This window comes from Lynx rufus, unplaced genomic scaffold, assembly GCF_022079265.1.
Source record: "Lynx rufus isolate CCGP_SWC_20201006 ecotype Redwood Valley unplaced genomic scaffold, mLynRuf1.p SCAF_9, whole genome shotgun sequence".
Taxonomy (NCBI): Eukaryota; Metazoa; Chordata; class Mammalia; order Carnivora; family Felidae; genus Lynx; species Lynx rufus.
In genome coordinates this window covers 88,534,904-88,679,082 of record NW_025814897.1, presented here as the reverse complement: position 1 = coordinate 88,679,082, position 144,179 = coordinate 88,534,904, and the positions used below count along the sequence as shown (strand labels likewise).

At 44.7% G+C, this 144,179-nt stretch overlaps 2 protein-coding genes, 1 long non-coding RNA gene and 1 pseudogene across 4 annotated transcripts; 2 read left to right on the top strand and 2 right to left on the bottom strand.

The window, feature by feature from the left end:
* Positions 1–43,363: 43,363 nt before the first annotated feature.
* Positions 43,364–86,327, top strand: ELF5 (E74 like ETS transcription factor 5). Of its 2 annotated transcripts, XM_047071906.1 has the most exons (7): positions 43,364–43,419; positions 61,906–62,030; positions 72,917–73,150; positions 76,353–76,403; positions 84,330–84,398; positions 85,587–85,782; positions 86,231–86,327. In XM_047071906.1, exons 1-7 carry the CDS (start codon positions 43,364–43,366, stop codon positions 86,325–86,327), a joined length of 828 nt encoding a protein of 275 aa, XP_046927862.1. The 2 variants fall into 2 exon arrangements, with proteins under 2 accessions (XP_046927862.1, XP_046927863.1); XM_047071907.1 differs by lacking the exons at positions 43,364–43,419; positions 72,917–73,150; positions 76,353–76,403 and having other exon boundaries at positions 61,910–62,030.
* A 7,609-nt stretch (positions 86,328–93,936) lies between these two features.
* CAT (catalase) lies at positions 93,937–130,539 on the bottom strand. Its single transcript, XM_047070966.1, has 13 exons — positions 130,369–130,539; positions 116,765–116,936; positions 115,585–115,695; positions 113,992–114,122; positions 113,391–113,495; positions 112,669–112,794; positions 109,691–109,882; positions 109,107–109,259; positions 105,956–106,094; positions 102,760–102,890; positions 96,891–96,998; positions 95,076–95,159; positions 93,937–94,755 (listed from the first exon to the last, which is right to left on the bottom strand). The coding sequence occupies exons 1-13, from the start codon at positions 130,432–130,434 to the stop codon at positions 94,690–94,692; spliced, it is 1,584 nt and encodes a 527-aa protein (XP_046926922.1). The 5' UTR covers positions 130,435–130,539; the 3' UTR covers positions 93,937–94,689.
* LOC124505150 (uncharacterized) lies at positions 130,473–134,863 on the top strand. The gene is made up of 3 exons (XR_006960571.1): positions 130,473–130,527; positions 132,296–132,388; positions 134,262–134,863. It is a non-coding gene; the product is annotated as an uncharacterized LOC124505150 (long non-coding RNA).
* A 151-nt stretch (positions 134,864–135,014) lies between these two features.
* On the bottom strand, positions 135,015–136,800 carry LOC124506011 (thyroid transcription factor 1-associated protein 26-like; annotated as a pseudogene).
* Between the last annotated feature and the right edge of the window lie 7,379 nt (positions 136,801–144,179).

Genomic DNA, 144,179 nt, shown 5'->3' with positions numbered 1-144,179 from the left:
AGGGGGGTTAAATTTGTTTTTAGGACACCGAGCTTCCCTCTACCTTTCCCCTTTTCCCAGTCTCCGGCACCAAATAACCTTCTGTCCTCTATTGCTTTAGCCTCTCCATTTCTCCAGGGGGCTAACGAAAAACTGTGTCAAGTCTCAAGGGTTGCCACGCCAAAGCAGCAGCCATTAGATCTCTGGCGGCCCAGTTCAGGTCTCAGAAGGTTGGCTCAGAAGCCACACACTGGTGCACCTGCAGGTGGGAGAAGGGACACCCAGCAGAAGAGGAGGGGACGACAACCAGAGGCCATCTTTCTTCCTTCAAGACAGAAGCTTGGACAAAAGGCAGAAGAACGTAGATGTGGCTGTCCTCCTTTCATGACTGGGGTAGCACAGAGTCTGGTCCAAAGGCAAGACTCATGCTGTTCGCTGAAAACTAGATCCAACCCTAGCAGAATGAGCTCATCAGAGGAGAGCACCTTCTCCGTTCTCGCTGCACATGCTCACTTTATTCAGGAAACCTGTCCAAGGGCACCTGTCCTACTCCATTCTCAACCAGAGGAGTTTGGAGCCTACCCTTACAAACCTGGACCAACTTCTCTGCCAATATAACTAGGATATTTCATAAACGATAAATACGTGCAAGAATCAATAGCTGCCTCTGGCCCTGCAAGACAGCAAGGTCTACCCAGGGATGGACCTTTCCACATAAGTCCCCAGCTGATAAAAATAAAAAGGCCAGTCCCCCCACCCTTACTATGAAGGCAGCTGATGTTATCAAACCTTCCTATAGTTAAGTCAGCCTTCCCCAAGAGATTCTCTGTTACCGCTGAGCTGGTTCCAGTCTATCCAGTCAGGACACAGTACTGCTACTGGGCCAACCAACCCAGCTCTGCCTCTATGAGCCTGTCTACACCTTCATCTCTACACCCACCAGGGAGAGAATGGCACATACGTGGCACAGGTGGATTGCAAGGTCTTTAGGTATAAATTGTGGCTCAGTCCTTTGGGGCTGAAAAACTCAGCAAGTTACTTAGCCCTCTGTGTCTCAGACTGTAATAGGAGAATTTCGCCCACCTTATTGGTATTCGATTACATCTGCTAGAATGAGAGCACCGCAGACAGGGGCCGCCAGGCTGCTCAATACACAAAGTAGCCCAGGCATCATACGGTGCCCCCTAGAGTGATGTGTTGTTAATTGCATGTGGTGGCCCTGCCACTGGGACCAGGGTTTTGTCTGTCCTAGCCTTTGGTCTGCCCTAAGTGCCTAGGGTAGTGCCTGACTTAAGTAGAAACTCAATAAATACATGCTGGGTGAGCGGATTAGACCTTCATCAGGACTTCAATCGAAAACTTCCATACTGGCTTTGGATTAAGCACTTAAGAAATAGTAACAGTGATTATTGTTATTGATGATGTGACTAAGTCTAATAGGAAAAACTTTTCCTTGAGCCTGGCTTTTATAAATTCATGGGGTGCTGGATTTGAATGTCGAGTGATACCCTCCTGACAAAAGTAACTTTTCTCACATCCTACCGCCCAGGGGCTTTGCCCTTCTCTCTTGCTTGGCCTGGCCTGGCTTCTTTCTGCCCGCAGCCCGACTTTGACCCCAGTCTGCCCCCAAGGTCGCTGCAGGACAACAGGACTGCCATCCAGCTACCACGGGGGGCGGCTGTCTCATCTTTGTGTGACAGTCGTGACTTTCTCTTCTCGGCCTCTTCTTGGCTCCTTCACTTGGCACTGGGGCTGCTATTCAGTAGCTCAGTCCTACTCAAAGGCCACAGCTCCTTCTTGGAAATGGCACAGACTTGAAAACAAGGGGCCCAAACACCTCTGCCAACAGGGACATTGCATAATGACAGCACCACGTTCCAGGTGAAGAGAACCTGGTTGCAGAGGGGAGACAGGATCTCTTCACCACACTTGGGGAGGCTGTGTGAGTGTTTAAGCCACCTCTCATTCTAAGGGACAGATTTGTTTTTGAAAATCAGACCACCCTGGCTCCAGCCTGAATGTTCTTCTCTTTCCTCATCATCACCGCACCCATAGGGACAATCTCCTTTAGGGGGACAATAGGTGGCTGTCAACTTTATATAATATAAACAATGTCAGGAAGGAACCCACCCAAAAAATATGACCTCCTCAAATGCCTAGGATTCCACTATTAGTGATTCACTCTTTTGGTTCAGTACCACCCACTCTCTGGCTGTCCTGAGAAATACACATTCTCCTGGGAGGTATTATGCATTAAGTTCCTAACACCTGGAGTGAATAACTTCACCAGACACTTTATTTTCTCCTGATAGGAGAGATACATGGGTGCTTGGCCCACAGGGCTGAGGTGGGTCTCAGAGAGCCAGAGAGCAGGGGAGGCTTTGCAGTCAAACTTCCTAAGTGTCACCAGGTTTCTAAGAGCTAGGCCTGACTGTCCCCTCCAATGGTAGCTGGCCCTGGAGCTGTTGATTTCCACGAGTTAATCACCTAAGGATTCAAAGAGGCAATATACATAAAGGGCCAACTCCGTATGCCATGTGTCATCAACGACAAATGTGAGTCTGCTCTACTCCTCCCATGAATAGAGAGACATGTGTCTTGGGGGAGAGTGCTGGTTCATACCTGCTCCTCATCTTCTGGGAAAGACAAGCCAAAGAAATCAGGTATCTCCTCTACTCCCTGTTATAGCGTGGGAGTAGCTCCTCTGCCCAACAGCCCACTTGGTCCATGGTTTCTTTACCACTGCTGTGGGAGAGAAACAAAGAGAGGGTCAGCCCATGTTTGAGCAACTGCTGGGGGGAGGGGTGTCCTGGTTTCTTGGCTGTGAGAGTTTGAGGAGCCTCTTGCTTGGGGTTGATTCTGCTCTGCTCCCCAGCTCTGCAAATTCTCTTCTGTGGACCAGGCTCTACTATGGGCCTCAAGAAGTTGACCTCTATGGACTCCATTCCCAGCCTCCTTTACCCTCTGCCTTCTAGTGATGCTCAGCTGGTGGGAGATGTCAGGAGGAGATTGGGAGGCAAGAGAAGAGAGGGATGAGCAATTAATTGCCCTCACTCCCTTACTACTGGGCCAGGACTGTCTCGGTAGCTGTGTCCCCTGAGCCATGATCATGGATCCCACGAGACAGCCCATCTCCCGTGGCTCCAGTGTTCACTGGGTTCATCTGCCAAGGGCTAGGAAAGACTTCTCACTCTTGCTGGTCCCTGGGGACACTGCCATCTCTTACTGACCATCACCCCTTTGCTTCCCATCCACCAGGTTTGTTGAACAGACCAAATGGGATTCTACATTTGGTTTTATCACCAATGCTTGCTGAGGATCTTCTGATTCTCTGCTACGTGCCTAAAATGCATTTTCTTATTTAATCCTCACACCAGAAATGTAGAAATGTCATGTAACTTGCTCAAGATCACACAGTTGTATTTGAAACGTACCCAGGAGTGCCAGTAAGTATTATTTAAAGTCAGTTTTGGGGGGTGCTGAGGTGGCTCATAGGCTAAGCGACCAAATCTTTATTTTGGCCCAGGTCATGATCTTACAGTTCATGAGTTTGAGCCCCATATGGGGCTCTTGCTAACAGTGCAGAGCCTGCTTAGTATTCTCTCTCTCTCTCTCTCTACCTCTCCCCTGCTTGTACTATATCTCTAAAATAAATAAACAAACAAACATTTTTAAAAAATAAAAAAAATAAAGTCAACACTCAGACTCTGTCCAGAAGCCCTGGACTTGGGAGTCAAGTATTCCATTTCAGCCTCATTCTGCTCACCACAGTCTAGTTGGATAGATATTTCTGAATTTATCTTCTAAAAGCAGGCTCGGTTCAAAGAGACATTTATGACCTTACTGGATGCAGTTGGGGAAGGCTGCCCCAGAGGCCAAAATAAGTCAGGCCCTTGGCAAAGATGTGATGTGGAGACTCTGCCTAAAGCCCCCTTCTCCTCGTCCTTGGGGTCCCTTGCTTACTCCCTTCCAGCCCCCTGCTCTCCATCCTCAAGCCCCTCTTGCTGATCTACGGAATCCACTGACATCAGTCTACTTTTCTCATGCCTCAGTGCATGCCTCCTGTCCATTTCCCACACCCTGCTCCCTGCTCACTGAGAGTGTTCCAGTGCAATCCAAGATGACAAATTGCCTTAACTTATTTAAATATGCATATCTTTAAGGGAGTACACAAAAAGTAATGTCAATGGTGGAAGTTTTAAGTGCCAGTTTAGGCCAGTGAGAGAGATATTTATGGAGAATGAAATCTTTTTGATGATTCCTCAAGGATGCCATACAGATATCTAGATTATAGCTCCTTTAATATGTAAGGCAGGCACATCTGTATTTGAGGAGCCCTGGGATCTTTGTCTTCAGAGGCTTTCACAGAGGGAAAGGGAGACTGACAGCAGGATCAACCCACTTAGAACCCAAGTGCTCCCTTTTTTCCATGACTGAAAATAAGTATTCACCAAGTATTTTATGTACTCTCCTAATTTCTAGCCTGCCTCCCAGCTTAGTTTGCAGCAATAGGGTTAGCTCTGGCCATAGACTGTGGACATAAGTGACATGTGCCACTCCTGAGCTGAAGCAGCTAATAGCTGATGTGCCCCCTCTACCTTTGCCTTCCCCTGCCTTAATGTCTTGAAAGTCATTTGTTCTAGATGGTGCACCTTTGAGGAAGGTCAACCAGCCTGCAACAGATATTTGGTGAGTGAGAAATCCATGTTTATTGTTTTAGATCACTGAAATTTTAGGGTTGTTTATTACGGCAGCATAACAGAGCCTATCCTGACTAATACATCATGTAAGATGAAATCTGAACAAGCTGAATATCTGAACATGCTGAATAGGACTGTTGGCACTAATTTCCTATTCCCTGTAACTTGAGAGCTAGAAAGGAAAAATCAACATTTCCCAGACACTTTGAAGGTATGGTTCTAGAAATAAATTAGTTTCCCCAAATAATGCCCTTGTGTGAAGCAGCATTATAGTAGAAACATGAATGCTTAGAGCCATTTCGGCCACTGGACTCCTCATTCCAGAGTTTAGTCACGAGCTTCATGGGTGCCAGAGGCACTTGTGGTGAAAGCAGCCAGGGCAGCAGTTTCCTAATCTCTGGATCACAACTACAACGGGATCACTTTGAAAGAGTGCTCCCCAGTGGAACTCTCTAGATTTCCACTTCTCCAGCTCTTACAACAGTTCTATAAGCTTGTAATTCCCTGGACTGAATTCCTTTCTTCTTGAAATACACGGAGTGGTGGCTATTTCCTTCACTGAACTCTGGATCTATGTTGCTTTAAAAAGTTTGAAAGCCTTTGAAAATAGATAGCATAGCAACAAAGACGATGTAGAGCACTCCAAAGACTCAAAACTGAGAGATGGCAGATTCTCTGAAACCTCAGAAGTTTGGAGGAAAAAATGTGGTAGAAAGAATTGCCACACAACCATGAGTTCATTTTTAAAATGTAGCATCAATGATTTAATGCAACTCTTTCCCATTACAATTGAAGATGAAAAGGAGGCCCAGTGAATCTAAGTCCCTTCTCCAAGGTGGAACAGGCAGTAAAGGCAGAGCTGTAGTTCAAACTGAGGTCTCCTGAATGTGGATTCTACTAACCATTTTGTAGACTCCATCAAGAAGCCTAGCAACAAGCTGCTGGGACTGTCTCATCTGCATATTCCCCCAACTGTCCCAGAGGCGCCCCCAATGTTCTACGCACCCCACCTACACATACCCCCACCCAATGGCTGGCTTCCTATGAAGGAAGCAAGGGCAAGCCTTTGTAGACAGCTAGTGAGCATGCAGAGAAAGCCAGCCCAACTCTGCAGGATTGGGAGAAAGTTGAGATTAAGCACTGTCCTAGGGTAAGCAAATGGGAATCTGTCAGTGGTGGCCTGGCTTTGCAGGATTGAGAGAAGGCATACAATTTTAAGAATCCCCCTACCACCAGGAGGGTGCAAGAAGTGTAAAGCAGGTCAGTCCGTAGAAAAGATCTGAGAAAGGCAAAGAATCCCTAGCAGGGCTGAGACAGAAGGTATTTCTCTCCCAAAGCCAGTCGGTAAAGACTGGAGGAGGTGACTGCTTCTTCAAATGTGAAGATGGTATATGTAAGATTTCAAGGAACATGAAAAACCAAGGCAATATAACACTACTACTAAAGGGACACAATAATTTTCCAGTAACTAACCACAAAGAAATGGAGATCCATGAATTGTTCAATAAATAATCCAAAGTTGTTATTTTAAGAAAGCTCAGTGAGCTACAAGAAAACACAGGACAATTCAATTGAAATCAAGAAAACAATATACAAGTAAAACAAAAACTTTAACAGAGAGATACAAATCATAAAAGAGAACCAAGCAGGAATTCTGAATCTGAAAAATACAATGAATGAAATGAAAAATGCAATGGAAAGCATCACCAGCAGACTTGATCAAGCAAAAGAAAGAATCTGTGCAAAGACAGGTCATTTTCAATTATCCATTTAGAGGAGAACAAATACAAAAGAATGAAAAAAAGTGAAGAAAGCCTATGTGAATTAATGGGATGCCATCAAGCAAAACAACCCATGCATTATTGGAGTCTCAGATGGAAAAGAAAGAAAAAAGGTGGTAACCTTATTTAAAGAAATAATGGCTAAGAAATTTCCAAATCCGAGGAGAAATTTAGATATCCAAGTTCATGGTGCTCATAGGTCCCCCAAAAAATCCAACCCAAAAAGATCTCCTCCAGGACACATTTTAATGTAACCATCTAAAATCAAAGAGTCTTTTTAAAGCAGAAAAGAGGAAAAAAAACTCGTCACAAACAAAGGAACTCCCATAAAATTATCAGTGGACTCCTTTTTATTTACTTATTTAAATCCAAGTTAGCTAACATACAGTGTAGCAATGGTTTCAGGAGTAGAATTTAGTGATTCATCACTTACATATAACACTCAGGGCTCATCCCAACAAGTGCCCTCCTTAATGCCCATCATCCATTTAGCCCATCCCCCCACCCAACTCCCTTCCAGCAACTCTCAGTTTGTTCTCTGTATTTAAGAGTCTCTGTATTTAAAGGGTTTGCCTCCCTCTGTGTTTTTATTTTATTTTTCCTTCCCTTCCCCTATGTCCATCTGTTTTGTTTCTTAAATTCCACATATGAGTGAAATCAGTGGGCTTCTGAGCAGAAATCTTGCAGGTCAGAAGAGAACAGGATGATGTATTTAAAATGCTGAAGGAAAAAAAAAACTTCCAACCAAAAACACATTACCTGGCAAAGTTGTCCTCCAGAAATGAAGGAGAGATAAAGACTCTCCCAAACAAACAAAGCTGAGGTGGTTCATTGCTGGACCTGCCTTACAAGAAATGCTGCATGTTCTTTAGGCTGACATGAAAGGATGCCAATTAGTAACATGAAAACATAGGAAAGTATAAAGCACATCAGTAAAGGTAAGTGTATAGCCAATTCAGAATACTCTAATACTGTAATCTGGTGATGTGTATATCACTTAACTCTAGTATAAAGGTTAAATGACAAAAACATTAAAAATAACTATGGCTACAATAATTGTGAATGGAAAGACAATATAAAAATATGTAAATCGTGATATCAAAAATAAAATGTGAGGGGGAGAGTAAAAGGGTATACTTTTTGTATGCAATCGAAGTTATCAGCCTAAAATAGACCACTATAACTAAAAGACATTTTATGTAAGCCTCCTGATAATCACAAAACAAAATCTATGAAATACATAAAAGATAAAGAGAAGGGAATCAAAGCACACCACCACTAAAAGCCATCAATTAACAAAGGAAGACACAAAAGAGAAAGAAAGGAAAAAAGGAACCACAAAACAGTCAGAAAACAATCAGATGGAATTAGTAAATCCTTGTCTATCAATAATTACTTTCAATCTACATGGATTAAATTCTCAAATGAAAAGGCATAGAGAGGCCAAATATATATATATATATATACATATATATATATATATATATATACACACACAAGACCCAACTACATGCTGCCTAGAAAAGATTTACTTTAGTTTTAAAAGCATATATAGGTGCAAAGTGAAAGGATGAGAAAAAAATATTCTATGAAAAATGGAAAGCAAAAGAGAGCAGAGTAGCTATAATTATATTAGAAAAACAGATTTTAAGTCAGAAACTGTAAAAAGAGACAAAGAAGGTTAGTTTATAATGCTAAAGGGATCAATTCATCAAGAGGATATAACAACTATAAACATATATGCACCCAACATCAGATCACCTGTGTAAGCAAATACTAACAGATTTGAAAAATAGAATAATAGTAGGGGACTTCAATACTTCACTTTCAACAATGGATACATCATCTATGCAGAAAATCAATAAGGAAACATTGGACTTGAACTATATTTTAGAACCAAATGGACTTATCAGACATACACAAAAATTTTTATCCAAAAGCAGCAGAATATGAATTCTTCTCAGGCACACATGGAACATTCTCCAGGATAGATTATATGTTAGGTCACAAACAGGTCTTAACAAATTTAAGGACATTAAAATCATACAGGTATCTTTCCTGACCACAATGATATGAAACTAGAAATTAACAATAGGAGGGAAATTAGAAAATTCCCAAATATGTGGAAATTAAACAACACACTCCTGAACAAAGAATGGGTCACAAAAGAAACGAAAAGGGAAATCAAAAAAATATCCTGAAGCAAATGGAAATTGAAACACAGCATACCAAACCTTACAGGATACAGCAAAACCAGTTTTAATAGGGAAATTTATAGCAATAAATGCCTACATTAAGAAAAAAGATTGATCTCAAATAAACAACCTAACTTTATACCTCAAGGAGCTAGAAAAAGAGCAAACTAAGTCAACAAAAGGAAGGAAATTAAAAAAAAAGAAAAAGCAGAGGAGAAATCAATGAAATAGACAAGAAATACAATAGAAAATATCAACAAAACTAAGAACTGGTGTTTTAAAAAGATAAACAAAATTGACAAACCTTTAGCTAGACTAAATAATAAAAAAGAGTGAAGACTCTAATAAATGAAATCAGAAACGAAGGAGGAAATGTAACAAGAGATACCATATAAATACAAAGAATCATAAAAGACTACTATGAACAATTATAGGCCAACAAGTTGCATAACTTAAAAGAAGTCCAAGAATTCCTAGAAACAAACAACCTACCAAAACTGAATCACAAAGAAATAAAAAATCTAAACAGACCAATAGTGAGTAAGGATATTGACTCAGTAATCAAAAACCTTCCAACAAACAGAAGCCCAGGCCTGGATTTAGTGGTGAATTCTACCAAACATTTAAAGAAGAATTAATACCAATCCTTCTCAACGCTTCTCAAAAACTGAAGAGGAAGGAACACTTCCAAATTCACTTTTTGAGGTCAGCATCACCCTGATACCAAAGCCAGGCAACAATACTACAAGAATAAAAAATTATGGTCCAATATCCCCAGTGAATATAGATGCAAAAATCCTCAACAAAACACTAGCAAACAGAATTCAACAACACATTAAAAGGATCATATATCATGATCAAGTTGGATTCACCCCTGGGATACAAGGATGATTCAACATCTGCAAATCAATAAATGTAATACACCCATTCACAGAATGAAGAATAAAAATCATATTATCGTCTCCATAGAAGATGAAAAGGCATTTAACAAAATTCAACATTCTTTCATGACAAGAATTCTCAAGAAATTAGGTATAGAAGGAAGGTACTTCAGTATAATAAAGGCCACATATGAAAGCCCAACAGCTAACATCATACTCAACAGTGAAAAGCTGAAAGTTTTTCCTCTGAGATCAGGAACAAGATAAGAATGTCTATTTTTGCCACTTCTATTCAGTGCAGTACTAGAAATCCTAGGCAGAGCAAGTAAGCAAGAAAAACGAAACAAAACAAAAGCTATCCAATCAGAAAGGAAGCAGTAAAATTGTCTCTGCTTGCAGATGGCATGATCCTACATATAGAAAACCCTAAAGATTCCACCCAAACACTGTTGGAACGAATAAATCATTTCAGTGAAGTTGCAGGATACAAAATTAATATACAAAAATCAGTTGCATTTCTATACACTGACAACAAAGCGTCAGAAAGAGAAATTAGGAAAACAATCCCATTTATAATAGCATCAAAAACAATAAAATACTTAAGAATAAATTTAAGCAAGGAGCTGAAAGATCTGTATGCTGAAAACTGTAAAACACTGATGAAAGAAATTGAGAAATATATAAATATTCATGAATTGGAAGAATTAATTGTTGAAATGTCCATACCACCCAAAGCAATCTACAGATTCAATGTAATCCCTATCAAAATTCCATTGATGTTTTTCACGGAAATAGAATGAACAATTATAAAATTTATGTATATAAATTATACATTATTTCAGCCATGGGAAAGAAGGAAATTCTGCCATTTGCAACAACATGGATGAACCTAGAAGACATGTTGAGTAAAATTAGCCAGAGAAAAAACAGTATGATCTCACTTATATATGGAATCTTAACCAAAAAAAGGGGGGGGGGGCACCCGGGTGGCTCAGTTGGTTAAGTGTCTGACTTCGGCTCAGGTCATGATCTCATAGTTCGTGAGTTCAAGCCCCACATCAGGTTCTGTGCTAACAGCTTGGAGCCTGGAGCCTGCTTTGGATTATGTGTCTCCCTCTCTCTCTCTCTGCCCCTTCCCCACTCTCACTCTGTCTCTCTCTCAAAAAATAAAAATTAAAAAAAAATTTTTTTAAGTCAAACTTACAGAAATGGAGCAGAATGATAGTTATCAGGGACTGAGATATTAAGGAGGTGGGAAGAAGCTGGGCAAAGGGTATAAGCCTTCAGTTACAAGACGAATAGTCTCCGGGGATCTAATGTACAACATGGTGACCATAGTTAATAATATTGTGTTGTGTATTTAAAATTTGCTAAGAAAAAAAATAATAAAATAATGCTAAGAGAGTAGAACTTAAGCATTCTCTCTCTCTACACACACACACAGGCACACACACACATAAAGAAAAGAAAAAGAAAAAGAAAAAGAAAAAGAAAAAGAAAAAGAAAAAGAAAAAGAAAGGTAACTCTGTGAAGTGATGGATGTGTTAGTTAACAGAATTGGGGTAACCACTGCACAAAATAGAAGTTATGTCAAATCATCACGTTTTAACATTCTAAATATATACAATTTTATTTGTCAATTATACCTCCATAATGCTGGGGGAAAACGATAAATTGAGGCCCCCCTCCCTGAGACTTTGACCAATGTTCCTTCTGTCATACAATGCCAGCTTTGATTCTTGGTAGGGAGGGTTCACCTTCCTGAACCACTGGGGATCCACTGAGTATTACAAAGGACTATGTGTGGAACAGGCTGTTTGGAGCAGGGGACTATCTGCCACATGCTCACAGCATTTAAGATTGTGAAAGACATGCTTGAAATGAAATCTAATGATCGGTATTCAGTTTTATGGCACGGTTTATAAAAATATACCGTCCTCATAAAGAGCAGCCATTGCCAACCTAAAGCCTGTTAAGTGCCTACAGATTTTATTTCAGAGCTAACGACTTGAGTTCCTCACATGTCTCCACTAATGATGCCTCGCATGACCTTGAGCCTCTAGCTTAAACATCTTGTGCCTCATTTTCTCTGTCTGTAAAGGGAGATAATGACACTAGCTGCTGGATCATGTTGGCAACATGCTTAGAAATCCCCAGATCAAAGGTGATCTGTCTGGACCAAACAAGATGATGATGGTGCTTGCCATCATTAGTGTTGTTATCATTATTGTCGTTATTTGGGGCTGCCATCTTGCAGCCCAGGAAGTAGACATGACTCCCGTGGCTGATTCAGCACCAAAGCAGAATAAGGAAGCGTTTCAGCACTGCAGAAGCTATTGATATAGAGACCACCCATTTCATCGACATGACACGATGGCACATTCCTAGGCTGCCATGTGGAGTGAGGTATTCACCTCCCTCAGTGTAGGGCCATCCCTAGAGTGCCTCCAAATGGTAAATATTTGTCTTTGGAGGAAGGAGGCCAGGGAAGAAGATCCCATCATTTCCTTGGCTATACGGTTTCTATCATCACACAGCCAACTGAAAAGTCCTGGGATCATAGCCAGGAGGCTTTAGATTTGAGTCTCAGCTCCACCAACTAGAATCTTATGGCCTTGAACATAAGCCATAATTTCTCAAGATCATCATTTCCTGATTGTAAACTAGAATGTTTCACTAAAATGGTTGGCTGGTCTCCTAGTTTTGATTTTTACAGTTACCCCAAAACAAATCACAAGGGATTCTACCCAGGGAAAGTCTTGCCTGGCGTATTTCTCCATAGTTTAATGACAGTATCAGTTACTGCTCTTCCAAAAGGCTGCTGGCCCCTCGCCCACACTTGAGCAGTAATGTTATAAGTCTGGGACAAGGAAATGTACTGAACTTGTTTTGAAATTTAGCAGCAAATGGGGAACTCAAAGTAGAAAGCCAATTCTATATACCAGTAAACACTTACTGTTGTTTTCAAAGTACGCTCACGCAGGACCATTAGCTGCCTTTATGCGGCCCGTGTAAGGTGCCCCATCTGGGTGGCTGAATTTGAGAAGAAATCTTCTCTGATACATGCTGTTCTATGGACACATGGCTTATAAGCAGACTACACTTTGGAAAAAGACAAAGGCAATGCTATCCCCAGGTAGGTACAGCCCTGTGCCAGAGGCTGAGTCTTGATGAGTGGTACATGAGCTAGATTTCAGCTCCCAGGGAGCACTTTGGCCAACATTGGCATTCCATACATGGCAGCCTTGTATCTGTTGAGTCCCAAGGGTTCCATAGAGGCTCTTTATGAACCTCAGATGACTGAGAGGAAGCATCCTCCCTCCCCCAGATCTGATTTTTATTTGCTTTACATGATATTGGCCATCTATGAATGTTTTTGTTTGAACAAAATGCGATTTTAAAAAAACCTCAATAATCACTGTGTACATAGGTAACACAAATAAATAAAAGGAGATTTTGCTAGGGAATATGCAAAGGCTTGAATCTAGAAAACATATTTTCTTTTTTTTTTTTTAATTTTTTTTTTAACGTTTATTTATTTTTGAGACAGAGAGAGACAGAGCATGAACGGGAGAGGGTCAGAGAGAGGGAGACACAGAATCTGAAACAGGCTCCAGGCTCTGAGCTGTCAGCACAGAGCCCGACACGGGGCTTGAACTCACGGACCGCGAGATCATGACCTGAGCCGAAGTCGGCGGCCCAACCGACTGAGCCACCCAGGCGCCCCTAGAAAACATATTTTCTTAGACCATGGTAGTTTAGAGAAGTAAACTTGGTAAGGATTTTCAGTCAATGTGAACTCAAGACTACAAAAATTCCTCTCCCCGCCCCCCCCCCCCACCTGCCCCTTTCTCAAACAGTGTACTTTCTGCCTGGGATCCCTATTCTGCCCAATGTAGCATAAGTAATCTAGTTATTTGCAGGTAAACAAAGTCAAAAAGAGTGCTTTTTAATCACCATTTGGGCTCAAAGTGCATGTATGTGTACATACAGGTGTTGTGGGTGCGTGTTATGGGGATGTGACCCTGCATCTAGGCTGAGAAAGAAGTTACTGCACTGTCTGCATCTGTCTTGGTCCCATTCTGACCTCTGGCTTCAAATGTAACTCATCTGATCCTTACTTGTGTCTCATGCTAACAAATTATCTGAGAGGCAACCATGTTCTCCTCAGATGCTTGCAAGCATGACCCACCCTTCAACTTCTGCCATGGGGTCCACAACATTCAGGCAAGGAGCTCTTGTAGGCCTCTGAGCTTCATTTCTCATTTCCTCTCTCTTCCCTCCCCTCCTGCTTTCTCCCCTTCCTCTCCCCTCCTCCTTATATTTCCTCTCCTCTTTCCTCTTCTTCTGTACCCCAACTTGATGCCACTGGGACACTCAGATATCTGACCATCAGCACTCTAAGGCTCTGGGAAAATTGGAAGGCTGTCCCTACACTGTCCCCTCACCAGAGACATCATACCACCATTTCCTCTCTATAGTAGCCTTTCCATGATGAATAGAGAACTGACCTGAAACTTGATGCCTCCCCAGATAACACCCTGGGAAGCCTGAAACAGGTTCTCTTGACTTCAAGGCAGATTTTATCATGCCCCTCCCTGACCAAGATTCATTTTGTGGGGCGGAGGGATACATGAGATAGGGCCACTCCTACTCCTATCTCACCATCTTACTTCATCTCTACTTTTCTTCTCCCCTAAGGACCAGAGGTCAGCGGTGAGGGAAGGAAATGGCTGATCACATCTACTTCCGGAATCTTCCATCTGAACCCTCAGCAGTTGAACTTAAAACTGCTTGCCATCTCAGTTTGGAAGTCCCACCATGCCACGAATGGTAAAAGAGCCTCAGGATGTAAGCAAGTGGAATATGGAAGGTGTTATAGGGGCATTGATTTGTCACATATCATCCTGCCACAAGCTAGCACTAGTGGACAGAGAGAAGCAGAGGGGAGACTGAAGGGGTAATGCCTGTTAGTGAATGAGAAAACTCGAGGGGAATGAGAACCAAGCAATGGTCCTACAACTAGAAGCAAGATGGAAAGGATAAGTAAAGATATGCATCAAAAGCTCTTTTTAAAAAATGTGTGTCCCCTACAGCCCAGCAATTCCATTTCTAGGGGGTTAGTTTAAGATAACCAGACAAGTACCCAATGATTATCTACAAAGATGTTCCATGCAGAATTGTTTACAGTGGACAAAAATTGGAAACAATAGGGATCAGATATGTAAATAACTGTGCTCTTGCAATGGAACCTTATGTAACCATCAAAAAATGATGATCTAAGCTACATTTATTTGAGTAAAAAGATATCAGGGTATCTGGCTAAGTGAAAAAGCAGGTTACTAAGCAAAAAATGCAGTGTGATCACATTTTTATTATATGTGTGTGTGTATGTATATATATGTATTATATATATATATAACTAGTATATATATAATACATATATATAACCTATATATATATAACCAGTATATATATTAATTATATATGTACTATATATATTATATATATAGTACATAATATATATATATGATTATATATATATATATATATATAGTACATAATATATATATATATATATATATATATATATATATATATGATTATATTGGGGCACCTGGCTGCTTCAGTCGGAAGAATATGCAACACTTGATCTTGGGGTCATGAGTTCAAGTCCCATATTGGGTGCAGAGATTATTAACATAATAAACTTTTTTTTTTAATTATGAGAAAGTTTTTGTTTGTGTTCAGAAGACAAGCTGTATGGTTCGGAGAAAACAGAGGAAAACCACTCACACACAAGAGAACTACCAATTCTCAAAACGTATTGACAAGACCAGTGTTCCCACTCAAGGGGGAACTTGGCCCCATCCTTCTCAAAGGGAAGGGTTCTACACTGCAAACAACAGAGCCCCCTGTGGCCAGTTTCAGCAGAAAGACAGTTTAATAAAGGATGTTGGGACTTGCTCTCTGGGAACAAGGAATAGATAATACTTCTTTCTCTTCCTTCCACCAAGTACAACTAAAAACCATAGACATTATGTATAAAAAAAAATCATCAGAAAATTCTCAAAGGTGGGGAGAGGAAGGCAGATGGGTGAGGGACTTCGGACCCAAGGAGTGACATGGAGGTGAGTTTTCTGGGTTTTCTCTTTGTCTCATATATCCCAGACTGGGAGCTGAAGAAACATGTGGCCCAGAAATGCAAATGATCCCAAACATGAAAAAGCCCCAACAAAAGCCTCCTCTCTCTAGCCAGAAAAGGGTATGAAGACAGAAAACTCTCAGACAGTAACCACGTACTCCATACTAACATCATGGGGAAAAAAGTGCCTCTCCTTACCCAAGCCAGCAAAGACAGAGTGAAGAATCTAGACTCCTCCCTTGTGGAATGTCATGAGGCTCCCCAACCATCTTGTTAGTGTGGTGTCAGAGAAAGCCAAGTAAGGAGCTGGAAACTAACCCCCCCCCACTAAATGGGAACAACACCTATGCCCCCATGATGTCAGTGGAGCCCTCATGGGGAGTCTGGACTTCCACCCCTACCTACAACTATGGAGGTGCTCCGTTCCCTCCCCTCGGGTGTTAGAGAAGGCTTAGGGAAGAGTCAGGACTTTCATCACCACCCAGAGGCAATGAGGCCACCTCTCTTTACTGTAATGTCCAGTGGAAGACAGGTGTGAGCGGTAACAAGGCACTCCTACCCCTCCCAGTCAGAGTGATGTCAGTGAAGGCCTAACAGAGAACCAGAACTCCCACCTCTGGCCTAGAATGAGGAATCCCTCCCCAAGTCAGGTAACAACAGAGGCCAAGTGAGGAGTATGCATTTCTTTTTTCTTTTTTTAATTTAAAAAAAAAAATTTTTTTTTTTGGTGGGCATCTGGGTGGCTCAGTCGGTAAGCGTCCGACTTTAGCTCAGGTCATGATGTTGCTGTTCCTGAGTTCGAGCCCCGCATCGGGCTCTGCGCTGACAGCTCAGAGCCTGGAACCAGCTTCGGATTCTGTGTCTCCCTCTCTGTCTCTGCTTCTCCCCCGCTCACACTCTGTCTCTCTCTCAAAAATAAATAAACATAATTTTTTTTTAATGTTTAAAATGTTTTTATTGATTTTTTGAGAGAGAGACAGAGCATGAGCAGGGGAGGGTCAGAGAGAGAGGGAGACAGAGAATCCAAAGCAGGCTCCAGGCTCTGAGCTGTCAGCATAGAGCCCGACATAGGGCTTGAACCTACGAACCGTGAGATCATGACCTGAAGTGAAGTCGGACGCTTAACCAACTGAGCCACCCAGGCACCCCCTTCTTTTTAAATATTCTTAACGTTTATTTATTTTTGAGAGAGAAAGAGAGCACAAGCAGGGGAGGGCAGAGAGAGAGGGAGGCACAGAATCCGAAGCAGGCTCCAGGCTCTGAGCTGTCAGCATGGAGCCCAACCCAGGGCTCGAACTCACTAACCGCAAGATCATGACCTGAGCCTAAGTCGTATGCTTAACTGACTAAGCCACCCAGGTGTCCCTGAGGAGTCTGTATTTCTAACCTCACCTGGCAGTCACAGGGCAGCACCCACTCCTTCCCCTGCCCAGAGCAACGTCAAAAAAAAGTCAGCCGAAGCAGAAAATGTAAACAAGATTCAGAGTATCAGACATAATAACAAAAATGTCCAGTTTCAATAGAAAATAACTGTTCACACCAAGAAGCAAGAAAATTTCAACGTGAATGTAACAATCTATAGAGACCAATCTCAAAATGACAGAAACGTTATCATCATCCAACAAGGATTTTCAAGCAGGTATCATACGAATGCTTCAACGTGCAATTATGGACATGCTTGAAATAATTGAAAAAAAATAGAAAGCTTCATCAAAGAAATAGAACATTTGGTGAATAGAAGATATAAAAGACAACCAAATGGAATTTTAGAACTGAAAAATACAATAACTGAAATAAAAAAAACTCACTGGGCGGGCTCAACAGTAAAATGGAGGGAGGAAAGAAAAAAATCAATGAACTTGAAAGTACATTGATAGAAATAACCCAGTGTGAACAATGGAGAGAAAACAGGCTGGAATGAAAAACTCAACAGAGCCTTGGGGGCCTGTGGAACAACATCTAACATTCACATCGTCAGAGTTCCAGAAGGAGAGGTGAAAGAGGGCAGGGCTGGAAAAGCATTCAAAGAAACTAAAGGCTGAAACTTCCCAAATTTGGCAAAAGACATAAGCCTCAGTTTCAAGGAGCTGAGCGGCAAGCCCCAAACAGGATAAGTGAAAAAAAAAAAAAAAAATCCATTCCAGGACACATCATGGTCAAACTTCTGAAAACGAAAGGCAAATAAAAATATCTTTAAAGCAGCTGGAGAGAAACAACACCTTATCTATAAAGGAAAAACAATTAAATCATTGTGTATTTCTCATTAGAAACTGTGGAAGAGGGAAGGGAGTAGTACAACATTATTCAAATGCTGAGGAAAACAAAACAAAACAAAACAGCACAACACACACACACACACACACACACACACACACACACACACACAAAACAAGCAAATAAATAAAGCAAACCCTGTCAGCTCAGAATCCGGCAGAAATATCCTCAGAACAACAAATAAGAAATCAAGACATTCTCAGACAAGGTTAAATGAGACAGACCGTCAGAGAGGATTTGAAAACATGGTCTCTCACTTCCAACATAACGATACAGGCAGGTTGAAAGTTAAAAGGATGGGAGAAGATACGTCATGCCAACTCTAATCGAGAGGAAGCAGTTGGCTATATTAATATTTGATAAAGTAAATTTCAGAGCAAAGAAAATGATCAGAGACAGAGAAGGACATTATATAATGATTTTAAACCTTCAGTCCACAAGAATCCTGACCAAACAGTGGAGCTGCAAAATATGGAAAGCAATGTTATCACTAGACCTTGAAAGGGAAACTAGACAAATCCACAATTATAGGTAGAGGCTTCAACATCCCCTCTCAATAACTGATAGAACAACTAGACAGCACTCAACAAGAGCACAGAACCAACACCACCATCAACCAACAGAATCCAATCGACATTTAGAGAACACTTCAGCCAGCAACAGCAGAATAAATACTCAAGCATCCACGGACCATGTATGAAGATAGACTATATCCTGGGCCATTCAGCAAACCTCCACAAATTTACAGGACTTGGGGGTAGCTCACAAATCTCCTGGGGGATCGGAGAGTCAGACACGGAAGCTCTGCCACCAAGAGCAATTAAGAATCAAGCATTACCACAGGCCTGCTTCCTGCAAAGATGTCCCCGCCACCACCACCTGCCTGGACCACATGCTGCCTCCGCCAGGACCCCAACCATTGCTGCCCCTGAAAATGGATCCTTTGCAATGCCACCTTCCTGAAGATCAAAGTCCGTTTCGGGGGAGTAGGGGAAGGGAGGCGGTGTCTCATCGAAGGAGCCTAAGTCACGACTCTCTACTCCATGCACAGGGGTGGTGAGAAGGCAGACGCCTAGCTCCTCCATTGGGGAATCAAAAGTCAGAATGCAGAGACAAACTTAAGAAAATATCCCAGAAAGTCAGGTGCCACCCACATGGGAAATGCCCACTCACTAGCGAATGAAAGCCCCTGCCCCCCTCCCCAGGCCTGCATCCGTCACTGCACTCCACCCTCCACTCCTGGCCCAGGGTCCAGGCTCCTAAGCGTTTGCAGTAGGAAGGTCCAGCTCCCCTGCAGAACTCAGGGGCTTTTCCAGCTTCCTCTGCATACCTTTCCCAGACCCGGACTCCCTTCTGACACATGAGAACTCTTAGGTGGAATAAGTCACCAGTTAAAACGAACTCATTGCATACTCCACATTATCTCTCCTTCCAATCTTGCTTGAGTGAATTCTTATCTTCAGGTCGGGTTGTTTTTCATTAGAAATGAATCAATTTCAGGCACAGGACCAGCTATCTGTCAGGAGGAGCAAGTAAGGGCGGAACACGTGCATGCACACGCATACTGGCACATGACAGAGCTGTTGCTGTCGAGCCGAGAAAGACAAGTGACACATTTACATTCTGCCCCAGACAAACGCTACAAGGTCTCCCTGGTCCCAGATTGAAGAAACCACAGGCACACCGTGGGCAGGGAGAAAAGAGCCACTGGAACAGCTCCTCTTGTCACTCAAATCGTCCAAGTTCTCACCCATCCGTGCAACGTTTTGGACTTCCGGACGAAGGGAGGATGGGTAAGGAGAGAAATGGAAAGTGGTACAGACAGTGGTTAGGAGCTTTGGTGTCAGACTGACCTGGGCTCAAATCCCAGCTCGGCCACTGCTTACCGTGTGGCCTTGAGGAAATTAATCCCTCTGCACTCAGGTTGTTCAACCATAAAAACAAGATAACCAAAGCCTTCCCCTCAAAAATGTGAAGAGAATTAAGTGAGATGCTGTTTGTGGAATGTTTGGCACATAGTATGTGCTCAATAAATCACTGCTGCTCATTTCATTATTAAGGCAAAGTTTTGCGTTTTTTTTTATCTTTTGTTTTTTTAAGTACAGAATACAAAGGACAGAATGCAAGGACAGAATGCTACGGTATTCACACCCTCTTGAAAGCCAGGGGACTGAATTAAAACTTGCTGGGGAAAACCAGAATCTCCCTTCCCTGAAACATAAGCCCCAGGTGCATGGGTGTAGATACGACACGGCACCCAGCCCCAGGCTGGGATGCTGTGCCCACTGTGGCCAGGTTCCACAGGACCAGAGCTGGGCTGGTGGCCCCAGGTGGTCAGAGACTCACGAGGGTTCCCCAGCCATCTACGACAGGGTTTGGGTCCAGCTCCTGGATCTGAGATCTGGGGACACAGACGCAGCCTGCGGAGGAGAGTGTGGCCAGAGGACAAGGCAAGAGGTCACAGGAGCCTGACCTCCTGCAAAGGGAGCCTCCGCCTCATTAAAGGAGGGCCTGAGAGCCCAGCTGAGTGAGTATGTAGGGCCAAGTTAAACAAAGACCAATCCGAGGAAACCTACAGGCGGAAAGAGTAAGCACCCTCTCAACATCAGTGAAACTCCGCATACCAGGAACAACCCCTTCCTCAAGACGAAGTGACAGGAGAGTCATTCCCCAGGGAACGTTCCCCCATGGAACACCTCTTGTGTCAGCTGCCAACCGGAAGCCAGGTCAGGAGGCACAAAGACCACATCTGCTTCCAGCAAGTTCTGCCAAGTAGCTTCTGGGTCTGACCGCATGGTTCAAATCCCAGGTCCACGGTGACTAGCTGTGTGACCTTAGGCAAGTTGCTGGACTGATCTGTGCCAGTTTCCCATCTGCAGAAACAGGAAGAGTGATAATCCCAACTGTACAGGAGTGTTGTGCGGATTAAACTGAGGTAAGGTCTGTTGAGTTCTTGCAACTGTGTCTGGAACACATGGAGTGCTTGGGACACAGTGCTCAATGTGATAATTATTGCTATTATTATTATTATTATTAATTTTAGTATCACTGCCACTCTCCTCCCAACGTGGCTGCCAAGCAAACAGCCTAGGAAGCCACCCTCTCTAATTGTTCAGGACCTAAGAAATGGAGACGAGATCCCTACAAAGTGAGAGAGTAAACTGAAGACACGGAGAAGACCTCATTTCTCAAGGTCAACAGGATACATTCAGCAAAAGCAAAGCAGCAGGTGCATCTCAGGCCAGACAGACTCTGGTTCAAAGTCAGGCTTCAACACTGACTCTGTGACATTGGGCGTGTTGCTTAACTTCTCTGAGCTTCTGAACCCTCCCCCCCAACCCCAAATTAGGGATAAAAATCCCTACCACCTCCCTTGCAGATTTATTCCTGCACGTTAAATAATGTACAAGTGTCCCCAAAAAGGGTTCGCGTGCTGCCTAGCACCTAGTCGGTCCCAGCAGAAACTGGCTCCTTTTCCTCTGTTCCCAGGATGAAACTCTGCAGCGTCTGGCTTAAGTATCATGGCTCTGAATACATCCACCAAAGTAATAAGAAAATTCTTCCCCACTCCCCACACCTTCTCTCCTCCTGTCTGAATCCAAAGCAACATCCAGAAAATAGTAATAGCTAATCCACTCTTGCCCTCTTACTGTGGGAGGCCCGAGTTCAAAGTCCATCTCCTTTGATGACTGTGCAACATTGGACACGTTTCTTCCATTCCCTGGGCTTCAGTATTCTCATTTATAATTGAGGGATGACAAGCCACAACAGCTCGTTTGCTGCTTTAGTTCTTTGGGTTCAATTTTGCATTATATATCAAAGGGCCTTAATTTAGGACATGGCAGATAACTGTAGGTGCCCCACATTTTGCACGTATTATGTCATTCAATCCTCACGATAATCCTATTCCCCCATGTTTCGGCCTGAAACTCAGGCTCAGAGAGGTCACGCCAGTAACCCAAAGTCACACAGCTGCCCTTCCAGGCTTAAACGGTGATTGCCAGACTGATGCTTTTGGGGGTCCCACCGAGAAAAGGGCTTGGTTGCCCTTGTGGGGAGCAACTCCAGGGCTCCCCAGTGCGAGCTCGGAGACCTGCCCGCAGCGTCAGAGCAGTCTGTGGCTCTCAGCCCCACCCCCTACACAATGTGGGGCCCCTGTTTCTCCAAACGGCAGTGCTCATGGTTCATTTCCAGAAGCCGGGCGCAGGGGGACGGGTTTCACAAGGGCGTTGCTGGCAGGCCCTTGGTCTCTGTTACTAGAGATTTAGTTGCGAGTGAAAGAGGTCCATTGTGCGTCCTCTGAATGAATACCCCATTTAGACAAAGAATTCAACTGGTTTTTCACAGAGAAAGAAGACAGCCCTGGTGAAAAGAGAGAACAATGTAAATCATTCACCAGAGTTCTACTTAAACATCAAAGCTGGGTGGCCAGCCAGGTTAAGGGCCACAGCACAGATCAGGCCGAGGCCACACCGGTGTGCAAGACTCTTCCTTGGCTGAGGAGTGGGGTACAGGAGCTCTCAGCCCAGGCCCTTCATGGGCCACCTTGGCCAACTCAACTCCTGGCCCCTCAGGGATAAATTAAGGCAACTGGACTGAGTCAAGAGTCTGCCATTGGGGTTCCGTGGAAATACTTGGGTGCACTAGATGATCTACACTCAGCTGGTTCTCAGCTGTAGCTACACATTGAAATCATCTGCAGAGGTTTTTTCGTTTTATTTATTTTTTAATCTTTATTTATTTTTGAGAGAGAGAAATAGAGACAGTGAGAGCAGGGGAGGAACAGAAAGAGAGGAAGACACAGAATCCAAAGCAGGCTCCAGGCTCTGAGCTGTCAGCATCGAGCCCGACGCAGGACTCGAACTCATGAACCGTGAGCTCTGAGTCAAAGTCAGACGCTTAACCGACTGAGCCACCCAGGGACCCCCAAGTCTGCAGAGTTTTTAAAGCTACTTCCACTTGGTCGCATTGCCAAGGATTTTTGAGTTCTCTGGTATGAGGCACGGCCTAGGCATGGGGGAATTTTTCAATAGTCCCCATATGATGCTAAGGTCCAGCCAAGATTGAGAACCAGTTAGCCCCAGGGGCAGAAACTGTTTTGGCCACAGCTCTATCCAGAGCTGAGCACAGGGACTGCCATATACTTGGTACCTAAGTAATATATGTGGGATGAATGTGCGTATGCTGCCCTAAAACATTAGAGAGAAACCACCCAGCCCCAGCCTCAATACAAGACCTCTGTTGATCACTCTATTATCTCTTGGGATTTCGAACAGGTTTCATTTTGTTCTAAAGGTTGTCATCTTGAAAACTTAACAAAATACACACACACACACACACACACACACACACACACACCACTGGATCATCAAATCTCTTGAGATTCAGCTCCAAAGCACACTGATTTCAAGATCACAAACCCCTTCTTGCCCTTTGAGAGCAATAATGCTTTTTGTTTAAGTTATCAGGGCAGCCAAGGCCTGGGAAGGGCCCCACTGAAGGCTGCTGTGCGTCCTACCTGCTCAAGCCAAGGACTTGGCTCACATGGGCAGCCCCTCCTGGTCTCTCGTGCCGAACCCTTCCTCAGCCCCACCCCCAGCCATCGATGACCTCGCCATTCCATTCTTGTTCTTCTAACACTTCACGCTTCTTCCCTGAGTGAACTCAACCACTCCCAAAGTTCTAACTCTCATTTATAAGTTCACAACTTGGGATCCGTATCTCTGGCCCTGCCCTTCCTAGCTGAGCTCCAGACCCGACTGCCTACTGGGTATCTCCGCCTCAACTTCCCTTAGGCACCTCAAATTCAGCCTGTCCCAGAAATGAACTCATTACCTCCCCCACCCAAACCTGCTCTTCCTCCTGCCTTCTCTATCTTGATGAACAGCATCATATCCACCCAGTTGCCCAAACCAGGAAACTCTGGAATCATCTTTGTCCTCTCCCATGCCTCCCACCCCACCCTGGGTGTTTTTTCTCTGAAACAGCCACTGACTCTGTCCTTCTCCTCTCCTTCCAACTCTCTAACCTCCACAGCACTTCCCAGAGTAGCTTTCTAAAACCCAGATCCAAAGACGCCAGTTGAAATTAGTTCCGGTTCGTGAGCGAGGCAGACGGATTGGGAGCCCACACAGGGCTCAAGCTACTTCCCCTTCTCCCCGCAGCTGTGCTCTGTCCCCTCCCTCTCACCTTGCACGCTGCCTGACCTGAGACACTGCTTAGTAATAACTTATTTGCCACGTAGTGTTCCTCTCGTGTATGCGAGGTCCCGACCCAGGGCCCGAACGTGTGATCTTTCCCCCTCCTTCCCTTGCTCTTAGACTCAAATGCCCTGCCCCTCCCTACATTCTTCAAGGCTCAGAGAGCACTGGCTTTCAAAGCTTTGCCTCACCCCTTACGAGGCAGGCTTGATGAAGGGGCTACCTGAATAGCAAATAGCAAAATAGATTTCTTATATGCCAAGCATTTTTCTAAGCGCCTTACCTATTTTAACAAGTTTAATTCTCACAACAGCTCAGTGACACGGGGGCTATAATTATCCACATTTTACAAAGGAGTAAACCGAGGTATGGAGAGGTGAAGCCCAGACACCCAGACCTGAACTCATTCAGACGATGCTCATAATCACTGCGTCCTAAGAACTTATATCTGGATGCATGCTCCTGTAAGAACATGCTTACTGCATGTTTTAGCTGAGGATGCCTTCCTTCAAACAAAATCCTACACCCAGCCTCTTGCATAGAAAATAGGAGGCTGATGATGACAAGAGAGGGAGGGAAGCTCCTGTACTCCCCCATCTCAGCATCAATATTCAAAAGAATGCCAACAAGCTCCCAGGGCTCCATATGAGTTCAACAAGCCAGGTCCTAAAAAGACATCTTTTACTTACCATTCTGTTGTGTATTGGTGAAAGTCGTTACGAGATTGCAGAACCGTCTCCAGACCCACAACATAGTTTCCGTCTTAAAATGTCCAAGTAGCATCCTAATGACTGAACTGTCCCATGCCGTTTCCCGGTGACTGAAACTTATTCCACAAAAAATTCAATCGGTTTTAGAGCTTTGTTTTCTTAAGCAGACTCTTCAAAGTATAATTTAAACCTTCAGTAACTCAGGCCATCCCTTTTGAATGTCAGTTGTTGGGCTGTGTAGGAATATTCTGTGCGGCTTAAAGCTGTTTCCCTGTGCTCAGGTGCCCAGTTGTGTGTTTTGTACTTTTTCTGTGCCTGTCACTATCAGAGGATCAGGTGTTTCAGGATCCTTGTCTCTAACACCTTACCTCCATCCCTTCTAGTCTGTTCTTTCTACCAGCTATGGACTTTCTAAAAATCAAAATTATTATAATTGTGCCCAAAGTAGGCACATATATCTGGAAAGAAACAGAAACAGAGAAGTGTTCCTCTTAGTAAAATGAATCTCCTTTAGTACAATGACTTTGCGACTTTTCTAGTGAGTTCTTAGGACGTCTTTTCCCATCCTCTTCATTCATTCATATAACATTTACTAAGCACATATTAGATTCCAAAAAAAGAAAAAAAGAAAGAAAGAAAGAAAAGAAAAAGGCTGGGTGCTGAGGATAAAAAGATAGATACAGCAAAGTTCCTGCCTTCAAGGACTTGCCAGTTTAAAAAGAGAGACAAGTAAACAGAAATAATGGCACTGCCATGGTGTAAGCCCTGTGACAACAGTCTCTAAAAAGCACAACCGAAAAACCACTTAACTCTACCTTGGGGAGTGGCAGCAACCAGGGAAGTCTTCCTGGAGGAGGTGGCGTGTGAGCCAATTCCTGAAGCATCTACTCATAAGAGGTCAATCTGTCCCACCACTACCAAAGACAAAAAAAGATAGATTGGGGAAAGGGCATGCTGGCCAGATACAGAGACAAGGAAAAATGAGAAAGTCTAGTGAGTCTTGGAACTCTAAATAGTTTTTTTTTTTTTAACGTGTATTTATTTTTGAGACAGAGAGAGACAGAGCACAAATGGGGGAGGGTCAGAGAGAGGGAGACACAGAATCTGAAACAGGCTCCAGGCTCCGAGCTGTCAGCACAGAGCCCGACACGGGGCTTGAACTCACAGACTGTGAGATCGTGACCTAAGCCGAAGTCGGCCGCTTAACCGACTGAGCCACCCAGGCGCCCCGGAACTCCAAATAGTTTAATCAAGCTGAAGAATGTGTGTGTTTGCAGGAAGGAATGGGAACGGCAAGAGGCTGCATGAAAAAAGAAAGCTCAGCGAGTAGGTTACTCACGCACTTTAATGCTCGAAGGAAAGAGAATGCAAACTTTCCAGGGCAGATTAATCATAGCACACCCATATGTATGCCATGAGCCAAGTCAACTTGCTGCAGGGAAAAGGGAAATACTAACGAAGGAGGCTCAAGTCCCATTGGCCAGACACTGCTGTAGTATTTCACACGTACAGTCTCACTGAACGGTCCCAACAACCCTTTGAGGTGGGAAGGACTATCACATTTTTAAATGAGGAAATTGAGTCAAGCAGAGCTTAAAGAACTTCCCAAGGACCCAGTTTGACGACAGGGCGGGGGCCTTAGTGTTCTGGTTTCCTTGGAGTTGAAGCAGGTGAGGGGATGAGGCCCCCCAAGGATGGAGAAGGAGAGAGAGAACAGAGAAAGAGCAACAGCTTAAGAAAGTGAGGGAGGAGGAGAGAGGGGTGCAAGGGAGGACACGGAGGAGGAAGCGGTCGTGGCCATCGTTTCCAGTGGGAGAACCTCAGAGCTAAGCTCTAGGGCTGGAGGCCCTCTGGCCTAAGCCAAGAGAGGGCGGACAGAGCCTGGATCCCATGCACGGGCCCCCAGGTCCCTGCCACACAAGTGAGGCCAGAGCAGTGGGCCTGGGATCCACACAAGGACATGCCTTCCACCTCCACAACCCAGGGGATCTAACGACTCAGCAGGGAGAGTTCTAGAGAGCAGCCAGTGTGGATCCTTCATTTTACAGTAAATGAAACAGAGGGGCTACGTGATTTGTCCACAGGCACCCAACGCAGAGTGTGTGATTTCTTCTTTTTTTTTTTTGTCTTTGCCTACAATCGCCCATCTGGTAAGGGAAGAGGCGGGACTAAAACCCAGGTGTCCCAGAATCCAAAACTTTGTCACTGTCCTTCCTACACAGTCAACTGCTGAGCCAAATTCTAGAGACTTAGAAGACTACGAGGCTCACCTGGAAAAAAGGGTTAGGGCCTCAGCCGCAGGGGCCAGGTGGGTGGGAAGGCACTGCTAACACAGGGAATCTTGCCAGGCTCCCGAGGAACACGCATTTGCCTGTGGGTTATGGGCATGAAATACAGGAGGCACCCCCATGTTCTTTCTCACTCTTTTCTTGAACAATCTGGTCTGGCATTGACTGAACAAAATGAAGAGAGACTTCTGGGGGGAAAAGTAGAGAAAGCCTGGAAGCCAGAGAACTTTTGTGCAGATATTTCACAATATCTGGTCAACGGATGAATAGCTCCCGGGGTGTCCTGAAAACGTTCTGTATGCTGCACTCTACACAATAGCCACTCTGATGATATTCAGAAGCATCTTCTCGTAGTGCCTTGCTGGCTGTTGAAATTTGACACTGTCCCCTCCTATCACCTCACTCCCTGTCTCCTATTCCTGGGACCCTCTGGACTGTCCCATGAGCCAGCAACTAAAGGTTCCTGGGCCAGCAAGGCCTCCAGACTCTCCAATAAGTTCTTATTGGTCAGAGCGTGTGCAATATTATTCGTTAAATATTTTTTCTAATGTTTATTTCTTTATTTTTGAAAGAGAGCATAAGCGGGGGAGGCGCAGAGAGAGAAGGAAACACAGAATCAGAAGCAGGCTCCAGACTCCAAGCTGTCAGCACAGAGCCCGACTCAGGGCTCAAACCTGTGAGACATGAGATCATAACCTGAGCGGAAGTCAGACACTTGATCGACCGAGCCGCTCAGGTGCCCCTATTTGTTAAATATTTTGAATATCACCCTTGCTTACAAAAAACTCTGCAATGCAGTTTGACTAAGTTATGTAAAATTGATAGTGTACTATATGGCATTGCCATCATCCCAGCACAGTATCTATCGAGAACCCACTAAGGGTCAAGCCCTGTTCTAAGCACCAGAAAAAAACCATCAGAGACTAACACCTGACATGGGTCTGTGCAGCGTTCATGAAGCTTCACGTCTAGTGGGGAAAGTTCTGAACTCAATTCCGTGCGATCATTAAACAAGATGCTATGTGATCTAGTGGTTCTCAATGGGGGGCGGCACAGTCCCCCTACGGGGCTTTTGGAAATGGGGGGAAACATTTTCAGTTGTAACAACTGGAGGCCGTTACTGACTTTTAGTGGGAATGCAATGGACGCTCCAGCAAAAAAGAATAGTCATTCTACCTAAAACGCCAACAGCATTCAGATTTGATAGAAAATTGTAAGCAACCAACATTGAACGACCGTTAGACCAACGGTCAGCACATTGAACCACAGCCTGCCAGAGTTCTCTGTTGTTGTTGTTGTTGCCACTGTTGTTGTTTTATGCTGAACGTGGGGCTCAAACCCGTGACCCCAGGATCAAGAGTTGTATGCTCTACTGACTGAGCCAGCCAGGTACCCCAGCCTGCCAGAGTTTTATAGGATACTTGCCATTAAATATTTGGGCAGAATCTAAGGGGCAGAAAGAATTCAAGGGGGGAAGTTCTGTTTACAGAATCCTACTCTATGGTCAAAGTATTACATATAACAAATGCCCCTCCATCTAAAGTCAGGCAAAGGGTGCTGAATTCTAAACATAATACATGCTAAATATATATACATATTTACTGAACACTATACTACAATAGCCAAAGACTAGATTACGAACATTGAACTTCACCCCAGTACATGTAGAGTTAAGTCCTTTGCCTGCTCCTGTTTTTTTTTTTTTTTTTTTAAGTGCAATGTGCCTCCTAATCCTTGTGGTTTCATTCCTTACCAGCCAGAAAGCATTGTCTGAACCCACACACTTTTCTCTGAAGCCTCCTTTACGGTTCCTCTGTTTCAGAAACAGCAGAAACAGGAGTATTATTTTCACCCTCGGCTTTCTCTTAAAGTAAGTAAAGACCTCTTGCCCCTGACCACAGGGCTGGGAGCTGGCAAAGCAAATTCTAGGGAAGAAAAATAAACAGTCTAGAATGCTAACCCATCGTTCAGCCAAAACTGCAAAATATTTTCCCGGCCTCACTCCCGATTCCCACAACGCCACTACGGGAGCTGTGGCTTATATATGGTAGACGAGGAACAGCCAGGCAGTGAACAGCTGCTGAGCGGATGAACACAGGCAACGGGTCACACACAGCAAGGTCTGGACACCACCTCGAGTCACCGAGAAGTCAATTCCACGCGAGGCCCAGAGCTGGAACCTAAAACTCTGCCCTGTCTCCTATTCGATATTCATTAGATTTTCATTGATGACGTTATAGGAGCCATGCCATTGCTGAGTTCTTATGTGCCCAGCACTCTATGAAACTTAGCTGTCCCTGGATACTTTATTTACTCTTCATGACAATGCTGAGGAGAACTCATCGTGATCCCCATTGTCCAGATAAGAAAAGTGAGGTAATGAGAAGCGAGCTACCAAGGGACGGAGCAGGCCTCTGGGCTCCAGGGTTTAGCCACCCAGCTCTCCAGAAGGGAGGGAGGTGAGATCCTGACTTCCCATCGGCTGGAGCCCGTGGGGTTACAACACAGCCCGCTGGACAGTTTTAGACGCCGTCCGGGAAAGAGGGGAGTTGAAGAAGCTGTTCTGAATCCCGGCTCATCACCACCGAAGCACTGTACCAGACATTGTGCCCAAAACTTCATTAACGACGCCCGTATAACGAGTCCCGGAAGCTCTGAGGCTGCAGAAGCTAGACAGGCCTGAGTGAAAAAGGAGGGCCCGGATGGATTCCCAGATAAGGTGGCATCCGAGAGTCTTGAGGTTAGATGGAGATTTAGCGAGAGAGGAGCGGCACGTAGGGAAAAACACATCACCACCCCCTGCTAAAAGAAAGGACGGTGAACTGCCTCCGAGGAAGAATGTGACCCTTCTGGCAACTCATTCCTGCCCTGAACAGCCAGGGGCCAGGGCTAACCTTACTAGGAGTAATCAGCGCAGCCCAGAACCACGACTCTGGAGGAATTCTTTAGAAGACACTCCCAGGGTGATAGGAGAGAGCCCGGGGCTGGCCTCCGTGCTGACAGGAGCTCTGCGGGTGCCAAGGACCCAAGGGGCAAGAGTGGGTGTGCACAGGCGCTCCATCAAAAGAGGCTACTCCTATGCCCCTTTGCACTTACGGGATTATACAACAGAAGCATGTACATCTCTCCAGGGGTTCAGCTTTCACGGGATCCTTTAATCGCTCCAAATTGGCACTCAGTCCCGATTTACTCATTCATGTGTATTTTAGAGTTTCTCACACGGCTCCCCTGAGAGTCCCAGGCAAACCCAGGGTTCTGTTCAAGATGAATCATTCAGAATCTCCAAGGGGTTCGCCTGGGTCCCCGCAGGACATGCTGAGAACAGGTGTAGGTTATCTTGGAGTCAGGGTAGCCTGGGAAACTGCAGGGGTCACGGAGGGAAGAGGGCGGAAATACCTGACGAGGGTGCCCAGATCATCAAAGGGCCGGAATTTGGGATGTGCTCATTAATAGTAATTGATGGATATGGCTCCTCGAGGATATTCTTAGGGAAGTAGGAACAGCAATATCCTTGTTTTTTTATAGTGCTAAATAGTTTTCAAAAGCTAGGTTTATAGACTCTGTGTTGCCAAGGATATTGGCACGAATTCATATTCATCATGAATCGTCTTTTTTTAAAAAGATTTTTTTTTGGGGGCGCCTGGGTGGCGCAGTCGGTTAAGCGTCCGACTTCAGCCAGGTCACGATCTCGCAGTCCGTGAGTTCGAGCCCCGCGTCAGGCTCTGGGCTGATGGCTCAGAGCCTGGAGCCTGCTTCCGATTCTGTGTCTCCCTCTCTCTCTGCCCCTCCCCCGTTCATGCTCTGTCTCTCTCTGTCCCAAAAAAATAAATAAACGTTGAAAAAAAAAATTTAAAAAGATTTTTTTGATGTTTATTTGTTTTGGGGGGGTGGGGGAGGGGCAGAGAGAGACACAGAATCCGAAGCAGGCTCCAGGCTCCAAGCTGTCAGCACAGAGCCCGACTTGGGGCTCAAACTCACAAACCGCGAGTTCATGACCTGAGCCAAAGTCAGACACTTAACCGACCGAGCCACCCAGGCACCCCTCATCTGATGCAGGTGACACAAACCCAACTTGAAGTAGTTAAAAAAAAAAAAAAAAAAAGGAAGGGGATTATTGGCTTTTCTAACCGAAAACTCTAAGGGGACTTCAGGTATACCCGGATCATGCAGCTCAGACCATCATCAAGATTTGGTCTCTCCGTGTCAGCTCTGCTTCCCTACATATGGGTCTCACTCTTGAGCAGTTTGCTACCACATGAGGGACCCTCAGCAACTCCAGGCTTACACATTCATAAGAAAGGGAAATTACTTTCCAAGAGCTCCAAGAAAGATCCTGAGATCAAGTCTCTTCACAGCATGATTTCCAAAAGTAGACGTTTCAAAAAGTCACACAGTGTCACTTCCTCTGGCCATGGTTCCACCCAGACTGGAAGGGAGAGAAAGAGACCCCATGTCTCAATGGGAGAAATGTCAATGTTACCATAAGAAGACCACGTGGGCTGGGATGTGCCGTCCAGCCATCTCTGGAAAGTACGGTCTGTAGGTGGCTAGTGTGCACATTCAGGTTTGAGAAGCCCTGCTCTACACTAATTTTAGGCTCACTTAATTATTTAATATTTTGCTTTCCAAAGCTCCTAATATGTACAACGGCCAAAGAGTCAATACATTATTTCTACTGTACACATAGCAAGCAGGAAAACATAGGATGTTTTCTAAGTGATGTCCTATTTTCCCTCATCTGTTCACCCAGTAAATAGCCACAGAATGTCTGGCCATCCCCGAGGGCAGCAACAGAGTGGTAAATAAGACGACATGGCCCCAGTTTTGTGAAGCCCAATCCAGCAGGGAAAAAGTTTCCATAAAACAACCGCAGTTATAAAGAGCGTAATGACAAAGGAAGTACACATGCTCTGGAAACCCGAAACAAGGAGTGTTCACGTAGTCTAGGGGTGCAGAGAGGGCCTGAAGGGGGTGTAGCAGTTAGTTGGCCAGCTGTCACTTTCTCTTTAAAATTTGCAACAACAGCCCCTACCCACATAGACACAACTTCCTCTTTCCCAGCTTTATTTTTCTCTGCAGATCTTTTCTTCATCTGATATAACATATATGTACTGATTTTTCTTTATCGTCAGTCTCCCCCAGCTACGACACAAGCTCCATCGTCTTGTTCACTGTGGGAGCCCCAGTACCTGTACAAATGCCTACCTAACACATAATTATCACTCAATAAATACTTGCTGGATGAGTGCACAGTGTTCTAGGCAGGGGGACTGGCATGTGCAAAGGGCCCGAGGGGTAAAAAAAAGTGTAGAGCATTCTGGGAACTAATAGGGGAAGTCCAACAGAGCTGGAACATGGAGAGAGAAGAGAAACAGAGTTCACTACCAATACCCATTAAGGAATCCACCAGCTGCTTAATGAGGGCCTACACTGTGCTGGGCACTATTCTAGCCATAAACAATGTATCTGGTTTGAGTAGACAATAAAAGGGCAGAACCCACTGATTGCCCTCAGTCAGTAACTAGGATTTTTATGAAGATGTGGTCAAAACCAGTTTGTAAAGACACTATGGTTGTCATTGCCATAAGCTTACAAATGTTCACTATGTGTTCCTGTGTCACCTGGCCTATGTCAGCTTTATAGTCTTAATTCTCCCAAGAAGTCTTGGAGCATAGCACTTTCAATGGGTGAAAAGCAGCCATGATGTACCCACCATTCCCTCAACCCTCCTGGCACAAAACTGATACACATAAGTGTAACTGTACAATTTAGTACACATTATGTGTTCCCACATTAACTAGTTACTGAAAAATAAAATTTTGAAAGTGTTCAATTCTATCAGGAACCTCGCATACTAACAACTCACCTTTAGACTAGAGGGATAAATAGAAATATATATATTAAATTCTTAGCAGAAGACGTTCAGAGATGATTGGTCTTTGGACAAACTCGAGTTCTATCTGCATACAAGTATTTGCACACGTGGTTGGGTGACGGGCGACCGTGTAAAATCTGGACCCCAGAGCTTCTTGTGATCCCTGTGGATGAGAAAAACAACTAAATCAGCACTGAGGTGCACACATGAGGAGGACTAGAAATTAAGCTTGAGTGGAAATGCCAAGAAGATCTAGCTCCTTGACACCTTAAGAGAAAAGGGATGCCTCTCCACACCCATTCCAATGGTCCTGAAGGTCTCCCAACTCACACTCTTGGAATTCTCCATTCGATGTGAGAAGTAAGGCTTCTGCCTTCTTAAAATCTCTGAAATTCTTTGCAGGACTAGCCTTACTCCCCACAGTGGATTTTGGTCAAAAGAGAAAGAAGCAAATACCTGTCAGTACACAGTGAGGACATTTGAGGGAAAGTCACAGACGGAAGCCAATCTTGATGTGAAATTGCAACTGGAGGCCCGTCTTGGCCTCTGTGACCCACTAGGCTGTAACAGGCACCACTGTCACCACCATGACCACCTACATCACCCTCTTGAAAGTTCATACCCAGGAGCTGCTTGCCCTGGGGTAAGGCTGGTGCCTGAAGATAATGACGAAGTCAGGACTCTCCTGGATGCATGCAATCAACCCCAACACAAAGTAGTGTAAGGGGGAAAAAAAGTATTTGTTTTCATTACTTTAAGGTCCATGGACCTCTGGATTCAGGAATGCTGGCTCCTGGGCCTCAAACACTGTATCACTGCCTTCAGATCTCTTGCTCTCTCTCTCTCTCTCTCTCTCTCTCTCTCCATCCATCCATCCATCCGGCCAGCCAGCCAGCCAGCCATCAATCCATCCATCTCCATCACTTTCCAACTCTCAGATTTACTTCCATTTGCACATTAGCCTGCTCCCCTCATCCCAAAGACGGCTTCCTCGACACAGTCAGGGAAAATAGCCCCAAGAAGCACCAGGTTCATTGTCCTTACTGTTCCCCATGGCAGAGGATCAGAGATCCTTCCTTTCTCACCATCCATATCTATCCTTAGTGAGAACTCTGATTGGCCCTGTTTGGGCTTATGCTACCTCCTGGACTCTTCATGAGGCCCAGCAGGCTGGAGACCTCTCACTGGCCTGAGGAAGGACAGAGCCATGATTAGAGCAGGGGAGGGGTGACTTTTCCAAAGGAAGACTGAGTGGCTGTTATCAAAAGACAAGGAATGTAAAAATAACAGGAATCCTCCACATTCCCCAACGGTTACTTGCCCCTGGGCCAGAAGGCAAGAACCTCAGGGCTCAGCCTAAGTCTTCTCTGGGGCCGAGATGTCCCTGCAAATGACAGTTCCATGAATCCCTCTTCCTACACCTTCTCAATGCCCACACCCTACCCAGCCTTCAAGCCTTAAGGCAAATGCCATTGCCCCTGTGAGGCGTTGTTCGATTGCCCCCACATCAAGGGTGTTCGTCCTACCCACAATCATCAAGCACTTACCATGTACCAAGAACTGTGCTAAGCCCTTTGCTTATATCTCATCTAATCCTCACATCTCCATGAGATAAGCACTATTACTGCCCCGAATTAGTTTCCTAGGGTTACCATAACACAGTACCACAAACTGGGTGACTTCAACAACAGAAATTTATTATCTTACAGTTCTGGAGGCCAGAAGTCCAAAATCAAGATGTTGAACAGATTAGTTCCTTCTGAGGGCTCAGAGGGAGAATCTGTTGTAACTTCTGGTAGCTCCAGGCATTCCTTGGCTTGTTGGTAACATTCTCTTTTGTCTTTGTATCGCCTTCCCTCTGTATGTGCCTGTGTCTGAGTCCAAACTTACCCTTTTTATAACTACACTGGTCATTTTGGATTAGGACCCAGCCCAATGACGTCACCTTAAGTTGATCATCAACAAAGACCTTATTTCCATATAAGGTCACACTGACAGGTACTGACAGGGGCTAGGACTTCAACCCTTGTGGGGGAACACAATTCAAAAAACAAACACTTTTTTTTTTTTTTTTTTTTTTTTTTTTTTACAGGAGAAAACTGAGCCTTAGGGGATTATGTAATTTGCCAGAGTCACACAGCTCATAAGCAGCCTGGATATAAACGCCTGGGATCTTAACAACTTCACTCTGTCTCCATTCTTGTCCTTCTCCAGAAATCCCATCTCTCTGCAGGACACTCAACACTGCTAACCTTGTGACCACTATTCTAAGGATTTGTGTGTAATTTTGCACCACCTTCTAGACTGTAAGCTTCTTAAAAGCAGGGGGTTATCATATTCATTTCTGCTTTCCCAGCCCACCCAGCAAGGGTTCAGTCAATATCTCTCAGATAAATAGAGGCGAACATCAAGGTCAGGGGCAAGAGCAGACTGCTGTTCTTCATAGATTCTTTTATTAATGGACCAGGTCAGTCTTATGTTGAGGAGTTAATAAAAATCTTTCCTTGACCCCCTGGCTTACTTCATTCATTCTTTCAACATACATCTAATGGGCCCTTCCTAGGTATAGAGCACAGTGGTAGACACTAAAAGAAACAGAAATCAGAGCTCACAAGCCCTTAGAGCCTATAACCTGGTAGACGAGACAGATGAGTCAATAAATCTTTGTAATACAATGTCTCAGAGTAAGGGGTATTAGTATCAGGAATTCTCAGGTAAGTAATGAAGGCAGGCAAATTAGGACTTGCACAACTTCTGTAGTTAGAGAAAAGACCCTATAAAGATAGCCAGAGACCATCTTTAATCTAAGAGAACAACAGTAAACAATCTTCCCCTCTCCTGCTGCAGCAGACAGCTAGACTGAAAGGAGAAAGGATGAGAAACTCTACCCTGGAGCATTGTCTAAGCCAGTAAGCCATAGAAAAACCTCACTTCAGTTCCAAATCCCAGAAGGTGTGGGTTCAAAGCCAGACTCCGCTACTCATTATCTGTACCGTTAGGCAAACCTCTTTTAACATCCAAGTCTTCAGTGTCTTTATCTATAAGATGAGACAAAAATAACAAACTGACCCAGTTGTTACGTGAATTAAGTGAAACAAATGTGCAAAGCACATCCTATAGTGGTCAAGACTCCATAAATGTAATGAGAGTGAGTTCTGGACATACCACACCTGGGTTTGAATTCCAGCTCTGTTACAGTGCCCCCTTGGGAAGCTACTAGACCTCACTAATCCTCAGTTCCTGCGTCGGTAAAATAGGAAAATCATCACCTACTTCCTATACAATTCATGAGATGGGCCTACAAAGTGCTTAGTATATCTCTGACGTGTAAATTAGGGTAGTTGTCCTATGACTCTGGTCTACAGGGTTTCTCTCCCTATTCCCCTCTGTTCTTTTTCTACCTTCTTGCCCAGGACTCCTAAAAAAGCTTTTTTTTTTTGTAACATACTGAACAAAATTTCCCATTTTGTCCACTTTTAGGTGTGCAGTTCAGCGGCATTAAACATATTCCCAATGGCGTATGACCATCACCACCAACCATCTCCAGACATTTTTCATCTTCCCCAAGTGAAATTCTTATTAATTAAGAACTATGCACCCCACCCCTCTTACCATCCCTGGCAACCATTCTTCTCTCTGTCTCTATAAATGTGACTGTTCGAAGGACCCCACACAAGTGGAATCATACAGTATTTGTTGTTTCCTGACTTGATAATTTCACTTGGCGTAATGTCTTCAGGGTTCATCCTAGGTCTCATGGTGGTAGTATAGGTCAAAATTTCAGTCTCTGACCACTTCTTTCTAAGCTCGTTTGTCATTTACACCTCCAATTTAGGTCGCTCTCTTCCCAAATGGAAATATGGAGACATGATAATACCCAAGACCGTGACCACACAGCAAAGAAACACAAAATGGTTTTTTCCTGATTACAAAGGTAATGCAGTCTTCCGTACAGACCGTTCGGTGATAGCTCCAAATTCTTCTGAAGGCCACATGGCCACCCATTGCCCCTTCGGGGAGAGATGTGTTTCATGCAGGAAATGGCTTTGTTAAGCTTTGCATCCCATGGGGTGAGGCAGAGCTGAAGCAACAGACAGCCTCTCACCAACATTTACTCCAAGCAACATCACTGCCTAGCCATAAATCTACATTCACCCATAAATCTAAAATCTACCTTCCTTTCTCTAAATCCAAAGTTGAAAACACCCTTCTGCTCTTCTCACTTGGGTCATAAATCTTTTCTTAATCCTACTCATTAAAAAAAAAAAGTATTGTTGTGGGTTTGAGGCGACTCCCTCATGCTAGTAATGTTGACCAGTCCTACACATCCTCCCCAACCCCCAACCCCGCCCAGGCTCTTGCCAGTTGCCCAATCCCTGGCTCAGCTTCAGGAAGCTCACGACAGTCCGGGCAGTGGAGAGGTGCCGACCCTGCCGTGGCCCCAGTTGCTACCATCAAAAAGATCTGCACTGGTTTTGGCAATAGAAACAACCCAAACATCTAACATGAGGATTATCAGTTTAATCATAGCATGTGCATAAGACAGAATAGAGTGCAAGTCATTAAAATCATGCTAAAAGACAATAAGATGCGGAAAAGTGTTTAGAATAATCCCATAGTGTGTGTGTGTGTGTGTGTGTGTGTGTGTGTGTGTGTGTCCCTTAACCACAGAATTACTTAAGTGTGGAATTACTGGGACCTTTTTTCTTTTTGGATTTGTCTGCATTTTCTACAGAGAGTACTATTATTTTGTATATTGGACTCCTAGGGCCGCCCTAACAAGTTGCCACAAACACGGTGGCTTACAACAGAGATCTATTCTCTCCCAGTTCTGGAGACCAGAAGCCTGCAATCAGGCATCAGTGGGGCCGTGCTCCCTCCAAAGGCTCCGCGGGGGGTTCCATCTGGAGGCTCTCCCAGCTTCGGGGGCTGCCAGTGTACCTTGGCTTGAGACCACAACACCCCTGTCTCCTCCCGTCTCCACATCACCTTCTTCTCTTCTGTGCACCTGTCTCCAGGTGGCCTCTGCCTCTCTCTGATAAAGCGTCAATGTGATCCTTGCACCTAAGACCCACCTGGAAAATCCAGAACAGGTTCCTCCTCTCAAGATCCTTAACTTAGTCACGTCTTATTCACTCCCAAACATACAATGTAACAGTCACAGATTCTGGGAACTGGAACATGGACATGTCTTTGCAGGGGCTACCTTTCCACCATTGTACTTCATAATCAACAAGAAGAAATCTAACGTTTTCCTTTTAGATACTCAATAGTCTGTGTGTTATCTTAGTCCAGTGCCCAGTGCCTGGCTTATTATGGACACAAAGTAAACATTTGTTGAGGGGATGAAGAAACTGCCCAGAGAAGGTACTTTGTTCGGGATAAGAAACTATAGATGACTTTTCTTCCTTTTTTATTTTTCTTCATTATTTTGTTTTAAGTTTGTTTATTTATGTTGAGAGAGTGAGAACACGAGAAGGGAAGGGGCAGAGAGAGAGGGAGAGAGAGAATCCCAAGCAGGCTCCATGCTGTCAGTGCAGAGCCCAACATGGGACTCGATCCCAGGAGCCCTGAGATCCTGACCTGAGCTGAAACCAAGAGTCAGACACTTAACCTACCGAGCCACCCAGGTGCCCCATTTCTTTAATATTTTTTTGTAACTACAGTTCTACAGTTTTCAGATGTCATTAAAAGGTATTCCCCTCTCTTTTGCCCTTGCTCAGATAGTTGTCCATCTAAAGCTAGGATGTTAAAAGCTTCCCGTAGCCCAGCGTTATAGTTCAGGAAGGGAGGCCAGTTTTCCTGGCTTAGGCTCCATCCCGAGAGGCCGAGCAAGCAAAGGGTGTCCTGCAGCATTTTCTTTTCTGCATTCACCACAAGGCAAAGTGAAGCCAGAGACTGATACTTTAAGAAGGGTGTCTCCTCTCATTTTGCCCGTCTTTCCTCTGGCACGCAGAACATTCACAGGAAGCACACACAGAGGCTGAGCAACCTGAGAATCTTCCACAAGAGAATCCCTTCAGTCCTACGCTCACGGAAGCCCATGTGAGCTGATAACCCTGACCTTCTGCAAGGCCCAGTTCAGGAAAAGCAAATAGGAGTGCCCGTGCTCTGCCTGCCACACACACATACACACACACGTGGAAGGCACTGCTGACAGAGTGCGACCCTCCTTCCACACAGTATCAGGCCCCTTCCCACAGTTCCGCAGGTGGAAATAGCCATCAGTCCAATTTGACGTGGGACATTAAAGTTGCTTCCCATGTCTCATCTAGCCTCTGTGGGAGAATATATTTTCATTAGCAGCAAACATTTATCAAGCCCCCAAGGTATACAAGGGTTTACAGTCTAGGTCTTGGGCCCAGGGAAGTATAAAAAGGAGATACAAGGTAATACCAGGTAGCCTCGTGCTGAGGGCCAAACGTGTGATGCATCAGCGTGTTGGGGGAGTTTAGATGTCTCCAAGAATGTAGACTCCTGACTGCAGGGAGACACTGAAGGAAAAACAAGACTTAGAGAAGTGAAGGATAAAAGGGAGAAAAGCCCAAATTTAAAGGAGAGTGGGATCTCATGCTCAGAGATGGACAGCACGTATATGAGGTCTTCAGGGAACCGAGAACAAACCAATTCACCTAACACTAAAGCCGTTCAGGTGACATTCAGTTCCACTGTCACTTCCTCCAAGAGGCCTTCCCTGACCAGCTAAAGCAGGGATACGTTTTCCTTCCTAGTCATCTAGACCGTGAGCTCTAGGATGGGGATCTCATTTGCTTTGTTCACTTCTGTGTTCCCAGCCACTGGAACAGGGCCTGGCACATTGTAGGTGCTCAGGAAACATTTATTAGGGGCGTTTGGGTGGCTCAGCTGATCAAACGTCCAACTCTTTATTTTGGTTCAAGTCATGATCTCACAGTTCATGAGTTCAAATCCCACATTTGTCTCTGTGCTGACCATGTGGAACCTGCTTGGGATTCTCTCTCTCTCTCTCTCTCTCTCTCTCTCTCTCTCCGCCCCTCCCTGCCCCCCTCTCTCTCAAAAAAAACAAAAAACAAAACAAGAAAATAAAACCAAAAAAAAAACCCCATTTATTAAATGAATGAATGGACCAAGGTTTCCTATAGGAGAACTTGGAGGAGTTCAGTATGAAAAATATGTGGGCTCAGTTGTGACTGCCTTTGAATATCAAATTAAGGATTTTGGCGTATTGAATATTCCAAGTTTCCTATCCAACTCCATTGGATGCAGTAAGTCAAAAACAGAAATTCCAGCAGTGCCTGGGTGGCTCAGTTCGTAAAGCGTCATACTTCTGCTCCATCGTGATCTCACGGTTTATGAGTTCAAGCCCCGCCTTGGGCTCTGTGCTGACAGCTTGGAGCCTGAGGCCTGCTTCAGATTCTGTGTCTCCCTCTCTCTCTGCCACTGCCCCACTCACGCTCTGTCTCTCACTCTCAAAAGTAAAAATAAACATTTAAAAAAAATTTTAATAAAAAACACAGAAATTCCAGGTTCATATGCATTTTTCAATCACTGAACTAAACAAAGTTCAGCAAGTTTCCTTCCTATAATTCTTCCTTTCACCTCTACCATATCATTGAGGGTACACAAGTGTTCCCAAATATGAACCCATAGCACCCTTGTTGTTGTTTTTTTTTTAACACATCACACTGGATTTAGTGTTTCTTATATTTTTTAAGTAAGCTCTACACCCAGCATGGGGCTCGAACTCATAACCCAGAGATCAAGAGTCTCATGCTCTACCAACTGAGCCAGCCAGGTGCCGGGATTTGGTATTTCCTTGAAGACACTTTGAATGGAGCTTCAGTAGCTTTAAAGATGCATGTGGGAGGCTTATGCATATGCAGTGGAATTTTAGGAGAATTAATTGTGTAGGATGGATGAGAAGAGGGGAGGAACTTGAAGCAGGCAGTTTGGGGATGAGAGCAGGAGTCATTCTCTCAATCACTATTCCACATATACACTGTGCCACATACTGGGCTAGACAATGGAGATAAAGCAATAAACAAGCCTGCTCCACATGGACAGGGTCACCATCTGTTCTGATTTGCCCAGGACAGTCCCAGTTTTTGTCCGTTGTCCCCACATAATTATTAAATGGTGCCTTATTTACCTTCACATTTGCCCTTTTTTGGATAATAAAAAAACTAAATGATCACCCAATTCGTGGGGCTTTTACATTCTGTAGAATAGACCGGGAGGCTACCCTACATGGCACCTTTGTGTAAGTTAGACAAAGGGTCCCCTGCTGCGTGGACATAGCCCACAGGTACACAGTGGACAAATAGATATCCCTCTGTGCAAATGAATACAGGCACGTGTAGGGGACGATGCAGCCCCTTTGCAGGACACTCGGCTGAGAAAGCAGAGCTCAGGCTGAACCTCCACCAGTTCTCCCTTACTGTATGCACGAGTGTGCCATCTTGATGTGGACCCAGGAAGGATACAAGGACACCAGACAATGCCTGGCCGAGTCCCCGAGGGCAAGAAGCAACCAGCAATTAGGTGATTTCCTGAGGATGATCGGTAAGTAAATCAATATGTAAGTAAATACATGTTAAGTAGATAAGGTACCGTAAGGAAAACTAATGTGAATAAGGCAAGGAGAATCAGAGGGACGCCCTGCTTCATAACTCCATCAGGCACCGTTGGTGTTGTGGTCTCCGGGCAATGGCACCCCCTGGGGTTGAGCAACATGGCCAACATGACAGGAGGTGCTATGGTTTAGAAAGGGTCAGGAAAAGCCTCTCTGTGGAGGTGGTAGGTCACCTGACACTGACTGTAAGACAGATACATGTGAAAGAAATATCATGAGGGTGGCAAGCGGGGGGGTGGGGGGTAGAATCCACATGACATGGTGGCTGGCTTTATTCAGGGGCTCTGAGGAATGAATGTTGAAGAGGACTTCAGGCTTCCGTGTCTGAGGAAGTAGGTAGGGAAATGACAGTGCTACTCAGTTCTGCCCAATTTACTGAGCCTGCCATGAGGGGGTGGGGCAGGGAACACCCTGGGGAAAGGCACAGTCCCTTCTCTTGGCGAGGTGACCGTCTCCATTAGGATTTCCCAATGTGTGTCTGGTGGGACACTAGCTGGGGGGGGGGGGGGCGGTGCTAATGGGTGTTACTAGAAAAAGGTGCTCGAAGAAGTTTGGGAAACGCTGGGTTAAGAAAAATTAAACAGGTTTCTTTTCTTTTTTTTTTTTTTTTTTAATTTTTTTTTCAACGTTTATTTATTTTTGGGACAGAGAGAGACAGAGCATGAACAGGGGAGGGGCAGAGAGAGAGGGAGACACAGAATCGGAAACAGGCTCCAGGCTCTGAGCCATCAGCCCAGAGCCCGACGCGGGGCTCGAACTCACGGACCGCGAGATCGTGACCTGGCTGAAGTCGGACGCTTAACCGACTGCGCCACCCAGGCGCCCCAAACAGGTTTCTTTTCTGAAAGACCTCTCAGAGCTTTAGTAGGCTGACATGCCCGTCCTAACTTAGCTGGCTGGGGACATTTTTCTTCACACAGTATTTCAGGAGACTAACATTTCCCTGGAAAGGGGAACCATGTTCTAGAGAAATGCCAAATGGGCCAGTATGTAAAGCAGGGTCAGATAAGAGCTATAGAGGAAGCAGACCTGGAGATAAGGGAACCTCTAAGAGAACAGAAGGCTGCAAAACTGGGGAGGCCCATAGCTGCCATGAGGCAGCCCTGCCTTTGGCTGTCCTTCCCCCCCCCCCCAACAGGCCTGGCTTCACCCAAGCTCCCCTGGTAACCTCTGAGTCAGCCCCCCTCAGGGCCAAGTTTAGCCTCTGACTGACTGGCTGAAGTGGTTGCCTGACCTCCCTGGGCCTCCACTTACCCTTCTATAAAATGGGGATAAAATATTGCCCTCCCTCTGCTGGGTGGCACGAGGCTCTAGTAATTACTATTTGGCAGGGTGCTGAGGTGCTGACAAACTCTGTCTGACACATTTCTCCTTGGCTCCTCTGGTCGCCACACCTCGCCTTCGCTGGAGACCACGGCCGTGGGCAGCCCCCTGCAGCCACGCTTCACAAGGCTCAGCAAGCGAACAGGCATCACTCCTCAGGTGTCTGTCTCTCTATTTTGGTAGCTCCTGTCAAAACCCGCCTACCCTTCTGCTAACCCCTGGGTTTCGCGGAGGTGGGAAGTCTACCTGCGGCCGCCATTCCCGGGACCCTGCTGCACCTGGGAGGCTGCGTGGGGCTGGGGCACCCAGAGGAGGCGGCTTCCGCCTGGAGGCAGCCATGCGGTGTCCCTCTCGCTGAGGAGGAGGGGCCCACCCAACCAGGGCCCTCTCTGGACAGGGTGATGACAACATCAGAGGACCTGAGCCCAGCCCAGCCTGGCGGAACAAGTGAGCTAAGGTGGGTGCTACGTGTCTGGGTGTGCAGGGAGAGGAAAGGGCCCCGGTGGGAGCGGGAAGGCCGGCGTCCAGCGGGCAGGACTCACCTTGCCCCAGTCCTTCCACCAGGGGAGACAGGGGAGCGACTCCTTTTCCAGGGAGGAAAAGTGAGTATCTGCTTTCAGGTGCCAAGGAAACTTCAAGGCTCCTATTCATACCTCCTAACCTCTGAGCCAGCCCCCGTCACCACTCCTATGGGGCAGGACAAGTCTCCTTACGAAGCGCCACCGTCTTTTATAGCTAGGTTTTCCCTTCGGTCTCCCCCAGAAGACTCATTTTTAGCCGATTTCATCCAGATAGGGAATGCTGGGGAGTTGGCAAAGCAGCGTGTGACACCCTTGAGTCTAGGCTGGAGTCCTTTGGGACAGCCCTGCAGGTGACTAAAGTAATGGCTGGTCCCCAGTAGAAGGATGGGAAAGGAGCAGTGGTCAGGTGTCCCCGTGTGACTGTGACACGCCAGTGTGCACCCCTGCAGAATGGGATCATAATGACATTAAGCTCTTTCAGTTGACTGCTACCGGAACTCGTTCCTGTGTACTGGGCATTTTCCTGTTCATTTTGATGCACACCTTGCTTATTTGTACCGACATACCTTCTACTCAGCCCAAAGCATCCCCTCGATAGTGGCTTTGGCTTTCATCCTTGGCTGAATTCAGCTACTGTAAAATTCGTAAGAGAGAGATGAGCCCCCTGCAGGTGTCACTGCACGTGTCCAGGCCCAGGGCATTGAATGCCAGGTTCAAATCCAGATCTCCTCTCTCCTGGAAATTGAGGGATGGGAAGGTCATCCCAGGGGAAACACAAGATTGGGGAATGACGTCAGGGGCCTGTCTAGCTCAGTTTCCAGCCCCCGCCCTCTTTAAAAGCCATCGCTGTCTTTAGCCCTAGCGTGTTACCAAGTGACTTGTCAATGTCAGAGGAGCCGTGCAAGGAATCTTTGGCATGTTGTTAACCTCATTCCAACATGTAATTAGCCTAAAAGGCCTCCTCGCTGCCTCCATTCAGCGTTACATCACAAAGAATCAGATACTTTACTATTTGCAGGACACAGTGAAGACTTTAAAGAGTTAATTATGGTTCACTAGAGCCTGTCCCCAGGAGTCCAAGATCCAGGAATTAAACTGTTTATTTTCAAGTGTCAGGTCTTCCAGACAGCATTCAGGGCAACTTCCTCCATGGAGTCTGAGACTGACATTCCTTTGAAAGTAGACCCACCAGGGGTCTACACAGTGGTGAACTGGAGGCAGTAACTTGATTTGGGCCTTCCTCCTAGTCTTGGCCATGTGTTTTCAGAGATATCATCTGCACAGCGTCGGAAAGAAAAGAGAACCGAGGAGAGCTGGAATTCTACTTACCCTCCTAGTTCCATGGGGCGAATCCAGCTGAAGCCATTTCTAGCCTCTGAGCTGGAGAGACCAGCAGCGTGGCCAGAGTTCAAAGGGAGTTCAACCCTAATCTGGATGTTACAATCTGAGCCAATCTAACCGTGCAGGCTCTGAGGACATTATTATCAGCCAAGTGTAATTAAAGATAAAATAGTTTTATTAATCAGCTTCCTAAGGAGGCTGTGTTTATCTGATGGCTGTGGGTATAATGTGTGCATGGCGTGGGGTGGGGGGGAATCTGTGATGTGTGTGGTTGGTCTATGGGGAGGATGGGATATTAGGGGGCATGGTAGATATGGGTGGGGGGAGAGGGGCTGGGAGTGGTAACTAGGTTTATGTGGGCTCTGTGCATGAGGGAGAGACGGGAGTATATGTGGTAGCACTAATGGCCTGTGTGTGTGTGTGTGTGTGTGTGTGTGTGTGCGCTCAGGTTTACATAGCTGAACTTGAAATTGTGCCTGTTTCTCTACTTGCATTTGTCAGAACTCTGTCCCTGCAGAATACACTTTTCCCTGTGTGTACTTGGCTGCAGTCTAGAGAGTTCTCAACTGCAGATTCCACCTGCAGGTGCCCTCTTTAGCCACTAACTGTCAGCAATTTTCAGATCTCATCTCCAGACCTATCTTGGCTTGCCTTTAATGTCCATCACCTTAAACCAGTTTGTCAGTTGCAAGCACTGACACTCCTCCTGAATATTGTTTGGCCTGAGCTGAAGTCAACTCCACCTACCTCTGGGCAGGAGAAATGAACTCCTTAGGGCCCAGACACTAAAGCTGTCCTGCACGAAGTCTCCGTTCTGGTTTAAACTTGGTTAAACAGTGAGTGGCCAGATGGGTGTCAGGTAACACTCCCAGGCCAGGATCCCTCCTCTGTGAGGGTGAGCAATTGCCCAGAGTAGAACAGGCACAGAGCCAGCCCGGCCATCTCCTCCCTTCCCCCCAGTCTACTTGCAGCATTAGATACCAGGACCGGGGCCATGTCTGCTGGCCTATTGCACAACTTGCCACTTGCTGTGGCTGGAATGCTTGACCCCAATTGGTAATTTCCTCCTTCAGAAGGCCTCATGCAAAATCTGCCCTCTGTCTTAAGGCAGAGGTGCCACCTAGACCTCGCCCAAAGTGACAGCTGTAGCCTTAGCCTGGGGTGGATACAACCAGAAAGCTAAAAGGCCCCAGTGACTGTTTCCCTCCCAAAGGGGAGGTGGCATCCATTCTCCCCTGCAGGAAGGTGCTACACGCACAGGGCTCGCATAGAAAGAGGTAACGTGGGCCAGCTGGCAGCTCCATGACCATGTGGCAGATCTGTTGGCCACCCAGTACAGCGAGCTGTGGGGATTCCTGGAGTTTCTTTTGTTCGCAGAAGGTCGTATTGGAACCGAGGAAAACAAGTTTGGGTGGGGGAATAAATGTCTTATAAAAGTATCGCTGTATTTCAGATAATTAAGGACTATTGCCAAATACAGTGGCCTTCTCCTAACTCCCAAGGTTGATAAACTTTTGATGGATACCACATGGGGACTGAAAATGAATGGACAGAAGGATGGATGGATGGATGGATGGATGGATGGATGGATGAATATCTACCATGTGCCAGATGCATACACCTATATTATTTCAATTAGGCTAGTGAGTAGATAATATTATTCTAATTTTACTGATAAGACACTAAGGCTTGGATAAGGTTAGTAGTAGTAGCAGTAATAATAATAATAATAATAATAATAATAATGGGGCACCTGGGCGGCTTAGTTGGTTAAGCAACTGACTCTTGACTTTGGTTCAGGTCATACCGTGCACTGGGCTCCGCACTGACAGTGAAGAGTCTGCTTGGGATTCTCTCTCCGTCTCTCTCTCTCTCTCTCTCTCTCTCTCTGCCCCTCCCTGCCTCTCTCTCTCTCAAAATAAATAAACTTAAAAAACATAAAAAATTATAACAATAGTTTGTAGTAGTACAGCCATCATTTATTAAGTATTTAATATATGCCAGGCACTGAGCTAAGTATTTCTTGTATTACATTATCTCACTTAATCCTCACCAAAATTCTAGGAAGTAACATTTATTTACTCAAGCTTTTGGATGAGGAAATTTGGCTCAAGGAGATAAGTAAATGGCTACCAAGTGACAGCACTGAGAGTGGTACCCACATCCACCCACTCCTTCTAGTACTGGTTTTTCCTTAGCTACCTTCTCATCTGGCTTTTGCTCCTTGGTTATCTGTTGAATCACCTGACAATGTTCAGCCAAGTCCCATATCTCGCTGGTTCTTTGGAACCAAAGGGACAGCTGTTGACTCAAAATGAAACTAAATCCTGCCCACCAGGCTTCACACACCGACAAGGAGTTAAAACATCATGTCATGAAAAGAGATGCAGGCAAAAACCAAAGAAGACACTTGTCTACTCCCATAGCTCAGCGACCCCAGACGCGCGCCCTGGGGAATGACAAGTTCCCACCGGGAACCTCCCCGGGTTTGCAAGTTCAAGGCGTAGAGAAGTGAGTGTTGGTGTGAGCCTTTGGTGAGGCCGGTCAGCTTTCCAAATTTGAGGCCGCTCCCCTCAGATTTATAAGTACCAGGGACCCCTGGATTTCGGTTAGGATATGATGACAAACTCTGTGATAAAGGGAGAAATCCGGAAAATTCAAAACAGTGATAGACCGAACTTTTGTAAAAAAGCACAATGCCTACATTCTTATGCCATTCTGTGTTTACAACCAAGACTCTTTCTCTACATGAGCTCCTGACCAAAACCAAACTCAGGAAATTTCAGTGTAATGTGGACCTTTGTCCTTTTTAATGGCGAATTAAACTGTGGGAAGTAGTAAGAGATTGCAAGGAAGCAGCTATTTGGAAACAGTATTAGTTGGCAATTGGTGGAAGAAGAAAACCCAGCAATAACCTCCCTAAGAAATAAGAGTGTGGTGCTGGCAAAATACGTGGACAACACACAAGGGAAAAATCAAAGTTTTTGACCAGGTCTCGTTGCTGACCTGCTCAAATTTTCCCCTGAAGAGCAGACAAGATCCAAGGCCTCCTCAAATTCAACTGGCCGGGGATTCTCCCCGTCCATAACCAGGATCCAAAACTCCAGGGCCAACCCTCCATGAGCAGTGTTGGGAGATCCCCTACTCATTCTCTCCTACACATTTGCAGGTGTCCTCTTGCTTGAAAGAACCTCTCCTTCTGCTCATCCCGGACATCACAGAGTATAGTGGTCAGGAAATCCTAGGATTGAATTCTGGCTCTGCTACTTGTAGCTGTGTGACCTTGGGCAAATGACTGAAGCTCTTTGAGCCTCAGTTTCCCCTTCTGTAAAATGAGGATAATAACAGCCCCTACTCCTACAGTTGTTGTGCTTGGCACATAATAAGCAACCATTTTTAGCTGCTCATGCCAATTTTCATGGCCCAGCTCAAATGCCACAACCCACGGGAATTTTTTTTTTTTTCTGACTGTTCCAGCCCTTACTGACCACTCTCTCTCTCTCTCTCTGAAGACCTACAGCCCCTAACTCAAAGTTTGGCTTGGAATTATATACTCCCTCTAAGAGTTTCCTCATGAATTCTCTGTTGGAGACGCAACTAGGTCTTATTTTTTTTTAATATTCCTGACAATACTGGTCGTGTGTGTGTGTGTGTGTGTGTGTGTGTGTGTGTGTATTTAATAACTATATATACTACATTCACATTTTAATATTTCTGAAATCAAGATAAGCTTTATAATCTATCTATCTGCACATTTAACATAATGCTTTCTCCCCACGATGATTATCTAAGTCAATGATGTATATTATAATCAACAGCATCTTAGAAATAAGATTTGGTTGATTGATGAGGATAGGTCGGCATGGATCCAACCACAAAGTTCCCCTAGCAACCCTCCTCACCCTCCATCCTCTATCCTCACACCCTGTCCCGGCGAAAGACATGCCTTTGGATGACAAGTGGCACAAGTGAGTTCAATCTGGAGGCGTGGAAGTCAGTCTGGTCACACACATTATCGGACTACATGTGTGATCATTCCCACTGATAGGCAAGGAAACTGAGGTTCAAATAGTTAAGTTTACCCAGGAAATCTGGTGTCAGCCTACCCGTAGGAAGAGTAAATCTTTAATGATGGAATGACTTTATTTTCTACTGAAAGCCTCGCCTCCATTAGTGGGGTTCCTGGATTAACCAAGCTAATTAGCCATTGCTGGAGGGACCGGTCCATTTGACACCCAAGATTTCAATGGTGGCATCATAGCGCCATGCTGCCCCCCAACCAACAGCATGGACTGACCCTAGGAGTCAATGTCACCCATTCCCCAAATTGTCACCCCCAACAACTCTTTCAGAAATCAAGCCCTCATGTCTATGTTGTAGGGGACTGATGTTTGGTAGGAAAACAACGGAAGAAAATTCTGTCTTCAAGAACCCTCCCTTTGAGAAGAAAGACATTCCTTGGCTGGGCCTCCCAGATCTAGGTCTTAAAAAGCCATTATTGCTTTAGATTCATTCAGGCGGACCCAAAGCATGGCAACTTTGATTAGTTTGATTACTAGTGTCTTTACAGAAAAAAAGTGAGACGAGAAATACAGTCATGCAGTTGTGATAGCTCTTTCATAAACATTATCATATTTAACCTTGTAACGACAAAATCAGGATTCTTGTCTTCATTTTCATTATGCGTCTGCCAATCATGGACTTTGCCTCTGTTTAACCTCCATTGTGCCTTCAATGCCGGAAATCACACAAAGACCCATTGCCTCTGTGAGGCTCATGGCCAAGGTGGGATTATCAGGGGAGCTACCTCACTGTTGCTGTCTACTGAATTGGGGCTCCTGGTCAGGAGAGCACGAAGAGCTAAAGGGTGAGTTGGATATAGGGGACTGGGGAAAGAGACCCGAAAAGGAAGTAAGGCAAATACACAATCAATCAACGAGAATTTCTTGAGCACTTCCTTGTGCTTAAGTGCATGCTGGGTGTTTTAGGGGCCAATAGGTTTACAACTCTTGTCCTTAATTTCAAGGATCCTGCCAGCACCCTGGGATACCTAAGAAAACTGGTATCTCTTCAACTTAGATTCTGCCTTTTCCAGAGGTAACAAACCATAGCATGATGGTGAAGCTTGTAGACTCTGGAGCATCTGCCTAGGCTCAAATTCTGTTTTGTGTTCTACTGGCTGTGTGGTATTGGGCAAGTTACTTGAACACTCTATGCGTATTTCCTCATTAGAAATTTTTGATAATAATAATGGTCCCTGTGTTGGAGGAATGATGTAAGAAATAAGTGATTTAATACATGTAGCATGCCTAGACAGTTCTTGGCACCTAGAAAAGGCCTGATAAATGGTAGCGATTATGATTATTCATTGCAGAAGGGCAACATTATCCTACTTGATATGGTAATGCTCAAAGGTCAGCAATCTCGATCAACATCTGCATTTCTCTCCAGAGACCATTTGGCAAGAACTTACTCTGCACCAGAAATCATAGTAAGTACTTCCAGATGAGGAAACTGAGGCCCTGCAAAGTTCGTGCCTCATCTAATGTCTTCCAGGTGGCAGGTGCCCGGAGTTTATGGTCATACACACTCACTGACAGAACACTTTTCATTCTTAAACGTTTGAGCCAATAGAGCATTAAAAAGTAGAATTTCTCCAAAAGACTCTTTTCTAAATATAGTACTGGGAGAATAGAGACAGGAATCCTGGTCCAAGACTCATCCATTTCACCGTCAGCCTGCAAATCTCTCTTGCTAACGGCATCATCCATGAATTTACCTAAATGTCGTTTCTTAGCTGCCATGCTTTCAGCTTACGCTGCCCGTTGGGGTGGGTGGTGAGGGCGGCAGATAGAGGGAGAGAAGATATGACTACAGAAACACGGGCCCAGGTTAAAGAGGGCAAGCTCAAGGAAGAGCACGGAATCTATTACATCTAGTAGAAAGAATTGGGTAGGAGCCTCCAGCCCTACGTCAAGTGGCTTGTCTTTGAATTTACTTCCATGGTACATGCATGTATTCAGTGCCTTCTCTGTCCCAAGAGCCATACTAAGTACAGGAAGTCCATGAGGTATCAGAATTTCCACTCTACAGTGAGACACAGACTATGTCTGCAATGGCCATAAGACCCAGGGATCTTGAACCAACAGAGAGGCCAGGGTCCCCTCAGAAGGCAGTGCTGAGGCCAGAGCAAAAGGAGAGAGGCTCAGGCCAACCTGAGCTCCTCTGTCTACAGCACGGTTTTAACCCTGGGCAGGCCCGAGTTCAACCCAGGCTTGGCCACCTCCCAGCTGGGTGACACCCAGCAAGCCTGGGACCTCTGTTTCTTCATCCTGAGAAGAGGGTAGTGATAGCCAATTCCCAGGGTTATTATGAAAAATAACCATGGTAAGACAGGTAAGCATTCTAGCACAATGCCTGACACGTGATAGATATTCTATGCATGTGATTCTTTCCTCTCTGACCCCACACAACCACCCCAGGGACACCCAGAGGCTGATCACAGTAGTTAAAAGGACAGGTTCTGAAGGCAGGCAGACTGGACTAAAATACTCGTTCTCCCATTTATTAGCTGTGTGACCATGGGCAAGTTACTTAACCTCTCTGTGCCTCAGTTCCCTCATCTGTAAAATGGACGTAATAAGTAACCCCCTCATCAAAGAGTTGTGAGAATTTTAACGGAATAAATGTATTAAAAGGTAAGCTGAGGCATATGTAAAATTTTCTTTTTTTTTTAATTTTTTTTAACGTTTATTTATTTTTGAGACAGAGAGAGTCAGAGCATGAACGAGGGGCAGAAAGAGAGGGAGACACAGAATCTGAAACAGGCTCCAGGCTCTGAGAGGTCAGCACAGAGCCCGACGCGGGGCTCAAACTCATGGACTGCGAGATCACGACCTGAGCCGAAGTCGGACGCTTAACCGACGGAGCCACCCAGGCGCCCCAAAATTTTCAAGTGTCTATTTGAGCAAACATCAACTCCAATCAGGCATCACCAGATTGAAAGTAGTCAGCCGACAAGAGCTAGGGGAAGGCCTTTTATAGAGCAGACGTGGAAGCAAAGTAAGGAAATTATTTGATAGGCTATAGCTTAAGCACTTGACTCATTTGGGAAAGGCTACTTGGGCTGTTTGCGATTGATGGTTTTTAAAGTTCACTTTTTCAGATCCCAGTGCATTCACAATCGAGTCTAGCTTAGGTTTCAGCTTGCTGACACGGGCTACCAGCCATTAGAGCCACTGGAGTCTAGCGCCATCCTTGTTTAATTGCTTCGAGAAATCTAACAGCACATAGATAATAGAGCGCACACTTGCGTAGGGCTCCAGCCACTCCCCAGGTCGTAGTTCATTCAATTCACACAACCCTGTGAGCGATGCATTCTTCTTTCCCATTTTCCAGATGAGGGAATTGGGAGGTCCGGATGTTAAAGAAGCTTCTCAGGCTCACCCAGCCAGCAGATGGCCAAGCAGGGACTCAAACACAAGTAGTCCCCTTCCATAATCTGGTCTTGGTCACTAGGTTGCTCTTATGAGCCTAATTAGTGTTACCTGTTGTTACTGGGTGTTGAGACATCAGAAGGATAGGCTGGAAATTCTAAAATGTTCCATACTGTCTTCTGCCCTCCTCTTGCCCGTCCCCAACCCCCGCCTCTTGTCTTCGACCGACATTCACAACACAGTTTTTATAAACTTAGGGTTTGATGTTATCTAAGATCTCCACTCTAATCAAATTTAGGTTTGATGTGATAGTTAGACTTAATTAGAGTCAAATTCCTCTTTTATTTTGTTTTTTATCTTAATCACCCCTTTTATCCACTGGTCCAGAAGCCTGTAATTTCACACATAGGCCCTCGGAGATGCCGTATTGTACACTCAGGACCATGAGACAAGCAGAGTTTGTTGTCACACGTATTCACTGCCAGAGAACTTTTCACTCTGAAACAGTTGAGCTGAGACAGCAGAGGAAAAAGAAATGTAATTCCTCCAAAAGACAACAGCGGAATACTATGCTTTCCGTGCAAAGCTCTCCACTGAGAAGAGTGCGTGTGTGCAGGTTCAAACGTGAGAAGCGTTTCAGAAACCAGCGACAAGGTGGGTCCCAGCAGTGTGGGACCATCTCAGTTCCCTAGACGCCAAGGAGCAAGAGGCAAACCACAGAATGTTAGAGCTTAGAGGATTCTCAAAGAGCATCTAATCCAGTTCTTTGCAAACTCTTTTAAAGTGCAGATTCTTTTGTTCAAATGAAATCTTACCCTGGAGATTTATATAAAAGCTGAGGTGCCCTTACTGAATCAGGGAGGAGAGGTCTAGAGCCCTGACCCACTGGGCTCCCATCCCCCCATCCCCAGCAGCACTTCTGGGGGCTCCCTGGAACCCCTGGGGTTTCCCGGGAATTGTCTGAATGAATTTGAACATCGCTATTCCCATCGAAACTCCTCCTTTTACCATGGGAGGAAATGAAGCCCAGAGAAGCTGCCCGACTTGCCTGAGGTTACACAGCAAGTCGGTGGCCTTATCTTCCTTCAACAGTTTTTCCATGACATCCTGAGCCCTCCAATGAACGGCCTTTTGTTTCTCCACACTGTATGTGTGTGTGTATTTGTGTGTTTGTACTCGTGCCCAGAGTTCCCAAGAAAACCTAACGAACCAGTCTCTGCTTTCACTTCAAAGATTGGAGTCTGCAGTTTGGACACAGTGGCTTGGCTATGCAACAGAGCTAGAAGCACAGTGCAAAAAAGGCATAGCATTATAAATGTCATCCCATAGGCCACCGGGGACACTGTATTTCACAGCCTAAATTAGGTCGAGTTTCCGCTCCGGAGGGGAAGTACTACAAAGTGGGTAGTTCTCACTGCAACACCAGGGAGCTGGCAGGCGAGTCAGGCCCCCAGCCTAGTAGCAGCCGACACCTGACTGGGCCATTAAACCTCTTTCTCCATCTACCCGATTGGGCCACTAAACCTCTGTCTATAAGGGGGCGGAGGGGAAAGGGAGAAAGCCACCACATGGCTCACTGCATTTGGAGACAGTAGAAGTTAAATAAGTTCATGTGTCTGATGGTTTTGAGAGAGAAGGTAGAAGGAAGTCCCCACATCGGTCTACAAGCTGGCTAATGCCTTCATCGTGTTGCAAGGCATAAGGTTGGAGGAAATGGTGGAGAGAAGGGGGGTTCTAATTGATGTGCTTTGTCAAGGAAAATAACTCACAAGGGGCTTACTCAGTGCTTCCCCTGCATTGCCTCATGTGACCCCCAGCAGCCCAGTGGGTAGGTATTGTTGTTTGCATTAGAGCCACTTATTATCTAGCTAGTTAAGTTATTCAAGGTGACACAGCTAGAAAACGATGAACCTAGAATTTGAATCCCAAACCATCTAGCTGCAAAGCCTGTGTTCTTAACCACTGCCCCATCCTGCCCTTGCTCTTTGCCACATGGGGGGGGGGGGGGCGGAGGGGGCGCGTGAGGGTTAGGGAGAATGACGTGGTATACGTAAGTGCAGGACTCCGCCAGCCCAGAAGGGAGGCGGCAGAGACAGATACCGGGGCTGAGTTTCAGAGTTTCCCCTCCAGCTTGCATGAACGAGAATTCCCAGCAAATGCACTGCACGTTCCCCGCAAAGCTCCCAGCGGCAAGAATTCTCAGCTTGTTTACTGAGTCCCCTGGAAAGGGGGGAGGGAGGGTGGGGGCGGGTAGTGAGCTGGGCACAAAAACAGGATAAAGGTAAACTTTCTGCATGTGAGAACCATTCCCCCCCTCCAAGGAGCCGTGTCACACTGTATGTCACCGTCATCAAAGGGGCTGTGCGTAAACCTGAAAAACCAAACGGACCTGTCTGTAGGTGTTACTTATATCACAAGGCTACAGGTGCCTTTATTTCCACTGTATGCTGGTGCTGGGAGCGCCTGCCTTCTCTTGCCTTGAAAGCCTCCTCTTTGGACCTAGTCACCGCTGTCCTCACGTAAGCACCTTTTCTTTGCTCTTTTGGAAGAATTATAAGGGGTGTCAGGGCTTAGAGGCTCAGGCCGGGGCCTGGGACCATTCATCTTGTCTCCAGCTCCACATTGCCAGCCCCCCTTGCCAGTTCCATCAGTCACAATGCCTCCTGGGAAACGTTTGACTGGGATTTAAATGCTTGCCCGAGAGAGTCGGTTTTACCTCCTCAGGCTGTGTAACCACCCCCTTCCTAGGCACCCCCACGCGCTCCGGATCGCTTGACCAAACCAAGGGCAACTGGTAGAGAATATGTACAGGCACTCAATTCTCTACCCCTTCCTAAAGCTGTCTTTAGGAAGGGAAGCTAGATTTCGCACTGAAAAATATTCGGCTTCAAGGAGAGCCTACCATCCCCCTTACTAAACTTCTTTCGCCACTGGCCTGCTCGTGGCTCCCCCTTGATACAGAGAAGAGAGCTCCCTTATTACGGTTTGGGCATTTTTCAGGAATGTGTCTGTACATGATAGCTTAAAAGAAACCCGTTTTGCCCTCTCCTCCCACCTCAGTATATAGACCGCTTCCAGAAAAGCAATGCTTAGGGTTTTTCCACTGTATTCTCAGACCTTTTCAAAGACTCTGCCCTGTGTGTGGGGTTCGTGTGCATTTGCCCCCTGCTGGCAGCCACTGGTAGCACATGCCCCCTTCTCCACCTGAAGCCGGGGGCCCTGCGTTTGGACGAACTTATGAATTTTACAAACTGGAAAGGATGTCCGAGGTCATAAAGTACAACCTCTTCATTTTACAGATGAGGAAACTGAGGCCTAGAAAAATAAAGGGATTTAGGGAGACAGCTTCGTATTTTAGACTAAAGGCCCAGGGAGAGGGGTTGTTTGCTCCTGAGTGAAAGCTTAATTCTTTGTCCTCATGTTGTCTCTAAGAATGTTTTTCATAACACAAGGTCTTCTAGGCAGGCACTTTCACAGCTACCTCTTGGTTGCCTTTTTTTTTCTCAGAAGTCACCATAATAGCAAGCTTTTAGATATATTGGCGACAGATGATTTTCCCCCCTCTGGCGCAGGAAAGTGTATTATGCCCAGACCCCTGCATATATTATCTGATTTTATTCAATTCTCGGGACATAATGAGGATTGCGTGTTAAAATTCCATTGAAAAAAATTTTTTAATGTTTGTTTATTTTTGAGAGAGAGAGCGCACGCGCATGAGTGGGGGAGGAGCAGGGAGAGGGGGAGACACAGAATCTGAAACAGGCTTCAGGCTCCGAGCTGTCAGCACAGAGCCCAAGCGAGGGACTCAAACTCACGAATCCCGAGATCATGACCTGAGCCAAAGTCAGACGCTTAAGCCATTGAGCCACCCAGACAACCCTAAAATCCCATTTTAAAGGTAAGGCACTTTAAAGATGAGTTCAGAGAAGGGCATGGGTTTTTCTATAGTGCACCTTGTATGAGACAAAAATAAAGAATTTTGACAGGCTGGGTAGTAAGAAATGTGGCCTATGTTCCTCGTCCTTGTGGGTGGCAAAGAGAGAATTAACCCCCAGAGGATTCAATCCAAAGCCGATGAGCTTTGGATTGGAACCCACAGTAAACCGTGGGGCTTACCTTTTGCGGGTCTTTGCCACACCTTCGGGAAAACAACTAAGAACAAACTAGCAAGCTCCTTAAACAAGCTAGAGGAAAATGAGGAGTCACTTGTCAAGACAAGAGCAAGTCTGTTCTCGCAGTTGCTCTGCTTTCTCCTAAAACAACTAACTATTCAAGCACCCCAATTATTTCACAGCAAGTGTCAAAATAGTCCACTGAGTTTTCCTCCATGTGTTCCTTCTTAGAAAGGTCCAAAGCATCGGAAATTGACCATGCCTTGCCCCCAGGGCTCAGGACCTGGTGGACACTTAGGTGTTGCCGAGGCTTTGAAGGAGAAAAAACATCTTCGTCCCAATGAGACTGCCCAGGTGGTGGGATCAGGGAAGGCCCTTCTTGCCCCCCACCCCCCACCCTTTCCATGGTTTCCACCTTCATGGCCTTGTTCTGCCTGGTGATGTTTTGGTGCATAAACAGCCAATGTGTAGATGCTTAATTGGGTGGATTTTTGGTCACATGCCCAGAGTAAAGTTGATGATCTCTGCCAGGGTCAGGAAGGAATTTTCCTCCTCTGGCAAGCTGGCCAAGCCTGGGTGGTTTGCTCCTTCCTCTCTCTCTGGAAGGCTGAGCAGAGGTGCCTGTTTGCTCAGGGCATGGGCACCACACCTGTGATTGCTGCCTCTGACTCCTGTGGGGGCAGGAAGCCCACAGGACTGTCCCTCTGACTGTGCGGACCGTCCCTGTGCATATTTGGTGAGTGAGCCGGCTCTCAGAAGGGTTAGAAAGCCAGTAGAGGCATCAAGGATCTGAGCTTCCCTGCTATCACTGTCTCATTCCAAAAGGTACCTGTGGCCAGCCTTTCTCGTGCATGGAAGGGAACCCACCTGATTCCCTCCCCTTGTGCGGATTGTGCTTGAGCCTTTCCTACTTACTAGGCAGCTACAAAGGTAGTCGTGGGGGAAACTGATACCAAAAGCTGTGGGTGTGTTGATGGGCAGTGAGTGAGGGTCCAAAGAGCTTAAGGGATCTGGCTAGCCCAGGCAAAGAATATCTAGAGCCCACTGCTAAAAGTAGCGGACATAGGAGGGAAGGGAGAATAGGAAACTGGGGAAACTTGGCAGAGCTGAAAGTTTAATCTCCATTTGTATTGGTTGGATTTTACTCCAACTTAGCGAGCTTGCTTGACCACGGTATCCAGTATCACCAACATATATGGGTACGTGTGTGTGGGCACATGTCTGGATGTGAAGGTCCATTCAGGTGGGTGCCTGCAGAAAATCATGGGGCCAGGGCACATCTCAGAGCCCCCCTCATCGGTGGGTTCATTTAGTGAATGAAGAATGGAGACACAAGAGGCAGAATCATGGCCCCCAGGCCCGTGTTCTTTCCATGATGACAAACCAGCCAGCACCTCAAAAAACAAAACTGTGTGGCTAGAACAGGAGGCCCAGGACCCTCCTTGGATCTCCCCTCTTGTCCTGTGGCTGACTCCAGGTCTAACCCAGGGCTCCTCAACCATGTTTTCATTGTCGTCCCCACTAAGGAGGCTTTATAGATAATGTTTTCATAGTCATTACTACTGCATTACCACCCCCCCATAGATACCGTTTATGTTTATGTGTATCATTTATGTACCGTGGCCCTTCAGAGGACCATGAGACATAATAATGTCTAAGATTTATTTTGACCCCCAAGAACCAATGTTTCCCCTCGGGGGTCAAGGTCACCCCCATTGGGAACACACGGTCAAACTTCAAGCCTGGGCCTACCTATTGCTGGAACTCAATGTACTGGTTGAGAAATGGGGCTTCAAATAGCGGTTCTTTTCCCCCCTACCCTCACCCTGTTCCACCTATGTGAAAGAAATCTTAAGAGCTAAAATGTTCAACTATTGCAAGGACTTTCGAGGGCCTAGGAAGCTAGGCCACTGGGTACCAACTAGTCATTATTCCTGAACTCTCACGCCTTAGCGTATGCTGACCAAGTAGCCAGAGTCTTTTGTGGAAAGACCAGGGTTAATGATACCCCCTCCTACTGTAAGAGCAAAAAAATAGAAATTTTTTTTTTAAATTTGACACTTTTATAAAAAAAAAAAAAAACATTTTTCCAAGAAGCAAGAAATAATTACAGAAAAAAAAAAATAGCCCGTGGTACACCTGAGAGCCCTTTAAGAAAACTTAATGGATATAATTTGTCATAGAAGGGATTACCAAAGGGAATCAGATCTGATGCTGCGTACAGCAGTAGAGAAATTGCAGGGCAAGTAAGTAGGTTGGTATTAAATGGAAAAGAAACCCTCAAAGGGGGTAAATATCCTACTGATGTAAAATATTCCTGATTTTTTATGATCAAATTCAATTTACCAAATGACTTTTGAGGTGTAAGTGAAGAAGTGCTCACTCCTGCTGTTGTGGTTTTTAATCTGGAAAATTTCTAATTGATGGGGAAGACCTGGGACAGTTTTCTATTTTCTTCCATATAAAGGACACCTCTCCTTTCTCCAAACCTCCCCGTGAAGGTCATGTCAAAGGTCCGCCATCCTCTTCCTCGGTTTTCTGAGACTTTACCTTCAGCTGTCACTTAGGGGAGCTTTTCTGAGGTGGCATCCAGAATGCAGAAGGGGCTTTGGGCTCCAGCGGCCCTTAGCTCCCTCATAGCTCCCGCCCCCATCCCGTTTCATCCTACCCCCAGCTCAGGATATAAAAGCAACCAATCCGTGGGAAAATCAGAGTCCAAACTCAGGCAGCCTTGACCTCTGTTTGCTACTGGCTCCCAGGGGGAGATCCATGAGCATGATAACCCACCAAGCAGATTAACCCTTTCTGGGCATCAGAAAAGAGGCTTCCCAGTGAGGTCTGGTGATTCTCTAATAATGGCCCATAAAGGGTGCCAGAGTGTGAGAATTTGTACTCGGCTATTTCTCTGTTCTCTGTTAATATCCAAATGTTCGTGCACATTTGATGACGATAATGACGGTAGATCTTCAAGAACCCCCAAAGAATCGGCCTTTGATTCTGGAATCACACAATCCTTGCCCTTCTTAGTACTGAGGTCCATTTGATAGGTAAGTGTGTTAGGGGTGTGTCTATAGGCAGATGTGACTGTGAGTGTTTCTAGAAAAGAAAGCAGATGGGCCAAAATTCGGAAACCTTAAGCACTCTCTACAACACAATGTTGACACCCATTGACCTTGAACAAGATACACAAAGTCCCTGGGCCTTAATTGTCTCAACTGTACAATGATGGAGTAAAAGGAAAGATTGAACTAATTCTGGACTTTTCAACATGTGGCATTCACACCACTTACGAGAGCTAGATCTGATCAGAGGTAGGAAAATTTTACTTAAAGGGCCAGGTAGTTAGTATTTTAGGATATACAGGCCAAAAGGCAAAATCAATTGTATTAGGTAGGTACTTATATAACCATTTACTATGTAACTATTTACAACTGTAAAATCATTTTTAGCTGTGGACCATTCAAAAATAGGTGGTGGCCTGGAATGGGCCTTTAAGTTGTAGTTCGCTAACCTCTGATTTAGGTGTTGCATGGGCCAACAGTTTTTATTTAAATGTCTTTGTTTTTATGCATGTTAAAAGGATACCGACTTTCCACTTATCATGGCGATACCAAGTTTTCCTTTTAAATAAGCTTATTTAAAAGGAAATAAACAAACCTATAAGTAAACAAAAAAGGAGTTGATTTTTTTAATGGATTAGGTAAATTATCGGGATGGTAGGCAAATGACTAAAGTTTGTGAAACACGGGGCTAGATGGTTAATAAGCTCCTGGCCATCTGAAAATTCTATACGCTCAATGTCCCAAGACCTGGCATCCAGTCTTTGTTCTGACGCTTACCTACCTACCAGCTGTGTGATCTTGAGCTGCTGGGTCCCCTTTGCAAAGTGGGAACAGAAGCACCCTACCTCGTCAACATTATTGTGATAATCAGAAAAGAGAAGTCAGGCAAACAGATTTTTCTAACCCACCAAACATGAATTCTTTTTTTTTTCCCTAAAATGTGGGAATATGGGAAGCAGCAAACTTGAAAGATGAGACCAGCATGGGCAAGAATGCACACGAGTGAGGGCCCCCAGCCCATTCCCCCTTTCCAGCCTTGACCAGACGCCTTCTCCCAAATCTCCCTCCTCGCCAGTGTGGGCAGGAAGTACAGCCCTGTGATTAGGACCATGACTTCTTAAATGGGCAAACCCAAATTCCACCACCTGCCAAACAGGTGGTTTGGGGTATGTTACCTGAAATCTTAGAGCATCCGTCTGCATCACTCACACAGAACCACTACCAGAATCTGAATCTGTCTCAGAGTGTTTGTCCCAAGGAGACGCTGAATAATGAATATAAAGTAGTAAAATGCTCAGCACAGAGCCCAACAGGTAGTAAGTGTATGTTCCGATTACCACAGGTCCTCACTCCCTTAACCAAAACCCCGAGGCTAGATGTGCTGCAGAGTTCAGAATCCTTCAGGTATTAGGAAGGTTTTCCAGTATATATACTGCAGAATACAGAATATTCCTTCTAGGAATCATAGGAACCATGTGTGTTGTATGTATCATATGAATATTCATCAAGTAGAATAAGTAAAACTATAACTATAGTTATATGTGTTTATACACGTATAATATGTCACTTATATACATATACATGTATACATATATTTAGTAGAAGTTTTCTATGCCTGTATACAGACGTATGGATATAACATATACATAGCCGTACATAAAACTGTTTAACATTAATGTAGAACTGTTTGGCAGGGGGGTAGCTTTTCTGCTGGAAAATAAGTTTGCACCAAACACACACACGTACTTTCAATTTCGGAGCTTTTGGATTTCAGGATTGTAGGTAAGGGTTTGCGGGTATATTACGTATAGCAATTCTTGCCCAACTTTCAGAAGCAGATCGTTACACAGTATAAGCCAGAGTTCAGGGGTCAGATGTGAGCCGGTAGGAAAAGTAAAGAAAAAAGCAGTATTACATCACAAGAGTCTCTATCTTAAAACCCGAGCTTTGCCACTTACTGGCCATGTTACGTGGGCAACTGTTTTTCAACCCCTCTGCCTATGTTTTCTCATATACACACTGGGGATAGATGTACAAACCTCATGGGATGTGGCAAGGACTGAATAACGTCATTGTGGCAAGCACTTAGAGGGGTGCCTGGTTCCTAGGAGGCCACATGTTTGTTATTAAAAACCAAGCATGGGGCAACCTGGGTGGCTCAGTCAGTTAAGTGTCCAACTTCAGCTCAGGTCATGATCTCACAGTTCATGGGTTCGAGCCCTGTGTCGGGCTCTGTGCTGACAGCTCGGAGCCTGGAGCCTGCTTCGGATTCAGTCTCCCACTCTCTCTGCCCCTCCCCCATTTGCATATTCTCTCTCTCTCTCTCTCTCTCTCTCTCTCTCTCTCTCTCTCAAAAATAAATAAGCACAAAGAAAATTTTTTTAAAAATTAAAAAAACAAGTGTGCCCAGCTGGGGGCTCCTGCAGCGTGGCCCTTGTCTGCCTCCTCACAGTCCTCTCCTGCCGTTGCAGGGTGATGTTGGACTCAGTGACACACAGTACCTTCCTGCCCAACACGTCCTTCTGCGACCCCCTGATGTCGTGGACTGATCTGTTCAGCAATGAAGAGTATTATCCTGCCTTTGAGCATCAGACAGGTGCGTACATCCAGAGAAGCCCATCTGAGCTGGGAGGACTGGGGCAGGAGGTGGTGCTGGCCTCCAGGAGGCGGCAAGGCCATGCTAGGGGCCTGAAAATGCCAGCGCTCACTAGTGTGCAGGGCAGAGGACTGGAGGAGGTCTGGGCGACAGGAAGGACAGCTTCTGCAGAGAGGAAAGCACTGGAATCTTCACCCAAACTCCTCCCAGCTCTGTGGCCTTGGGGGCTCCACTAACTTCTTCAAGCCTCATTTTTGCTAGCAGATGATAATGCCAATTTCTTGGAGTTATTATATTTAAACAATGTAGTGGAAAGAAACTCTTAGCCCGGAGCCTAGTAGACTGTTATTGCTTGTTCATTATGGTTTTAGCTAACATTTGCTGAGTACTAGCATTGTTTCAGGCCCTGCACCAAGCACCCACCCCATCCTTATAGAAGACCTAAGAGAAACAAACAATTATGATTTCCATTTTATGGATGAAGAAACTGAGGCACAGAGAGGTTAAGTGAGTTGTACAAGGTCTTACGGTTGGTTAAGCTTCACACGAGTTGACTTGAGCACCTGTTCCCTTAACGCTCCTACATGGTCATCTTACAAATGATATTACCGTGTGGTTATTGATATTAATATTGCTGGCTTTCTCTGAGCTTCTATTTCTTTATCCCTAAAGATGATGAGAAACTCTCTGAGGATTAAAGGAGCCAAACTGCGTAAAATATGTAGCTTTGCACAAAGCAAATGTTCAGTAAACACGAATCCCTGCACTGACCCCCAGGCCTCCCTTCCCCCTGCCTCATCCTCTCTTGGCTGGTCTTCTCCACCTAAAAAGGAAGCATGGGGCCTTATGCAAATCTGCCAAAGGGAAGCCAGCTGAGCTTTGCCCCAGAATCTTTCTGAGGGCCTCTGTCCCCAGGTGCTCGGGTGACTGCACATCACAGTAAACCTGGCAGACGGCTATTGCGGCAGGTGCACACCCTGAGGCTGGTGATGCGAGTCCTAATCAAGCTGTCAGTCCTCGCGGGGCCTTAACCCTGTGCATCCCAGCTTGGCATGGTCCACACTCAGGGGCAGGAAGCAGGTGGGTCCATCAGAGGCCACGCCTCTGAGGATTCTGCAAAATGTCCCCCACTGGAAGGAAGCCCCTGCCTCCAGGCCGGGGGCCAGGGCCACACAGACAGACTTGAGGCACTCACCTCCATAATCCAGTCCTGCACGGGCTCCCAACACCAACCCATGCATACACGCATGCACATGATGTCTCTCACTCTATCTGAAGGGTCCTGAGTCAGCCAGATACATATTGCAATTCTCCTTAAGGCCTAGAAGCACCTCGTTTCCTGAATTTGAAGGAAGAAAGTGAAGGCTTACCTGTCCGCCTCATCTCCCCATATGCCCCATGATGGAAGGACCCAGAGAGAAGGTCCTTCCCTCCACCCATGCATCACCCAGACCTGCATTCCTGGGAGCCCCCTCTCCCTGCCTTCTCTGCCAGGTGGCAGCTGGGTGGCGGCGGAGGAGATGACCTCAGCTGCCTGCCCCGGGGAAGTGTTGCAGACATTGGAACAGTTTCTGGGGTCATCAAGAGCTCGGGCTTTGGAGCCAGGCATCCTAACTGTGAAGTCTGGCTTTGATATTTAATGACTGTGCCGTCATAATTTCTCGTGCCTCAGTCTTCTCATCTGTAAGGTGGAGATAGCTATAACTCCTACCTCGTAGAATTGTTGCGAGGGTGACTTGTTAATATATGTGAAGTGTTTGGGACACAGTCAGGCACAGGATAAGCACACACATGCGTTTAAAAATGAAGGACTGGCAGGGCGCCTGGGTGGCTCAGTCGGTTGAGCGGCAGACTTCCGCTCAGGTCATGATCTCACGGTCTGTGAGTTCGAGCCCCGCGTCGGGCTCTGTGCTGACAGCTCGGAGCCTGGAGCCTGTTTTGGATTCTGTGTCTCCCTCTCTCTGACCCTCTCCCGTTCATGCTCTGTCTCTCTCTGTCTCAAAAATAAATAAACATTAAAAAAATTTTTTTAAATTAAAAATGAAGGACTGGGGCGCCTGGGCGGCCCAATCATTTAAGCACCCAACTCTTGATTTCGGCTCAGGTCATGATCCCAGGGTCGTGAGATCAAGCCCCACATTGGGCTCAGCACTCAGCGTGGAGCTTGCTTGGGATTCTCTCTTCCTCTCTCTCTCCCCTCCCCCACTCAAGCTCTCTCTTCCTAAAAAATAAATAAATGAAAACAAAGGACTACTTTCAGTTTGGGAAGATGAGAAAGTGGTGTTTTCACCACAGGCAGTGGTGATGCACAATAATGTGAATGTACTTAATGCCACTCTATCTACACTTGAAAAGGGTTAAAATGGTAAATTTTAGGTCTATTTTACCACAGTAAAAACAAAACAAAACAAAACAAAACTGAAGGGTTAACAGAAGTGATCACCAATAAGATTGCCGATGGGGCTGAAATCCAACAGTCGTACATAAAAAGACTGAGGCCCCTGCATTTCCATCAGTGTAACAAGGGGATGGACCAAGTCTTTGCTAGAACCCTTTCCAGAAGCTTCTCTGATTCCTGCACCACAGATGCAGCCTTCTTCTCCCACCACCCGTTGAGAAAATATAAAGTCCCACCAAAGCATGCGGCCAGTGAAAACAAGATATCCTCCAGGAGTGACCGAGCTCCCAAATACTCCCGGCTTTGGAGTTGCCACCTGCCCGCCCTGGATTCCAGAAGTTGCTGAATGTCTCTGACCTCCCAAAGGTGGTCAGAGAAGCTGGATGTGAAAGGGTAGCAGAGCACTTCCCCAGGCACTGCGTGGGCCCTGGAGGCCCTGGCTCTCCCACCGGTGGGAGGAGTGACCAGCAGGGCCTCTCTCTGTCCTTTCTCACCCAGAGAGGTGACGCATCCGTCTGAGTGTCTGCAGCCCTCTCTGAGAAGGATGCAGCACGGTCACCTCTGGACACGACCCTGCAAACTTCCTGTACTCTGTGGCCAGTGAGACCTCTCTGCAGCCTCCATCTTGAATTCGCAGTTGTCCCAATGGCAGCTCCCTGTTCGAGTCTGGCTGACGCTCTCACTGACCACCAGCACCGTGACCTTGGCAGGTTTTTTTTCTAACATCTCTGGGATATGCCTTCCCAGCTGGAACGGCCTTTGCCTCTTAGGGTTGGCAGGACGGATAGTCCACATAGAAAGCGTTTCGTCAAACGCCAGGCACTTGGGAGGTGCTCACCGCTGCCAGGAACACCTCACGGTCCTGCTCCTCTCTTCAGTTTCCGCAGTGAACAAAAGCAACAAAGGTCTCCTTCTCATCCGTTCCGATTCAGAGTTTGACAGCTTCGATACTTGGAGACCAAAGGGGAAAAAAAAAAAGGAGAAAGAAAGGGTGTGCCCGCCGGACGAACGATGTCTACAAGAGGGCAGAGAGGAATAATCAGCTCGGTCAGGAAAACCAGCTGTTTTCACAACCTTTTCAAATGGCTTTAGCAGACAGCAGCTGAATTTGTGCCCTCCCCGCGCTAACCACAAAGGGTCTGACCTGCTCTTCGGAGCGCGCCTTCTGTGTGGGGAGTGGATGGTCACAGATTGCAACATACCCTAGGGTTTCATTCACTCGCCCTGGCGTTCCCTCCTGCCCCCTTAAACTAAAGGACTGCAAATACTGGACAATTTTATGCAAGCGTGGCAGGCGTGCTGCATATATTTCACAAGCATACGAGACTTCGTGAAAGATTTCCCCGCTCAAGCGCTGACAAGCCACGGAGTATCCTGGCCCCGCGCTGAGCTTCTGGCACTCCATCCTGAACCTCCCCACACGCCACCCTCCCGCCGTTTGGCGGGGTCGCCACACCACCAGGCGGTACCCCCTCTGCTCTGGATTCTGGTTTATACTTTGTCGGCAGCAGCGGTTTCTAGATCGGGGCGGTTCTGGGGGTTCCTGAGAGGTCCCTCGGGGACCTCAGGTGACAGTTGAGAAGGCCAGGCTCTGGCTCCCCCTCCCATCCCCACCGCACGTTAAAGACAGTACAGCACGGTGGTCGCTAAGCCTCAGGTGTAGACACGGAAGTACCCGTACCCGACCTACTGCTGGCTCCGCTGCCTACTCACTATGTGACCTGACAAAGGGATTTCACCTCTCTGTGCCTTACTTTCTTGGTTTACTTTGTAAAATGGGCGATGTGATCTAGGACCTGGTGGCACAGTGTGGACGATACCACGGGCACAAAGAGGCCGGTATGCTAACTGGTACATCCTAACACTCGTGTGTCAAACTATTGTTACACCGGGGCAAATTTTATTTACATTTTTTTTGATGTTCTTACTTATTTTTGACACAGAGAGAGGAGGAGCTGGGGAGGGGCGGGGAAAGATGGAGACAGAAACTGAGGCAGGCACTGTGCTGACCGCAGAGATCGCGACGCGGGGCTCAAACTCGTGAGCCATGAGATTATGACCTGAGCCGAAGTTGGATGCTGAGCTGACTTAGCTACCCAGGCGCCCCTGGGAAATTTCATTTAAAGAAAGAACTTTATCTGAAAAGGTGCAAAACCTTTTGGGTATTAATACCCAGAAGATCAGGGAGAGAGGCATGTGGGTCCCATGTCGGCTTTTCTAAGCAAGATTCATGTGCTGGGTATAGAAGTCTGAGAGCGCACGCAAAATAGAGTCTAAGAATTTCTACGTCAAAACCAGATAAATAAACAAAATCCACTGAAAAGTGGGAGATGAGCCCGTGGCAGTGATCACAACCCCACGAGCACCCCCTAGAGACAGACCTCAGCACTCACCCCCGCTACCCTATCTGGCACACACCTGAGCCTCCTGGGCAGCTGTGGCCTCAGGACCACTCAGGGCTTGATGCTCCCTGTCCCTTCCTAGCCCCACATGCCCCCAGGCCACAGCCCTTTGTTGATAGCCACCAGCCCTTCCAGTGTTTTTCCCATCCAGTTTCTTATGCTGCTCCGGGCTTCCCTCCCATTCCACCATCTCATGGTCTAAATCATTCCATAGCCTTGGAAGGAACGCTAAGAAGGGCTCTTGGATGGAGTTAGACCATCTCTGGGAGGAAACCTGGAAACAATTTATCATTTCAGGCTTCCCCCCCTCATAAAGTCCTTCCTTTCAGTGACAAAGCCACAATTGATGGTGCCCCCGTGCTACCCAGTCCACTCACCGGCTCTCTTCAGTGCAGCCCCAGGCAAAAAACTTTCCCAACTCCCTATGCTAATAAATCATGCTAATTATGGTCCAGGCTGTCTAACTCGGGCCTCCTCTGACCCAGACTGTCTGCCTCCCCACGCCGAGCCCTGGGCTTGCTTTGTTCTGCTTCTCCTCACCTAGACTGAAGCTCTGGTAAGGAAGACCTCATTTCCCTGAGAACAAACACAGTCCCAAAATAGTAACAAATTACAGGTGACTTCCATTGAAGGCTTACTGCCGTCCAGATAACTGGGCTAAGTTCTTTACAGGCATTTCTTTTCCTTTTCACAGCAAACCTTCTAAGAGGTAGGCACTATTATTATTCTTGTTTTACAGAAGGAAGCTGGGGTCCAGAGAGGTTAGGAAGTTAGGATTGCACAGCTAATATGCTGAAGAGTCAGGACTGCAAATCAGGAAGGTCCATGCCGCAGCTCAAACTCAGCTAATCCACACAAATCCCTTCCAGGTCTTTTTCTTCAGGTCCCTTCCACATCAGGTTAGTTGACAGGACAGTTAGAATGGAGGATGGGAACAAGGGTCTGATTGAATGCAGGAGCTGGCAGGTTCATTTAGCTTCACAAACCTTCTCACCGAAGTTCCCCGATCAGCAGAGGAGAAAGACCAAGTTCTCCTACAAAGGGTCTGGGAACATAACTCAAAGCTCGAAGTTCAAACTATGTTTACAGTCTGCAGATTTCACATTGTGTTGCATAGCAAAGAAAAGTCAAAATCTCCCCCCACCTAGATTTTTGCTTTAAGTGAGGCTCCAAAATAATGAATAGTGTTGGCTCCAGAATTTCTATGTAGGAAGGGCTTGGGGGCAGCAATTCATGTGGAAGAGATGGCAAAGGGACTCACCTAGATTTTTTTTTTTTTTTAAGAGCACTTGGCATAAGATTGAGAAGACAGCAGGTGTCTGTAACAAAGAATGGAAGTAGTGGATTAATGGACCCACTCTCTGGCATTACCATCGGAGATGCCCAGACATTAATCATGTGGGTCCCCTTACCTTTGGCACCCTCTGTGGGGATTTAGCCCCTGCCCCTCCACCCCAGTGGGGAAGCATGGGTCTCATGTGCATCCTGAACATCAAGCATTTTACAAAACCACACAGTGTCCCCACATTTTGGACAGCATTGGTTGCTTAACTCCTGCTGGCAATTCAAGGACAAATTAGCTTGCTTTATAGTATAACTTCCTTTGTTTTCATAAAGAAAATAAACCCAAGTCTCTGGAAAGGAACAAAGCTGCCGACCTACACACACACACAGACACACGCAGAGAACCTATTAGAAGTATTTGAGGAAATACAATCAAAGTAGTGCTATGGGTAGCCCCAGTACTAACAAGTATAAATGGATGGTATTTAATGAGCACTTACTACATAAACGCCTGCCTCTCTTCTAAGTGCCTTCCATGGACATTCGCTGCTGACCATGTGGGCATGTGAGTGTGTCAGCCCAGCTCTACAAGGTTAAGTCTTCCCTCTGAGTTTATATATACCGCAGGTTATAGCATCACTTGTGAGAACTACCCCCCAACCACGACCAGAATTGCTGACAACTCCCTTAGCTGCTCAGTTCTTCCTCCCAGCGTAGCTGGCCCTTGAACAAATGTCCTGACCCACTTCCAACTTCAAAGTTGCTGGCTGAGTCTGATGTTTAATAGTGGCCTGTGGACATTTAGATTAAGTCTTCCAGGCAGGAGATGTCATTTGCACACATAGGCAGAAGGGCTTATGCTCAGCTTCCCCAAAGAGTTTTGATTACTTTATAAATGCTAGATGCATTGAGAAAAACGCTTTGGGGGCGCCTGGGTGGCGCAGTCGGTTAAGCGTCCGACTTCAGCCAGGTCACGATCTCGCGGTCCGTGAGTTCGAGCCCCGCGTCGGGCTCTGTGCTGACTGCTCAGAGCCTGGAGCCTGTTTCCGATTCTGTGTCTCCCTCTCTCTCTGCCCCTCCCCCGTTCATGCTCTGTCTCTCTCTGTCCCAAAAATAAATAAACGTTGAAAAAAAAAATTTTAAAAAAGAAAAACGCTTTGTATTTCCAGACAACACAACCTATTAAAGATAATATATTCTGTGGGTGCATTACCCTTTCCTTTCTTAAAATTTACTTTTAATTTATTTTTAAATTTTTTTAATGTTTATTTATTTTTGAGAAAGAGAGAGACAGAGAGACAAAGCATGAGCAGAGGAGGGGCAGAGAGAGAGGGAGACACAGAATCCGAAGCAGGCTCCAGGCTCTGAGCCATCAGCACAGACCCCAATGCGGGGCTCAAGCCTAAGAACTGTGAGATCATGACCTGAGCCGAAGTCAGACATTCAACTGACATTACGGTTTTGTTTTTTGTTTTCAGTTCACACCATTTAATGTTTATTTATTTTGGAGAGAGAGAGCACAGTTGGGGAGGGACAGAGAGAGAGGGAGACACAAAATCCGAAGCAGGCTCCAGGCCCTGAGCTGTCAGCACAGAGCCCAACGCGGGGCTGGAACTCGTGAACCTCGAGATCATGACCTGGGGCAAAGTCAGACGCTTAACCGACTAAGCCATCCAGGGGCCCCACCCTTTCTTTTATCTGCCCTGAGTTCATGTCTTTCAGGTGGCAAAAGAGTCTTCTTCATGCCATTCTAAAGATTGTAAATCTGGTCATCATCAGTCTCTCATCCTCTTTCTGATTTTTTAAACCTTTTTAAACTAAATTTTATACATGTATGATATTATACATATATACGTAAATTTCACATTATCTTATATTTTACATATTACACGTTAGACATAAATTTTTTATATATAGCGTACCATACACACACACACACACATATGTGTGTGTGTGTGTATATAATTATCATGTGCGTTTATGCCTTCAGTCTGCCTTCGTCCAAATCTTTTTTAGTCAGTCTTTGAGATGTGTCCGACTGGGTCCTCCTCAACCGAGGACAGTGAGGCATGATATGACGCAAGACGGAAGAGTTGATGTGGACCTAACTCCTTTACTGACTACCCACATGGCCTTAGTAGAGTCACATAGCCTCCCAGAATCTCCTTTTTCTCAACTATAAAGTGGGGACAATAATCCTTGGTCATTTAGCCAGTCAGTTCCACTCACTGAGCATCCACAGCGGGGTAGGCCAGGCCGCGTGCACTCCTGGCTCAGGGTGAGCAAAGCAGAGCTGGCCAGCCATGTGGAGTTCAATGTTTGGGGGGGGGGGGGCGGCGGTGGTTAGGCATGAATCCTTCTGAGAAGGACACCTGAGGGGGCTGTGCAGACGTGGGAAGGCTCCCTGAGATGGGGGAGTGAGCTGTGGTCTTGAGGATGAGCAAGAATTAGTTAGGAGACGGTAGATGGAGACCTTGTTCTGGCCCAGGAGCAATCCTGAGGGAGCCACAGGGGAGAGGGTGAGGAGGGGCCAGAGGAAGCAGGCCTTCCTCACCTCTGTCAGCCTCATCGCTGCACCCCTCTAGTGAGGACAGGACCATGGAAACACACGGCAACTAGAAAGCACCCCATTATGCTGACTCTCTTTGCCCTCTGTGTAGTGAGAACAGCCATTTTCCTCTCAGCTCCGGGGGCTGTGGGAAGGCCTTCCCTGAAGAGAGCCCGCCATGCTTGGCTCTGGCTCTGGCTTTCCTCCAGGGGGAGCCGCACACAAAGCCTGCTCTGTGGGTGAGCTTCAAAGGAGAGAGCTGAGGGGAACAGAGCCTGCCAGCAACACCTCCTCGTGTCAGTGCCCACCCCCACCCAAGCATTTCTCCGAATCCTCCAGGCCCTTTAGCGTCCAGAAACAACATGGCCCTCTTCACGTGCCAAAGAAAATAACAAGGGGGTGGAAGTGGAAAGAGGAGGGAATGGAGACTTGGCGAAACCTTTCCACGGAAAGAAATAAACTGTATCCTCCAACTGTTGCACACCGATAGCCATCTCCGTTGGGGACTCAGCTAGGGACCAAGGGTGGAAGAATTTCAAGGCTCATAAACATCCCTCATCAGAATACCAGGAATGTCAAAGGCCCCTGAGGTTTACTCAAGCCAGAAATCAGTAGATGAAAGCACAGACCAGACAGGGGAATGGTTGCCCTATTTTCCCAGTAGACCCTATTGGCCCCAAGGTGCCCCTCACGGGCTAGTGGGCGGGCCGCAGCCAGCGACCAGCAAGCAAGAAGTGAGGCGGCCTCCTCGTTCTCCTCACCCACCAGGTAGAGGCAACAACATTGATCTCGACCATCTTGACAGACTACCGACCCTTTATCCACATGCATATAAAATTCTGATTACAAACTTAAATGAAAACAAATCTATTGTTTAAGTTGACCACCCCTCAATCCACTCCATGGTAGGGAAAGAGATTTCTGGAAGGGCTCTGAGTTTTAGGGGGAGCCTCAGTTTCCCCCTCTGTGAAGTCGCCTGATCATTCCTATTTGGGAGGATTTGAGGCCCTTGAGAAGCTGACGCACCAGGGGTGCTTGAGGAGCTCCTGAAGGAGCAAGACTCCTGACAGGCAGCGAACATCTCTCTTGCCTTGGATTGGAAGCTCCGTAGATTCACTGGGGACAGTGGCAGCAAATGCAGCGTTTACGGGGGAGTCAGAATAGCCTCATTGACATTTGCTGTGGAGTCTAACTCTGAGTGACGCTTTCTGTCGTCGACACAGCCCGAGCCAGTCACTGTGCCATCCTCTACGTTCTGCCTTTCTCCTCACTTTTTCCACACTCGTCTGCCACCCTTTCCTCCTGGCATTGGGACAGAGCTGTTGAGCGCCCAGTCTCTGTTCCAAGCCAAGCATGGCCCCTTCCCAGCCTCCCAGACAAGACGGTGCCCACTTCTCTCTGGGTTTGTATGGGGCTCCTCTGACGGAGTGACGGGGCTCTGGCCTCAGGGTAGAAAAGCATCATCAAAACCACAGAAGCAACAATACAATCAACTCCCCCACGTCTCTCTTCCCCAGAGGAGACCGCTAAGGTGATCCAAGCTCTGTCGGACTGCGGGCAATGTCTCACCAGCTCGAACCCTCGGCCCTAGATGACCAGAAACAGCGCACAAACCAACAGCTAGTGTTGGCAACTGTTGTAAGAGCAGAGGGAATCAAATCAGCTTCAGATTGTGTCTGGCACACAGTCAGCATTTAATAACCATTGAATTGTTGATAGTTTTCTAGGCGCTACACAGCCTATGTACGTTAACTCCAAATTGCATCACAGCCCAGTGAGTTGGGCATATGATACCTATTTTACAGATGAGGAAACTGAGGCTTGAATGTCTATGGACCCTGCCCAAGTCGCAAGCAGCCAAACTAGGGTTGGAACCCGGGCTCGTCAGGCCCCAAAGAGTGTGCTCTTGATAACCTGTTGTCTGAAACCGAACCACTGAAGGGCCTTGTTCTCCCCTTCTCTGCTACTTCTCCTCTTTCTAAGCATCGAGACTAGGTCCAGGCACTCCCAAGCCATGACTGGGTTTCTCACCCGTCATCCTCTCTCCTGCCCCGACGTCCACCTGTAAGGTCCAGTCTCTTCTGGTTTTTGCAGTGGAGTAGGTAACCTGGGCCCCAGAGCACCCCAAAGCCAGAGGCTCTTTTAACTCACAGCAGAGGGGTGGGGGTGTTAACACAACCGAAGCCTCCTTCGGGGGCCCTCTAGAGGCTTCCCTGGAGGCGGCTGTCCCTCACTTCCCTCTCTTCTGGCGTAGCCTGCGACTCCTACTGGACGTCCGTCCACCCCGAGTACTGGACCAAGCGCCACGTCTGGGAATGGCTCCAGTTCTGCTGTGACCAGTACAAGCTGGATGCCAACTGCATTTCCTTCTGCCACTTCAACATCAGCGGCCCGCAGCTGTGCAGCATGACTCAGGAGGAGTTCACCGAGGCGGCCGGCCTCTGTGGGGAGTACCTCTACTTCATCCTCCAGAACATCCGCTCGCAAGGTCAGTGTCCAGAAGGCCGGGCCTCCAGGGGAGGGGCCCGGGACTGGGACCGAATGACCCCACGATGTGACTCACACGGCAAAATCTCATTCGCTGGAACTCTCTGTTCACTAACATCCCCGTCACCAAAACCTCTCAATACCTGTAAGTTCTAGTTTGCTAGGATTAGAGATCGCAGGTCAGAGGGAGCAAGTTAAGGGGAAGCAAGTATGTTCATTAAGATTTGCAACCATAAACCATGGAAGAAGAGGTTTCTGCTTGACTTTTCATTAAGCAGAAGGAGGAGAAAGTTAACTAGACCCTTTCCCTTCCCATTTCCAGGGGAGTCCGATTCATTGACATTTCGTGATCACTTTCCTAACGGTCAAGGAGAAACAGCCAGAAGGTGGCGTCAGTGGCATTCTTTAACATTTCAACAGGCCCCGCAAGAGCGGAATGTTGAACAGGTGTTTTAAAACTGGATAGGCTTCTTTTTGAGAACGTATGATTCTGTATCCCCACGTCACAGATAAAGGAACTATGGTCCCAAGCTATTAAGTGACTTCTCCGATGTCATACAGCAAACAGGGTTAATTCATAGAAAATCAATAGAAAGCAAAGGCTTTGAGTTCAGAAAGACCTGTGTTCCAATCCTGACTCCAACACTTTGGAGCCATAGGTCCTCTGGCAAAGGGCTTGCCCTCTCTGGATTTCCATTGCCTCGTCTGTACCCTGGGATAATAATACACCTTCACAGGTGACAGGTTTCAGTGAAACATTGCCTGGAGCAGCATAAAAAAGTGCAAATGCAATAAATGGCAGCTGGTTTGTTTTTTTTTTTTTTTGTCATTATGCATATAACCAAGGGGAAGAAATTTTTAAAAATAAAGGAAACATATTTCAGCTCAATTTTAAGAAAAGACATTTCTAAAGGTTAGCACCTTTTTTGGGGGGAAGACTGCTTCAAAATATACTCAAGGTAGGAAGCTCCCCATCACTGGAGATAATCAAGCAGTCTAATAGCCCCCTGATCGATGGGGGTGCTGGGGCAGGGATTCCTGTCTGGGCAGAAAACCACAGAAGACCTTCCAACTCTAAGAATTCTTTGCTTTCCCCTTGCTCTCCCCAATCATGAGTGCCTGAGGGCGGGCAAGCTATAGATGTTGGCCCTGGGGCACTGCTCAGCTTCTGTCCTGGGAGCCACGACCCATCGGGGGCAGGGAAGGGACAAAGAGACCTGCTGTCCATTGTTGTCCAGTCCTGGCTTCTTTAGCCAGTGACAGTGCCCTGCCAGGAGAAGTGGTCTGGGTGTAGAGTGGGCCCTCCCTGAAAAGGGGAAAGTCTGAGTCAATCACAGCAGCTCAGAGTAGAGCTCCAGGCTCCAGCACCTTCTGAGGGAACCTCTTTGCATGAGAACCCCTAGGTCACAGAGAGGGAGGTGTCCCATCCTGGAAGAGGATGCAGCTTGGCATTGCCAGCCTTAGCCAAACATCATGTCCATCAAGTTTGTCCCCAGGCCCCCAGCAGCCGCTGTGCTGGGGTCTCTTCGCATGGGTACCTCCCTTCCCTGACATTTGTTACAACCCCAAATCCCTATTCCTAGTGCCATCGCCTCAGGGTCTGTGCAAAACAAGCCCAAAACAATTGTTTTTCAAACAGACCATATTTGGCTCCTTCTTATTCTGAGGAATCCCTGGAGTCACAAAGCTAACTCTAACGGGGGAATTTCAGGCCAGCAACGTTCTTCAAGCAGGAATGTGTGCTGTGTATTGTGAACTGAAGTACACGTATTGTGACCAGACTTCACAGTGGCCCAATTTGCCTGGGACACATCGTTTTCACCCATTATCCCAGAGTAGTTGTTACTAGCACTGTCTTTCATTCTCAAAAGTGCCTGCATTTGGATAATTAATTAATTATATGGTGATCTGGTTATTATCTAGTTTAGGCCTTCTATTACTGCACAGATTAGGACTCTGGCAGAATAGGACACAGAGGGGCCGCCTGGGTGGTTCGGTCGGTTAAACGTCCAACTTCGGCTCAGGTCATGATCTCCTGGTTCGTGAGTTCAAGCCTCCCGTTGGGCTCTGTGCTGACAGCTCTGAGCCTGGAGCTTGCTTCAAATTCTGTGTCTCCTTCTCTCTCTCTGTCCCTCCCCTGCTCTCGCTCTGTTTCTCTCTCTCTCTCAAAAATAAACACTAAAAAAAATTTTTTTGAAAAAAAAAAAAAGAATAGGACACAAAACAAGTACGTTTTGACAGCGGGAGGAGCTACAGGGCAGCGTAGGACCCAGTGTGCTGTCCGGTTCGGAGGTATCTAAGTAAGATTTAAGGGCCTGGAAACCCAGGGATGCTGGCTGCTGGAAGATGAGGTCAGCAAGGAGTGCGGGGGCCACAGTGGAGGTGGAGTGGGTCCCTCATCGGTTAATCCTCTATCCTGTGCTCTGGTGGCCCTGTGGGCAGAGCGGACCAAGGTGTCCCGGCCGAGCAGAACCTATCAGAAAATGGCGCTAGGAATAAACAGTCCCAAATGTGCCCTGTCCCGGCCTCCTGAGTCAGTGGAAGTTGGTGCTCACTGGCCACCAAGCTAGGACAGAGGTGTCCTTTTTCCTGTACTGCTACATGATAACTTGATTGGAAACTCCGAATTCACCCCCAACTCACCGCATGCTTCAGAGGAGCAAACCAAGGCCCCAACATGGCCCCCAAATCCTTGTTAAAGCCTCTCAGCGCGCCTTGCACTTCTTTGGGCCTCCTGCGTCCATTTTCCCATGACCAGCACGTAGCAGGCATTTAAATCCCCAGAGGATTAGAGGCTACATCATAGACCACAGACCCTGAGAGCGGAAGGGGGACTCAGACGTAGTTTTGTCACCTGTGGCCAGCGAGGAACACGAGCCTGGAGACTGAGTGACTGGCAAGGTCCCACTGGGGTCAGTGACAAGTTCCAGCTCAGAGTCTAGGCCCGCTGGGAAAATCCTAGAGGCTGCTGGAATGCATGGCCCTGGGGCCCTCTCCAGGAGGCCTTTAAAAACCAGGAGACTGTCATCTCCCAAGGATGGCTTCAGGGTGGCCCAATTAGCAACAGGTGGTCTCCAAGATTCTTTCTGAAATAAAACTACCCCACAGAGAGGACAGCTGTCCCCCCTTCTCCCCGCACCCCCTCTCCTGGCCAGGGAACCCAGGATCACGGTGCGGTTTGTGGACTTCTTTTTCTTTCCTAGGTTACTCCTTCTTTAATGACACAGAAGAGACCAAGGCCGCCATCAAGGACTGTAAGTAACCAAGTTCAAGCTGCCCAAGGCTGTGCTGAGGCTGCTGTTGGGCACGGGGGCTTGATGGGCCTTTTGTGACCACGTTGAAAAGCTGATGACCTAGAAACGGTCACAGACCAGGAGAAGACAGCAGGGAGAAATGTGGTGGGCAGAGCACGGGGCTTGGATTTATGGATTCCTTGCCCTCCCCAGCCTCAGTGTCCCTATCTGCAAAATGGAGTGGCCCTCGCCAGGTCGTGGTGAGTTGGAGAAACAGTGCACATGAAGTGGCTGGCAGATGCCAGCGACGTGGACGCTCCAAACACTGGTATCTGTGAGCAATAATCATCATAATTACTAGCCATGGGGGCCTTGTAGCTGCAAATGTCTCTCAAGATCTGAGCTCACTAAGCAGTTTTCAATTACAAGGGGATGGAGGACCTACAAGAGCCCTATTGATTCTGAAAACTAACCCTCACAGTTTCACTTTTGCAGACGGAGGTTTAGGAAAGGGAACTTTGGAGCTTTCTTTTTAATTTTTTAATGTTTTATTTATTTTTAAGACAGAGAGAGACACAGCATGAGTGGGGATGGGGCAGAGAGAGAGGGAGACACAGAATCTGAAGCAGGCTCCAGGCTCTGAGCTGTCAGCACAGAGCCCGACGCAGGGCTTGAACTCACAAACTGTGAGATCATGACCTGAGCCGAAGTTGGACGCTTAACCGACTGAGCCCCCCAGGCGCCCCTGGAGCTTTCATTTTCTTAAAGACGATGATGGTTATTACTTTTAGTTGCCAAGTCCCACACAACGGCCCTGGCTTGGGAACTAAGAGGAGATGTGGGTGCTGGGTCCTGGGCAGGCCCCTTCCCTCCATAGACTTCGCTCCTTCATCTACAGAGACAGGACAGAGCATATGGGTACTGCTGAGGCCTCTGAGGGGCAGACACAGACAGATGGGTTCTTATGACTTATTGTTTCTGTTCTGAAAGTCCCAAGCAATCAACTGAGGATTCAGGTTATCTGGTTAATGAAGGGTGTTTTTTTTAATTAATTTTTTAATATTTATTTATTTTTGAGAGAGAGAGAGAGAGAGAGAGAGAGAGGGAATTCAAGCAGTGGAGGGGCAGAGAGAGAGGGAGACATAGAATCTGAAGCAGGCTCCAGGCTCTGCGCTGTCAGCACAGAGCCTGATGCAGGACTTGAACCCATGAACTGCGAGATCATAACCTGAGCTGAAGTTGGGCACTTAACCGACTGAGCCACCCAGGTGCCCCATGAAGGGTTTTTTCATTCAGAGTTTTAGTGCAGGAATAGCTGCATCCATGAACCACATTCTGCAGGCTTATAGAGGCCCGAGGTGCCCCATGGACCCCAGTGGACCTCACAAGAGCGGGTCTGCCTTCCATGAGGCATCCCTGCATTCAGGCCTCAGAGCATAGCCTCATCCCTGTCTGGGAACAAAGCTCCCATGGAGCTTCCCAGCTCCACTAGAATCCTTCCGCAGCAGTCTGCAGGGTGCAAACCCAGCTGTCTCCACCCAGCCCAGGCCAGGAGAAGCCCCTGGAAGAAATGAGCCCACTGAGGCCCAGGGACAGGCACCTGCTGTATTCCTAAGCAGCAATGAGTCTGACCTGCCTGACCCTTTCTCAGGGGTCAGTGTCTCTACCTATAAATGGGTGTCTTTTTGCCAACCTGCCTTCCTCACAGCTAGGAAGAGATAGCGTGTCGTAAGTTCTTTAGAAGAAGTTGTTACATGAGTATACAACTAGCCCCAATTAGAGTCATTGCTATAATAATAACAATGGCAGTTAGCATTTACTGAGTGCTTACAAAGAGCTGGCCCTGTGCTAGAATCTTTATAGACATTGTTTTAGGTAATCTTCTCAATAACTCTGTAAGACAAGACCTAGTACCACATAGGAACTAAAGCTTAGAGGTTAAAGTTTAGGAAGGTGAGCAGCCCAGGTGTGTCTAAATCTGAAGCCCTTAACCCCTACTCTCCTACCCATTCCTTTCTTTCCCTTTTTTTTTAAATTTTTAAGTTTTTTTAATTTAATCCCCCAGGCACCCCTTTTATTTCCCTTTTCATTCATTCATTCAACAAATATTTATTGAACACCTACTATGAGCCAGGCCCAGGCACTTACTATGTGCCATGGCTGCACTGATGAGGATAACTTTGGTCTTGCCTTCATAAAGCAAGAGAGGGAGAGAGACATTAAGCAAATAATCCCCATAATAAATATGTGATGACTAAGTATGACGATATCGCAAAGGAAAAAGATAGGGTGCTGTGTGTGTGATGGAGGAAAGATTGCATTTAAATTAGGGACCAGGGAAGACTTCCTGGAAGAAGAAATATTTTAAATTAAACCTAAAGGATGAAAGTTATCCAGGAAAAGAAGGAAGAAAAGGGTCCAGGGAATGAGTGGCAAGTGCAAAGGCCCTGGGGCAGGATCAATTTTGGAGCCCTTGAGGAAGAATCAAAAAAAGGCTAGAAACTCTCACACTAGGAGGCTCAATATGGTAACCACTAGCCACAGGTGGCTATTAAATTTAAATAAAATTAAATAAAGTTAAAATTCAGCTGCTGAGTCACACTGGCCACATTCCAAGTGCTCCATAGCCACAGGTAGCTAGTGGCTACCACACAGGACTGCTCAGCTTCCTGTCACCATGATAAGTTCTCTTGGACAGCACCTTGGTAGATCATTGGCCACATCAGCAGAGGGAGGAGTGGGAGCTGAGGCCAAGAGCAGGGCAGAGGCAGGTCATGTACAGCTCTTGAGTCTGGATGTCATTCTGAGCAGGCTGGAAAGCCACTAATGCAGGAAACAGTAAGATCCCATCTGCATTTTAAGAAGATCCCCCAGACTGTGGTGTCTAGGTCAGGAAGGACGACAGCCAGGAGGCTACTGTCCAGGAGGAGAGTGATGGGGATGGTGGCCCAGACCAGGTGACGGGAGGGACAGAGAGAAGTTTCTGGAGGCAGAGGTGGTGATAAGACAAGGACTCTGAGCTGGGTTCTCTGGCACACGCACCCATGGAGACAAGCGCTCCCAGTGCATGCCCTGCCCAGCCTGCTGCAATCAGGGAGGCACAAGTTCTAGACTGAACTCAGGGTCATGTGGTCTGGTGAGTACAACCGAAAATGAGCACCACAGCTTTGCCGAGTTGCAGCCTCCACGGCTACAGCCAGGAAACCACAGCCTTCCCACTGGGCCCCTGGCTCTCTCACAGATTTCCCCAAACAGAAACCCTAATGTACAGTTTAGTAGGAACAGATCATATAAGGAGCCTGTTCTAGAAAGTCCAGGACATATGATCATGATGCCCACGGCCCAGGTGATGTTTCACGATCTTAGACACCATCCACCCCAGAAATGAGCTGTGCCAGCCAGAGGCCAAGGCCTTGGCCAACCAAGACAACTGGCATCCCGTAGGCTTCAGGTAATGTTCCCATGAGTCTTCGGTGAACATTAACATCACTCATTGGCATTTGTAAAACACGTGCCCAGAGCGGTGCCAGGAAGAGTATTGCACATGCTTTAGCCCATTTAATCTTCATTCAAACTCCAACAGGTGGTTTTGTTACTCCCATTCACACCTGAGGAAATCAGAAGAGCAATAACTTGCAAATAAGATGGGATTCCAATTCATTTTCTCCAAGTCTGTTCTTGTATACGCTATGCCATTCACCAAACACACACACACACACACACACACACACACACACACACACACGCAAACATGCATACGTGCACAAGCACCTAGACCCTTCTCTTCATTCTGTTGCCCCCTCAGCTGAGACCCAAGGCTCAAGAATCTTCTGGGTCTGGGCCCAGCTCTGCAGTGATCCAGAGAACGAGATGATTTTCAACTTAGTACCTGCTGAAGGGACCCAGGCCCAACAAGCTCTGAAACTGTTGGACTGGCCCAAGTGACACGCCCCAGCCCCTCCCACCCCCCACTGCAGAAACGCCAGAAAACAAAGCCTGAAGGCCTGGGTTCTAGGCTCAGAGTCTCTCCTCCTGACACGGAGACTGGGCTCTATGTCACCGCTCACGTCGTGGGGATGTGATGAGCTGCTTTGGTAACTCTGCCTCTCCTGCCCCATATTGGCTTCTGGACTTCAGTCAATGACTGAGAATGTATCCTTTGGCCACATTTTAGCAGTCTCAAGGCAACCGAACCTTTCCAAATCCCAGAGACAGCAGAGAACCGAGGCCACGTCCCAGTCACCCCACACTGGCACAGCCTAGCTGCGGGGACACATTCGAGATAAAGATAGTTCTGAGACAGGGAGAAGTGTCCCCCAGAATACCACTGGCAAAGAAATACAGCGGGTTCGTGGGGGTGCTGTGGCCTCCGGCTGGCATCAGTGGAGGTTTTGACTTGGAAACCTGCCTCTGCCCGGCCATCTCATTGATGGCCACAGCGCCTCTGCCCCCATGGCCCCCCACTGCCACCCTGCCAAGCCAGGCCTTCAGTCTAGGGGACCCGTGAGTGGCTTCAAAGCCCCCAGTGAGGACTGGGGGCAGATAAAACAGAGTTATGTCTGGCAAGACCCACAAGGAGAGGCTCCCACAGTCCACATAACCCCGTTTCACACTGACCTATCCTGTGTTCACCCCAGCCAGCCGAATACCCCTCATCTGCAACACATGGAAGAAATCATAAAAATTAAAAGAGCGACTTTTCCCCTCCCTCTTCTTGCCGTTTTGGCATTTCAGCGAAAGCTTATTGTCTCTTCACCGGTTAGTAATTCACCTTCGTCTATTTTCACCACTCCAGTTGCTTTCTCTCTTCTTAAAAGATTAAATTAACCCAACAACAGGTCTGCCCCGTGGGGGACGCTGTGCATGCAGCATGGCGTCCGAGGGGACAGAAGGGCAGCGGTCTTTCTTGTCGCAGTCGGCCAGCTGTCTGTCCTGCTCACCTGCTTTCACGTCTCTCCACCTGGCAGCTGTCCCCGTTCTCCGCTGACCTCGCCCGGGCATTCACTTGTGGTTTGCACATACCTGCCCGTGTGCGTGGGCCTGTTTTTCCACATCAGTGCAATTCCAGGCTGTAGCATCTGAAAGGGTGAAGAGGCCCAGGGACCCTGAAGGCTGAAGGCATGCGTGCACCTCATTGTTTGCTCCAGTGGACATGCACTGGGGCTGCTGGAGCTTAGGGCTCTGAGGTCGGCCTGCTCCAGCGCTGGCCAGGCACGTGACCTGCCCCGTGCCCCGCCCCCCCTACCATCCGGGGAGCGGCTTTCCCTGCCCCCGCCCCGTTTCAATATTGCCAGCGTTTATCACCGGCCAAAATGGTCCATATTGGCTTGTTGGTGAGATGTTGCTACCCACTCGGAGGTCTCAGAGGAGAGACTTGGACCTCTTTTGGGCCATGCCTCCAGCACCTCGTGGCGTGGGCGTGCGGTGGCTCACTACTCGCGAACAAACGAGCCAATGACCTGCAGTGTGCTCCCCGAGCCCCCTGCGCCGCCGTTTATTTCCGTGTCACGTGGGGATAGGAACAGACGGTCACCACGAGGGTGGGTGAGGTGAGTACCCGGCCACAGCACACGCTCAACAAGCTTAGCTCATAGTTAGTCGGGAAACGTCTGTCAAACACCTACAGTGAAAGACAGGCTAGGGTAATAGCTCCGAACGTCAGCTTTGGAACGGAACTGCCCTGGGTTCAAGTCCTGCCTCCACCGCTCGGGATGAAATCCTTCAGCTCTCTGGGCTTCCATTTCTTCCTCCATAAAGTGGACATAGCAACCGTACCACACAAGGTGGTTGCAGGAATTAAATCAGATAGTTTGCGCGAAGCACTTAACAAGCACTTGGCATTTAGCAAGCGTTCCACGGTAGAGCAGAAAAGAGACCAGATCAACCACTGCAGTGGAGTGGAACTAGTGCTGTGATACTAAGGCACGCACAGTCGCTAGGAGACAGAGAGGGGACCTGACCCAGGGGTAAGTTCAGAGAAGACTTCCTGAAGAGGTCTGGAGAGTGAAAGTGGGTTTGGTGGAAGTGGGGAGCAGGGAGCTATGCAAAGGCCCTGAGGCAGGAGAAAGCCGATTTGCATTGGGACTATCTAACTCAAGAGAAGGGAAGAAGTTGGGAAGCAGCAAGACAGAAGGCTAGAGAGCTGGGTGGAGGTCGGTTTGTGAAAGGCCTGACTAACGTGGCAGGCTTCATCCTGGAGACAAGAGGAGGCTGCTGCAGGATGGTAAGCCAGGGAGAGACATGACCCAGTAGCACTGAGACAGATTGACCTGGTCAGCAGTGTGGTACACAGGACACCATTCCTTTCCTTGACAACATACTTACCCTTTCATCCAGTGATTATAACGTAGTATACCTACTAGACTCACAGTACCCATGCTTAGTACAGAATGGCATGTGGTATAGTGGTTGCTCAGTACTACCTACTGAGTACCTATCATACTCCAGGCCCTGGGCTGGGTGTCAGGGGGACAATACATCTGGAGACACAAATCCCTGACTTCTGATGGGAATAGAGCGTGAACTAAATAAAAGGTGTTCTAAATAAAAGATCTGAATAAAAGATCAGGTTCGATGGTGATAAATATTAAGGCAAAAAAAAAAAGTAAAATAAAATAAGGGATTGTGGATACAGGATGCTGAGTAGGGGTGAGTGTGTGTGATTCCACCGAGATGGCGACTTTGAGCAAAGATGGAGAGGAGGGCCCGAACCACGGATATCCAAGGAAAGAGCACTCAGGGCAGAGGGAGGGCAAGTGCAAAGACCCTGGGGTAGAATGTGCACGTGAGTTTCAGAAAGAGCCAGGAAGCCAGTGTGGCTGGAGCAAAGTGACCAAGGGGAGCGGCAGGGGGTGGGTGGGTGAGATCTGGTACCACCTGTTTCGTTTTTCCGTAAACCATATACTACTTTGAAACGATGCTGTGCGAGGGTCTCAAGAGGTTACTTACAGCGTGAGTTCTAATTGAGCTCTGTATTGAGTTCCTGCCTTGCTTTATGCTATTCATCAGCTCTGGTCTCTCTCTGCTCCTGCTAGTGTCCCTTCCAGTCTGTTCTGCACACCCGAGTCAGAGAAATTTTCTTAAAATGTGGATCTTGGGGCGCCTGGGTGGCTCAGTCGGTTAAGCGTCCGACTTCACCTCAGGTCACGATCTGTGAGTTCGAGCCCCGCGTCGGGCTCTGGGCTGATGGCTCAGAGCCTGGAGCCTGCTTCCGATTCTGTGTCTCCCTCTCTCTCTGCCTCTCCCCCATTCATACTCTGTCTCTCTCTGTCTCAAAAATAAACGTTAAAAAACATTTATAAAAAAAATTTTTTAAATGTGGATCTTGTCAAACTCCAAAGTCTTCACTTTACTCTTTGAATAAAACCCCGAGTCCTTACTATGGCCTGTAAGGAAGGCCCTGTGGGCTCCGCCAGCAGCCGGCTTCCCCAGCATCCTTGTCTGCCCCTCCCCTGGGCACAGATGCCTGCCTCACTGGTTCTCTCTGCATGCTTGTCTCTGCACATGCTTCTCCCTCCCTCCGGAACACTCTCGCACCTCCTCACATCTGCGCAGATCCCTCCTGCACAGGAGGCCCTCCCTGGCCACCCCACCTAAAGTGGGCACTCCCCCCCCCCATTTGTTCTCTATCTGATGTCTTGCTTCCTTCCCAACACCTTAAATAGGTGGATTGTTCGTTTGACTCGTGTGTTGCCTTGCCTGTGGGTCCTTAAATTCCACCCGCACAGGGACCAGGTCTGTCTCATTGTCTCCTGTTCCCAGCACAGAGCCCAGAACCTGGCACCCGGCGGGTCAGCGTACAAACGCTTCCTGCAGGCAAACACCTTGCACCTACCATTTACCCCCAAAGCGCCTTGGCTGCCACAAAGGCGTCCAGTTAAGAGTTGCTCATTTTGGTGTGATTTAAGCTCTGAGTGACTTCTCCCGCTACAAATCATTCTATTTCAGATGCCGATTCCAACTGTTTGAAAACCAGTGGCACCAAAAGTCAAGACTGTCACAGTCATAGTCGAACGAGTAAGTGTGGAGATGCCATTTCTCATTTCTAATTTCCTATAACCACTCATGAGACAGGCACTCTAATACACTTTCAAATTGAAATGTTTGAATGGGACCAGTTGTTTCCCGAAGAAGGTACCAGAAAAGTTGACTTTTATGGCATCAAAATCACATTGCTTTTCACTTAGACATCGTGTTACAAGAATTAAAATGAGGAAGGAAAGAAATTTTCTAACCGTGTTGAATTTCTGAATAAGGGTCTATTTCTCCTGGTCTACTGGGGAGTTTTCTCTCTGAAGTACTCATGGACAATAGTAGAGAAAACACCAGGTGTTGGCAGTTCTGTTAGCCTTTCCCGGCCCTAAAATCTACCCAGTGCAGAACTAACTCTGTATTAAATCATAATCCTCCAACGTCTGCTCGGAGGTAGGTACTCTTATCCCATTTCACAGATAACTAGAGAGATCACGATTACAGAGCTAGAAGAGGTGAATTCAGGACCCAAACCCAGGTGGTTGGACTCTCCAGACAGTCTTAACCACAATGGAAAAGTGTGGTTAAGTGGTTAAGAAAACAAGAGAAATACCAGCTTTTCATGAAAAACAAAATTGTAGGATTGGTCTGCCCAGAGAGGTAGGGTTATGGGATTTGAGTACAACCATAATGCCTGTCGGCCCATTTGACTGTCATTTAATTAATTCCTAAGAATTAGTGCATAGCTCCACGAAGCGAGGACAGTGTGTGAGCCACGGTGTTTCTAGTCAGTTTAAATTTGGCGTCCCCGTATGTGTGTTTTCTGATTGCTTTCATAGAAGACAGACATTTCATGGCTCAGTCAGGTTCCAACTGGAGCACTGGGTCATAACGATGGAAAATAACCCCATAAAAGAAGCAGCTATTCTCATAAATTAATGAGAAGTTGTATACTTCTCTTAGAATTAAAAAAAAAAAATTAAGTTTATTTATTTATTTTGAGAGAGAGAGAGGAAAAGAATGAACGGGGCGGAGGGCCAGAGAGATAGAGAGGGAAAGAGAGGCTCCAAGCAGGCCCCATGCTGTCAGCACAGAGTCCGACATGGGGCTCAATCCCACAACCCTGGGATCATGACCTGAGCTGAGATCAGGGGTCGGACACTCAACCAACGGAGCCACCTACGTGCCCCTTAAAAAATTTTTAAGTAACTTTTTTTTTTTCCTTCTCAAAAGGCCTCCAAAGTTCTCATCTATGGGAATTTGTGCGAGACCTGCTTCTATCTCCTGAAGAAAACTGTGGCATTCTGGAATGGGAAGATAGGGAACAAGGTATTTTTCGGGTGGTAAAATCAGAAGCCCTGGCAAAGATGTGGGGACAAAGGAAGAAAAATGACAGAATGACGTATGAAAAGTTGAGCAGAGCCCTGAGGTAAGTTGAGAGCATGAAATGCCATGAGCCTTCGGGCAGAGTTATACAAAATGGCCAGCCACAGAGGATTAAACTGTGTTTGCAGCTCTTTCCTTGATAATCGAAAGGTCATGAGACAACACTGTGGTTCTTAGTTACAGGTGGGATTATGGTTTGTAAATGGACACGCCGTCCTTCGCATTCTTGGCAGTGGCCCCGGGGATCATGCTGAGTGCAGGCCATCCCACACATGCACACACAAAACGCGCTTTGAACTGAGAGTGGGGAGGCTCAGTCTTCAAGATGTCTGGGAAAGGTTTAAGTGTAAGTTGATAGCAGGGTGTGAAAATACCAGGGTAACCAAAGACAGCCTGCTCACCTAAGAGGAATGAAGGACAGGGTTTGTATTCTGTTGTTTTCCGGGGGGGTGCGAACCTCCCCACATTCCTCTTCTGCTTGCCTTTCTCAGGTACTACTACAAAACGGGAATTCTGGAACGAGTCGACCGGAGGCTAGTGTACAAATTTGGCAAAAATGCACACGGGTGGCAGGAAGACAAGCTATGATCTGCTCGGTTTTACGGATCTCTGTCTTCTAAAACAATCGGATCACCAGAGACATTGCAAAGTCTTTTTGTTGTTGTCAACCTGCAAATGTGCTGATAAAATTTCTCCATCTGTCAGCTTACATTTGGATTCAGAGTTGTTGTCATCTGCGTGGGGACAGCGGCAGCAGCTCTTAAGAAATTCCTTTTTTTTTTTTCCTTACCCAAGGGGGAGGAGGGGGTGATCTTTCGCAGTACCTTGATGAAACATTACTTCCCGAATCAAGAGTTGCAGACACACAATAGCCCATGCTATTGGTGCTGTTCGGAGGAAAGGATCCAGTTCTGCCACCGGAGACTCGTCCAATGCTCCCGTTCGAAAGGCTCAGAAGTTTTCACATTTTTAACCGTGGCAGCTCACAAAGGAAAAGCAGTTAGTATAGTGGGAGGGGATGAGACGTAGGTGAGACAAACATACTGTAGATTTTAAGTCGTTCACGTCAAATGCCATAGAAAAGTTTCTTAATTAATAAAGGAGCTAATCCATCAAGCTGGGACGTGACTGGATTTAGCATGGGTTAATAGTAAGTTTCTGAACCAGAGCATCTCTTGCGCCGCTCAGCAAAACTCCCATGGCCATCTTTCTAGAGCAACACACTTAAAATTAGGCACATTATTTACTCCTGCTGAGTTTATTCCCCCTCTTCTCCTCCTGGTGGGGGGGCAGCCAAGTTAATCAACAGATACTTGTACCGATTTCCAAATCACCGCTGTTTCTGATTCCAGCTGTCAGTGCCACTAAATTGTAACTCGTTGATTCCGTCAGTAGCCAAGGCGTTAAACCTTTATAGACCCGGCAGTGCCCTGACCACTCTGTAATGGCCGATTAAATGTATAAGCCTCTTTTGTTTTGTCTTCCTGGCATGTACTCAAGCTCTAAAACACATTTCCTTGACAAAAGTAGCGAGAGTGAATTTATACCAGTAAATGTTCACAGGTTTGAGTCTGCACTGACATCTTCTCATTACTCACGGGGCGAGGGGGGGGGGGTGGGGGGGAGCCATTAGTGACCTACAATGAGGTGGCCTGCCCCAGGACTGCTACTCCACCCGAGCAGGGATTTCCATGTGACAAGGCACTGAAACAGGATACAGGCTGAGGACCTCCGTGCGTAGAGTTTAACTTCAAAAGCAACGTGTTTAAAAAAAATGTGAATTACTGTAAAATAATCTATTTTTGGATTCACGTGTTTTCCAGGTGGATATAGTTTGTAAACAATGTGAATAAAATATTTAACGTGTTAAAGTGTCTCTGTGTCGTTAAATTCCACAAGGCAGACTCGGCAAAGCATTAGCGACCTGGAAAACCTTTGACGACACTTCCGTTTCTTAGCGTTTGGGACGTGTAAAGAGCCCCAGAAGATGCAAGAAATATATGCAGTAACCCTACCCACCACCTCTACATCCTAAGGCAGAGGTTCCCCTAACAAAATGGAATACATAGGTGAGTGGGACCTATGGATATGTTTCTGTTTGGTATCCACGTGCAAGCATGCGCACACACACACACACACTTTTTTTTTTTTGCTCGTTTTGAGGTTTGGTTTTGTCTCTCACTCTGAATTAGTTACCTTATCTAAAAATCAGGGGATTGACTGAAAAATGCAGATTTCCAGCTTCTTTTAAAAACTCAGATCCGGCCACACTAGTTTTCTCCATGCTTTGTGGCAATAATTTCCTGGGGCTAAGTAGAAACTGCCCCCTTCGGGCAAAGCATCTGGTCACCACTTCATACCTCCTTCCGGACATTCAGCTATGTTCTTGCCCTATTGTGGCATTTGTTTCCATACACCCAGAATGCTTGTACGTTTTGAACTTGGGACCTCCGTCGTGGCCATCTGAAGAGGTAAGTGCCATGGCAGTGGATGGATCAAAGCCCACAGTCCCACTGAAAGAAGAGATTGTCCAGAAAATTGGAAATTTGCTGACGGGAGAGAACTGGGAACTTTCCAGCAGAGAGTTTGGCAGAAGCAGAACCAAGAAGTTGAGGCGGGGGGAGATGGCGGGGACTGAGGTGGGGGTCAGAGCGGGGTGGGGGAGTGGGGGGAGGAGTAACACACTACCTAAGAGATGCTGCCCAGCCCTGGAGGGGGGGCTTCAAGCAATTCACAGAACAAAAGAATTTATCCCTCTGCCACTCAAGAAGTTTTCCCTTTACAAAATCATTAAACCAGCATCCTCTTCGCATTAGTCTCCTAGAGCTGCCCATGACAAATGACCACATTTGGTGGCTTACAACAGGAGGGATGTATTGTCTCCCAGTTCTGGAGGCTGGAAGTCTGAAACCAAGGTGTTGGCTGAGCCATGCCCCCTCCCTAGACTCTAGGAAAGAATGCTTCCTTGCCTCATTCTGCTTCTGGTGGCTCCAGGCCTCCTTGGCTTAGGGCTCGAAGATTCCAACCTCTGCCTCCACCTGCGACTGGCCTGCCCCTCCTTCTCCCCTTTCGTCTCTTAGAAGAATACTCATCTTTGGATTCAGGAACCATCTGGATAATCCAGGATGATTGTATCTTGAGACCCTTAACTTAATGACATCTGCAAAAACTCCTTTCAAATAAGGTCACCTTCACAGCTTCCGGAGTTGGGACACGGGCTATCCTTCTAGAGGACTTAATTCAACCCACTATACTCTTTAAAATGTGAACTTTACGGGGTACCTGGGTGGCTCAGTCAGTTGAGCGTCTCACTTCGGCTCAGGTCATGATCTCACAGTTCGTGGGTTCGAGCCCCACATCAGGTTCTGTGCTGACTGCTTGCTCAGAGCCTGGAGCCTGCTTCAGATTCTGTCTCCTTCTCTCTCTGCCCCTCCCTTGCTCACGCTTTGTCTCACTCTATCTCTCAAAAAAAAAAAAAAAAAAGTAAAAAAAAAATGTAAATGTGAGCTTTACTTGAACGTAGAGCTCCGTGACACAAGTCACTAAAGAACGGAAAATGTGAAAAGCTGCTTAAAATACCACACTGCCAGCAAACGATACCAGAGCAAAAAAACAAAACCAAAACCAAACAAAAAACCCTAAAAATGACAATGCAAAATTCAAAGAGTCAAATGAGGGAAAAGTGGTTGCTTTTAAAAAAAAAAAAAAAAAAAAAAAAAGATCACAGTAGAGCTTTAGATAGAAAACTTTCAGTATATTCGTGACTGTTGAAAATTGTCCAAAATCTAAAAGTATACAGAACTTTTTGAGTTCACCTCTCCTAACCTTTCACGTTGTTAGAAGCTCTGATGAGGACCTTAAAGCCTTCAATTTGTCTCAGCAGCTCACTGAAAGTGGAATTCGGCCATCTGCTTTGTGGTGCCAGGAACTAAGGGGCCAAGAAGGGGCCACAGAGCCTGCCCGCTTTTCTCTCAGAAACGCACGTGCTAAGGTCTTAAAGCTCATTTCCTTCGTAGATAATTGGAGCGATGCTCATGCTCAGGGAAATACAAGATGAATGTGTTTTTGCATCAAAATTCTGACACTGGATTTCACAAGAACAAGGAGCTCCCTCCCAGAGCTTAAAAGCCCCGACCAAGTACTCCTCTCAGGAGAACAAATCATCGATTTTAAAATACCGGGAGTGGATCTTCAGGCAGCAGTGTGCCAGAGCTGAAGGGAAAATGCCCTTGAAGGTGAGGATGTGAGAACTGAAGAGGACGTGTCCGCACAAAAGCAGGCACACAAACGGTCCCAGCAGCATCATTCAGAGTAGCCGACAAGTGGAGGCGCCCACATGTCTGTCAACTGACGAACGGGTAAATAAAACACAGCACATCCGTACAGTGGCATATTATTTGGCAATAAAAGGAAATGAAGCACGGTACACGCTGCAACATGTAAGAGCCTTGAAAACACGATGCTGAGGGAAAGAAGCCAGTCACAAGGACCGTGTGTCGTAGGCCTCCATTTAAATGAAATGTGTGGAACAGGCCCATCTCTACACAGCAGGTAGACTGATGATGGCCAAGGGTTGGGGCAAGGTTCAGTTCGGGGCAGGGTGAGTGATTGCTAATGGTACAGGGTTTTGCGGGGGAGGGGGGGCACAAAAATGTCCTAAAATCAATTATGATGACTATACAACTCCGTATACATACTACAAGCCGCTGAATTGTATACTTTAATTGCCTGAATCTTATGGTATGTAAATTATGTCTCAAAAAAGCTATTATCTTTTTAAAAAAATTTTTTTTAATGTTTATTTATTTTTGAGACAGAGAGAGACAGAGCATGAACGGGGGAGGGTCAGAGAGAGGGAGACACAGAATCTGAAACAGGTTCCAGGCTCTGAGCTGTCAGCACAGAGCCGACACCGGGCTCGAACTCACGGACCATGAGATCATGACCTGAGCCGAAGTCGGCTGCTTAACCGACTGAGCCACCCAGGCGCCCCTATTACCTTTTTTTAAAAAGTTCCAATGATCCACTGTGTCAAACACGGCTAAGAGACCACGTGGGAGAAGGAAGGAGGATGGACCATGGGATTTTGTTTTTCATTGTGGTAAAATACGTAAACACAAAATTTAATAAGTTAATCATGGTAAGTGCCCAAGTCAGTGGCATTAAATATATTCACAGCGTTGTGCAACCATCACCAGCATCCATCTCCAGAACTTTTTCCTATTCCCAAACTGAAACTGTATGACCATTAAACACTAACTTCCCCCTTCCCCAGCCCTGGGAACCACCATTCCACTCTAGGTCTAGAGGGTCTGACTCCTCTAGGGACCTCATATAAGTGGAATGATACCACATTTGTCCTGTAGCTGGCTTATTTCTCTTGCCTCATGCCTTCAAAGGTCATCCATGTTGCAGCATGTGTTGGAATTTCCTTCCTTTTTAAGCCTAATATTCCATTGTCTGGATATACCAACTTATGTTTATTCATTCATCCATCAATGGAAACTTGGGTTCTACCCATCTTTTGGACATTGTGAATAACGCTGCTATGAGCACAGGGTGTACACACAGCTCTTCAAGTCATTGCTTTCACTTCTTTGGGGCATATACCCAGAAGTGGCATTGCTGAATGGGACCACTGGATTTTAGCAGCATGGAAGCCACTTGTGACCCTGGCAAGGGCAGCCTGATTGGAGTAGGTTCAAGGGAGGACAGAAGACAGAGGGGATAGCAAGGAAAGGCAATTCTTTTAAGATGTTTTTCCATAAAGGAGAACTGCCGACTGAAGGGGGCAATAACAGGAGAGCCCTCCGAGGGCAAGAGACGATTTGACTTAGAGCAGCAGGTTTTCATACTCACAGGGGTGATGGACGAGAGCACAGGGAAAACCCAGAGTAGGAGGGAGGGCATGCGGTCAGTGCACACGAGGGGTCTGGCCTTCAGTAGGAGCAGAGCTCACCTCTGTCAATAGAAAGGAAAGGGGAGCATGTGGATGTCGATGCTGGCAGTTTGGAAGATTCCGGTGGGAGAAAAACTAAGGAAGTTATTCTATCCTTGGTAAAGCAAAGAGCTGAGAGGCAGAGGGAAAGGAAGAACCAAATGGGAGAGTTTAGTGAGGAGGGAAAGACAGATTTCCAGGCAGTGCTGAAGGCCCACCTGAGGTTTGGGGTCAAATTTTAAAAAGTCCAGCCAACAGGGCTGTGTTTTGCTCCAGTCATGGTCATTTCCAGTGCAGGAACTGAGTCACTGAGAGGTGTCCCTTACCAAAGCTGGGTTCTGGAATAATTATGATTTAGAACTACATAAAATTTAAACAGAGTAAGAAGGGAAGTGAGGACATGAACAGGGTGATGATCATTGAGAACTGATTGAATGTTCTAGTAGTGCTGAGGAACTTAATGGGGGGCGGAGTCTATGGTAAATTAATGTTCAGATACAGTCACACACACGCGCGCACACTCCACCTCCAGGGGTGGAGTACAATTCCTCACTCTTGGACTTTGGGCGTAGCCATGTGACTTGCTTTGGCCAATGAAATATCAGTGGGCATGGCACAAACAAAGGCTTCAAAACCCTTGTGCAATTGGGATTCTACTCTTGCAATCTCAATTTCCAGAGAAAGGAAAAAGAGGTTTCCTTTTCTTGCATTCTTACACTTCTGCCATCACTATGGGCTAGCCATCACCATGCATCCCAGAAGGCTGAGAGACATGTGACACAGAGTCACATCGCCAAGCTGCCCCAGCTGAGCCCAGCCTAGATCAGCCAATCCCTAGCTGACTTGGACACATAGGTGATATCTGACTTAAGTCACTGAATTTTAAAGTGGTTTGTTACAATGCAAAATCTGACCAAGACACAGTCCTAGGGGGCTGAACTGGAAAGCTGTGGTGGTCAAAGTCAAATATTTTGAATAACCACCATACAACCCTAGGGAGATAAGAACAATTATTGACTCCACTTCGAGATGAGGAAACTAGCGCTCAGAGAGGTAAAGCAACTTACTCAAATATCCACAGGTGATAACACACCATGTCTCACTAATTTTAGTCACCTTATAAATTTGGCTCAGAAACTCTAAGGATGTCTCTTAATGTCACTTAAAAGGAATACAAGTAGATATTACTTCCCAGGAAGGAAAACCTAACTGGGGAAGTTAACCTCATCAATATTTATCTTTGAAAATTACAGTAAGACGTCTCCAGAGCAAAACTGGAGACACTTCCAGGTGTCAGATTTTTATATACAGGAAACATGTTAAATACACGTGATTTTAACTACTGACTTATTTCTAGATGACAGAATAAACCAAAACAGGAAATTATCTCAAAAACTCCATCTCTGTGTTTATAACCAATATTCAAATCAACTCCTTCCCCACTGTCAAATTATATTAATTTGTATGACTTTATCTTATATCATAAAGATACATATACTTATATTTATCTTTTATGTACTGTAGAAAGACAACTGTAGTGAGGTCACCATATTGAAAGTATTCACCACTGGGTACATATGGATAATCTTACTTTCTTTTTTTTTTTTTAATTTTTTTTTTTTAACGTTTTTATTTATTTTTGAGACAGAGAGAGACAGAGCATGAACGGGGGAGGGGCAGAGAGAGAGGGAGACACAGAATCGGAAGCAGGCTCCAGGCTCTGGGCCATCAGCCCAGAGCCCGACGCGGGGCTCGAACTCACGGACCGCGAGATCGTGACCTGAGCTGAAGTCGGCCGTTTAACCGACTGAGCCACCCAGGCGCCCCAGATAATCTTACTTTCTATGTTGACAAATGTAATAGTTTCAAAGCACACACAGGAAGAATTTAGGGAGTAGGATTTGGCAGGGGGTGGGGGTGGGGGGTTAAAGAAGTTTGAACTAGAAGATTGAAAAGATCTCAGGGAGTTCCTGCGAGCAGAGTGCAAACTGGTTTTCAAGATCAGAGATGAAGGGAATAAGGGTTTTCAAAGAAAACAGGTTTTCACTGAGTACTTCAAAGCACTCTACTTGATTTTCGGTATGACAGGCAAAGACGAGTCAAAGAAAAAAAGAAAGAAAAGATAAGCAAGTGAGCTAATGGACAAGAGATCTCGGCAATTTTCAAATTTGAGGAAATTTGCTATTTTCCCTAGAGAAAAAAAAAGTCCTGGTCCCCAGTGTCTCAGAAGGCTACTGGTTTAAACAAATAACAATAGCATCCTTGTGACATTGGTTTATTTTCAATTTTAAGGGTAAGCATCTGATAACACATGATACTCGGATTAAGAGTCCAAATTCCAGAAAGAGCCTAAAGAAATCAAATATCATTCTTCTATTCTTATGTACAGATTATTTTATTGTAAAAATGTAACAATTACAAATCAGTCTGTTGTAAAATCAATGCTATATTAGCATAAGTGTAATCCCAAGTTTAAAAAAGGCTGAGCAGTTCCAAGCAGGAATAAGCATTAAGCTATGATGTCACTGAAGTTATTGTCAAAAAACATCAATGCATTAAATGTGTTTTTTCTATAGGGAACTGAGAAAAATTAAAATTTCTGAGCAGATTATCTTTTCTTCTTATATAATCACAGACATATTTTTATTTAATAAGGCCATGAGATGATATGTAAACATACTAACTTCAGCAAGATTTTTTTTTTATCAAATAAAATCATCTTTCTGTTAGAAACTTTCATTCCAGTCATCTTAAGTGAATAATCCAAATGTCAAAGCAAATACATTTTCTTTAATATGACCGGTTAAGCCCTAACCCTCACTTCCTTCTAGGGGAACAGCATTAAAAGCCATTGCTGCATTACTTGCTATAGAAACCTGGATTATCATTTTAAAGGCATGAGCTTGCCTTTGCACACTTAGCACAGGAGAAGGCTCTATCCAGCGAAGAGTGGACACCGTGCTCTGCTTCACAGGTGGAGAACAACCTGGGGCCGGACCAGGGCGCCGACTCTCACAGATTCGCTTTCTCCCTGGCAGCCAAGTGAGACCCATGCTGCATCAAGGTGTGAATGGCGTTCTGTTTGAAAAGAACAAGACCAGCAGGTTAATTAACTCCCTCAGCAGCAACATGGTTTTCGTCTTTGCTTTAATGTGTGCTCACACTAAAATAATAACAATTGGGAATTCGTTTATCTAAACTGCCTTATATCGTCCAGAGCTAAAATGAAGAGTGTGGGCTTTGCAAGTGAGTTCTTTACGTGGCAAATGAGGGTCCGGACAGCTTCGGAAATCTAATAGTTGGCCCTGAGAAGAATCACTGTAAGAGGAAACCAAACTACGCCTCGTCTAATCGTAGTTAGATACCCTTCCTCTACCTCCAGGCTGCACTGGGCTCACCTTTGGTTTCTCAGCATTGTATTTGTCCAAAAGAGCCTGGATGCGGGCGCCATAGTCAGAATGGACATCACTGAAGTTCTTGACCTGAAACCAAATGAAAATGATGCAAATATTACCCGAGCCCCTAACAGGCCAGACCCCGGTGTCCGGTTCACAGTGTTTACTCGTTGGGAAGGAAGGAAGGGTAGAACCGCACAGGCTCTGTTGACATGGGGTAAGATTGGGGCGGGGTCTGGGGAAAACCCTGGCCCATACTGGCTGAGCAACCTTGGATAAGTCATTCCTCTGAGCTTCAGTGTCCACTCCCCATAAAATGAGTGAGATAATTAAGCCTACCTCACAGAACATTATAAGAAAAACACATACGAGGTGAGCTGCGCTAACGACGTGATGAACTGACCTCAGAGTGGCTCAAGTCACAGTGATTCGTGTACAGAAATGGGCCCAGACGCTACCTGAATTTTAAGTGACGTGCACAAAGACACTGGCACCTGCTGGACAACTCCACATACTTCAAGCAGGAATTCCTCACCGGGGGCTGATCCTGAGCAGACAGCAGGAGGTAGGGCACCAGGAACCCACATGAAGCCTCCCGGCTTTGGCGCATGTGAGACCAAGAACGCCAAGGGTCCGAGCCCAGTTCTGCTACTTCTACACTGTCTCACTCGTTCTCATCAGTAAGAGGAGCTAAAACCCGTACCCCCTTATCTCACAGAGCAACTGTCCAGCTCTCTGCTGCAGGCGGCAATAATTAAATAGTGCCTCAGGAATTTAAAGGGTTATTTTTCATACACTCACTTGTGAAAGACAGTTAAAGACACAGAACTTTGCCTACAGAGAAAGCGCCCAGCCTGCTGGTACCTGTCTCCAGGCCTTTGAACACATCCCAGAGAGCTGCCGGCCAGCTGCTCCTTTGAACAGAAAAGCAGCAACCACGAGACGAGGAAACTGGGGTTGCCTAAATTTACGTGAAGCTTAGCCCTGCGGCTGGCCAGAAAACTGCCAAGTGAGAAGGCTCCGTGTAGCACAGTGAACTGCCATCAGAAATACCATGGCACCTCCGCTCAGAAGTTCAGCCTGAGTTTTGGAAGCAGCTCAGTTTTCCCCAGAGAGCATGGAAATTTCTAGTTGCTTCTGAAGGAGGGTCAAGGGTCATGACACCCAGACAGGCTTCACGATATACAGTTGCAATCTGTATCTCTCACCTTCTTTTTTTTTTAATTTTTTAAGTTTATTTTTTTATTTTGAGAGAGAGAGAGAGAGAGAGAGAGAGAACATGTGCACAAGCGGGGGAGGGGCAGAAAGACGGAGGGAGAGAGTTCCAAGCAGGCTCCACACCATCAGTGCAGAGCCCAATGCAGGGCTCGAACTCACAAAATATGAGAGATTGTGATCTGAGCCAAGATCAAGAGTCAGACACTCAACCAACTGCACCACCCAGGCACTCCTATATTTCTTATCTTCTAAAGTCTAAGAAAAATTGTGGCAGGACCCACATTTTTATATAGGACAGTACTCTCTTGAACAGAATTTGGCTGCAGTCAATAAAGAGCATAGGAGAGAATTCACCCGAACTCAACTAAATTATTATACGCTGGACAAGGAGCTAATGGATCAATGGATACACCATACTCACTGGAGATAAAACACAGAGAAAAGGATCAGAGGTTGGCTGGGGATTAGTATTGATTTTTTTTTTAAGTCCAATTAGCTCAAGTACAATAAAAAGGACACTTCCTTTTAAGGGCTCTTTCACACAGCTGCACTCTCTTCGGCCAGCAGATGTCACCCGTCGGCTTACAAAGCGTGACTCACCGCTTTCTTCTGGATGAAAAGTTGTGCATCTTTCAGATGGCCAGCAATGTTCTCACACAGGCGTTTCCTCTCCTCTTCATTCAGTACCTTCATATAGAAGGTCCGCACCTGCTCAGTGAAAATGCACAGTGCAGAGAATCAAATAACCAGTTTATCATGAACAAAACTCACCCGATGGGCCACTTTTGAAATGAAAAAGTAAGACTTCTTATTGGCATAAGAATGAAAACGATTTTAGAATTTAAAAATAATTTAAACTTCTAGTTAAAATTGTCATTTGTGCAGAGTTCCTCACTTTTTTTTGTTTTATTTTAAGCAAAGCAGAAAGAATTCAGTTGATCAGAGCCCACAACTGCTTCTTAATAACGTCCTTCTTCGTCAGTGTTTGTAAATCTCTTATGAACAGAAAACCATACAGTCTACAATTAAGAATCCCACCACACCTTAACACTGCCAAGTCCAAAGTGTGCAAGCTGTCATCACATAGAAACTCAGCACAATACAACCTTTGTTCAATTCACCCAGAACCACAGAGGAAAAAAACTCTAATTCATTAATATATATCCTTAGTTTTTCAGAAGCCAAGCTTTCTTGGAGAAGACACAGGGTGCCTGGGTGGCTCAGTCAGTTGAGCGCCCAACTCTTGATTTCAGCTCAGGTTGTGATCTCAGGGTCATGGGATCGAGCCCCGCATTGGGCTCCACACTGAGTGTGTAGCCTGCTTGGGATTCTCTCTCTCTCTCTCTCTCTCTCTCTCTCTCTCTCTGCCCCTCCCTGCACTCCCTCTCTCTAAAATAAATAAAATGAAAAAAAATTTTTTATGAAGATACATGTTAGTAATGATATTTTGTTTATATTATTGAGCTCACCTCTAAAATTAGTATCAATAGATTAAAATGGAAAATTGGAGCTTAGTATTGGTATAGGAGCCCTAATGGACTTTGTTCATTTCTGAAATCAACCATTTCAAGGTAATAGCTATGATTTGATTTTACTATTTCATTCATTCAATCAACCGATACTTATTTATTGAGTACCTATAATGTACCAGGCACTGTTCTATGCACTTTATATTAATGTTTATAAAGTTAAAAAAAATCCCATTATCCAAAATATCAAATTCATAAAATGTCAAAATGTTCATAGCTTTTCTAAATATGTTATCAAATATCAAGCCATAAAAACATTGTTTAAAAATTTGAGCAAAGTTTACGTTTGATACCAAAGTTTAAAAATCTGACTTTTGATAAGAAGACAATCCAATCACAGTACTGCATTATGGGGATTTTCTCAGATCTCTCCCTCAATTCACTAATTCTCTCTTTAGCTATATCTAACATATTGCTTAATCATCCACTGAGTCCCCATATCCATTAAATTCTTATTTGAAAAATTGTACTTTTTGATTCTAAAAATATCTATTTGGATCTTTCTTAAATCTATTTGTTTTTGTTTTCTCACATCCTATTCTTATCTTGTAAATCATATTCCTTTCTGTATCTCCTTGAATACTGTATACATGCTTATTTTAAAGCCCTTTTAGATTATTCTATAATGTACAGGATTTTTCCATCTATTGCATATGCAATTTCTCAGGGCGATGGATTTCCCTATATGTACTGTAATTTTTCCCTGTGACTCATGTCCAACAGGAGTTTTCTGCAGAACCAACTATATCCAAGTTATGAAGGTGTCTTGTGATATTTTCACCATCTCTGCAGAAGCCTAGCAGGGTTCACTGACCCACTGTCTCCCACTTCAGGGCTTCTTTATGGTTCTAAGTGGAACAAGAATACAGAGACCTCACCTAGAGGAGAGGAGCAGAAGAGTGGGACCCCCAATTTCTCAGGAAATCTAGGGCCCACATGCCACAAGCTGCAGCCTCAGTCTGGTGGATAGTTTGTTCCTGGCGGTTCCTGGCTCTCACCATGTCAAGAGCCCAATTCTAGCTCTCTGCAACACAAGGAGCCTGAAGCCTAAACTCCTACCCCCTTAAGTCATAAATAGGGTCTGGTTACACACCGTAATATATATACCTTCAATGTTCACACACTGTTGTTATTCCTAGAGATTTAATTTTGTTTGTCAGCTCAACTACTTTTTAAAAAAATTTTAAATCTAGCATGTCTATGTGTGATGAGTAGAAGTAAGGCATCCTGTGTCCCATCAATCACCATCAAACTGAAAGGAATCTGGTCCTGCAATTTCAGTAGTATGCTGGAGCCCGCTTGCTCATGCGGGCATATTGTCATCTTTTTACAAATTTTGTGACCTGTTCACCATAGCCATTATTAAAAATTCAATTACGTAAACTTACATTATAAACTTTACTTATAAAATAAATTATATTACAAACAAAGATAATAAACTCCTGGGTTCCTGGGTGGCTCAGTCGGTTGAGTGTCCGACTTTGGCTCAGGTCATGATCCCACGGTTCATGGGTTCAAGCCCCGCACTGGGCTCTGTGCTGACAGCTCAGAGCTGGGAGCCTGCTTCCAATTCTGTGTCTCCCTCTCTCTCTGCTCCTCCCCTCCTTGCACTCTGTCTCTCTCTCTCTCTCAAAAATAAACATTAAAAAAAATTTTTTTTAAATAATAAACTCCCAAAATGTATGATTTCCCAATTAATACATGTAACCTATGCTCCTGAGGTTATTTGTGTCTGCTGTATCTCTACAGTGGAAATACTGAACATCATATCCCAATGCCACAGATTCAGTGACACCATGTTGCTAGCTTAAAATCAGCTCCAGGGAATATCTTCATCAAGAAAATTGACAAGCACTATAAACCAGGGTTTCCCCTGCCCGCCCCACACACAACTGCTAATATTTATCAACACACCACTGAATAAAAGCCATACAAAAAAACTTGTTTGCCTAGGATCTGGCTGGTCTAGCTCCAAGAAGTTTTTTAAAAAGTACACGTACAAACAGAGATGAACAGCACCCCTATCTTATCATGCGGACAAGACGACTGCAATGTAAATGGTATGTAACCCTTACCATCTAAGCCTGGCTTCAGCATTCACACCACTCAGGTCAAAGGCAGGCTGGGACTTGGAAGTCAAACTGAAGAAGTCTCCAGGGTGCTGTGATCTGCATGTTCTTACACCTGGCTCGCAACCACCATCTACAGTTGCTCACTACAGGTGGCACGGACTCCACACATGGGACGGCTGTTCTAATTTATTAGCCAGATAAGGATTCTGAACAGCTTTATCAGCTCCAACACTTTAACCACAGACCTTTGACCAAATTCCCTTTAAACATTTTTTTAAACATTTTTTTTTAATGTTTATTCATCTTTGAGAGAAAGAGAGACATAGCATGAGCAGGGGAGGGGCAGAGGGAGAGAGAGACACAGAATCCAAAGCCGGCTCCAGGCTATGAGCTGTCACCACAGAGCCCAACATGGGGCTCAAACTCATGAACCACGAGGTCATAACCTGAACCAAAATTGGACGCTTAACCAACTGAGCCACCCAGGTGCCCCCAGAAAACTGGTATTTTTACTAGTCTATACAAAGTGAGAGAATGATTTTTTTCTTTAGTAAGCTTATTAATTGAAGTATAATAGGCCTATAGTAGAGGGCACCAACCATAAGTGTGAGGTTCAATGATTTGTAAGTGAACACACTATGTAACTACCACCCAGATCATTCACACTCAGAAATCTGCCCACTGTAGTCCCTTTTCCCAGTCACTTTCTTTCCCCTCCAACTGCCTCCCTAAAGGCAGTTCTTTTGACTGCTAATATTTTATTTATATATTTTGAATTTTTTAATGTTTATTTTTGAGAGAGAAAGAGAGACAGAGCGCAAGCAGGAGAGGGGCAGAGAGAAAGGGGGACAGAATGTGAAGCAGGCTTCAGGCTCCGAGCTGTTAATACAGAGCTTGACACAGTGTTCGAACCCACGAACCGTGAGATCATGACCTGAGCCAAAGCCAGATGCTCAACTGACTGAGTCACCCGGGTGCCCCGACTTCTAATATTTTAACTGTGTTTTGCCAAATGTGCTTATCCAAGCTCTTGTTGAACATTTGGTAACATGAACAGTCCTGTATGTTTCTTCAGGTGCTCATATGTACACATTTCTATTGGGTTCCCACACAAGAGTGTACTTGACTAGGTGAAAAGACCCACACGTGTTTAGCTTTAATGCATCCTGATACACAGTTCTCTGAAACAGCTGGACTAATTTACACTCACAGGAGAGTTAGAGTTGTTTCTCGTTCTCTCAACACTTGGAATGGGCAGTCGTTTTAATTCTAGACATCCTGGAGCATATGTAGTGCTATCTCTTTGTGGTTTCATTTTACATATCCCTGATGACTACTGAGATAAACCACCTTTCGTATGTTTTTCAGTCATTTGCATATCCTCTTTTGTGAAGTACCTATTCAAGTCTTTGCCCATTTTCGATTCATTTGTCTTTTTCTCACTGCTCTGTAGAAGTTCTTTACATATTCTGGACATGAGTCTTTAGTTAGATGAAATGCAAATATATTCTCTCACTCTAGAAGCCACTTACTATCTAAATTAATTTTTGCAGACATTGTATTAGCTAGTTTAACACTGGAATAGGCCTCACGCAGGCAAAATTCTTTGAGAGGCAGGGATTGTATTATAATATACTTGGTAACACCTGCCTCACCAAGAATAATGCAGTTACCACAAAAGGCTTTTAGAAGGTGTTTAACTTCATCTAAATGTGGTTTATATCCTACTATAAAGTAATTTCTTTATTATATATACATATCTATGTATACACATATGTGCCTTTCAAATAAAGGTATCTCCACAGTGAATAAATTCATGTATTTCAATATCTTTTACTTGGAACCCACATTTATAAACTGAGAAACTAGATATAGGTCCTATTCTAAGTTTATACACTAAGTTTAACACCAGCGACCCAAACAGAGCTCTTAAGGCAACTAGACTCTTTAATTTCATTCTTCTCTTGTGTGAGGTATAAGTTGTACTGGGCACGTTAATGAGGAGGCTGCTCTATAAAGTCAAAGGGTCTCTTGCAGTGCATCCACAGAGAGAACAGCTCTTAGGCAGCCACAGGGGATTGCAAAGAGGGTGGGTACTTGACCAAGGGCAGTCAACCATAGGCTGGCCAAAGGCCAATGATGCAACCTGAAGTGAAAAGATCAGTCAAATCAATCAGACTTCCTCTCTCCAGAAACTGATATATAAATATTGAGAGACAGAGAGAGAGAAAGAGAGAGAGAGAGAGACAGAGAGAGAGAAATGGTAAAAAAAAAAAAAAAAGTAATACATGGAGAAAGAAGCCATAAAGAAGGTTAGGCCATGGTCAGAGCAATGTTAAAACAGAAGCTATGAGGTGGTGAGGAGAAACTCGGGAGGACATGGTAAGAATAAGAAATCAGTTCTAGAAAACAGAAGACGACAGGTGGAAAGCAGTGGAATAACATGAACAGGGTGCCCTATGGTGGAAACATGCATACTTTTGCTACCGAGGCTCCTAGAGCTATTGTGAATCAAGTTCTAGCCCCTTAAATCTAGGCTGTCCTGCCTATCTTCTTAGATGTGGTTGTACTTATTTGCTTTATTTGCCCATCTCTTACATTCTTATGTGTCACTGCTTCCCCAATGGCCCCCACCTATAACCCCTTCAATAAAATTTGGGGGAGCTGAAATGAGTCTCCATACCTTGTACTGAAAGAGCATAGCAACACAGCTCTCCAACTCCATCTAATAAAGGGACTGATTTATGATTACGGATGTCTTCCATGAATTCAGTTTAAGACATATTAGACACTTTAGGAGGGGGAAATATGCAGACACTAACAAGAAACTGATCTAATGACTCTCACAGCTGACAAAGGAGTCATTACCTGAGTGACATTGTCTTCATTGGCACTGTTGAAGCGCTGCACATCCGGAGAACACCGGCTGCTATGTTCGATGGCACAGCGCTGTTCTTGGGGGGCACTAAAGCTATTGGGGTAATAATTTGGAGCACCACCTTCAAAAAAAAAAACATACGGGTTCACTTAGGGAGATGAAAACTGAAGTAAGTGTGAAAACAGTCAACGTGATAAGATATAATTCAAGTGGCAATTACATATACACATATGTACACACACATGCCTGCGTATATACACACACAATACATGTGCATGCCATGTACCTATTATTTTTAAGGTCTTCTGTTTAGCTACAGGCAGGACTCAGATTCTTAAAGAACAATGCCAGCTTCCAAATGCTCTCACATGGGCGGGCCCACTCTGGGTCTTGCTGAAGAGATCTCAAGGTTGCTTGAACACTTCAAGGGATCTGACCTTTAAAATCCTCTGGTGCTTACCAGTACGAATATATTCATACAGGTTTGATCTGGCCCCCACAGAAGAAGAGACCCAAAGACACATTTCAAATCTGAGAGTTGCATTTGGGCTTGAGCTCAATTCAAACACCAAATCACAGAATTCTTGGGAGCAACTGAAAGTTGCTCTGCTCCTTCAATCTACAGACACATAAATGGAGCCCTGAGCTGTTAACTGCCTGTCGCATGGTCACGTGGTAATTAGTGGCAGAGCTGGTGTCGGGGATCTTTCTTGTGCCTTCCACTGCAGCACAACCATCTTCCCATTTCCCATTCCAGAGCTCTCCTTCACCCTTCCTTCAAGGTTTTTAAGATTCTCGAAGTCTCTTTCCTTTATTGACTATGACTTTATTCAGCTCTAGCTTCACTTTCGCTTCCCTCCACAGATGAATAAAAAAGGGTTTTCAAAAAATTTGGTATTTCAGGTATGTCAGCACTCATTTATCTAGACTTCTAGAAAAAATAAGGATAGGGGCGCCTGGGTGGCGCAGTCGGTTAAGCGTCCGACTTCAGCCAGGTCACGATCTCGCGCTCCGTGAGTTCGAGCCCCGCGTCAGGCTCTGGGCTGATGGCTCAGAGCCTGGAGCCTGCTTCCGATTCTGTGTCTCCCTCTCTCTCTGCCCCTCCCCCGTTCATGCTCTGTCTCTCTCTGTCCCCAAAATAAAAATAAACGTTGAAAAAAAAAAATAAGGATAAAATGCAATCAAAATATATTTTACAACTTCTGGAATAAACAAAAAGGCTTTTCTTTTTCATTTTGGCATATTTACTTTCCTACCTGCTTTGACTGGTATTAGCTGAAGCTTGAGTTACCTGAGCACATGCTGCCTAAATAGGAGTGGCCTAGAAACATATTAAGTGTTCTGAACAAACCAGTCTGAGCTTGGAACTTTAACCAGCTCACTGCCAGAACAGATTATCCAGAATGAATAATCAAGATGCACCTGTACATGACACTGATCAAGGTACCAAGTGCACATAGGAAGAAGGAAGGCACCATACTATTACGGAGCCCAATTACTAGCCCTTGGAAGTCATTCTAGGCGAGCTTCATCTATATCAAAGGTGTTGTGCTCCAACAACCAGCCACTACAGTGGTCTTCTGCATTTAGAATTAGCTTTTTGAAATGTGCCTATTTGGGTAATTTTAAAATTCTATTTCCAAATAAGTTCTGACCTTTACTCAAAGTAGGAGTTGTCTTCAAGTCTTTGACTACTGGAAACAATTAAGCTCTTTCATCAAAACTCAAGAGCACAACCCAAATGCTTGGCTTTTAAAACTGGGCAAAGGGTGTGTCAAAATGTATCCTTAAGTAGTTTTTTCATACATGTGCCACTATAATGGTAAACAAGAATGATAAACATGAAACAGGTACTAATTAATGAAGTTCTGAAATCTACATGAACCTCTCTGATACAGGTAGTCTCAATAAAGAAGGACTGAGGAATATGAAAGAAAAAAAATCACTTTAGAATAAAAATACAGAAGACAGATACAAGGAAGTAACAATTACTTTGGGTAATAACACACCCCGTTAGCCCTATAAACCTCAGAAAGCAGAAGTATTGCAAACACCTAATATAATCAGTTAGTAAGTAAATAAACTTGTTAAATACATAGAAAAGGCTTAGTCATGATGATAACAAATGCAAGGCACAAAATCATATAAACAAAATAATCTTAAGTGTATAAAAAATAGTCACAGAAAAAAATACAGCAAGAAATACAGCAAAATGCAACAGTTGTGGTCTCTGAGGGCTGGGGCTGTAAGTGGGTTTTTCTTCTCCCTTCTCTTCTTTCCCTTATGTTTTCTAAATTTTCTTTAGGGCACATGTATTACTATTATCATAGAAAAGTCATCTTTGAATATAGACATCTATAGCCATAGATATAAATACAAATCATCAGTAAAATTTCTAAAGGGATCAATGTAAGCAGCCTATTACTAAAATAAATGTGTCCTAAATAGAAAACAAAAAGAAAATTAAAATCTATATTAAGCTAGAAAATATTAAAAGGAAAAAACATTAATTAAATAGTCTCTAATTAGAACAAGTTATCACAAATAGAGGCTGCTGGTACATGGCACCAAAAACAGAAGTTAAAAGAAAAAAATCGTAAATTTGAAAAATGAGTTCCAAAAAACAAAATGATGCACTACAGTCTCATCTCACCAGTTGATTTACATGAATTCAACTACATGCCCTTAGTGAAAAGGGAAGAATGCCTTGATTTACTCTGTCTCCCGTATCTCACCCGCCCCATCCCCTCTAAACTCTAGCCACATTTGCTCCTCCTCAGCCCCGGCAAAGTGCAAAGAGGAACAAGAAACAGGAACTCTTGGCTGTTGCACTTCCAAGAGTCTAAGTCCTAGCGATTTAAGAAACTATCTACTTTCTGAAGTCCCTAAAACCTAACCCCTAAATTGAATGCTACTCGACAACAGCCAGTGTGTGAAGGATTTTCCTCCCTGCCTTTCACTATCAGATGGACAGCAAGTAAAAATGTGAGATGGGAACTGTCAATAAAACCTATCAGATAAAGTATACAGATAAACTTTCCTTGCTTCATAGAGGAGAAGGTCCCCTGGGTCTTCTCCACAGAGCAGGACACGGCAAACCGCTGGCCTGGCATGGCGTTCCCTGCCCTCTCCCCGCTCAGCAGGGCCCTCTGCCCTCGCTGGGTGAGCCGAATGTCTTAGGCGTACCCTGATTGTCGACCATGCACATGGGGCCGTCACGCTGGTAGTTGGCCACTCGAGCACGGAAAGGACAGTTCACGGGTATCTGAAGATAGTTGGGTCCCAGGCGGTGGCGGTGGGTGTCAGGATAGGCAAAAAGGCGGCCCTACAGTTATAAATGAAACAGACATTGGTGCTGTGCAGTAACAAACAAAACAGAAGGGTCTATAAACTTCATTCTCAACTTTGTAGCACAAAGCACTCTGTACCGGGTTACCACAAAACGCTGCCTACTATCCCCTGAAGACAGCAAAGTTTCTTCCCTTATGAAATGAGTTCTCCCTAACTGAACAGCTCTTAATCTTCCACGTCACACAGCGAAACAACTCCAGATTTTCACAACTGTTCTAGGTAAGAACTCCTTTGTTTTCTCAAATAACAAGTTAGCGTCCTGTCTTATATTACTTCCTACTCTCAGAGATGTATCACATCGTAGGCAACTAACTGGAATCTGTGTCCTTTTCACGGTGATCTGGCTTACCACTTTGGATGACCCTTGAAAATTTATTAACGTGACCTTGCTGAAAGGTAACTGAACCCACCGTCCATTACCATACAACCACTACCACCCTCGGACACTCCTCAGCTCCCGTTGGAGTAATTTCAAAGTTCTCCTCACTGGCTCTCCGCTTCCCGCCCCTCCTCCGACAGTATCGTCCTACACACTCCCGCCACAAGAATGGGCCTAAGGCCCCACACCGATTACGTTACTTACCTACTTTAAACCTTTCCTCACTGGTCACCAAGTGGCTAAACGAGTATCACGGTTCTTCCCTACATGTCTCCTCACATGCTCCAAGGCATTAGAACTCACAGCCAATGACTTGAGAAGTTGTGGAAAAACCGGGCTAGGGACTGATATCTTGACTGCGCCCACTACATAAAGCCCTTTCACTTTCTAAACACACTTTTAAAAAACTGTAAAGACAGCACATTGAATATAAAATACATGTTTGCCACAACCACAATGCTGATAGAAATTATATGATTCATTCATATAATTCAATTCACCCATATAATTGCATGGTTTGCATTTATCATCTTTTCTCAGGACTCTCTTCCCAACAGTTTCAATGAAATGGCTTAGACATTTATTTTTTCTTGTTGCAGAGAACATGTATTTGATCTGTGGTCCTTTCCCCTGGGCCTAGGCCTCCACCCAATGCTTCAGTGCTCTTCTAATTGTATGACTCGGTGTTGTTAACTGTCTCCATGTCTCACTGTGGTCCCAGAGACCCATGGTGACATGGATTGTGAAAAGAATTTTGATGACATTTGCTCCTCACCCTGTTTCCTCAATACCAAGGCTATGCAGTCTTGGCTCTACCCATGCCAAGTTCATGCCTTGACAAATCCCATTAACCTCCTTCACACGGTCCAGCCGCCTTCCAACTCCAGGCGGGGAGGTTGAGGGCCCAGCGTCATGCTGTCTTGGCCTCCTTTCCTTTCCATTTTCAACACAGGCACTTCTGCCTATCCTCTGCACTCTGCTTGGCCTTTCTTCTCTCCTCCCTAACCTTCACTTCTCTCTTGTTCTGTCACCAACTGGAGTGATGCTATTTGATCACAGATCACATTTCTCAAAATGGAAGAAACCTTCTTTTCCTAAAAGGTATAACTGTACAAACTTCTACTTAAGCACTGAAGTCCCCTCTGACGTATGTTCCATGTACCCAATCCTACATCTTCTACTTCAGGAAAAAGTGACTGCTTACAATTTAAATACGGTCCACCATTGTATCTATACTCAGGTCTCTCTCCTGCCCCATTTCATCTCTGTTGAAAACTGAAATCCTATCCATCCTTCAAAAGCTATCTCAAATGATAGCTCATTCTCAAAACTCTGTCATCATCCTCCTAACAGACAAGATTTCTCCTGATTCACGGGGCCTTCTGCTTTATATTATAGTTATTTTGAGTCTTTATATCTGTTATAGCAGCCAGGGCAGTTTGCCACACACAGAGGTATTCAATTTATAGTAGTTAAATTGAACTGAAAACGAACAAAAACTTATTTTCTGTAAAAGTCCCAAATGTTCCCAATGTCAAATCAAACAAGGTTCTATTAAAAAAAATACAGGGCACCTTAGCTTGTCTCCATGGACAGTGACTCCTGAACTGGACTTGGACACTTATACAAGAAGCATCCATCTGTCACATGGTCTGATCTGGGGTAATGATCTTTAACCCCTGTATCATGGTCAGAGTCCAAAAACACAAGAGATTGATTTACTCACTAATTATTAAACCAATTATTTTCCTACTGATTTCTGGCCCCCCAAAAATATTTTTCCCTATTTCTACTTTTTTTTTTATGTTTATTTACTTTGGGCAGGGGGATGGAAGAGGCATAGAGAGAGGGAGAGAGAGAAAATCCCAAGCAGGTTCTGAGCTGTCAGGGCAGAGCCTGACCTTGGGTTCAATCCCATGAACCTAGAGATAATGATAGGTGTCAAAATCAAGAGTCAGACGCTTAACCAAAGGAGCCACCCAGGCTCCCCTACTCTTTCTACTCTTGAAAGAGCATAATGGAAAGTGATTTAAAAAAAAATAGTGAATGAGTAGGAACATTACGGAGACAAATGGTTAAATTAACCCACTGCCTTCAATCAGTGGCAACAGACATTTAGTTCATAAAAACCATCTCCTGTCTCCTTTTACAGATGGAAAAATTCAAGCATCACCATGGAAGAGGAAATGAATCAAGTTATACTGACCAAGGTGTTACAATCAATTAATAATATTCCCTCCCACCAATTACAGACTGAACAAAGAGTGCTTTACTCTATGGATAGCTGAGGTTTTTCTAATGTAACTTCTTTTAAACTAAGAGACTAAATGTCAAAGTCTTAACATACTGAAAGACTTTACTATGAAATTTGCTTTATACTGTAATACTATAATCTACGAATGCTTCAGTCAGACCCACAGGAACTGAGGAAACTAAGGACCTAGATGAAAATTTAAGTGATGTTTTGGTTAATTCTTCATACAAAAGTCAGGCCAAATTACACAGTGTGTGTGCGTGTGTGTGTGTGTGTGTGTGTGTGTGTGTGTGCACCCACGCACGCATATGTGTGTGCTCCTGCCTCTGAACATCTCAATCCACCAGGTTTACCTGAAGCATTTTGTCAGGGCTGGGCTCGATGCCAGGTGGCATGTTGCTTGGGTCAAATGCCATCTGTTCAACCTCAGCGAAGTAATTCACTGGATTCCGGTTTAAAACCAGTTTACCAACTGGGATAAGAGGGTAGTCGCTGTGAGGCCAAACCTAAAAATAAATGTCATATTCACAATTACCAGACAACCAACTACAGGAAACTAATATAATGAAGCCCACGATAATAAGTGAAAATAGTGATTTTTTTAATCCAATAAAATGAAAAGAACTTCAACTGAGTACATTGGTTGAATCTTTCACAACAGTTAATGGTAAATATTGACATCTTCCCTGGGCACAAGTACATCAGCTTTTCAAGATCTGTTCCCTGCTAATAACGATAGATCAAGCCACCTAGAAGAACTCAGTGAACTCAGCAAACAGGAACTAGAAGAGTGATGCACAGATTAGGAAAATCCAAAGAGGCACCACTGCCATTTTGTACATGACTTCTCTATCATTATGAATGCTTGACTGGAATCTGTAAAATTAGGCACAAAGAGACTTAAAAAAGAAAACAATTTGGTTGTCAACGGACTCACCTTGGTGACATCAAATGGATTAAATGGAAAGGTTTCTGCCTCACTGAACGTCATGACCTGGATGTAAAAAGTCCAGGAGGGGTAGTTGCCTGTGGCGATGGCATTGAAAAGGTCTCGGAGGCCATAGTCAGGATCTTCCTGGGAAAGTCGTGCTGCGTCTTCAACAGAAAGGTTTTTGATGCCCTGGTCAGTCTGCAGAATCAGAGAAAGAGGCTCACACTGAAACGTACTGGCAAAGTTACGGAACTTTAATCAGTTATGCATTGAGGAGGATGAGCAATGCTACACAAACACTGGACCTTCCTTGTGACAATTCCACTCTTCAACTCTGATCCAAATATGAATTTATCAACAAGAAATTCCACTTGGTTATCCTCATTCTTTTAAATATGCAGGGATTCTGTAGGTGCATTTCATATTTAAAATTAGTCCTCTCTTTCCCTTTCTGTACCCTGAATTTTTTAAATTTAACTCTTAACATATAGTTGATTTTCAACATCTCACCCATAATAAGAATGCTGTGACACTGTCTTCAGGAAAGCCAAAAACTTTTTGGTGTAACATATACAAAACATAAAATGTACCACTTTAACCATTTTAAAGTGTCCAATTCAGTAGATTTTTTTGAGTATATATCTCAAAATAAAGTTGCCAGGTAATATGGTAATTCTATGTTTGATTTCTTGAGGAACATCAAAATTGTTTTCCAGGTGGCTATTATTTCAATTGTTATACTCATATTACTTTTCAAATCAGAAAAAAGAGCAAAAAATATTTTTTAAATGAGCAAAAAATTAATAAAAGGACTATCTTTTTTCATGAAGTAATTTTTAACTCCCTGTTTTATAATAGCTCAAATAAATTACTGAGATTATGCTCAGCTAGCATCCCTCCACCTCTACTGTCTTCCTTTTTTTAAAAGAAATCATAGAATCATAGTTCACACAGCTGAAAAGAACTTCAGTAGAGCCACTCTGAACCAATTCTCTGACTATGAGTAGGCAAAGTTAGTATTCTGACTTCCCAAGCAAGCCATTAAAACCCAAATAAGTTAGTCACTGTCACCAGTGTTCCTATTATCACACCATACTGCTCTTCAACAGATTTCCACCTATATCTCATTCTGAAGATCCCCACAAGCCAAGCTTCAAAAGATTTCCTCAGCAAAGTGAACTCTGAAACTCTTTCTATCACAGAAATCTCAAGTCTCTCTAACCAGTGGCAAGACCTGAACTCTTCTTACTATCAGACCAGAAGTACAATCACCTTCCAGATTTAAAACTGGAGGTCACCGTCTGCAGATCACCCAGAGAGCGAATCCATTAAATTGTGCAATAATATTGCAGTACTTTTCTGATTTTAATTGAATTCCCTTGGGCTCAGAAAAGACTAACCATAGGTCAGAATAATCCAGACTGATACATCCAAGTAGGTCTCAGGCTATCCCAGGGTCCTCTGCTGAAGAGACCCATAAGCAACCCAATCCTCGCAGGATCATGGACAGTTGCTATGATTATCCCAATTTTAATGATTATCCCAATTTTAGAGTGACAAAGCTGGAGCACAGAGAACTTTCAATAACAGTAGACCAAGTCACAGTTATCTAGAAGAGGGAAGAGTTGAATTCAGACTGGTCCAACTACAAAGCCACCACCATGCCGGTACACCAGACACAATCACTTAGTCTGGCTCCCAGTGACACTACACCTCTCCTCTTGGCACTTACAGGCCCACAGGGCAACTGTTTCTTAAAACTGTTCCTTGCCAAAGATTATAGATCCGAGTTATAAGTATAAAGAGGGGAGACAGTTTTCCTGTTTGATATACATACATAAGTTGTTCAGATAAAGATTAAAACAGGACAGAAGGAAAGAACAGGTCTTGGGACAGATACCATTAAGAGGGAGACTGCATTTGTCCTCAGTCCACCTCTGTTTGTGCTTATTTTAGCAGTAGTATTTGGAAACATGTTCTTAGGCAACCAGAGATTCTTTAAATAACCTTCTAGAGTTCTCTGAGAATACTGCTCATTGCAACAAATGCCAAGATCATAGTAAGAAAGAAGAGCCCTTTAAAACACTTCAATTAATTCAAATGTTCTCAAAGCTTTCCCTGAAGGAAAGTTATTTGACATGATTGTATGAAAGTAAATGAAAAAAAAACAGAATTTTTATTTTCTTACATTTGTAACTGATTTTACTTTTTTCCCTATTCAGAATATACCCTTGATAAATGCTAAATAAATGGATGGAGGAGTTAAAAAGTTAGAAGAAATGTTTCTGGAAAGATAGCATCAGACATTGAGAGTAATGGTGAGATTGGTATTACAGACAGGAAGTCCCCATTTCTGCCACTGTCCCCTCCTGGACCACAAAAGGTATCTATGCTCAAATCGATGACTCTGGGCTAGGAAAGGCAAAGCAACATAATACTTAACTGTTTGCTAAGGCTTGACTCTAAACTCCAACAAAGAAGTCTAGAAAGCTAGGCTAAACATGGTAGAAATCTCCTTTCATATAGCATGAAGGCCTGTACTATCTCCTTACATTTGAGCCCAAAACAAAACCTTAGGTCTTCCCTCTCCAGGGAGAATGGATACGCACCTGCCAGCACCAGAAACATTAACCCAGAGAACCAGCATGAAATGAGTATTTTCCCAAATATTTACACATTTCTCCCAGGACCCCAGAAGGAGAAGAGAGCTTGACCGCAGCTGTGTGTTCCTACCCTCTGGCCACATGGGAAGAGACCAAAGAGAGCCCACACGGTTCCCCTCACAGGGCAGTGCACACCTGTTCATTTGGGCAGAGCCAACAGAAGAGTCATGGTCCTGATCAACTGAGTCAATACTTCCCAGCCTTCGGAGTGGACATAAGGGAAAGGTGGAAAGGGCCTTGATCTCTGCCCAATCCTCAAGAGAAGTAAGGAGACATGGGTGGTGAGAGCTTTGTCCCCTCTTCCCCAAAGGCAACACGTACCTTATAATGGAATTTGCAATAAACTACCTCTCCACTCGCATTAACCAGCTTGAAAGTATGCGATCCATATCCATTCATGTGCCTGTGTCCATCTGGAATCCCTCGATCACTGAACAAGAAAGAAACCTAAGAAACAGAAAAGTAAATAAAGCCTAAATTTTTTCAGTTTCAATCAAAACATCCTAGATTCTTAAGACATTCCTAAGTTTCAAAAAAAATCTCTTAATGACATGGGACACACTAACCAAGTACCCACAGGAAAGGTTATCATTAGTATCATTTATACAAAATAACAAGAATTTTAAAGCAGAATGATATGTAAATCATTAGCCTCATGGCTCAAAATTCTATAAAGAAAAGCAAAAGCAAATCTGAAAACTAGCTAACTTGTTATTCAAAATCTATTTTAACAGTAAACGTGTTTGGTACCACTTTTCCCTTCTCTCCCTGATACAAAGAGCTTTACTTCATACTAGAGGCTTTAATCCTTAGTATTGGGAAATATCAATTGATAATGTTTCTAGATCATTTAAGGCCTATGAATGAGGGAAGATGAAAAAATGCAGATTATAAAACTCTTCAGGATCAAGCAACCTGAGGAAGCCTCCCAAAAGGAAAGTCAGAAACCAAGTGCAGTGAGATAACCAGCACTGGAGAAATGGCACTACGGGGCATAATTAACAGTGACATGTTCTGATACAGTGAAAAAGGAGAGCCCCCACCTGATGCAGAGACTCAGGGCGCAGGCTCCAGAAGTCCCAGACCATGTCCGGATCCTTGAGGTGCGTCTGAGGGTTTCTCTTTTGACTGTGGATAAAGGACGGAAACTAAACAGAAAAGGAGACAAAAATCCAAAAATCAAGTTTATCGGAGTGATGGTGTCTTACATTATACATTGCCTATTGTTAGGTAAGCAATATAATTGTTATAATTGTTGGATGATAATTCTGAATAGTATAATCCCAGAATTTCACACTGCCAAACCCTAAAACAAAATTTACCCTCTACATGTTCCCAGGACAAAGTGCCTCTTTTCATTCATGGCCTTAATGGGAATAGCCCCATTACATGGAAAACTGGACTATTCCCATTAAGTCAGTGAATCTTGAAATGCCAAACTGAGGACCAATAGTAATTGTTACTTGATCTCATAAAAAGATACTAAATACAGAAAAATGTGCTTTAAAAGGCAATCCAACCAACCCAAATTCTCTTCTTTCTGCTTTTCCCAAGGCCTCTCCTCAAAGGACAGTCGAAACAGATTGTCTGAAACCAATTTAAATCAACAAACATTTGTAGAGTGCAAGATACTTTATCACCTACCAGTATGGCATCCCTGATGAAAAAAATGGGAGTGTTATTTCCAACAAGATCCCAATTACCATCCTCTGTGTAAAATTTCACTGCAAACCCACGAGGGTCCCGAACTGTGTCAGCTGAGCCCGACTCTCCAGCTAGAAGGTTCAAATGGGAAAAATGAGGCATAAGCCTAAGGTCATAAAAAAACATTAGGATCTATGCTTTCCAACCCACTTCCTAGAAGGAAATCAGTCACTTAAGTGCCTGAGCCATTATTTCTACCACCTGCCAGCCAATTCAGTCCCCAAATTAAACAAAATAATTGAGATTAAGAAGAGAGAGTTTTTGGGGCGCCTGGGTGGCTCAGTCGGTTGAGCGTCCCACTTCGTTCGGCTCAGGTCATGATCTCCTGGTTTGTGAGTTCGAGCCCAGTGTCGGGCTCTGTGCAGACAGCTCAGAGCCTGGAGCCTGCTTCAGATTCTGTGTTTCCCTCTCTCTCTGCCCCTCCCCTGCTCATGCTCTGTCTCTCTCTGTCTCAAAAATAAATAAAAAACATTAAAAAAAAAAAAAGGAGAGTTTTACATAACTGTAAAAGCTGAAAAGATTACCCACTTAACATAACATAGTTCAAACAGGTAATTAAATTTTAAATTAAAATGAAGGAAGAAAATAATTGTAAAGATTAAGGTAGTAAACAAAGAGAATAAGTGAGTTGTCAAAATTATGAGGTTAATATTAAGAAATTGAGTTAAAATATAGATTCTTATTCTTAGCGTCATTTATTTTTTGCATCCACAGTATTTTATTTTTTTATTTATTTTTATTTTTTAAATTTTTTTTTCAACGTTTTTTATTTATTTTTGGGACAGAGAGAGACAGAGCATGAACGGGGGAGGGACAGAGAGAGAGGGAGACACAGAATCAGAAACAGGCTCCAGGCTCCGAGCCATCAGCCCAGAGTCCGACGCGGGGCTCGAACTCACGGACCGCGAGATCGTGACCTGGCTGAAGTCGGACGCTTAACCGACTGCGCCACCCAGGCACCCCATCCACAGTATTTTTAAAATGCACAAACACAGACTGAAACAGAAACGGAATTATTCACGCACGTGGTGTATTAAGATGTTGTTGATAGATCTAATTCTTACTCGTGCTACTGAAAAAAATCACTTAACCACTGGAAATAGAAGTAGCCCCACCCTGCAAAGCAGATCCTACAGATGAGATTACACACAATGTCTGTAAAGTGCCCAACGATGAATGGCACGGAGTTAATTCCCAATAAAGGGTAGCTGTTGTGGTTACTGAATAAGCTTCCCACTCCACATTTCCATCTGAGGCAACCACTTGTGGGAAGGTTCTTTCCAAATGTCACAGAATTGCAGTGGTGGCCTCTGCATAAGTGTGATTTCATAAGACCTCGACAAACAGAATTAAAAGTAACTTCCTGCATGGCTCGAAACAATTTTTCTGCTGTAAAAACCTGGTATAATTTGGAGAAGTGGTTTTTTTTTTTCTACCTTCTAATATGCTTTTCTTGAAATGAAGTTATAAATGCCCAAAATAAGGTACAGGGTTGAGTTACGCAGTGCCAGTCACGCAAACAGATGGACTTACCGACAGTGGAGAATCGAACCGCAATGGGAGTCCTCTTTCCAATATGCTCAAACACCTTTGCTTTGCAGTATTTGGTAATGTCATGAGTGACCTCGAAGTAGCCAAAAGCTCCTAATGAGAAAGACACAGAAACCCTCATCGTGAGACCATCACAGACCACTGGGCCCCCAATAGGCAGCTAGGTGACAAGGGAAGCCGATGGTTCGGCACTGGCCTTCTGGGAGCTTCTGAGATGATGGGAGAAGGGGAGATAGATGGCCAAACACAAAATGAATGGGGACAAAATGCAAAGTCCTGTTACCACTCAGCGGTAACCCAAGGGCTACACAGCTGGAGCCAAGAAGAAAAAGAGACGAGTGGGGGTGGAAGTAGCAAGTCAAGGCTGACCCAAGGACACAGGGCCTGAGGAGGCCTTGAAGTACAGGTAGGACCTAGGAGATGAAGAGAAGAACAGGGAGAAGAGGAGAAAACACAGGGAAAGAAAGAATAGGATAAACACAAATAAGACACCACAGGCCAAACAACAAACTGAACAGCATACCAAAGTCGTGATGGAAAAGCCACACAGAAAAAGCTGGAGAGGGATGGAAGAAAAAAATAAAAAAACTAGAAAGTTCTAACCGGGAGTCCAAGCAAGCAGCTAGGAGAAAAATTTTTTCTTCCTTCCCATCAAGCTTGCTTGTCCAATTGAGTTTTTGGCTTTATTCTAAACAGCACCCTATCTTTTGTTTCTGTAATAAAAGCAAGATAAAAGTTTTCACAACTTTTGGACAAAAAGGAAAAATCACCAGAAATCTACCACTCTAACACAACTATCCTCAATTTTGCACCATTCTTCCCAGTATGTAGCCAATTAGGGCTCCATCTAAATCTAGCTACAATTCCAGAATGCCCATGTCTCTATTTTCATATTTTTATTTCTTCACTAAAGTGCATAATGGAAGAAAAGGAAGATTACTTTCGTTTTTAGTAAAATGAAGCATTTTACATATAACGTTCAATCCAGAGAAATAACCATCATTTTATTATGAGCTCCTCTCCTGATGGACATTTTTTTCCCTTTCTCCCAAGAATGGAGATTTGCTGCTTCTATTAAAGAAGCCCAAACCCTGTGAAAGGTAAATTTTTAACCCAGGTGTTATGAAACAATCCTTTCACAACAAATAAACATAGCTCTCACCTGCGCCTTTAGCATGCACGACTCTCTCAGGAATTCTTTCCCGGTCAAAGTGAGCCATTTCATCAGTGAAAACCACATCCTGAACAAGAAGAGGTCCCCGGGGCCCTGCTGTAATAACATTAAGTTTGTCTCCGATTGGATTACCGGCCCCGGTGGTCAGGACGTCAGGTTTCTAAAGTGAACAAACACAAAAGAACACAAAAGTGTGCAGAGACTCAGTACAATCAAACCATTATTTACACTGCCAGAGGGCACACCGCTTTCCAATTTTTATACCTTCTGCTCCAGCTCTTTTTAAATTTCCTGTCTGAACTGCTGAAATACTACAAGATATGCCATTGCCTGAAATGTATAGGCCAGTCTTGGAAACCCCTGAAAAATCTCAACCCCAATCTGCTAAGAAATCCGCTCTGAAGAGTGGAAAGAAGGCTCACTAGCCTGCCACCTCGCTCGGCCCCTGCTCTAGATACAGCCACCAGTGGGCTGGAAACCCCCAGATGGGGACCCCCCCCCCCTAAAGAGATCATATGTGCTCAACACTGAATGTCCAAGTGATAGTAAGAAGATGGTCTCCGGAGAAGCCATGCTGGCTAATGCTTGCGGATGCTTTAAGACTGCTACAGATGTGAAACTGGGTCATCCTGTATGGTGCACTCATTTCTCTCAAGCAGCATACACCAGCTATCTCCAATATCTCTTTTCAATTCCAAAACAAACAAACAAAAAAAAACCCAAAAAATTCAATGGCTTTTATTGTCACTGAAAATAAACTGTTGATGGTCAAGATGGATTATAGTATTAACTTGCTAAAGATGTCAAAGGTCCCTGAAATGGGACAGGTTATTTCACTGTAATAAAGAATTCATTTTAGGGGCGCCTGGGTGGCTCAGTCAGTTGAGCGTCCGACTTCAGCTCAGGTCGTGATCTCACAGCTCATGAGTTCGAGCCCCGTGTCAGGCTCTGTGCTGACAGCTCGGAGCCTGGAACCTGCTTCAGATTCTGTCTCTGTCCCTAAGCCACTCACGTTCTGTCTCTGTCTCTCTCAAAAAGAAACATTAAAAAAAACATTTTTTTAAAAGAATTCATTTTAATCCACCCAATTCTTCAATATCAGTTACACTGGAAGCCCCTCAGCTGTCCCTTCTCTGGGACGGGACCAGCAGTATGTTTTAATTAGTGATCCTGAACAGCTCGTAGCATCATCTTGCTTTATGGTCACACACTCTGCTCTTGACCAGAGACAAATGTCCTCCAACGTCTTCCCCTGGCCTCTGGGAAACCAGGGGAGATGTGTGGGTGAAGCAGAGCTAAGCCACCTCCATTCGAGGGGAACAACTCAAAAAGGTCCAGTGATGGAAGTCCACGATACCAGCTTCCTGTGCCCAGAAAAGCACTATGCACAGAATTTTCGCAAACCTGAAATGGAGTGGATAACTTTTGCTCTCGAGACACACCCGCTCTGAGTAGTAAAATAAACGCAATACCTGTCTCTTCTCTACAAGGGGATATGAGGAGGAGAGGGGTCACTTAAAAAACTATAAAAATACCATGAGCTCTTTGGGAAAATGCACTGAATAAGAGAGATCTTGGAATCTGCAGAATTAATAAACAAGACTCATACACACACTAGGATACCCCCCCTGCCCACCGGAGTTCTATCCACATGGAAATAGGAAGAGGCCAACATGGAACCGTGGAGGAACTGTGAGCACTAGGTCCAACTTCCAGCTCTGTGTATGTACTAGCATATTACTTACTATTTCTGAGTCTCAACTTTTCACCTGTAAAATGGACAAGAAACAACTACCTCCTAGAGTTAATGCATGGATTAAAAATGCTAAGTTCGGGGCGCCTGGGTGGCGCAGTCGGTTGGGCGTCCGACTTCAGCCAGGTCACGATCTCGCCGTCCGTGAGTTCGAGCCCCGCGTCGGGCTCTGGGCTGATGGCTCAGAGCCTGGAGCCTGTTTCCGATTCTGTGTCTCCCTCTCTCTGCCCCTCCCCCGTTCATGCTCTGTCTCTCTCTGTCCCAAAAATAAATAAACGTTGAAAAAAAAAAAAAAATTTAAAAAAAAAAAATAAAAAAAAAAATGCTAAGTTCATGCCAAATGAGGGCCCCACACAAGGCACACACATGCTAACGTTTTACTTACTGGCTGTGTGAACCTGCTCTGATAACAAAAGCAAAGCATTTTAGGTATCTTTTTCTAACAACCATGGCACACGTGCAGCCATCCATTCAGATTCTCTTACCCTATCCCTTCCTCATCCAGCTGCAAACTCTCCCAAACATAAGAAAGTTTAAGGGTCTAATCAGCAGATACCACCCAATCATGCCACACTCTCTTTTGAAGATACACATGTACTAACACATGGGATACTATATACTTTTTATTATTATTATTAATTTAAAGTAGAAACTGAGGGGCACCTGGGTGGCTCAGTCGGTTAAGCATCTGACTCTTGATCTGTGTTCAGGTCATGATCTCATCATTCATGGTACGAGCCCCACTCTGCACTGACAGCACGGAGCCTGCTTGGGATTCTCTCTCTCCCTCTCTCTCTCTGTCCCTCCCCCCCATTCACGCATGCTCTCTCTCTCTCTCTCAAAATAAATAAGTAAACTTAAAAAAAAAATAAAGTAGAAAATGAATCAGAAAAAGAAAGGAAGAAATTGCACAAGTTCACCTTTAGTTGAAACCTAAAACCTTGATTTTCAACTATGGCTGTCACTGGAATCACCTGCAAAGTTGTTGTTTTGTTTTTGTCTTAGAGAGAGTGAGTGCGAGCAGAGAAGAGGGGCAGAGGGAGAGAATCTTAAGCCTTAAGCAGGCTCCATGCTTAGCACAGAGCCCGATGCAGAGCTCGATCCCACAACCCTGGGATCATGGGATCATGACCTGAGCTAAAACCAAGAGTCAGACACTCAACCGACTAAGTCACCCAGGCGCTCCACCTGGGGAGCTTTTTAATGCATACTGACAGCTGGGTCATCCACCTAGAAATTTCTGATATAATTAGTTCGGATGAGGCCTGGGCATCAGGATTGCTTTGAGCTCCCCAGGTGATTCCTAAGTGAAGCCAGGATTAAGAACCACTGACTTAAAGCTTTGGGGTGAACTACAATTAAAATAATAAGAATCTGAGCAAATAATTTGTCCACACCTTCCTGCGCTCTTTTCAACATATAAACATGGCACTAAAGGAAATCTAAAACTATAAATAAATAGAGGGGACATCGCATAAAGGAGGAAAGTATGACAGGAGATACAAAGAAGCTCAGGAAAAGGAAAGGTAAACAGGTCAGTGTCACATACATCCCTCCATCACTCATGGAAGCGATAAAACCACATCACATGTCCCCTCCTGTGGACCAGGTCAGAGTGATAGGCTCAAGAATAAAAACTATGCCCAGAGGAGGTACATGCATAGTAAGGTGGATGAATGAATGGCTGAGTGAAGAACTGAAGAATGAGACGGTCTTCCCTGATGGCCCAGACTCATGGAAACTTGGAAGCAGGAATGGCGGAATTTTCCCGCGTTTTGGCCTCCCTCCCACCCCGTGCAAGAATGTCCACCACAACACCGATCAAGCTAAGAAATGAAACCTGGGTTTCAAAGTTACAAATGTAGCACTCAGCCTCTCTTCCTTGCTCTAATAGATCAAAGGCCCTAATTTTTAACAGCTTTCTTCACACACACTAAACAGAAACAACATCACAAGCTTAGAGCTCTAAGCTCTAAGCTTGCTCTGCTAATGGGATGGAGGGTGGCCATTTCCAGTCCAAAGTTAATCAAGAAAGGCAGAGAATCAATGCAGTTGACAGAACTGTACAGAACTCCTAATTTCCCTTTATAACCACCATTTCTGGAGCACCTGCCATACGCAAGGCTTTATCCCAGTTACCTTTGCATAAGTCACCTCACTCAAGCCTCCAATAATCCAGTGAGAGACATGTTATTATTCCCATGTAATGAGTGATGCTGTATGTATGATCAGAGATTTTGACTGATTTTACAGATTTCAATGTTGGAGCCCAGGTTTACTTGTTACATATAAGAAGCAGGATGGGCAAAGAGATTTCTTCCAACTTGCTGATTATTATTATCATTATGTTGTTGTTGTTGTTGTTGTTGTTGTTGTTGTTTTTAAACTCAGATCACTTTAGAACTAGAAATTTTAATGACAGAAAAGCTTTTAATTGCTGGATAATTCTAAGAGCTCTCTCTCTCTCAGGAAAAGCAGCTTTTGTACCTGTTCAGGTGTTTACATCCTTCTGGCTGCCAATTATTCCTGATATTCATACACGCTTCTCCTGAACCACTCTTCCTGCTCTCACCCCTACGCCATCCCTTGAGCTGGGCCAAGGGCATCTTCTTGTACCCCGCTGAACAAAATCCTTATAACTGCCGGTCTGCTTCACTGTTTTTCCTCTCTAGAGAGTATACTTGTTTTACATCTATATCCCTGATACCTGACACGATGCTGTTATCAACAAGTACACAAAAAAATGCTTGTGGATTCAACGTGTGAATAAATTAAACTATGGGCCAATCCAAAATGGCCAAGAAAGATTATCCCTAAGTAGGAGGAGGAAGCAACAATAGTTTACCTCTCTCCCTGCGTCTCCCCTCCCTGAAATAAACAAGAAATATTTGAATTCATAACTTCAAATTCTGATCAAACACCTTCAGACAAATGTTATGAAAACCACTGCAGAAACTGGTAAAGAAGTACTTTGGCTTGGCTAAAAACTGACACCATGATTAAAAGTAGGGACTCAAAGTAAAATTCCATTTTGGCTTTGCTCTTTGTATCTTTTGGCTGGAGTTAAGCTATGAATGAAGAAATTTTCCTGGGAGGAGTAAGGTTGGCTTTCTCTGATAAAATATTTTATTGATGTAGTTTCTGCTTATTAGTGCCCTCGGCTCACAGAAGGCCCAAGAACTCACTAAATATCATTCTCCTGTTTTTTAATAGATAAAGACTGGTAATACAGTCACTCCCTAACTTTCAGCCCCAACGGAGTCATAATGACACAGCTTCTCATTCTCAGAGTCCAACACAGAATATGCCTGATATTTTCTAGAAAATTATTGCTTAAAACACTACATTTATTCAACAAATGTTCATCAAGTACCTACAATGTGCAGACCCATGTGCAGAAGACCGAAGACTGTCTTGGCCCTCAAATTTCTCTGGGGAAGTGGGAGAGATAGCAGAGTGCTCCAAGCCTCCTGGTCCATTCCATGGAAGGGGAGAGACTTCCCTGAGTGGGCAGTTTGGGAAAAGAATCCAGGCCTGCACAGGGACCCCACTCCTTTCCCCTTTAGAAACCAACGGCCACAGGCAGCACACATCCTTCAGTACACATCCTGCTCTCCTAGGGGGAGGCCTGGTAATCTTCATTGCCTACATGCAAGGAGTAAATTCAACACAGGGGTTAAAATCTCAGCAAGCTCTCTTGGCCAAAATTCCCAAGCCACAATCTCCAATTCACACTTGGAACTTACTCATCCCACTGACTCCTTGTTTCGGCTTGAGTATGGAATGTACATGTGACATTAGACATTCTCATTCTCAGACATTCTCATTAGACATTCTCAAACTGCAGAACAACAGTAATAACAGCTTACTAAGCAGGCATTGTTCTAAACTCGACCTGGGTTATCACAAGCTCTCTTAATTAAGGACTATTATAATTCCCATCATACAATAAAGGAAACTGAGGCACAGAGAAGTTATGCAACTCCCTCCAAGTCACCCACCTAGAAAAGGTCAGAATCAGAATTTAAACCCAAGCAAACTGGCTCAAGAACCCAAACTTTTAACCATACCACTATAACATTTCTTTAAACAACACAGCTCACATGTCCTGTAGACATTCTATGTGCTGGGTAATCAACATACATTAATTTACGCATATATATTACATAAATGAATCCTCAACAAGCCTTCAAGGTGGGGAGAATTATTATCCCATTTTTAAAATGGGGAAACCATGGGGGAGGGAGGTGAAGTAACCTGCCCACAAGCAGTCAGACCATAATCTGACTCCTATCTGACTGTAAAGCCTGACCCTTCACTGCTTCATTAAACCACCATAAACTGTGTTTACAACCACCAGAAGATAAAGAGGAGCTTAAAAGACATACCAATTAATGCAACGTGTTAACCTTATTCTGAACACAGCATTCTAAAAGAGACAGACAGACATGTCAAGGGTCCCCAAAGACCACCCACCTCTAGGTGACTCCCTAGGAAGGGTCGCAGCTAGTCATACTCGGGCTATAATTTTTATAGCATTTTAATACAAAGCAAAATCCTAGCAAGGAGAAAGGCACAATGGAGTGAAGTCCGGAGGAAACTAGCGCAAGCTTCCAGAGTCCTCTCCCAGGGGAGTCACATGGGACACGCTTAATCCCCCAGCGAGTTGTAGCAACACATGTGAAATGCTGTCTAGTGGGAAAGCTCATGAGAGACTCAGTGCCCAGGGATTTACATAAGGAGCTGATCGTGGAGGTGCCCCCTGGCTCCCAGAAGGAAAGCAGGTGTTCGGTACATAAACCACATTGTTTGCACCCTTTGGCATGGTCAGCCACTCTTATCAGTTCAGGTGGGGGGAGCCGTTCTGAAATCCAACTTCCAGACTGCAGCCCAGGGCCACCTTTGCAGGTAGGCCTTTCTAGAGACCGTCTTCTCTGGTATATAGGTAAACTCTCTTCTGCACGATCAAGGTAAGTGAACACACTGACTGGCTGAGGACAGTAAGCAATTACTACTCACTTTTCTAGATGCGACAATGGTATTCTTAAAGAGTCCTTATCTTTTGGAGACACAGGCACTTGGGAGACTCATTACACAATCCTCTCTACTTCAGTTCTGGTTTGAAATCTTCCACAATATAAAGTTTCAGAGTTTTCTTAAATCAAGAATCAAAGAGAAGTGTCTGATAAAAGAAATAAGGAAGAAGTTGAAGGAAGAGAAAGGGAGGGCTGCATCAGTCACCCTAACACATGGGTGCTCATTCTGACCACACTCCGGATTGAATCTGTCTGCCACCCTAAACCGTTTGGTCAAGACAAAGAGCAGAGCTCAGCCCTGTACACAAAACACACACGAGGCAATCAGCCAGATGGTTAATGCTGGCTCCTGCCCAGAGAGGGCTTATCGTCACCAGAAAATGTGGAAAACCCTAACTACCATGTAGGCTATTTAATCCTAAATTCCTGACTCAGCCTGATAGGCTTTTTTTTTTTTTTAATTAACCTTAAAACATTCCAAACATCAGAAGGTGCCCCCCTTAATGCCACATCACACCAGGGTGATTCACAAGCATAAAATACATGAATTGATAGCACTAGGAAATGTTTCTGATAGCCTTCATGACTGAAAGCTATGCTTTCTGGGCTAGGCGTGGGGACTTCATCACTGGGATACACTTTGTTTTGCAAGCTGACTTCATCATGGTCAAGCCACCATGGTATAAAGTCAATGCCAGTTGGTCATTCTGAGTTCAAGAAGCAAGACCGATTTTCATTTTATTTTACTCATTGTCTAAGTTATCCTATATCCTCCATCTAGGCTGTTGCCACTCAAAAAAAAAAAAAAATTAAATAACGTATCATGGAAAAAGTGAAATCCAAAAAGGGTAAGAAAAAAAAAATCAAGCTGTTTTTTTTTAAAGTGTAATTAACATACATCTACAACATATTGATTCCATAATTCTATCATTACTCAATGCTCATCTTGATAAGTATGGTCACCATCTGTCACCCTACAATGTTATTACAATATCCCAACTGTGTTCTTAACAAAGAACACAAAGGGATCCTGTTGGTACTAAACAAAGTTTCTGAAAGCTTCTGAACAGGCCATTTCAGCAGTGCGTTCCTACCACATCTGCAACCTTTATGGCCTCAGACTAACAATGCCCTGAGCAAGGAACAGTAAGATCTATCAGGCACAACAAGAATTGCCTGTCCACGGAGTTGAACTGAGTGGGGGAAGGGAGGAGGAGCAAACGAGGAAAGAAAATAAAAAGTGATTCCAAGGATCCCAGGAAAGAGAACTAGTGGGTAGTTTTAATTCAAGAAGAAATGAAACAAAAGTTGCCTTTTACAAGGGAGATAAATGTCAGACTTAAAGGTCACATGGCTGGATCTCTGCGCACACACACTGAACACACCTCCTCCTCCGCCCCAAGGAGACATGTCTGTTTTCCAAGCAAGGCTGTTTGCTGTTTCATATTAGCATGTGTAATAGCAAAAGGGTCATGATAGTTGCTAATGGTTTTTTTCTCTCTTCTTGGTGAGCTGTTAACGTCTCCATTAAGAAATGGTCAAAATATTGCTATTGATTTTCAATCATTAGCAAACATTTAGAATAATCCTATCAATAATAAAACCTTTAAAATACACAAAATAATAGCTATTGCAAAAGGTTTTTCTCTGCCTCGGTAACTGTCTAAAATAAGTACAGGAGCACTAAGAACTGGCCTAGTCCTTTAATCTTTCGAAACAGAGGGAATAAGAGGAAATGGTAACAAAAGGCTCAAAAAATGAAGGATAATTGATCCACAAATGTAAATGATTCCTTGACTCTTTTTATTAGAAACCATAGCAGTCACAATACTCAGGAGGAAAATAAAGAACAAAACCAAGAATAAAATAAACAAAACTAAAGATATGCTTGTTTTACCTTTTGCCATCAGCCACTCTTTTCTTACCTGGAGAAAAATACAGAGTGGTCTACATGCTGGCTAAACAAATGAAAGCTTAGAAATTTTGATTCCACTTCTCATGTCTCTCTCACTGCCACACAATGACACCGCCATCTCACTCCTATGTAATTCCCAAAAGAAAAAAAAAAGCACATGTGCACAAGGAGTTGTAAATCACCCCTTCTCCATCCCAAATGCTGGCAGTGTAATATCGATGTAGGTATTATCAAATTACCCTGAAAGATACATAAATCCTCATGGGCTCTGTCTTACGACTCAGTGATAGGAATGGATGGACTAAGACCCAATCTCTCTCCCAGGTAATAAAGGAACCGTTTAAAAAACGTGAAGCTTGGGGGCGCCTGGGTGGCTCAGTTGGTTGAGCATCTGACTTCGACCCAGGTCATGATCTCGCAGTCTGTGAGTTCAAGGCCTGCGTCAGGCACTGTGCTGACCGCTCAGAGCCTGGAGCCTGCTTCGGATTCTGTGTCTCCCTCTCTTTCTGCCCCTCCCCTGCTCATGCTCTGTCTCTTTCTCTGTCAAAAATAAATAAACATTAAAAAAATTTTTTTTTTTAAGGTAAAGCTTGAACTGTTCAAATTCTCCAATTTTAAAGGGATCAGAAGCTACTAATTAAGCCTAAGTATCCAAAGGAAGAATATTCTAATTGATGAGCAAGAATGTTCCTATTTAAGCTCATCCAACGTGACTGGGAATACCTGGAAAACCAATTCCTTCCCTTCAATGAATTTTGAGAGAAGGAGAAATAAAGATTTTTTTAATGTTTATTTCTGAGAGAGAGAGAGAGAGAGAGAGAGAGAGAGAATATGAGTGGGGGAGGGGCAGAAGGAGAGGAAGACACAAGAGTAGGCTCCAGCACAGAGCCTGACACAGGTTCGAACCCACGAACCACAAGACCATGACCTGAGCCGAAGTCGGACGCTTAACCAACTGAGCCACCCAGGCGCCCTGAAATAAAGATTTTTAAGAAAATCCAAGTCATACCTATAACATTTGATTCAGTGATCACTTATTAAGGTTTACAAAGCTTCTAATTCACTTTTCAGCAACAAAATCTGACTACAAGGAGAGATTCCCAATAAACTGTTTTCACATTGGTTGACACTTTGGTTCCAAAGGAGGATACGCCCAGCTTGGCATTCTGCAACTGGTTCTTGAGGGAGGAGATAACAGGGTGCCTTCCTATAGTAGTTCCAAAACTTCAAGTTCTCACAGTCTAGTAAAAAACTAAAAAAACAAGGAATGGAATGGAGGATGTTGATACAGAGCTGCCCACTTAAAGAGAGGCATTTGCCAAGTATGGAGAGAGAAAAATACACACACACACACACACACACACACACACACACACACATTATCCATTACTATCATAATTTTCTAACAGAAAGAATATTTTAATGCCAGAAGGTAAAAATGACATAATCTCTAAAAAAAGATTATATCTGCTTGCCCATCACCCCATCATTAAGAAATGGCCAGATTTTCACATGGAATGTATGGTTTGGATAAATAGTAGTGTTGGCTACCCGGACAGAAGTAGACTGCATTTCCCAGGTGCCCTCACTGTTAGCTGTGGTCATGTAACAGGTGTGGCACCACAGCCAATGGAATGTGAGTAGAAGTGACCTACACCACTTCCAGCCTGGTCCCTAAACTTGCCACATACCCTCTTCCGTGTCCTTAACCTTCCATGGCTGGACTGTGATGCCCAGGGCAACCTTTAAAGCCAAGTATTGTCAAAGGGGGAACAATGTTCTGCCTGGAACATTCAATAACTGTGGCAGTAGAGTACTCACCCCATCTCTTCAACCTCAAACCACTTTAGCTCCTCAGGTAAGAGAGAAAGAAATCTCTCATGTGTTTATACCATTAGAGATTTGGAGATTATTGCAGTACTTAGCTTGCGTATGATTTAAAATATGAGCTATGAATCAACAATTAAAAACTAATTTTTAAAGGACAAAAAATTTGAACAGGTATGTCAAAAGAACACATACCAATGGTCACTAAGCACATGAAAAGACAGCTATCTTTCGTCATCAGAACAATGCCAATTACAACCACAGAGACATCATTTCCTACCCTCAACGATGGCTGAAATTAAAAAGCTGGTAACGCCAATGTTGGCAGGATGTAGAGCAACTGGAACTCTCACACACTGCTGATGGAAGTGTAAAATGGTACAAACACTTCGGAAAAAAAGGCTTAGCAGTTTCTCATAAAATATTCACTTACCCCATCACCCAGCAGTTCTACTGCTAGGTATTTCCTAAGAGAAATGAAAGCATATGTGCACAAAAATACTTGTATGAGACTTCTCAAGGTAGCTTTACTTATAACACCCCAACACTGGAAATAGCTCACATGTCCAGCAATGGGATAAACAAATGATGATGTGTATTCATCTAGTGGAATACTACTCAGTAATAAAAACAACAAACTACTGATACATGCAACAACATGAATGACTCTTAAAACATTTTTTTCTTTTTTTTAAATCTTAAAACATTTTTGCTGTACGAAAGAAGTGTTAACACAAAAAAGTACATAAGCCAATGGTTAAAAAAAAAAAAAAGTCAAAACAGTGGTTGTGTGGGGCAAGATTGCAGGGGATGCAATAAATCACTAGGAAGCAGCATGAAGGAACTTTCCAGGGTGACAATAACCTTCTATATGTCTTGATGAGGGAAAAGAATTCACAGGTGTATGTTTATCAAAATACACTGGAATGGTACACTTAATATTTGTACACTTCACTATAGGTATTACCTTAAACACACAATCAAACACTGCACTCTGTTCATTTGCAGGCTTAGTGTTTAGGGGTAAAGTCTACTGATGTCTAAAATCTAATCTGAAATGTATCCCCAAAAAGGGGAAGGTTAATGGATGAACAAAGAGATGGACAGATAGAATAACACAATAAAAGATATGTAGCAAAATGTGGTGAATACGTAAGTATACACTGCACAATTCTTTCAACTGCTCTGTTTGAAATTTTCCACAAAAAGCACTGGAAAGTTGTAAAGGCTCCCTATGCGAAATTCCTTTTGGAGGATCAGGAGAGGGGATCACCTCAAAGAAATAAGTAGTTTTCACTCAGAGCAGCTAAGAGTGAAGGGCAACAAGACATCGAAGTGACTGCCAATCAGGACCACATACACAGCACATGGACATACCACAGGCAGAGGAGACAGCACTATTTCGACTATGAGTCCCCCGATCATAGATGTGCTTTTGTGAGCCAGATGTTTCACACATAGGCAACCATGTAGAGAAAATCACCAGTAGGGTCTTAATGACTTAACAACAGTTACTGATTCTCCAAACGAAGAGGTAAGCTAGTCTCAGAAAAAAGGGGGGTGGGGGGTCCTTTAAAAATGAATAAATTGTGCCTTATGAAAAACTCACTATATAGTCCATATTTTTCTCAATTCACAGAGTATCATGAAAACTTCAGTGTGAACCAGGATTTAGTGACCACTGGATATGGAGGGAATCCTGGCCCCACCAGCTACGTTCTAATCTTGACTCTGCCACTAGCTGCCTGTCCTTAATTAGACTCTAAGTCCCTCTGGTTCACTTCAGGAACTCATAAAAAACTGAACTACCCTCCTGGCATATAATAAAGGACAAAATGAGAAGAGAGATGTTCCAGGCCCTTAGAGGAGAATGACAGACAGCCTTCTCAAGAGCAGGGAACAATAAAGCAACCCATGGACATTTAGCATTAATACCCCAGTTCATAAATACTAACCTATTTTTGAGAAAGAGCATTAAGATGAGAAAAAAGCATGGCTCTCATCCTCTGCCATTAACCAACTGCCATGCGAACTAGGCAAGTCCCTCAGACTCTCTGGGCCAATATGACAAGACTCGGATCAGATGCACTCTCAACTGATCCAACCTGCTCAAAGATGCTCTTTAGACTGCGCCTGTGGATACTGGCCAGGAATGCCTCACCCACCACCACTGAGCTGAAAGCCTTCTCATCGTTACAGCTCTCGTTCAGATGTCACGTGCTTTGGGAAATTTTCCAGCCAAGTCCGGTCATTCCCTTTACACTTTACAGATAACCTATATTAGAGCCCTCACCACGCTCCCTGTATGTTAATCATTTGTTTATCTGTGTTGTCTCCCTGACTAGACTTTGAGCTTCTCCATGCTACAGTTCTTGCCTCACTGGCATTTGTACACCTTGTCTCGGCTCAGTGATTACGCAGGCTCTCAAAGAATACGTGTGAATAAACGCCATTAATCCCTACTGTCGCTTCTAGCTCTACAAAGTTAGGCATGGTGTTTTTTTAAAATGCAAATGGATAATGGATGTTAGGAGTGTTTAGTCGTTCAATGCAGTGCGTACCGAGTATCTGGTATCGTGAGCAGTGTTGGGACATCGAGATGATAAAACACGATCCCTGCCCCCACGTCAAATATGGAAGCTTGTAGTTATTGCCAGATCAAGGTCAAGGCTGGAGCCCCGTTCCCACTCCCCCACCCCCGCCCCCACTTCCTTTCTTGCTGTGGCTCTCTGCCTCTTTCCCCATGAGCCTTCATTCCTCCCTCAAGCTGCGACCTCTGTCCCAGCTGGGAGAATTGCAAAAATCGGAGCCAATCACTTACGCCCTGCGGCCGACAAATCCTGCAGGCGTGTGCCCAGCCCCAGAAACCTCTCCCCTTCTCCCCACGAATGGAACAGTCCTTCGAAACAGGAAAGCAGCGCCCAAGCAGCGCCCACCCCGGCCCGTGATCTGTGGTACTGCCCCTCTCCGCACCGCAGCGCAGGAGAAGCCGGGCCGTTACTTGCCCACGCCCAGCTCTCTGCGCAAACCTTCAGGCCGGCTCGAGGGACGCAGGGTATACCTGCGAGGCCCGCTGCTCCTTCCAGAGCTTCATCTGGTCGCTGGCTGGATCCCGGCTGTCCGCCATGGTGTCCGACTGGCTTCGCAGAACGTTGCTGGCAGCCTCGGCGACGCGTCTCCACCCTCCGCTGGAGAACCAGTCTACCGCCGCTCCACTGAAGTAGGCGACCACAGGCTCCGCCACTCAGCTCCGCCCCTCGCCCCGTCCCCCGAGGGAGGGCCGCCTCCTGATTGGCCGCTCGAGCGCCAGACAGGATGGGATTGGAAGCCAAATATGGGCGGGAGAAGAGGGGCCAGGCGCTGGGCCTCCCGGAGGGAGACGCAACCAGGGGGCTGGGAAAGGCCGGAGAGGTGTGTGAAAAGCGGGGGAAACCCTGCCCTTGCGCTCCCCAAACGGCGGGATTTGTGAACCCGGGGCTGGGCCCCGTTTAGGGGGCCCTCAATCTTGCCCCCCGGTTATCAGCATCCTTCAGGCTGCCACGCGAAGCGACGGTTGGTGGCCTGCCTGTTTTGCTGAGGAAACGCTTAGGCGCTGCGGGGTGGGGCTTAGAGGCGTAAACACGATCTCAGCTCATTTTAATAAGTCAGAAATCCTGGGATGAATTCCAGTAATCTTCTCAAATGTCACGTTAGTTTTCCTGGATCACAGACTATTTCCACGGAAAAAATGAAACATTGACAAGTTCTTAAGGGTCTTAATGGTCTAAAATCCTTAGGAAGGAAGTTCAGCCTTTTAGGTTCCCTTTCGGCTTAGAAGTTCCCCGTTTTGGACTATCTGCTGTGTGCCAGATGCTGCTAGATGTTTGCCAGACTATATCGTTTAATTTTTCAATCTCGTGATGAAAGTTTTATTATCCCCCGCTTGAAATATGACGAATCTGAGGCTTAAGAGAGGTGGAGGAACTTACCTAATGGAGCTTAAAAGCCAGCAAAATGTCAGAACCTAGATCCTTGGGGGCCTGGGTCCTGAACCACTATGCTATCCTGCCTTTCTAAGAATAAGAATTTTGAAAAACTCTAAGAATTTTAGAATTCTATGTCTTTAAAGAGCCATATTGGAAAATTAAATCTTGAGTTATTGACTAATTTGTCATTGTTATCAAATGGATTGAATGATTTTCCCCCTTCAGGTGCTACGATTTCTCTTTAAATATTACCTTGATGCATACGATCTTCAAATTAAGGGTGCTCAACTTTTACATTTGATATTTTTCAATAAAGCTACATATAATGGGTAGATATAGGATAGTGGAACTTTCAGGTGTTCTTGATTTTACAAAAGTGTGATATCAAGAATCTCAGTCCTACAAGTTTAACTTTTGCAGTTCATTGAAAGAGCAGCTCCCAAAATTGATCTTCAGTGCCCTGTTATTTTTCCTTCATTACACCTAACACAACTGCAAAGATGCTATTAGCTGTGTGATTTGTGTGGTGTCTTTTGCTACCCACTTCTTCCTACTGCCACCAGAGTATAAACTCCATGAGGGCAGGGGCCACATCTTGCTCTGTGTTGTATTCTGCACACCTAGAATTTATTGAGTACTTACTCCATGCCAAGGAGTCTTCTAAGATTTTTGTGTGCACCTGCTTACTTCACCCTCCCAACAACCCTATAAGTTATAGTATAAGATACTAATATTATCCTCATTTTACAGTTTAGGAGACTGAGGCATGGAGAGGTTAAATAAGTAACTTGTCCAAGATTACACAACTATTAAAGGATAGAGCCAGGATTCTAGCCCCGTTCATCTCCTGGGCTCATGGCTTGTTGAATAAATAAATGTTGAAAAGATCAAACTAATCATTTTCTGTGTTGACTAGGATAAATTTGAACCAAGTAAATGAAAAGAGGCCTGGAGTCATGTGTTAACCCTTGATCTCTACATGAATATTGTCCTGTTTATTTTTTTTCTCTGTGTTTCCTTTAGTGTTGGTTTGGATTCCTAACGAATTTCCAGTGAAAGAGAAATGGAGAGACAAGACACTTTCAGATCATGTCAAATCTTGTACATTAAAATAAGGTATGTGCTTACAAGTAATGGCCATGAATTTATATTAGCTACACTGGTAGCATTATATTCATTGGCTTTACAACTATAACCTAATTATAGTTTAAGTGAAAACACTCCTAAAAACCAGCCCTAGTTTAAAAATACATTAAACTGAATCTATTTGACTCCTAGGTAATCCCAAATGATTGGTTCAGTAAACAAATTTGGCCCCAGATTTTTATATTTTATTAATACAAACACGTGAATATTTTCATTGGTATTGAATACAATTGTTATTTAGAAAATACTGTTCTCTGATTATTCAGAACCCAGTGAAATAAAATATACTGGCACAAAACATAATGTTATTGTTCCTGATCTCACCAAATCTAAAACCAAACTTACAAAGTAGGCCATACAGTAAATGTTGAAGACAAAAGTCTGGGCACTCAACTAGGAACCTTTATTGACAAATTTTCTTCCATCGGTATTTGAAATAGAGGAGAAACTGTGTCTTGTTGGATGACGGGTATATAATATAGCGCAGCATGAAAAGTAATGGAAACTGAGATAATTATTTCTATTCTAATTCCACCCACCCTCTGAGGGACTGAGAATGTTCCACATATTTTGATTTCATTCTTTTCGCAATAGCCTTGTGGAGTAACCTGGGGATAGAGAGAGAGGTAGAAAAAAGGAAGAGTGTAAAAGAGAAGAGATGTGTCACAACCCAGAATGCCCTGTGAGGGAAGGACAGTGAACACTACCACAGAATGGTATGTGTTTTCAACCCACTGTGGACTAGTCCTGAGCAGACAGGAGAGGGAAAGCCAATTTGCAGAAAGTGACAATGGTTCTATATGGGTTTATATGTGTAAAACAGGCACATACCTTCTACTTTGCCTATTTTGCTTTTCCACACATTACTTCTGCTCTAATAAGAACAATTACTTGGGGCCCCTGGGTGGCTCAGTCGGTTAAGTGTCCAACTTCAGCTCAGGTCATGATCTCACAGTTCATGCGTTTGAGCCCCACATCAGGCTCTGTGCTGACAGCTCAGAGCCTGGAGCCTGCTTCAGATTCTTTCTCTCTCTCTCTCTCTCTCTCTCTCTCTCTCTCAGTCCCTCCCCTGCTCACACTCTGTCTCTCTCTCTCAAAAATAAACATTAAAATAAATAAATAAACAAACAAACAAACAAATAAATAAAACAATTACTTAAGAGGAAGTAGCCCAGACCTCCTTTGAGGTCTGTTAATGGCCATAGTTGGAACATCCTGAGAGAAAAAAGCCATGTGCTTTTTCTCTTCCAGGCTACATGTTCCATGTTATTTATCTGGGTGTTTGCTTTTTCTTTTTTTTTTTTTTTTTTTTTTTTAATTTTTTTTTTCAACGTTTATTTATTTCTGGGACAGAGAGAGACAGAGCATGAACGGGGGAGGGGCAGAGAGAGAGGGAGACACAGAATCGGAAACAGGCTCCAGGCTCTGAGCCATCAGCCCAGAGCCTGACGCGGGGCTCGAACTCACGGACCGGGAGATCGTGACCTGGCTGAAGTCGGACACTTAACCGACTGCGCCACCCAGGCGCCCCATGGGTGTTTGAAAAAAGGAAACAGAAATAAGAATTTGGATTTTGTTATTACCCTAACTTTTTTTTTCTGATTTTAAAAGTAATGTATGCCTCCTAACGAGGGCTTGGAAATACAAAATAGTATATAAAATAAACAATTATCCACAGGTAGTAATAAATAGATATCTTTCCCACCAATATTTTCTCTTGTGTATGCAATGTGTGTGTGTGCGTGTTTGTGTGTGTGAGAGAGAGAGAGATTAATAACGGATCATACAGAATGTGTAATTTGTTGTGTGCTGCTTTTTTTTCCCAACTATTAAATCTGTTTAGTAAAGATAATTTTGCTCATACAAACAACAACAGTTGACAACAGTCTGAGCGCTGGACACACCATCAGAGACGGGGAGGCACTGCAGGCACTCTGGAGCCCTTCCCCCACGCCCAGAGAAGAGCCTGGGTGCTTTTCCACCACCTTGCCTCTGAAGGAGATGAAAGCTGAAGGATTACTGCCACCCCCTGCCCCCAAAAGACCATGGCACAAAGGACTTCTCCTTACGTGGTCCGCTAATACTGGGGGAGGGTCTCCCTGCCCTCCCTGCCCTCTCCTCACTGGCCTGGACACAGGAAGTGAAGTTGTTCGGGAAGGGGGTGAAGAGGCTGATGGGGAAGGACCAGAGTCGGGACATCCTACCCACCCAACAGACCACGGTGGAAATTTGCAGGACCACAAAAGTAGTGCTGCCTTTGCCCACAAGCTGATTTTTTTTTTCAACTTTCAAAACACTTGATTTGGCCCAAATTTCATGTGATACAAAAGCATTACATGCTTAAACCTGTCACCCAGATAGAAGGCTCTTTCCATTCTTCAGGCCAACTTTCTTCACAGGCAAATAAATAAGAAACAAAAGTATATTCTGTAGATCGTATATAGAAAGTTTTCCTTTACAAGAACAAAAATACTTAGACATGTTATATTTAGTGTAGCTTAGCGTTCCAGTTTATGGTGATAACTTCAGTTAATTGTTTGGAGGTACATGACATATGCAGAAGAACTCAATAGACAGCTGATAGGTTAACTCTTGATTAAGGACAAAATATCTGACAGGTTTCTTTTCTTGTATTTTTTTTTTAAAGATACTACATTTGTAAATTCAAGTTTGGTTGGCCCTTTTTAATCTTTTTGCTCAACATTTTGAACGCTTCCATTTTTTTTCATTTTGTAGAGCCTTTGAACTTTGTCTCTCCCGTTTTCTACTCTCAAATTCTTGTTTCTTAGCAGCACACTTAGCTTGTACTCATTCATGTTTTTCTTCTGCTTTTCCATTTGATGCTTTTTCTCTTTTTTTTTTTTTTTTTTAAGAATAGTAATGAGGTTTACTCTTTTGCTATGCTGTTCTGGCTGAGCTGGTCACCTCTGCAATGTTCTTCAGACAAAGCCTGGTCAGTGCTAGATAGTTCTGGCAATGGCTGATCAACTTGTTCTTCTGACAAAAGCTGATTAGCTTTTCTAAATTGCTTCCTGAGCTTTCCTCTTCATCTCACTAGAGATGTTTCAGATTATCAAGGCATCCATCTGTGAATTGGGATTCCTATGAGGTTTGAGCCTTCTTTTCCTACCGTAGCAATTTCTTGTAATTTTGCGGAATCTCCAGTTTTCTTGAAATGCAAAGCCTGTCCATCAGGAATGCTCCCTGCAAAAGAAAGCGAATGGTTAGGTCACCACATCCTTTGTTTAAATTTCTTATTCCTGATGGAAAACTCCTTTGCCACACATCCCCAAACTCCCTGTCCACCACCTTGTTGCCACCTCTCTGGCACCGTGGCACATCAACCATGTCCAAAGTCCTGCTTCTTTTACTTAATATTATGGAATGAAATTGTTCCTGAGTCTTTAAATATTCTTCCAAAGTGTTTTTTTTTTTTTCCCTCATGCCTGCACAATGTGCAATCAAAGGACCGATCCCTTATTTACACATTCCCTTACTGGAAACATTTAATTTTTTCCTACTGTAAATAACAGTATAGTGAACATCCTTCCTCTATTTGTATTTGTACTTACTTCCTTAGGACCCACTTCTAGAAGTAATTTTTGGTTCAAATCATATGCATATTTGAAGTCCCTTGTGACATACGGTCAGTTTTTTCTGCAAAACTTGAAATAGTTGACATTCACCAGCACTGAGAGTAAGGACTGGAAATAAAATTTTAAAGATGGATAAGTTGTTAGATTCTAGGTACCTATACATTGCATATTTTATTAGATTGTTCAGAAAGGACAACACCTCTCGCATTATATTCAGCCATTTCCACCTACTCCCATGAGATTCATTCTATCTGGTGAGTGGCTACAATGTCCTATGCACTCTGTGTGCTTGACTTTGGGAACATAGTAGTGAAGAGATGGGGATAGGCAAAAACAAGCAAAAAGCCAGGAAATAACATGATGTGAAGAGTGCTCTGAGGAAGAAAATACAGCTGCTGCAGTGGTATCAGAGAAGGTCACCTAACCTGAACTTGAGAGGTCGTGAGAGGCTTCCTCAAGAAATAAAGGCCAAATGAACCTTGAAGGATGAACAGGTGTTAGGTATAGTGCCAAGAATAAGCATTATCTTAGCCCCACTGCGACCACAGAAAGCCGAAGAGATTTCTTCCATTCTTTCTCGAAAGTCTGACATCATCACTGATGGTATTGTGATACCTTGAATAGTATAGGGAGAGCAAGCAAACATTTGCGGCTGGAGTTCAGCCTTTTCGAAGTTTGCCCAAGCACGCTGGCCTCTGTATCTGACTCAGACTGGCTTTGACTTCTGCTGCTCACCCACTTTTCCTCCTCATCTGGGATCCTGCATGGCCTGTGCAAATCTGTCATGTTAACTACTGGGATTGCTATGCCTGGCTTGAGTTGTTTTCCAGGGCTGCTGTCTTTGAGATATTTTGACTGCCTCCTTTGTATGTGCTGTTAAGTGTTGTATTTGTGCTTGACTCCGGGCTTAAGTCTGTATGCAGAAACCAGACATGGGTTCTTAAAGTCCGACAATTCAAAAAAAATGACAAATCCTCATAGATAAATCAATGCATTCAATATAGCTTGAGACCACACACTTACGTATCTATGGAGAAGTGAATAGTTATAAATTATACATGCTGAGTGGAACTACTGGTTGTAGCTGGGGCTGTAGACCAGGAGGAGGGTCTCTCTCTTATCTTGTTTCCCAAAACCCAGATCATAGACCAGCAGGGCTTCAAGGGGCAAAACAACATGATGCACAGTTAAAGGTCTCAACTCTAGCATCAGAGCAGTGGGATTTGAATCCCACTATGGCTTCTTACAAACTGTGTGACCTCCACCAAGTCTTTGAAGCTTCTAGATATTAATAAGATATTAGACAATTAGCTATCAATACCTTCTGTAGTATGTATAGTCTAAGCAGCCATAATGAAAAGAACCTCCCCAAATACCGTGGCTTCAACAATGTAAAAGTTTATTGCTCTCACACAAAACATCTCAGACCTAGATGGCACGACTGGTTAGGCAACTAAGCCATCCTCAAAAATGAGGCCTTCATCTCTGAGTCTAAGGCGGTTGTCCCCCCTCACTTGGTCATGACTGCATGCCAACCATGAGAAGGGAAGCAAAGGAGCAAATGGAGCACACATCTGTCCGTTTTGAAGGCACAACCTTGATTTCTGCTCACATCAAATGGCACACTTGATTTCTGCTCACATTCCCTTGGTCAGAATTTGGTCACATGACCATGCTTAGCTGTACAAGAAGCTGGGAAATGTAGTCACTGGCTGTGCAATCATGTGCTTGACAAAACTCAGGCATTCTATGATAAAAGAAGAAAGGGAAAATGGATATTGGTGGTCAACTGGGAGCATCTGCTACAACTGGCCTCATTGGGTTGTCGCAAGGAGAAAGAGAGATGGCGTATACAGTGGGTGTTAGATCAGTATTTCTCATTATTGCTCTTGAGCGCCACATGCCTCTTTGATGGACTGCTACAGCTGTTGAGGAAATACAGCAAACTTTGCATTAGCATATTATATTATAGCCACCCCTATAGAGTGTGCTATAGTGAAGAGACTGCCTCTGACCACGGCAGGTGTAACTCTGGGTTCACATTGTGATGAATATTTAGAACACTGCCCTAAACCAAACCTTCTTGTTCCACATAGCCATCACCTCAAACTTATTTTATTTATTTATTTATTTAGTAAGCATTTACATCATCCCTACTATGTCCCAGTCTCCACTGTAAAGGTGTTTCCCAATGTTAACCTATCTAATCCTTACAACAACCCCATAAAGGATGAACTCTTATTATCTTCACTCTACATATGACACTGAGATATAGAAAGACTAAGTAACCTCCTAGGATGCCTGGGTGGCTCAGTCATTAAGCATCCGACTTCAACTCAGGTCATGATCTCACAGTTGTTGAGTTCAAGTCCCACACTGGGTAAGCACGAGCCCCATTCAGGTGAGCTCGAGCCCTGCTTCTGGTGAGCTTCAGCCCTGCTCCATGTAAAAACACGAGCCCCAGGTGAGCCCTGCTCTCTCTCACGCTCTCATGCCCCTTGTGTGGGATTCTCCCTCTCCCTCTCTCTCTCTCTCAAAAAAAATAAGAATAAGAATAAGAAAGAAAGAAAAGAGGGGCGCCTGGGTGGCGCAGTCGGTTAAGCGTCCGACTTCAGCCAGGTCACGATCTCGCGGTCCGTGAGTTCAAGCCCCGCGTCAGGCTCTGGGCTGATGGCTCAGAGCCTGGAGCCTGTTTCCGATTCTGTGTCTCCCTCTCTCTCTGCTCCTCCCCCGTTCATGCTCTGTCTCTCTCTGTCCCAAAAATAAATAAACATTTAAAAAAAAAAAAAAAGAAAGAAAAGAAAGCCTAAGTAACCTCCTAAAGTCACATAGCTAATTAGTGCTGGGGCCAGGATTCAAACCAGGCTCTGGAGGTCACATCTCAATTTCAACATTGTTCTGCCTGCCACAAAGCAGGCAGGAATACAGAAGGATCTGGGGGGAGTGTCCCACATTCTTAGAATACAACTGAAGTGAGGAGGCATTAAGATGGCATGGGAGTAGGGAGAGCCTATGCTTGCCTCGTCCCTTGAACACAGCTAGATAAATATAAAATCATTTTGAACACCCAAGAAATTGATCTGAGGATTGAGAGTAAAACTGAATAACTGGGGTGAATAAAAAAACACCACATCGTGGAAGGTAGGAACTGCAGAGAGTTGATTTGGTGGAGGGAAGAGTTGTGGATGTTGCGATGGGGAGGAAGCCCTGATCACACAGAGGAAAGAGACAGAGAGACAGAGAGGGGGAGAGAGAGAGAAAGTACAATGGGGCAATTGCACAAGAAAAACTCTTCCCCAAAACCATTGACTGGGAAAAAAGAGAGGGGCTGAATACCACAGGTTTTTATAAACAGTGGAGTGCAGAGTCTGACATTTCAGAGGTCCACACCATCGCCGGGGTTGCACTTGGTGGGGCTCCAGTGGGAAGGAAGGTAGAGACCCAACAGCAGGCAGCGTGGTCTAAGGATACCCTGGGTTGCAAGGGGAGAGGCATTTCCCCTGCTTGGAAGGCATTTGGGAGAGGGGGCATGAGCACTCCAGGGGCAAAAGACCCGGTGGGCACCAGTGAGCTGCTCTGTTCACTAATATAGGAATGGGGATGCTGGCTGAGGGCAGCGAGACTCTGAATTGCTGCACAGTTGCACAAACAATTTCTGGGACAAACTGGCAAACAGCTACAGTGCAGCGAGACCCTCCCTCAGGATCTCTAAAATTTGGAGTTTTTAAGCTGAGCCACGTACCTGAGATAAGACAACAGGATTGCTGTGCCCCTGGCAGGCGGACACCTCAGACCCAGGCAGGGTGAAGGAGGGGATCTGGTGGAAGCCAAGGACACAGAGAGGTGATTGTTTGCTTGTCTGTGAAGGCTTCCTGAAGATCGGTGGGTGGGAGCTCCCTGCTCCGGGGATGAGAGAGCAGGGCCACCCCATTTTCACCCAGCCCATCAGCACTGACCAACTTCAGGGAGCAAAACAGAGCCACCAAGTGACTTGTACCAAACCGCTTATACCAAGCCTCACCCCTCTGCGTCCTGCAGTTGCCTCTCCAACAGGCAAGTCTGCCTGATAATCAGCACCACAGGCCTCTGCCCCAGAAGACCAGCATACTGCTGGCATGCATCAAATCTACCGATTATAGAGTGCTGCAAACTTCAGCTCTAGGGGAAATAGGATCTAACTTCCTTTTTATTTTCATTTTATCATTATTTTATTTTTATTTTTGCTTTTAGTTATTTTTTTTTTATTTTTTAGATCTAGCTTCTTTTAACAAGTAGACAAAAACACACTAAGGATCTAGATTTCTTGCCTTTAAATTTTTTTTCATTTATTTTTTTATTTTTGGATCTAGCTTCTTTTTTTAAATTTAAAAAAAATTTTTTTTTTATTTTTGAGAGAGAGAGAGAGAGAGAGAGAGAAAGAGAGCATGAGCAGGGGAGGGGCAGAGAGAGACACACACACAGAATCTGAAGCAGGCTCCAGGCTCTGAGCTGTTAGCACAGAGCCCAACACGGGCCTCAGGCTCACTGACCACAAGAACATGACCTGAGCCAATCAGACACTTAACCAACTGAGCCACCCAGGCGTCCCTGAATCTAGTTTCTTTTAATTAGCAGACCAAAACACACCTATGATTTAACTTCCCTTTTTTTTTTCTTTTCTTTCCCTAGGCAAAATGACAATACATAGGAATTCTCCCCAAAAGAAAGAACAGGAAGAAGCAATGGCCAGTGATTTAATCAATACAGATATAAGTAAGATGTCTGAACTATAATTTAAAATAACAATTGCAAGGATACTAACTGGGCTTTAAAAAAGCATAGAAGACACTAGAGAATTTCTTACTGCACAAATAAAAACTAAAATCTAGTTAGGCCAAAATTAAAATGCTATAACTGAGATGCAAACCCATGGATGTCATGACAGTGAGGATGGGTGAAGCAAAGGAATGAATCAGTGATATAGAAAATAAAATTATGGAAAATAATGAAGCTGAAAAGGAGAGGAAAGAAAGGTATTGGATCATGAAGGTAGACTTAGAGAACTCAGTGACTCCTCAAAGCAAAATAACATTCATATCATAGGACTCCCAGAAGATGAAGAGAGAGAAAAAGGAGCAAAAGGCTTATTTGACCAAATTATAGCAAAAACTTCCCTAATCTGGAGAAGGAGACAGACATTGAAACCCAAGAAGCACAGAGAACTCCCATTAAATTCAACAAAAGCTGGCCATCACCAAGATGTATCACAGTCAAATTCACAAAATACAAGGGCAAGGAAAGAATCCTGAAATCAGTAAGGGGGAAAAAGTCCTTAACCTGCAAGGGAAGACAGATCAGGTTCTCAGCAGATCTGTCCACAGAAACTTGGCAGGCCAAAAGGGAGTGGCAGGATATATTCAACGTGCTGAATGGGAAAAATATGCAATCAAGATGCTTTATCCAGCAAGGCTGTCATTCAGAATAGAAGAAGAGATAAAGAGTATCCGAGACAAACAAAAACTAAAGGAGTTTGTGACCACTAAACCAGTCCTGCGAGAAATATTTAAGGGTACTCTTTGAGTGGGGAATAAAAAGACCAAAAGCAACAAAGACCAGAAAGGAACAGAGAACATCACCAGAAACACCCAACTTTGCAGGCAATACAATGGCACTAAATTCATATCTATCAGTAGTCACTCTGAATATAAATGGACTAAATGCTCCAATCAAAAGACATAGGGTATCAGAATGGATGATAAAAAAAAAAAAAAAAAAAAAGAACCACCTTGGGGGCATGGGTGGCTCAGTTGGTTAAACATCTGACTCTTGATTTTGGCTCAGGTCTTGATTTCAGGGTTGTGAGATCAAGCCCCATGTCAAGCTCTGTGTTGAGTATAGAGCCTGGTTACAATTCTCTCTCCCTCTCTCTCTGCTCCTCTCCCCCACTTATTCTTTCTCTCTCTCTCTCAAAAAATAAAAATAAAACAAAACAAAACAAAACAAAAAAAACCCATCTATATGCTGCCTACAAGAGACTCATTTTAGCCTAAAGACACCTGCATACTGAAAGTGAGGGGATGAAGAACCATCTATTATGCTAATGGACATCAAAAGAAAGCCAGAGTAGCCATACTTATATCAATCAAACTAGATTTTAAAACAAAGACTGTGATAAGAGATGAACAAAGGCATTATATCATAATTAATGCCTCATAATCAAGAACATCTAACAATTGTAAACATGCCCCCAACTTGAAGCACACAAATATATAAATCAATCACAAACATAAAAAAACTCAATGATAATAATACAGTAATGGGGGGCTCCTAAGTGGCTCAGTTGGTTAAACATCTGACTCTTGATTTTGGCTCAGGTCATGATCTCACAGTCATGAGACTGAGCCCCACTTCATGGCTCATGGTGAGCATGGAGCCTGCTTAAGATTCTCCCTCTCCCTCTCCCTCCACCCCTCCCCCACTCACACTCATGCCCGTGCTCTCTCTCTCTCAAAAAAAAATTACAATAATAGTAGGGGATTTTAACATCTCACTTATATCAATGGAAACATCATCTAAGCAGGAAATCAACAAGGGAACAATGGCTTTGAATGACACACTAGATCAGATGGACTTAACAGATATATTCAGAATATTTTATCCTAAAGCAGCAGAATACACATTCTTTTCAAGTGCACATGGAACATTCTCCAGAAAAGATCACAGAATGGGTCACAAATCAGCCCTCAATAAGCATAATAAGATTGAGATCATACCATGCATACTTTCAGACAATAACACTCTGAAACTTGAAGTCAATTACAAGAAACAATATTGGAAAGACCTCAAATACATGGAGGCTAAAGAACATCCTACTAAAGAATGAACGGTCTAACCAGGAAATAAAAGAAGAAATAAAAATTACATGGAAGCAAATGAAAATGAAAACATGACAGTCCAAAATCTTTGGGATGCAGCAAAGTCTGTCCTAAGAAGGATGTATATTGCAATACCTCAAGAAGCAAGAAAAGTTTCAAATATACAGCCTAACCGTACACTGAAAAGAGACAGAAAAGGAACAGCAACTAAAGCCTAAATTCAGAAGAAGGGAAATAATAAAGATTAGAGCAGAAATAAATGATATAGAAACAAACAAAAAAAGCCCAGTAGAACATATCAATGAAACTAAGAGCTGGTTCTTTGAAATAATTAATCAAATTGATAAGTGCCTCGCCAGGCTTATCAAAAAGAAAAGAGAAAGTACCCAGATAGGTAAAATCATGAATGAAAGAGGAGAGATCACTACCAACACTAAAGAAATACAAACAATTGTAAGAGAATATTATGAAAAATTATATGCCAACAAACTGGGAAATCTGGAAGAAATGTACAAATTCCTGGAAACATACAAAGTACCAAAGCTGAAACAGAAAGAAATAGAAAATTTGAACAGACCCATAACCAGAAAAGAAATGGAATCATTAATTAAAAAGCTCCCAAAAAACAAAAGTCCAGGGCCAGATGGCTTTCCAGGGGAATTCTACCAAATATTTAAAGCATAGTTAACACCTATTCTTCTCAAATTGTTTCGAAAAATAGAAATGGAAAGAAAACTTCCAAACTCCTTCCACAAGGCCAGCATTACCTTGATTCTAAAACCAAATAAGTAACCTACTAAAAAGAATTAAGACCAATATCCCTGATGAACATAGATGTAAAAATTCTCTACAAGATACTAGCAAATTGAATCCAACAGTACATTAAAAGAATTATTCACCACAATCAAGTGGGATTTATTCCCGGGCTTCAGGGGTGGTTCAATATTCACCAATCAATCAACATGATACATCACATTAATAAAAGAATTATATGACCCTCTTAATAGATGCAGAAAAAGCATTTGACAAAATAGAGCATCCATTCTTCATAAAAACCCTCACCAAAGAAAGAATAGATGGACCAAACTTCAAAATCATAAAGGCCATATACAAAAGACCCACAACTAATATCACCCTCAGTGGGGAAAAACTGAGAGCTTTTCCTCTATGGTCAGGAACAGGACAGGGATGTCCACTCTCACCATTACTATTTAACATAGTCTTGCTGTCTTAGCCTCAGCAATCAGACAACAAAAGGAAATAAAAAGACATCCAAATTGGCAAAGAAGTCAAACTTACACTATTTTCAGA

Excerpts from the sequence above, each read along its gene's own strand:
- CAT (XM_047070966.1), bottom strand. The coding sequence starts at position 130,434 with ATGGCGGACAGCCGGGATCCAGCCAGCGACCAGATGAAGCTCTGGAAG. Across the intron at positions 116,937-130,368 it reads AGGAGCAGCGGGCCTCGCAG|AAACCTGACGTCCTGACCAC; the intron begins GTATACCCTGCG and ends TGTTCACTTTAG. Across the intron at positions 112,795-113,390 it reads GCCCTGAGTCTCTGCATCAG|GTTTCTTTCTTGTTCAGTGA; the intron begins GTGGGGGCTCTC and ends TCTGTTTCTTAG.
- ELF5 (XM_047071906.1), top strand. The coding sequence starts at position 43,364 with ATGACAACATCAGAGGACCTGAGCCCAGCCCAGCCTGGCGGAACAAGT. Across the intron at positions 43,420-61,905 it reads GGCGGAACAAGTGAGCTAAG|GGTGATGTTGGACTCAGTGA; the intron begins GTGGGTGCTACG and ends CTGCCGTTGCAG. Across the intron at positions 84,399-85,586 it reads TCACAGTCATAGTCGAACGA|GCCTCCAAAGTTCTCATCTA; the intron begins GTAAGTGTGGAG and ends CCTTCTCAAAAG.